We start from the raw sequence: 111,042 nt of genomic DNA, 5'->3' as shown, positions 1-111,042 counted from the left end.
ACGCTTCCTCTCGCCTGCAAGAACCACGCGGGACACAGGATTCTTCTGCAGAAAGGCTTTAATCCTCTTGGGAGCTAGAGCATAAGCCACATGGCGGAGACCCCGATATGATGGAACCCATCCCTTATATAGGAAACAGACCCTGCTTTGGACGTGTCACTCTTGGATTGGTCCGCTGCTCCCAGTCCCAGGTGATACCTTGGGAGTAGTGGAAAAATACCAACATGTGTGAGCTTTCTAGCTCACCTGGCGGTGCAGCGCCATCTATGGTGGAGAGTGCGGTTGCGGCCTTCTACAGCAGTGGTGCTCTGGCTTCCTGAGCTGTCTCTCCAGCCCCTCGGGTGTCTTATTTTAAAAGCTAGCTCATGTGACACCTTTGTCTTCGCTGCCCCTTATGAGGCTGGTCTTGTTTGCATTTGTATTGTTAGTTTCCAGTTGCTTCTTCCATCAACCATCCTGAGTTTTCACCAAGCATAAAAACGTGAGAAAGGAAATAATCCGCTATGTTTAATAATATGCTATATCTAAGAAATGAGGTAAACTTTGACTGCAATAAGGCAGTGGTCCTCAACCTTCCTAATGCTGCAACCTTTCATACAGCTCCTCATACTGTGGTGACCCCAACCATAAAACTATTTTCATTGCTACTTCATAACTGTAATTTTGCTACTGTTATGAATCATAATGCAAGTATCTGTGGTTCCTGGTGGTCTTAGGCAACCCCTGTGAAAGGTCATTTACCCCTAAAGAAGTCAGGACCCAAAGGTTGAGAACCACTGCAATAGGGTCGTTAGTTATTGTAAGATTAGTCAAGATGATGCTACCCCGAGAACCAGGGCAGAATATTTGCACTTAAGAGGCTTCTCAGGTGGGAGAAGTGAATTCAGAAGACCCCTGACGTCCATAAAAAAAGGACCTGAGGTCTTTGCAAAGTCTTCGCTCTAGAGTTTTCCTGAGTCTCCTTATCTGGAGTCAGGCTTTCCTGTGCACAGTCACACACTCCAATACACAGGATCTCTCTGCAGGCACTTCCAGCCGGTCCCCGCCAGGCTCTCCAGGACAGACGTGTCTCTTTTTCTTCATTCTAGCTTCACGCTCCTCATCATTCAAATATGAGCCCCACTAGAACTTCATGGTGCAGCCTGCATATCCCTCATTTGGGGTTTTTGATGAGTCTCTGAAATGGCAAATGTGCCACACATAGGAAGTACCCGATGGTCAGAAGCTCAGTGATTGCCAAGGCACACAGCGCCTGCTCCTGACTGTATGGCTGCCTGCTACTCTCAAAGCTTCTGAGTCACTGCATCCCCCGAGTACATCACCACCTCCTCCACCCCATTTAGGTGAACAGTGTGGTTCCAAATGCTTAGTGTGTTCTGTGGACCTGGCTGAGGCACTGGTGTGAGCCACACTCCTGACTGCCTGCCCCACATCAGCCTCCAGCTTCATCTCTAAGACATGTTCCTACTGCTGCCCATTTGTGTGTATTTCTCCATAAAGATGCTCACTCCCATGTCTGGGTGGCTCATTTGAAGACTGCATCCGAAAGGGCATCCTACAAAACCAGCAGACCCTCTCATTCTCAAACCTGACTTTGCTTTGGGGTCTTCATATGCCACTCTTTATAATGAGGTCACAATTCCAAGAGTGTTCACATTGTCTACATCACCACTGTGTCATTGATTCTAAGAACATCACCTGGTACCCAGCACGTAATCAATGAACATTTGTTGGATGGATGGATGGGTTAATAATTCAGGCATGAAATATTGATGTCTACAAGGAAAGGTGCTCTCCGAGGTTCACAGGACTAGATGTGGAGTAGAAGACCCTCGGTAATTACGGTGCAAAGACACAAGGCCAAAGGAAACTCCAATTCCCCAAACTCAAAAAGGCAGCACAAATATTCAGAAATGAGCTCAGCTGTACTATCGGGGGATTTCTGGCAGTTCGATAAAAGACAGCGTTCCTCGGGAGCTTGTGACATTGGTTCCCCGCCCCCCAACATGAAGTCATTACGCCCACATTTGCAGAAGAGACATTGATCTACCTGTGGTGCTATGCTCCTGTGTCACAAGTACCTGCTATATATTTCAGAGTCTATGCTAGCGTGCTAACCCTCCTCATTTCCTCTCCTACCCTAGATGGGCTTCCCTCTCCTGTCTGCTCCTTCTCCTTGTCACCTGCTGTTCAGCTGTGCGCTCTTCCCGCTCCTGCTCCTCGACGTGCTCTCTAGTCTGGATCCCCCGCTGCCCTCCTCTCTCACAGATAACCTGGCCGTGTTCAGTCTGCTGACCATGCTCAGTCTACTTCTCTCTCTCTGCTCTGGACTCTACCAGATGCCTCTGACTGCTTCTCTCTCTCTCTCTCTCTCTCTCTCTCTCTCTCTCTCTCTCTCTCTCTCTCTCCTACAGTAAAAAAACCTTCTCCTTAGCCATGCCATGGAGCAGTTATGTCAGAAGTTTGTACAGATCCTGGTTGCCAAGAGGAAAGACTTTTAAAATGCAGAAACCCAGTCACCCAGTTTCTTCTCGCCATAGCAGAACCCCCCTGCTGAGGTTAGTGAGGGCTGCTCCAAGGACTCACCCTAGAGTCTCGACAGCAGTGAACAGTGAGAGAGTCAGGTGTAGCAGTTTGACGCTGGTAAGCAAAGTGAGAGACCCAAGACCACTACAGCAGGCACCATTCCTCCAAACCATAGGTGCCAACTCCCATGGTTTCCTTACCACCTATCACTGGAGCAAGTTCCTGGCTACTGTTTGTGGGTTTCTATTTAAAGCAGAGATAGGTAATGAAAATACTGGGAGGAAAAACTTTTGATTCCATATATGGCTGCATTCCAATAAAATAAATATTGTAGTACAATTATCTCAAAATATCTGGAAGCAACTGCTTAAATATACAAAAATTTTAGCTAGCATCATGATTGATCATGATAAATAATTCAGTGTACTGGGTAGACCAAAATCAGAGCTGAAAAATATTAAATAAATCTTAGAGAAGTCGCAAGACATGAACTCCAACCTCTATAGGCACACATCCCGCCAGTTTTTAATGTTACAAGTTTGCTTACGAGTAACACTAACAGCAGGTAACATTTATTAGATGAAATCGTATGCTCCGTCCTAAAGCTGCAGGCCAGTTCCAGCTCAGGTGCACTATGACCAACATCTCACGGTGCCCAAAGAAGGAAGTAGAGAGCCAGAGGCCAGAGCCGGTTCACTGAAAGATTGCTCCATAAATCCGTGTAATGTGCTCTGAAGAAAGGTTAGGTCTTTTGGCTCCTGCATGCTTATGCAATTCTGACCTTGCTCTGGTAACGTCACAACCAGGTCAAGTACGACAGAGAATGGAATTTGCAAATAAGCTCGTATGACCCTTTGTATAAATAAATATGTGGTTAGATCAGTTGAGAAAAGAACAGTGCAAGTAAGGGAGGGAAAAGTGTTGAACAGCTTTTAGTTTTCTTTTTGTTTTTAACAAAGCTAACTATACCTTTTACGTACACACCAGTAACTTAATTCCTTGATATTTAGACAAATAAGCTGTAGGCTTTCTTCTACACAAAGTGCTACTTATGGATGTTTGTCGCATTTATGTTCATAATTTCCCAAACTTGGAAGCAACCAGGATATTCTTCAGTAATGTAAACAGACAAACAATGGTACATTCATAGAATGAAATAGAATTCCATAATAAAAAGCAATGAGCTACTAAACCACAAAACATGGAATAAACTCAGTTCGGTATTGCCGTGTGAGAGAAGTCAGTCTAGAAAATCTGGCTTCTGTATGGCTCCAGCTATTTTTCTATTCTAGAAAAGCAGAAGGATCAAAGTCTATGATTATGAAGGTGTGGGTAGGTAGAGCACAGAGGAGTTGCAGGCAGTAAAACTGTTGTTCATGATGAAGTGTCTAAACCCATAAATTATGCAGCACCTAGAGCGGACCCTAAGATGAGCTACACCCTTGGGCAATAGTGGAGGGAGTGTCAGTGTAGTTTAACAAAGCACCAGCCTGGTCGGGGTTGCAAAGGGGCATCTTAAAGAGTGGAATTTGATATCTTGACCTTACTTTCCGCTGAACTATTATGAGCTTCTCAAAAAATAAAGTTTATTAGTTTAAAAAAAAAACTGAGAGAAAGAACCAGGTAAGCACGTGGGTTGGTGAGGAGGAATGGTAGCCCTGAAGCCACAGAAGGCAAGCCAGAGCAGTGTGTCGCTGATTGAGCTTGACCTAGAGTATATAGATGCTCGGAAGCCATTCCTATCCATCTACTGACTTTCTCCCTGTGCCTGTCCCATTCAGGCCATACAGAATCTGTGTTTTGAGCATGAGTGCTTTTCCCCCATGCATGTACATGCATCATGACTATGCCTGGTGTCCTACTTGAAAGTCATATAAAAATATCAGATCAGGGTTGTAGAGATAGATGACTCAGTGGTTGTAAGCACTTTCTCAGAGGACCTGGTTTTAATTCCCAGTACTCAGAGATTCTGTAACTCTAAGCAATATGACACCCTCATGTAGACATACATGTAGGGAAAACACCAATGTCCATGAAGCAAAAACAAAAAATAAGTCAGTAAAATATTTTTTAAGTATCAGAGTTATAGATGGTTGTGGGGCACCATGTGGGTGCTGGGAACCAAACCTAAGTTCTCTACAAGAGCAAGCAGTGCCCTTAGCCACTGAGTCATTTCCCCAACCCTTCCTTCTTGTGCTGTGATTTTGGCTCAGGAAAAATGAGCAAGTTTTTCTTTACACAAAGACTGGTCTGGAAGGTGACAACGTCCAGGATGAGTGCCTTTGTGTGCCTCTTTCCAGGCGTCCTTTCTAACTGCTGGAGAGTGTCGCATAGGGTCCCCAGCAGGCAGGAGAATGGCTTCAGTGGGCAGAGAGAAAGTAAAGACTGCCTTAGCCACATCAGCATTTACCTTCTTCACTATTACAAGAGAACCGTGGGCTGTGAAGGACAGGGGACCTTTACTGCTGCAGAGTGCCTCTAGGAGATTTCTCATCCCGGGGTATTCGGCCATTTGCAATGCAGGAGCTGAGACACACTTGCCTGGGAGCCACCCTCTCTTTGATGAGGAGGCGGGAAGCCCTGTAGCTCTGAAGCCTTGCCAGGGAAGTTCGCCTCACAGCTGGCAACAATGGAGGGTGTAGCAGACACCCCACGACTTGCCAAGAGCTCACTGCAGTCACCACCTCTCTTTATTCATGGGAGGCAGAGGGGAAAGCAAAGCTCAGCACAAACAGCTGGCTACTTCAGGGCCCCTGGCTAGTGACCATCGGAATAGATCTATGGATACACCCAGTGCTGGTGTCTCTCACACCTACAACTCCCTCCCGAGATGACAGGCACATCACTCATTGTGGGTCACTCTTCATGGTCTGAGCAAACTGTCACCTTTTCTGCTGGGTTTTTAACAGACTTTCTACCACACGGGACACTGGTCTGTCTTGTGGATAATGTCTTCTGATACGACTAGAAGAGTAGAAAGTAGCAAGCTTTCTTAGGAACTTGATAGCACACGCGTGTAGCGGAAGATGAAAAAGAAGACTGAAGACAGGTTCTCCCTAACTCCGTAAAGCTCTTTCAGTGCAACGGTCTGACCTCCAGTGCGTAGATATTTAAAGTGGGGACGCCACAGTCAAGGATAAATTGATGAATTCTGGGGCTTTAAATAGTAGGAAAGAGTATTTAAAGCTGGGCCCATCCCAGCTTCATGGGCCTCGTTAGAATTTCAGATAATAGGGAACATTTACCATGTGAATCAAAGAACAGGAAAGCTGATGTGGGATGCCCTTCTGTATGCTGTGGACATGTTTTTTGTTTGTTTGTTTGTTTGTTTTCTAGAGACAGGGTTTCTCTGTAGCTTTGGAGCTTTTCCTGGAACTCACTCTGTAGACCAGGTTGGCCTCAAACTCACAGAGATCTGACTGCCTCTGCCTCCCGAGTGCTGGGATTAAAGGCGTGTGCCACCACTGCCCGGCCTGTGAATATGTTTTACTACCATTAGTTAATAAAGAAGCTAATTTGGCCCACAGCCTGGCAGAATAGAGCCAGGCTGGAAATCCAAACAAAGAGAAAGGGAAAAGGAAGGGAGAGCCTGGGATTACTACCATTAGTTAATAAAGAAGCTAATTTGGCCAACAACCTGGCAGAATAGAGCCAGGCTGGAAATCCAAACAAAGAGAAAGGGAAAAGGAAGGGAGAGCCTGGGAGATGCCAGCAGCTACAGGAGAAATAACGTGAGGTAATGAGCCACAAACCCTGCGGTAAAATATAGAATAATAGAAATGGGTTAGTTTACGTTGTAAGAGCTAGGTAATAAGTCTGAACTAATAGGCCGAACAGTTTGTAAGTAACATTAAGCCTCAGAGTGTTCATTCGGGAACTGGAGGGTAGGAGAGAAACCTCCAGTTACAAAAGGCTTTCCAGGTCAAGGGTGTAGTAAAACAAAGTTTGGCCATGTTCCTTCAAAACCAGGTGATCTGATTGTGTCAAAGTCTATGTGACAGGTCGAGTGCCCTGCAGCAAGGACTCACAATCGTGCTGCTCACTGGGGGCATCTTAGGCCATCACAGTGCGATCCTGGGTCCTTACAGGCAATGCTGGCGCCTAGGCACCACTCCAAGGCTCGGCTTTAACAGGCTGAGAACCATTACCCTCTCGAGACCAGCCATTGCCCAAGTCCAGTGTCCACTATCCTCACCTGAAGGACTTGCTAAACTAGATTTCTGGGACCAGTAAGATGGCTCAGTCAGTAAATGCCTTGCAACCCACGTTCATTCCCTGGATCCCTCTTAAAGGTGGTGATAGGAGAGTAGAAACTTCACAAAGCTAACCTCTGGCCTCCATCCCTATGCTGTGGCACACACACACACACACACACACACATACACACACACAGTAATAGTATTAATAAAATGAAGAAAAGCTTCCAAGGCCTACTCTAGAGTTTTTAATTCAATATGTCTGTGACGTGAGACTTTCATGAGTGGCTTTTTGAGCCGATCCTCTGATGACACTGATTCCAGTGGGGAGGAAGCCACACCCCCAGAGTCACTGACGTTGACCCCATTGAGCCCCAGAAGAGAACCTGGTGCTGTTCTCTCCATCTTGGCTACCCAACAGTCCAGCTCATGGTCATACACATTTCCACCGGCAATCAAGTTTTGAATAAACGTCACCTCATCAGCAGCCGCTCTGCACCCAGGGCCGAGTGGGCCAAGAAGCGTAAACGACAATGGTTGAGGCTTGGGTCTCAACGCAAAGAGGAAGAAGAGCGGTGGAGACTGACAGCCATGGGTTCCAGGTGACGGGAGAAGACGGAAGGAGAGGCCTGGGCTTGCTGTGGTGCCACCCAGCAGCCAGAAAAAGCAAATGCTGACCTTCCGCTGTCACCCACTGTCATTGAGAAGACCACTGGGCTAAGAACCGGGAGTCTGGGCCAGTCTGGGGACCTCAGCCATCCACTCACGGTCCTTCATGGAGACAGGGTCTCACTATCTAGCCTAGCCTGGAACTTGCCATACAGCCAAGGCTGGTCTTGCGCTCCTCTTCTCTGCCTCCCAAGTTCTGGGATTACAGCCATGTGCCACAATACCTGGTAACCCCAAGCATTTCTTTTCTTGATCAAAGCAGTGGCTACAAGGTATTTTATTTAATAACTACACATACTTTTCTGTGTACACACACACACACACACACACACACTAGTATGGGCATATACATTGAAAATTAATGAATAAAGTTATTATATTATCAGGAAAACACAAATTTATGAGAATATATTAAAGCAGTTGCAGAGAAATTAAGGAGGCGTTCTTTAAAAAAGTTTGTATGAGCCGGGCGGTGGTGGTACATGCCTTTAATCCCAACACTTGGGAGGGAGAGACAGGCAGATGTCTATGAGTTCAAGGCCAGCCTGGTCTACAAGAGCTAGTTCCAGGACAGTCAAAGCTGTTACACAGAGAAACCCTCTCTCGAAAAAAAAAAGTTTGTATGTGTCTTCATGTATGCATACGTGTGTGGGCGACCCATAAAGGCCAGAAGAAGAGGCTGGATCTCCTGGACTTGAAGGCAACTGCTAGCAGCCTGATGCGGATGCTATGAACCAGCTCAGGCCCCCAGCACAAGCAGCCGTCTCTCTAGCTCCTCAACAGGCACTCTTGATTTGGGTAAAAACAGACAAACAAACAAACAAACAAATATAAAATCTAGACTTTGGAGGAGATTTCAGCTCACAGTAGCCTGGTTTCTACACAAGACCTGCACCAGATCAAGTCAATCAAAATCCCAGCATGACCCGGCGGTGGTGGCGCACGCCTTTAATCCCAGCACTCAGGAGGCAGAGGCAGTCAGATCGCTATGAGTCTGAGGCCAGCCTGGTCTACAGAGCAAGTTCCAGGACAGTCAGGGCTGCACAAAGAAAACCTGTCTTCGAAAAACCAAAACTCAACCAACCAAACTAAAAGCTCCAGCATAGATCAGGGAGGGGCCCCTGAGATCCCCTCCCCCCACAGGAGTAGCTACTAGCAGGTGAGGGAAGGGAGCGGGATAGGGGCCCTAAGAAGAACTAGAAGGAAGTAGCGGTGGATGGATACACTCATATGAAACTATTAATTGTACTTAAAACCAACCCTTAAACTAAACCCTCAAATCGAGTACTATAAACTTTCTCATTTGAGTTCCTAGCAGGTCAATTGGCCGGCTGTCTCAAATAGTTAACATTGCTATCAAAGTGGCAAAAGCTTTCCCCTCTCCCCATTACTTGCCCTTCTTCCCTGTCTCAGTAAACACTGTCATCCCTGGGGCAAATAGCCGAGGCATCTGGCTTTATGTTTTGTTCTATTGCTTAGGGTCTCTTACCACGTAGCAGAAGGACGATGGCTGCCCCCACCCCAACCCCGAGTCCTGGGTGTGAGCCATCACCTCCAGTTTCTGCGGTGCTGGGGTTCAAACCCAGGGCTTTGGATAGTCTGGGCCAGCACTCTACGGCCTAAGCTTCAGGCCCCGTTCAAGTCATTAGTTTTATTTTTTTTATTCACTGTACTCCACTATCCTGTCTCTGACACCTACCACCACCCACATTTCCTGAATATATCTGTTTATTACAGTCTTTAATACCACCAACTATGTCTGAGCAATTGTCTCTTTTCTGGATTACGCCAAGACTCTTTCGGCTTCAATTCTCTACCCTCTGCGATTCATTTAGTCACCATAGCGATTATTACAACATGTGAGACAAACTGACCCTCCCAGAACTTGGGAGCAGAGACGGGGACATCGGGAGCTTTGCTATATTGGGGATTTGAGACCATCTGGGGATGCGTGATGCTCTGTCTAATTTTTAAAAATTGGATAAACAAATAAAACCAAGCAAAAACCATAAAATGTAAAATAGTTGACTCTCTTTTACACCTCTCTGCATAAGTCAATGCTGTACAGTCCATGTCCCCTGCATGTCAAGCCTATGTGGTCTTCCACAGGCTGAAGAATGGGTAGGGCATGTTGACTCACTAGATGACAGTGGTTTTCAGGTTTCAAACATTTTATTATATGAGTTAAAAGCAAAGCATGATTAATAAAATCTCAGAGACTGATATTTGGGTTCAACCGAAAAGCAAAACACCCAACTCTGGCTCTTAGCTCGACCTCAGTCTGAAATGACTGTCTTGCCTCCAGTAATCCTCAGAATGAGATTGTGACTGAGAGCTGTCTCCTCCCATTTTATATTCCTCTCTAGGGCTGGGATTAAGTGTGTATACCACTATCGCCCAGTTTCTATGGCAACTAGTGTGGCTACTGGGATTAAAGGTGTGTGTTGCCACTGCCTGGTCTGTAAAGTTGACCAGTGGGGCTGTTTTACTCCCTGATCTTCAGGCAAGCTTTACTTATTAAAATACAAATGAAATAAATGCCCCTGCAAGTTAGATTTCCCTGCTCTCTTCTAGTTATGTGTGTCTGGTGGTTATTCATTCCCCCAGATTGAAAGATTTCCACATTTGAAGGGACTCCTCGCCTTAAGACTTCATCTCTTAAGAACGAGCCTCACTTTTGAGGCTCCCTCACCTTTGGGCACCCTCTCCAGGCATTTAGTCATTTCATTTACCTCCCATCGCCACCTACTGGACAGCAAAGGACATTACATCATGGACATCCTGATTTTCCATTTCCCACACTGGCCTGCCTGTTTGGGCCTTTGGATTCCATAGACACTTATATTTGTGAAACTGTATTTACATTTTTCATGGCAAGACAATACACTATTTTGAATTAGTTATCACCAAACTCTATGTCCTGAGATCTTTTCTGTGTTTATCTGGAATTTCTTGAGAATTTATTTAAAAACACTATCACACAAAAGGTACTGGGAAATATTGGAACCTCAAATTTCTAACTTGAATTACTTAATCAAGTGAGATTATAAAACTTTCTCAAGTTTGCCAGTTCATTTAAGAGCATAACTCTAGACTAAGCAGTTTGCTTTTTCCTTTTTTTTTTTTTTTTTTTTTTTTAGTTTTGATTTTTTGTTTTTTTGTCTTTGGTTTTGTTTTTAGAAACAGGGCATCTCTGTACAGCCCTGGCTGATGCCATAAGATACAAAATGATCCCACACTAGTTTAGAATTACATATAATAAAGGGTTATTTATTTACGGGAGACTTACAGATCACTTTCCTAGATCACAATCCTCTGCACAACGGGCAACAGGAACAGAGTCTAGAGCTGGAAATGAAAGCCAGAAGCAAGAGAGCACAAGCTTTCCAGCTGCCTTTACAATATAAGAGACCATGTCAAAGTGGGCTGGTATCTTAAAGGCTATTGGCTGAAGGAGTGGAAGGAGCTCCCACAGCACCTGGCTGTCCTGGAACTGTCTCTATAGACCAGACTGGCCTCAAATTCAGAGATCCATCTTGAGTCCTGGGATTAAAGGTGTGTGCCACCACCACCTAGCTGAGAAGCAGTTTCTAAACAAAGAAAATAGAATATTTCTTTATTGATAAGACAGCATATTTGGATATTTGTACTACACACAAAATATTTTAAAGGGAGATATGATTAAAAGGATAATTTTAGCCCTGCATGATGACATCCACCTGTACCCCAGTACCTGGACAGTGAAAGCAGAGGAGCTGGAGCTTCAGGTTAGCTCCATTACAGAATGAATTTGAGGCTAGTATGGATGACACAAAATCCAATCAAGAAAAAATATTATTTTTCAGTATTCTCCAATATAAACCAGTATCATGAAGTCGGTCATTGACCCTAAATTGTTCTTTCTTCCTGCTAATGTCTGTAAAACAGTCTTTCCTGTGCCATCTGTAAATAGAAAGGAAGGAAGGAAGGAAGGAAGGAAGGAAGGAAGGAAGGAAGGAAGGAAGGAAGGAAAATAAGGCGTGGTAAATAGATGCTTGAAAGCCCAGATCCAGCCTGGAAACAGAAGAAGGGGTAGCCTGGTCCATCTAGCATGATTGGGGGCAGAGGAGAAGGGATTGGGGATAGCAATGTGAAGAATCAGGATGGTTGAGTTGAGGGAAGGATGGAGAGGGAGAGCAATGAAAGAGATATATTAATAGAGGGGACCATTACAGGGTCATGCAGAAAACTGGTTCCAGGGAAACTTCCAGAAATCCACAAGATGACCCCAGCTAAGACTCCTTGCAATAGTGGAGAGGGTGCCTGAACTGGCCTTCCCTTTTAATCAAATTGGTGACTATGATAATGTCATCATAGAACCTTCATCCAGTAACTGATGGAAGCAGATGCAGAGATCCACAGCTAAGCACTGGGTTGGGCTCCAGGAGTCCAGTTGAAGAGAGGGAGGATGGGTTATATCAACAAGAGGGGTCAAGATAATGATGGAGAAACCCACAGACCCTGCTGACCCAAGCTCCTGGGAGCTCATAAACTCTAGACCAATAGCTAGGGAGCCTTCATGGGACCAACCTAGACCCTGTGCATGTGAGTGACAGTTGTGTAGCTTGGTTTCTTTGTACAGCCCCTAGGAGGTGGACCAGGACTTGTCCCTGGTGCATGAGCTGGGTTTTGGAACCTATTCCCTATGATGGGATGCCATGCTCAGCCTTGATGCAGGGGAGAGGACCTTGGTCCTGCCTCAACTTCATATGCCATGCCACGGGAGGCTTTACCCTTTCTAAATGGAGATGGAAAAGGAGTGGCTGGGGGTCAAACAGAAAGGAGATGGTAGGGGAGGGGAGAAGAGAAGGGAGGGAAAACTGTGCTTGGTAAACAAAATAAATTTAGAAACTTAATTTAAAAAATGAGTCAACAACAACTACAAAAGGTTTAGTTAGCAAATGTTCTTAAATATTGGGCAGATATCCAGCCCCAAACTTCAAATTTCAAAACATGTTCCAATATTTCAGTTCATTGCTTTCCATACATATTTTAAGGCAGTAGTTGATTAAAGAACAGTCGTTATAAATTCTCCCTGAGTCACAACTGGCTCAACAAATGGAAAGTTCAGATGGGCAGTGATGTTCAGGGTCTGTGAAGTTGACCAGCGACGAGGATAGTCCTTGGCTCACTCAGGGAATGTGGCACAGTCTCAGGAAGACACAGTGACTGACTCAAGGCCCTCTGGAAATTGGGAGTGAAAGCAGCACAGACCTCATCATCAACCAATGGTGGTCCAAATCACTGCAGCATGAATAATAAAAACCCAGAGGGAGAAATTGAAAACCTGATAAGAAACCCAACAAACCACTAGAGAAGTCTCTACCAAGGCTGGGTAACTGCCAACTAAACAGACTAAAACTCTCTCCTTCAATTTTATATTTCCTCTAGTTCTGGGATTAAATGTTTATGACTCCATAGTGCTGGGATTAAAAGTGTGAGGCACACCATCTGGATTTGTTTCTGCATAGACCTTGTGGAGCCCAGGATGGCCTTGAACTCAAAGAACTCCACCTGTCTCTGTCTCCCAAATCCAGACATTAAAGGTGTGTGCCACCAAGGCGTAACCTCTAGTCGCTTAGCTTCGCCCTTCTGATCTTTAAGCAAGCTCTGTTTATTAAAACATAAATAAAATATCACTACATTTTCCCTTTTTTGTCTAAAATAAAAAGGCTATAACTAATATATGAAAAACTATGTACAGTAAGTGCAATAACTATTTACAATATATGCAGGCAATAAGTATGTTAACAATGGCTAGCCCATTTGCATTTAACAAATTCAGAGAAATTACTCCATATCTAGACTCTCTTGGTGAGAGTAGTCTTGTAGTTAATTTACTTTCCATCATAACTCTCTTTCTACATATGATAAACAAGGGAAACTATAAATATCTAGTCTTCAACTCTCTCAGAGAACCAAGAAGGAAGTAACATTAAGCAGGAAGTGCAAAGCAAGCGACTTCCATAAAATGTAATGACAGAAACAGCTGGCTGGACAGTCACCCGAAGTTCCTCTGTAACAATGGGGCATCTCCATCTTCGGTCTACAGGCCTAACATATCTGATAGACCTTTCTGTGAAGCAAGACATTCTGAAGCACTGTCCCTCTTTGTCTTGACAATGATTAGCAGCCACTTTCTTTTGTGTACTGTTTGTTCATTTAGGACAGCATACAATCAACAGCCAAGACAAGGACATTTTCTTTGCAGTGGCTTACTTTTGCTACAAAGAAAAACTCTATGTTGAGTTTCTTCGATGCCCATTATCTTCTCTTAATAGATTGGTGGTGCCAGGAGTAGACATGTTGCATTCTCAAAAAATAGAGGAATCTAGGGTATTAAAACATCTTAAATGCCATATTCTGTAGATCTCTAAAATATTTGACGATGACCTGTCTATCTAAAATGTATCTTTGTTTGACCTTGAAAACATACCTAATGTGACTACAATTTTGATTATACTAGGTTATTGAATATTAACCTGTATTTCCTTATTATTCTAAAAAGTTAGTAATAATAATTTTAAGGACTAGAAATTTGCATTACATTGTTAAATGAGTTATATAGGTACAATACCTTGAACAAGAGTAAAAATGGATGTACAGTGTGTTTTTAAAAATTAACTTCAATATACAAAATTTATATATAATAATACAAAAGTCCAATCCAATGTGAAACATTAAAACTCATAGTTGCTTTTTAAAAATAGATTCATTAATCTACCTTTTCATATTATCATATCTATATCCTCTCTTATTTCTCTACAGAGTAGACTTAAAAATCTACCCTTTTATCCTATTATCTATCTATCTATCTATCCTCTTATTTCTTTTCAAAATAAGAACCTTGAATATAGTCTCTTTAATTTAGCTTTTTCCTGACCATTATCCATAACAACTTACAACCAACACTCTAAACAATGACATACATCCATAATTCATTTACAAACAAAAACCACCCATCCCACACTTGAGAATGTGGGCATTGTAATCTTAAATTTACTTACTGCTCTTTGTGGGTGATTGTATCTTTAGGGGATCTCTAAAAGAAAATTTTGAATTAATTGTCAAGTCCTAGGAGAGGAAGCTGTTCCATTTTTTCTATTCTCTGTGTAATGGGAATGTGCAGGGTTATCTCAACTCCTGACTAGAACAGTCTGTTAGGCTGGATCATTTCAGCTAGTCACCTCAAAATTATTCTGTGTAGTTTGTAGTCTAAAGCCAATCATTAGGTGGTGTTTTCAGATTAGTGGTCTTATCATAGCCCTGGAGGAGTCATTGTTGTGGATCCCATCCTCCTTATGGAAACTTCAAAGACTGCTATTACAGGTACTCATGTTTCACTGAGGAGAACTCAAAGAGATTCAAATCTGAAATGATGTACAAAAAGGTAGATGAAACCTTTTCCTAGAATTAGTTAGTACTCTATATGACTGTTAATATCATAAAAAGCTTAATATATGCATATAATATATAGAGATTATCCCTTTACATTAAAATTACTCTAGGGGAATGTTGGAAGGTTATATGACCAGAATGCAGTTAAGATTCAGATCCACACACTCCACACATGTTGTCTGTAATTTCTCTTCCATGAAGGTCAAATTCTCTCTCAGCTTCAGCAGGTAATTCCCTGGGAATATTTAAATCCTTTTCACCATCTAAGGGTTTGTTTAAATTAATCAGCTAATCAGGTTTTATCCCAACAGTGGGCCATAGCTGGAAAATGTCTCTTAACAATCTTTGGAAGTCATTAAGAGTCTGCAATCGATCTCTACTAATTTGGGGGTCTAATTTTCTGTAACCCTATTTTATAACCTACATAACTAATAAAATCTCTTCTTTGTATTTTTTTCAAGAGCAATTTGTAGTCATCAGCAAGGCAACATTTTCTTTACTTCTTCAAACATTCTTTCTAATGTATCAACATTTGATTTAGATAGCAAAATGTCAACCACGTACTGGTAAACTATAGATTCAGAAAATTGCTTATGTATCATTTCCAATGCCTGACTTACAAAAATATTGGCACAGGGTGGGGCTATTTAACATTCCTAGTGGAAGAATCTTCCATTGATATCATTTAGCTGGCTGAGAATTATCTGTAGGTACTGTGAAGGCAAATTTTTCTTTATTTTTCTTGTAAAGGTATAGTGAAGAAGCCATCAGTTAAATTGGTAACTATAAGAGGCCATCTTTTCAGCATAGAGAAGGTAAAGGAATGCCAGACTGTAGGGAGCCCAGTGATTAAATCCCCATATTAACAGCTCTGAAATCTGTTGCCATTCTCCATTTTCCAGATTTATTTTTAACAACAAATACAGGGGCTTTCTGAGGTATGATTGATTCTTCAATATATTGAGCAACTATATGAACCTTTACCCGGCAGCAGATGAAGATAGAGACAGAGACCCACATTGAAGCACTGGACTGAGCTCCCAAGGTCCAGTTGAAGAACAGAAGGATGGAGAATATGAGCAAAGAAATCAGGACCACAAGAGGTTGTTCACCCATTGAGACAGCATGCTTGAGGTATTGGGAGCTCACCAAATCCAGCTGGGCTGGGACTGAATGAACATGGGATCAAACCGGACCCTCTAAATGTGGCTCACAATTGAGGCAGACTAAGAAGCCAACGGTAATGACACTGGGATTTGTCTGTACAGCATGTACTGGCTTTTGGGGATCCTATTCTATTTGGATGCATACCTTCCCAAGCCTGGATGAACGGCAAGGGCCTTGGACTTCCCACAGAGTAGGGTACCGGGCCATCTCTTAAGAATGGAGGGGGAGGAGAGAAGGGTGAATGGGAGGAGGGAAGGAAGTGGAAATTTTGGATGGCATTATTTATAAAGTAATAAAAATTATTTAAAAAATAAAAACAACAGCAAATACGAGGGCGTTTCTAGGATTGGCAGATTCTTCAATACATTGAGCAACTACTTGTTCCTGTGCCAGCTATTCTAAAGCCTGTAGTTTCTTTATTATTAAAGGCCATTGTTTAACCCATCCAGGTTTGTCTGTCAACATTTTAAAGGTAGGGATATTGGTGCCTTTAAAATATCAGCAGCTGATGTGCCCTGTTATTGTACAACCTGAGTGGTTCCTGACTCTTCTTTATAAAACCATCTAACATTTCCCCCAGTAGCATACATTAACCTGTGGTTTATTTCTAAGATGGGGAAATGTTAATCTGTGTATTCCATTGCTGTAACAATACATGTCCACACAAACTCATTGCTCATGTTAGCAGCACACGGTTTTAACATCCCTCTCTGTCCTACTAGTCCTATACATCTGACCCATCTCATACTCTGCTTTACCCTAGAAAAAGTTCCAATCCCTGATAACTGAACATCCTAAATTGGTCAATTTGGTTGACCAAGCTTCTGATGATATTAGTGTTACATCCGCTCCTGTGTCTACCACACCTTCAATGACAAAGTCATTTATTCATATTTTTAATTTTGGTCTTTGTTCATTTCTAGAAGTTTGCCAAATCATGGTTTCTCCTGAATTTTTTGTTCTCTCTTCTATAGCTGTTCTATTATCCACAGCAGTATGGTTTCTTACACAAACCATCAGTTCCTTTAATTGCTCTGGGAAGGAGTTACCTCTTCGACGGCAGAAAATGACTGAACTGTATTTGGCATAAGGACCTGAAAGAGACCCCTCAGGAAGTTTCACAATGGCAAATGATTACCATGAATATTCCCAGTGAACCTACATTCATTAGTCTAATGTCTGCATTTGCCACACCTTCCATATAATCTAGAAGTGAGGGGTGTTTCTGAATGAATTATTCTTAGAAAAAAAAAAGCATTGCTTCTAGGAACACCCTGCCTATAATCCCTTTTAGAGTGACCTTGTTTACCTCAGTTATAACCTTTGACATTAATTTTTCCTCAAATATCTGAAATCGCCCCTCCTATTCATGGATCTTCATGTTCATGCTATTACATAGTAATTGTATCTCAGATCCATTCCTCCAAAGGTGCAGACCTTCCTTTAATGGTCTAATTATGCTTTTGCCCAGAAAACTGGCAATCTCAAAAGTTAGAAATTCCATTATTTGTCTAGCTTCTGAAATTGGTATCATTCTATTTACTGCTGAAGTCAGTCTTTGTAAGAAATTCATAAAAGCTTCCTTTAGTCCCTGCATAACTTTAGTAAATCACCTAATTTTCTTTCCAATTTCTCCAATTCTCTCACAAGAATCCAAAGCAACTGTGTAGCAAAAATAGATTGTGTGATCATCATATACAGCCTACCTTTCTATAGTATGTACTCTACTTCTCCAAGGATGAGAGGTTGGGAGATTTTCCTACCTCTAGCTTTAGTCCATTGTTCAATAATCTTAGCCTATTCTCTGAACCAGGCACTTCATTGTTTTTGTGTACCAGTCTCTAAAAGTCCACTAACCAAATCTTTCCAGGAATTAGGGATAATTCTAATAGAAATTGACCACCAGTTTAACATTTGCTTCATAAAAAGTGAATGCACACCATGCAAGACTATTGCTTCCTTGAATTTCTTTCAATCTAGCAATGGTACAGGAGTCCAGTTAGTTGTAACAGAGCCTCTGACATTTGTCAATTCCTGTAGCATTTCTGGATAAGTTAAGATTGGTTGTCTGAAAGCCTTAGGCTGTTCCTCTCTATTCTTATAATGCACGGAGAAACTGGCTTTCCATTAAATTCTTCTGTCTGGGTTTAAATCTCTCCGGGACCTGTTTTTTCAGATTTTTTCTAAGGCCTGTATTTTAGCACTCAGATTAATCAACATTTTTAATGATAAGAGACAAATAATAAAGCTGATAATGTTAGCAATCGACCTTCCATGAATCCCATGTAAATTAGATACCCTGTCATTTAATCATTCCAATTTTAAATAGTCTAAAATATTATCATACAGAGATCCAAATCCCTCTATTATAATGGCTTTTCCCATTTTTTATAATGTGGCAAAGCACTTCCTTTTTAGCTAATTCATCTTTTTAAGAACTCCCAGTTGTTTTATCAAATCCACTGACTACTGTGATGAAGTGAGACTGATGGCTGCTGTGGAGAACAGTAAGAGCCCGGCTGGATTCCAAGGAGAGGGGTTCAAGGAGTGCCCACAACCCATAGTGGGGGGGGGGGTAGAAAGAGAGAGAGAGAGAGAACAGAAAAGGCAACGTGGGCTGGAGCTGGAACCCCACGTGGAGCCCTGGCCTGTGTTGGTGGCTGAAATGCTTTAGGGAAACAGCTTGTTCGTGATTTTTCAACAATACATTGACACCAAACGCAGCATTAATTTAAAAAATCCAAGAAAATGGGGTTCAATCTGAAAACCTGGAAACCAAAGTGCCAAGTCACTATAGTCATCTTACCTCTCTACCAAGGCTGGGCAACTGTGAGGTGGCTAAGTAGACTATACGTAACAAGTCTCTCTCCCCTCCCATTTTATATTCCCTTAATGCTGGGATTAAAGGTTTATGGCTTCCAAGTACTGGGAATGAAGGTGTGAGGCACCACCACCTGGATTTGTTTCTGCATTGATCTTGGGTAACCCAGGGTGGCCTTAAACTCAAAGAGGTTTATCTGCCTCTGTCTTCCAATCCCAGGACTAAAGGTGCTCACCACCACTGCCTGACTGCTAGTGGCTTAGCTTTGCCCTTCTTATCTTTAGACAAGCTTTATTTATTAAAACATAAATAAAAATAACCTATCCTCCTGCAACCTTGGTATAACTCCGAAACACAGCTTGCTCCAATACTGAGGGCACATAAGGCATAAATGAACAGCCATGGGGCAGGACACCCCACTACCATATAGGATTACTCCCCCCTTTTTGTTTTATTGGTTGTTCTTTGTTTTCTTGAGACAGGGGATTAATAGCCCTGGGTAGCCTCGAAATCACACAACTCCTGCTGACTCAATCTCTGCCTCCAAGTGTGGGGATTAAAGGTGTGTGAGACCAGGCCCTGGTTGTATTACCATTCTTAATGTCACCTTTCAGCTTTTTTCACTGTGGCCAAAACTGTGCTAAATATTGATCCTCTGACATTTAAAATTTTTGTTCCTCAATATCAATCAAAATTTGAGAATGTTTTACACATATGAAAATACTTTTTTCTGATTTTTTTTTTTTTTTGAGACAAGGTTTATCTGTGTAACTACGGCTGTCCTGGAACACACCCTGTAGACCAGGCTGGCCTTGATCTGAGATCTGTCCACTTTTGTGTCCCAAGTGCTGGGATTAAAGGCATGAGCCACACTGGCAAAAAGTCATTTAAATTATTCGTTTTATGGTGGTTTCAGTTTAAAACATCATTGTATGGTTAGTCACCCGTTGGGGGCATTGCTCAGTTTCTTGTCTGTGTCCAGTTCTGGGGTGGCAGTGTAACCAAAAACGAAGCATTGTCCGGGAAGACCACTGATCCTGACTCTGATCCTGAACTCACGAGGGAGTCCCAGATAGCTGGAGGCCTTCTAATTGGTGCCAAAGCCCAGGGTGTTGCTTGTGTCCTGCTCTCTGTTGCAGGCACACTGCCTGGAATACTGTTCTCTCCTGTACACATAGACAGACTGTGTGTCGTTCAGGCTGCTGGAACCACAACCGGATGTGACCTTAGGTGATTGGGTAATGCATGCGTGTAAATCAGTAAAGATATGCAATCCATAAGCTCCGCATCCCAAAGCTGGTCTCTGGATTCTGTTCACAGGGAAACTCATCTCGACTCCGGCTCCCTCACCCCTCCCCAACTGAGCCAATAGGGAGGAGGAGCAAAACCCCCACACAGGTGGTACTTGGGAATGAGTCTCAGAGTCTCAGCTCCACCCAGTGTTGGACCAAGTGATGGCAGAGCTGGTCCACAGCAAGCTGGAGCTGGAGCGGGCAGGGAAGAAATCCTGCCCTGGGAACACAAACCAAAGGATCCAGCACGCTTCAGTCGAGAGAACTTTCAGTCGGGAGAACTTTATCTTTATTGGGCCTGCTTACAGAGCACAGGTAAGGACTGAATAACAAAAAGAGCCAAGTCAACCTCTTCTGGACAACAGATCACTTACAGCCCCGGGGATGGAGCCCCTCCCATTCTTCGCTGCAGTCTCACTAGCAGCCCCTGAGACCATGAGACAATTAGCACAGAACTGCAGAATTGCAAGTCAATGCCTGGAAATACAGGAGAGAGCAGCCTACATCTGTCTCTCCTCCCTCTCTGCTTCTAGGCCAGAATCTAGTCAACAGTCAGTGTGCTCATCTGGGGTAACTCACAGGTCCTTCCAGATGCTCTGATGCAGATATGACCACGGTGATCTGAAGACAGTGCCATATGAGCCTGTCACAGGCGCAGTTACACATGTTCAGAACCATGCTGGCTGCCCCTGAAACTGCTTTCTCTTCCTGTGGAATCCAACTTGTGGGAGGTTCAAATCAATGGTCACAGGAAGGCTCAATTGTCAGATAACTAAAAATTTCTGCTGGTGGCCTCAGAAGACCTGTGAACCTGTGTCTGCTCAGTTCAAGTCTGTCTTTATGAGTGGCAGGGAAATTTGGGGCTCCTAGCCAAGATCCCACAGGCCTGTGAATGTTGTGAATGGTCCACGGCTTTGACATCAGCAGCATCCACAGGGATCACGGAGGACCCAGGAACTTGCTTGGCCAATCTTCTCGCTGGCACAATGGATTGAGGCGCTGAAAGGAACGGGTTCTCAGAGTGCACCTTAGTGTAAGGACAGCTGTTGCGGGCTCTGCCTACCAGACTCTTGAGCGGTCCCAGATGGGAACGCCTCCAGGCCAGAGTAGATGTCCCCTGATCCAGTATGCAGGTCCCAAGGGTCAGTTCCGGCCGGGGGCGTGAGGTGACCGCCAGGGAGTCCACAGTTCCATGATGCTCCTCTTGTTTCATCAACTCATAGTTCCCAGGTTGCACAGTCCGCACAAAGACGTCCATGGAGAAGCTCACCCTGGCCTCCCCACAGCTGCACTGAGTCGCCACCTTCCCATAGTCGATCCACCTCGGGGTGGCGAAATTGATGGCCTCTGCGCAGTTGAAGCCATGGTTGAAGCCAGCGTGATAGCCATAGGGAAATGTGACCATGAACTCCCCAGCCTCCTGTGTCATGCGTCCAAAGGGGATGCCATTTTCCTTAAGTACAGTGGGGGAGATGAGGGCCACCTTGTGCCTCATGAAGGCCTGGCAGCCCTGGGAGCTGCCCGGGAACAGCTGTCTGGCCAGGTGCTCCAGGCGTCGGCCATGCTCAGGGGGCACCGCGTACCACGTCTTGGGCTGCCCAAAGTGTAGGTAGTTGATGCTGTACAGGTCCATGTCTTCCGTGTGCCACGCGAAGGTGGTCTTCCACATGCCAAAGTACAGGTAGGGCGTGTTGATGCCCTCAATCACAGTGCCGCATTCCTGCTTCAAGAGGTCCAAAAGGCTTCCCAGGTGTCCCACGTTCCAATGTTGAGTGTTCTCGTCAAACAGGGAACTGCTAACGTCTGCACCGTAAATTGGCGACCCAAAGGACCGATTCTTCCAGTATTTTCTCTCCAAATCTTCAAAATTCAGGTGTGGCGGCGTCTGGTATTTTTTGCTATTGGCCAGGTCACGGTACTGCCCCACTGTCATGGTTTTCTTCTTCTTATGGAATTGAGTGAACACACCTGCCTGGCCAGACACCACTTGCTGCAGGGGAGTGGTTATTAACATGTCACTGATGTCCTCATAGGACTGCCGGGCTCTCCACTCCTTCGGTGGGATGACTTTGGCTAATCCCGCTCTGTGTGCCCCCTGGGATTCCATGTAGGCTATATACTTGCTGAAATCTGAAAATTCGCTCATGGTTGGGTAGAAGGTCATGATGGTACTGCCTGTGCTCCGGGGTCCTCCGTGCTCAGAAGACATGGCTACTGTAACCAAGATCTTGGGCTTTTCCGGAAGGATCTGTCAGACTGTCTGTCCGTCTGTCCGTCTGTCCGGCCGTCTGTCTGTCTTCTCTTGTTTTCCTGGAGCCCCTTTTTCTCCACTCTCACATCTGTTCTTCAGCTCCCTCTTTTCTTTCTTCTTCCCTTTTTGTTAATCCTCTGGTTTTCTCTTAGTCAGGGATCCACTTAAAACATTAAATATGACTCTCAGGGGAATCAAACGTCTGAGGAGATACTGACCTATGTAGCAAGACCCTTCTCCTCTCTACACTCCAAACAAAGACTGAGAAAAGGGAAGAGAAGAAAAAGCCTTGCTGACTCAATTACCCAGGGCACCAGTTCCCTGGTCAGTGCTCTTGACCACAAGAAAAGAGTCTCTATAGAGCAGAAGGCCAGCCCAGGCCTACCTCAGTCAGCTGCCCAGGGTACCTTGGTCCAGACCTGTCAACTAGAGGTCTCTTCTGATGATTTGGAAGGAAGGGGGCACTGAGGTCTCTTTAGGAGGATTAACCCAAACCTAATGAAAATAAAAAATAGCAGAAAATAAGTGGACTGAAGAATTACTGAGATATAAACCCAGGTTAGTCAGAACAATCCTGTACAATTAAAGAACTTTTGGAGGCATCAATCCCTGATTTCAGACTCTACTGCAGAGCTACAGTACTGAAAACAACCTGGTATTGGCATAAAAACAGACAGGAGGACCAATGGAACCGAATTGAAGACCCAGATATTAATTCACAATCACCTAATTTTTGACAAAGATTTTGCAAAAAATATCAAGTGGAAAAAAGAAAGCATATTTAACAAATGGTGCTGGCATGGCTGGATCTCAACATGTAGAAAAATGAAAATAGATCCATATCTATCACCATGCACAAAACTTAAGTCCAAATGAATCAAAGACCTCAACATAAAACTGAATACACTGAACCTCATAGAAGAGAAAGTGGAAGTACCGTCGAACGTATTGGCACAGGAGACCACTTCCTAAATATAAGACCAGTAGCACAGACACTGAGAGAAACAATAAATGAGACCTCCTGACACTGAGAAGCTTCTGTGAAGCAAAGGACACAGTCAACAAGACAAAACGACAGCATAAAGAATGGAAAAGATCTTCACCAATCCTACATTAGACAGAAGTCTGGTCTCCAAAATATACAAAGAACTCAAGAAATTGGACACCAAAAGAACAAATAATCCAATAAAAAACGGAGTACAGACCTAAACAGAGAACTCTCAACAGAGGAATCTAAAATGGCTGAAAGACACTTAGGGAAATGTTCAACATTCTTAGTCATCAGGGAAATGCAAATCAAAACAACTCTGAGATTCAATCTTACACCTTTAAGAATGACCAAGATCAAAAACACTGATGACAGCTTATGCTGGAGAGGTTATGGGGAAAAGGAAACACTTCTGCATTGCTGGTGGGAGTGCAAGCTGGTACAGCCTTTTTGGATGTCAGTATGGCAATTTCTCAGAAAATTAGGAAACAACCTTCCTTAAGACCCAGTAATACCACTTTTGGGTATATATCCAAAGGATGCTCAATTGTGTCACAAGGTCATGTGCTCAGCTATGTTTATAGAAACATTGTTTGTCATAGCCAGAACCTGAAAACAGCCTAAATGCCCCTCCACCAAGGAATGGATAAGGAAAATGTGGTTCATTTACACTATGGAGTTCTACACAGCAGAAAAAAATAACAACATCTTGAATTTTGCAGGCAAATGGATAGAGCTAGAAAATATCATTTTGAATGAGGTAACCCAGACCCAGAAAGACAATTATCACATGTACTCATTCATAAGTGGTTCATAAACATAAAGAAAAGAAAACCAGCCAACAAATCACAATCCCAGAGAACCTAGACAACAATGAGGACCCTAAGAGAGACATAAATCAATTTAATCTATATGGGTAGTAGAAAAAGATAAGATCTCCTAAGTAAATTTAGAGTTTAGGGACCTTGGGAGAGAGTTGAAGCGGAGGGGAGAGGAAGAGAGAAGAGCAGAGAAAAATGTATAGCTCAATAAAAATCAAAAAAATTAAAAGAAAAGAAATACTGAACTAAAGACAATTCAAGTTCAAATCAAAAGACTGGTAAGGAGACACATTATTTGAAACAGATGGAGAAAACCAGGTTTTACAGCAAGAACATCAGGAGTTCAAGGTTGTTCTTAGATCCAAACTGAACTCAAAGTCATCCTGAGTACATGGGAAATAAGTTGTTTACTCATCCATTCAAAGAACTTCATTAATTAAAAATCTAAGAAAAACAATACAAATGACAAACTAAGATTTCAAATCAACCGCCAGAACAGAAAAACCTAGCCTCACCAGGAGTGAGCAGAGAAGAAACCTGAGGTCTCTGAAAAGATGAGCAGGACACAGGTCTCAGAGCTTAGCATGACTGACTCCATGATGGAGGTACCATTCAGGCTGTGGGAATTCAGCCCCCACACAACACCACCCGCCCAAACCACAACAAAGGCCATCATTTTGGGAACATCTTTGAATGCACTAACCCGCATTGTTTTTCTTTTTTTTTACTTTTGTAGTTCTACTTCTGGCTAAGTGTTCTTGCTAACTGAAGTATGCCAACCCAGAACATGGTTTTTGTCTTTCCAAGGTCACCCTAAGAAAGGCCCATATCTACCCTTGGATCCCCGGCCCCCATTGTAGCCCTGACAGTCTAATAAAGACTTTCTTCGGTTCGCTTAAACCCATGCCTCAGCAGTCTTCTCAGCTGGTTACCTCTGAATATTTCTGGAGGCTTCAGAAAGATCCTCAGAGACCAGACCTCGAGGCACCAGGGTTCTCATATCCCTTTAGAGTAGGGAATAGTGTGGTGGTCAAGGAGATTCTGGGGTGTGTAGCTGAGATGTTCCAGACCCCAGGGTTCCCTCTGACCAATCACTGCCTAACACTTGGGAGGACTGTGAGACACCGACACACCCGAAAGGAAACATATTAGCCTCCTCCCCAAAAGATACACAATAGGAAAATGTAATCCCAGTGGCGGGCCATAAAGTTTAAAAATTAAAAATTTGAAAATTTCATAAGACAGATTCTGGCCTTAATCAATCCCAGAGAGAAGTGAGCCAGGATGGCTAGTTAAGCTTAGCCTGCCTCCCCCGCTTCCTTCGGTGCGCATTGTATGTGGGATAAGAACTAACTGGGCAGTCAAGTTAACCCCTTGACTGACAAAACTCCTTGTGACTGGGGACAGCCCAGATTAATGTTGCCCCACAATAATGAGACCTAAATGCCATCGACATGAGAAGGGGACACCAATGAATCACAGATAAAGCTAACACGCTACCATATGAACCTTTGGTTCTCATCATTTTCATAGAAGGACAAACATCCAAAAGTGATTGAACAAAGATAGATGACTTACCCCGCGGCAACCGAATGGAGGCTTGGCAGAAGACAGAGCAGCACCAGAGAGCGGTTTTCTCCGGTGAGACTCCACCGGCTTTGAAGCTGGCACCTGAGCTCTCCCTCTTTTATACCTAGGAAGATGGGAGGTACTGTAACCAGTGCTTGCCCACCCACTAAAGGTCCCGCCTATCGCTGGCCACACCCCTCCTCTAGCCCCGCCCAACTCCCTTTGAAGGTAGAGATTGCCAATGTGAGAAACGACAAATTAGAATGTGCTAAGGAAGAAAGCAATAAGAGCAACATGGTAATGGCAACTCTGCGCAGAATCACTAAGAATATTTCAGAATTTCTCAAAGCTGAGTGAGAGCACGTGGCAGAGCCTCGCAAGAGCGAGACACAGAGAGAAACACACAGGACTGTGGTCTTGCTGGACAATGCTTTGTTTTGTGGTTACATCACCACCCCAGAACTGAATCTAGACAAGAGAGTGGGCAATGCCCCCAAAGAGTGACTAACCATACAATGAGTCGTTAACCTGAAAGCACCACCAAACGAATAATTAAATTGCCTTTATGCCAGGAGGTTGCGGCTCACGCCTTTAATCCCAGGATTTAGGAGGTGGAAGTGAGCAGATCTCTGAGATCAAGGTCTGCAGGGTGTGTTCTGGGACAGGCATAGTTACACGGACAAACCTTGTCTCTAAAAATCAGGGGAAAAAATGTCCATTCATATGCATAAAAAGTTATCAAAATTTTATTAAAATTGAGGTACAAAAATTTTAAACGTCAGAGGATCAGTATTGAACACAGTATTGAACTTGCCTTTCTGTAGTAGCTTAGTCTTCTTCTCCAATAGTTAAATGTTGGGATATTCCCCTATCTCTAGCTTTAGTCCATTGTTCAATAATCTTAGCCTATGTAACTATGTGACTATGTGTATTGTCCTGGATCTCACCCTAGAGACAAGGCTGGCTTTGATCTCAGAGATCTGCCCACTTCTGCCTCCCAAATGATGGGATTAAAGGCCTGAGTAACAACCAACAGGGAAAAAGTCATTTGGCCTAGAACTCACAGAGCTCTGCCTGCCTCTGCCTCTGGAGTGCTGGGATTAAAGGCGTGTGCTACCACGCCCAGCTCAGATTTCGTTATTCTAAGGTCTGTTTTTCCCATATGGGGATCAAATGTCTGTTTCTTTTGACCTGCATTTTGATTTGGCTCTGAATTCTGACATTGACATTGCCGGCCCAAACTTGTTTAGCTTAATTTTATTTCAGTATTCCCTTTAGAGTGACACGTTGAAAAAAATTACTCAACTATTTTATACCTTGTTAGGCTTTAAGCATAAACATTTCTGAAGATACAGAAGCATTTCAGCAAAGTCCGCAGCATCTCATACTCTCAAGAAACCACTGGCCAGGATGGCTGGTCATGCTGAGACTCACAGGTTCCCATACTCCATAGGGATGAGAACTAATCAAACTGACAATCCTCCTAGTGACTGGGGACAGTCTAAATTCATGTTAGAGAGCTTCAAGGGGCTGAAATTTGTCTAATAGCTAATGCCTTTAATCTAGGCACTTTCCTGATTAGCAGGTTATCGGCAAATCTTCTTGGTGCATTAACTCCTCTGGACAATAGTGATATTCCCAGGCCTCTGAGACCACTTGGTGGGGAGGTACGAAGTTTGACTCAGAGTGCCTCTTCTGATGCTTTCCAAACTCAGGAGACAGACTGATCAGGCTTGAGGGGTACTAGAAGTCTCTACTTCTAAATTAAAACAACAGTTAGATTCCCTTGGAGAAATGGTCCTGCAGAACTGGAGAGTAATTAGACTTACTGCTCCTGAGATAAGGATCTATGTGCCACTTTGTGAGAGACCTCTGGTTTCTATGCTAATCCATCATGAATAATGAGAAAACACCTTGCAATGACTGGAAAAAAAAACGTCAAAAAGAAAAAAAGACAAAGACATAAATCAGATGACTGACAGCCGTCTCTGTTCTCTTGATCCCTTGACTACTCTGTTATTGGCGCTGACTGGGCCTCTAATTCTCATTTGATTGGATTAATATTGGGGCCCTCATCCTAATCCGTATGGCAGATTATGCCTCAGTTTAATGAAATTAGCGGTGTTTAAGTCCAACTGCAGCTTTTCAAGGCACAGTGATCCTCAGACTTGAGCCTCTTGATTCCCTAAGTGCAGTGGAGAATAAAACAGCTTCCAGATCTTAGCACAGTTGACTCTAGGATGGAAGACCAGTCAGACTGTAAACTCAGCGAGTAGACATTTCCACCTACCAAAATGAAAACAAAGACCTAAGTCATCACAGTCCCTAAGTTCTGGGCCGATCTCTAAATAAACTAATCTTGCATTTTGAATTCTGTAGTTGTGCTTGGCTAAAAGATCTTGTTAAAGCCAGGCGCTGGTGGTGCACGCCTTTAATCCCAGCACTCGGGAGGCAGAGGCAGGTGGATCTCTGTGAGTTCAAGGCCAGCCTGGTCTACAAGAGCTAGTTCCAGGACAGGCTCCAAAGCTACAGAGAAACCCTGTCTCGGGGGGGGGAAAAAAAAAAAGATCTTTTTAACTGAAGTATGTCAACTCAGAACATGTTTTTTTCTGATTAAAAGCTCACCCTAAGAAAAGGCAAAAGGCTCATGGCTCTCCTGGGATTCTGAACACTCAATATGGTAGCCAAGCGGCCAAAGCAATCCTTTATTGCCTTAACCCGATGTCCCTGTGGTCTTCCCTGGTGGTACCGCACAACAACTAAAACCCAACAGTGTAAGCACTTTGTTGGAAACAATCAAACACAAGACTGCAGGAGGCAGACTATTGGAAACGGTTTTAATAAATCCCAATATCGTGAAATTAGCAGAGAGTATAAAATAGTATGAGGTAAAGGGAAAAGACAGAGAAGAGTGTCCTGTTGAACTGAACATAAAGATGAGCAGCTTTGCATCGGGAGAGGGATGGATTGGTATCACAGAGACGTTTGCAAATGCTGAGGTGAAATAGATTGCAGTGTGGTCTTAGGATGCCCATCGGTTGCACAGAGCTTGGGTTTGAACCCTAGAACTGCATAAGCCAGGTGTGGAGTTCCTTACCTGCCATTCAAGCTCTGATGAGGTAGAAGCAGAAGTTCAAGGTTGCGGCTCTGGCTCGTGTAACAAATTTGAGCCCAGCTTGGGATACCTGACTGGGAGATTGTGGAAAAGAGAAGTCAACCATCATAAGGGCTCTCTAGAGTGCCAGAGCAAGAAGCTGGGTATATAGTTGTAAAGGGGAGTTAGTAGGTCATGTTCTATAACCAGAAGCTTGATAGTGGCCCCAAAACATGCAGGAGGGAAAGGGAAGATTTTAGCTTCCCAGGCCAGGGAGTACGGCCTGTGCCACCATCGGTTCACACTGTACCAACAGCACAAGGGACTCCAGGCTGCCGAACCTCTCCTGAGCTTGGAGACAGCTTGGGCTCCATACAGGAAGGCTCAGATCTCAAAAGGCCTGACAATTTCTCCCACTGTGACAATCGAGCTCCCTGCTGACACTGATGCAGCCCTCCGGACCCACTGGATGTCACAGCAGGTGCTCTCCTTCTTGTTGGTCCAGGAACCACAAACAGGACTGGCTGCCATGTTGCCCTCTTTTTCATATGGCCCTGGGACACTTATCCCGAGGTATTGGTTTGTTAACAACTCCCACTATCACTTATAATGATATACATTTTTTTCTTTTTTTAAAAAAAGAAGAATATTTTTTATTATTTATTTTAATTTATTAGATTTTTTTAAATACCAATCAAAGTTCCCATTTCCTCCCCTCCTCCTCTTCCCTCCACACTCTCTCCCTCCCCATTCCCATCCAATCCTCAGAGAGTGTAAGGCACATTACTTTGTGGAAGGTCTGAGATCCTCCCTGCTATATCTAGGCTGAGCAAGGTATACATCCAAAGAGAACAGAATCCCAAAAAGCCAGTACAAGCAGTAGGGATAAATCCTGGTGCCACTGCCAGTGGCCCCTTAATCTGCCCCAGCCATGCAACTGTCAACCACATTCAGAGGGACTAGTTTGGACCTATGCTTGTTCCTTCCCAGTTCAGCTGGAGTTGGAACTCAGGTAGACTGTTTCAGTGGGTCAGACCATCATGATCTTGACCTCTTTGCTCATATTCTCATTCCTCCCACTCCTCAGCCGAACTTTGGGAGTTCAACCAAGTACTCCGATGTGGGTTGCTGCCTGTGTTTCCATCAGTTGCTGGATAAAAGTTCTATGGTGATATTTAAGATATTCATCAGTCTGACTTCAGGGCAAGTCAAGGTCGGGCCTCCTCTTCTCTATTGCTTAGAGTCTTAACTAGCCGTCATCCTTGTGGATTCCTGAGAATTTCCCTAGAGCCATGTTTCTGCTAATCCTATAATGGCTCCCTCAATCAGGATATCTCTTTCCTTGCTCTCATCTTGTCCTTCCTCCATCTTGACTATCCCATTCCCTCAAGTTCTCCTCAATCCTCTCCTCCCCCTCCTCCCTTCTACCCTCCCTTTTCCCCCCACAACCATGCTCCCAATTTTGTCAGGCAATCTTGTCTGTTTCCAATTTTCAGATGGATCTATATACGTTTTTCTTTGGGTTCACCTTATTACTTAGCTTCTCTAGGATCATGAACTATAGTCTCAATGTCCTTTGTTTATAGCTAGTATCCACTTATGAATGAGAACATACCAGTACTAAGCTGTTTTCGTTACTGTAGCTCTGTAATAGAGCTTGATGTCAGGGATGGTGATGCCTCCGGAAGTTCCTTTACTATACAACATTGCTCAGGCTTTCTTGAGTTTTGTCTTTTTCCATATGAAGTTGATTATTGTTCTTTCCAGGTCTGTGAAGAATTTTGTTGCGATGTTGATGGGGATTGCATTAAGTCTATAGATTGCTTTTGGTAGGATTTCCATTTTTACTATGTTGATCCTACCTATTCACAAGCATGGGAGAGCTTTCTATTTTCTGGTATCTTCTTCAATTTCTTTCTTCAAAGACTTAAAGTTCTTGTCAAATGGGTCTTTCACTTCTTTGGTTAGTGTTACCCCAAGATATTTTATGTTATTTGTGGCTATTGTGAAAGATGATGTTTCTCTGATTTCCCTCTCAACTTCTTTATCATTTGTGTATAGGAGGGCTACTAATTTTTTGAGTTGATCTTGTATCCTCCCACATTGCTGAAGGTATTTATCAGCTGTAGGACTTTCTTGATAGGGTTTTTGGGGTCACTTATATATACTAGCATGTCATCTGCAAATAATGAAAGTTTGACTTTTTCCTTTCCAATTAGAATTGCCTTGACCGCCTTTTGTTGTCTTATTGCTATTGCCAGTACTTCAAAAACTATGTTGAAGAGATATGGAGAGTGGACAGCCTTGTATTGTTCCTGATTTTAGTTGAATAGCTTTCAGTTTCTCTCCATTTAATTTGATGTTAGCAGTTGGCTTGCTGTATATTGCTTTTGTTATATTTAGATATGTTCCTTGTAGCCCTGATCTCTCCAATGATCATGACCGTTATCATGAAGGGGTGTTGGGTTTTGTCAAATGCTTTTTCAGAAGCTAATGAAATGATCATATGGATTTTTCTTTCAGTTTATTGATATGATGGATTATATTGATAGATTTTCATGTGCTAGACAAGCCCTGCATATCTGGGATGAAGCTGACTTGATCATTGTGGATGATATTTTTGATGTGTTCCTGGACTTGGTTTGCTAGTATTTTATTGAGTATTTTTGCATCCATGTTCATTTGTGAGATTAGTCTGTAATTCTCTTTCTTGGTTGAGTCTTTGTGTGATTTTAGTATCAGGGTAATTGTATCCTCATACAAAGAGTTTGACAATGTTTCTTCTGTTTCTATATGTGGAATACTTTGAGGAGTGTAGGTATTAGCTCTTCTTGGAAGTTCTGGTAAAATTCTGCACTGAGACCATCCAAACCGAGGCTATTTTTGGTTGGGAGATTTTTGATGACAGCTTCTGTTTCCTTGCAGTTTTAGGTCTATTTAAATTGTTCACCTGGTCTTGACTTAATTTTGTTAGATGGTATCTATCTAAAAAATTGTCCATTTTTGTCCACTTTTAAGGAGTACAGGTTCTTGTAGTATGACCTAATGATTTTCTGAACTTCCTCAGTGTCTGTTCTTTTGTCCCACTTTTCATTTCTGAGTTCATTAATTTGGATGTTTTCTCTGACTTTTGTTTAGTTTGGATAAGGGTTTGTCTGTCTTTTTGATTGTCTCAAAGAACCAGCTCTTTGTTTCATTGATTCTTTATATTGTTTTCTTAGTTTCTATTTTGTTGATTTCAATCATCAATTTGATTATTTCCTGTCTTCTACTCCTCCTGGGCGAATCTGCTTCTTTTTGTTCTAGAGCTTTCAGGTATGCTGTTAAGTCACTAACGTGAACTTTCTCCGGTTTCTTTATGTGGGCACTTAGTGCTATGAACTTTCCTCTTAGCTCTGCTTTCATAGTGTCCCATAGCTTTGGATACGTTGTGCCCTCATTTTTGCTGAATTCAAGAAAGTCTAATTTATCTATTTCTTTCTTTCTTTCTCTCCCTTCCTTCCTTCCTTCCTTCCTTCCTTCCTTCCTTCCTTCCTTCCTTCCTTCCTTCCTTCTTTCTTTCTTTCTTTCTTTCTTTCTTTCTTTCTTTCTTTCTTTCTTTCTTTCTTTCTTTCTTTCTTTCTTCCTTGACCCAGGGGTGATTCAGTAGTTTACTGTTCAATTTCCATGAGTTTGTAGGCTTTCTGAGAGTAATATTTTTGTTAAATTCTAACTTTAATCCACGGTGATTCGATAAGTGGTTACTCCATTTTTTTTTTTTTTTTGTATTTGTGGAGTTTTGCTTTGTCACCAAGTATGTGATCAATTTTAGAGGAGATTCCATGAAGTGTTGAGAAGAAGGTATATTCTTTTGTGTTTGTGTGGAATGTTCTGTAGATGTCTGTTAAGTCCATTGGATTCATTACATCTGTTATATCTCTTATTTCTCTGTTAAGTTTCTGTCTGGTTGACCTGTCCATTGGTGAGAACAGAGTGTTGAAGTCTTCTATTAGTGTGTGTGGTTTGATGTGCGATTTAAGTTTTAATAATGTTTCTTTTACATATGTGGGTGCTCTTGTATTAGGGACATTAGATATTCAGGATTGAGACTACATCTTGATGGACTGTTCCTGTTATGAGTATAAAGTGTCCTTCTCCATTTTTTCTGATTGATTTTAGTTTGAAGTCAATTTTGTTGTTTATTAGGATAGCTACACCCTCTTGTTTCTAAGGTCCATTTGATTGGAAAACTTTTTCCCAATCCTTTACTCTGTGGTAGTGTCTGGTTTTGAGGTTGAGGTGTGTTTCATGTATACAGTAGAAGGATGGATCCTGTTTTCACATCCATTCTCCTAATCTGTGTCTTTTTATAGGTAACTTGAGTCCATTGATATTAAGCGATATCAATGACCAGTGGTTGTTAACGCCAGTTATTTTTTGGTAGTAGTGTTTGTGTGTTTCCCTTCTTTGGGTTATGCTCTTGGGGGGTAATCAGTTGCCTGTGTTTTGTGGGTGCAGTTAGCTTCCTTGGGTTTGGGTTTTCCTTTTAGTACTTTCTGTAGGCCTGGGTTATTGGATACATATTGTTTAAACATGTTATTGAAATGGAATATCTTGTTTTCTCTATCAATGGTTATTGAAAGCTTTGCTGGGCATAGTAGTCTGGGCTTGCGTCCGTGGTCTCTTAGTGTCTGCAGCATATCTATCAAGGACCTTCTAGCTTTCATGGTTTCCATCGAGAAGTCGTGTGTCATTCTGATAGGTTTAACTTTTTATGTCATGTGACCTTTTTCCTTTGAAGCTCTTATTCTTTCTTTATTCTGTATGTTTTATGTTTTGATTATTATATGGCGAGGGGATTTTCTTTTTGATCCAGTCTTTTTGGTGTTCTGTAACCTTTTTTTTTTTAATTTCTTGGTGATTTCTTTTTTTAAAAAAAAAGTATTGATATTTATTGAGCTCTACATTTTTCTCTACTCCCTTCCCTGCCTCTCCCCTCCCCCCTTCAATTCTCGCCCAAGATCCACATGCTCCCAATTTACTCAGGAGATCTTGTCTTTTTCTACTTTCTACTTCCCATGTAGATCAGATCTATGTAAGTATCTCTTAGTGTTGTTATCTAAGTTCTCTGGGATTGTGGTTTGTAGACTGGTTTTCTTTGCTTTATGTTTAAAAACCACCTATGAGTAACCACTGTTCTTTAATCAACTACTGCCTTAATGTTTGTTTGTAAAGTCATGGACTGAAATATTGGAACATGTTTTGAAATTTGAAGTTTGGGGCTAGATATCTGCCAAATATTTTAGAACATTAGCTAACTAAAACTTTTGTAGTTGTTGCTGACTCATTTTTTTAATTAAGTTTTTAAATTTATTTTACCTACCAAGCACAGTTTCCCCTCCCTTCTCTCCTCCCCTCCCCTCCCCCACCATCTCCCTTCTGTCTGACCCCCAGCCACTCCTTCTCAATCTCCATTTAGAAAGGGTAAGACCTGCTGTGGGTGTCAACAGAGCATGGCATATGAAGTTGAAACAGGATCAAGGTCCTCTCCCCTGCATCAAGGCTGAGCATGGCATCCCATCATAGGGAATAGGTTCCAAAACCCAGCTCATGCACCAGGGACAAGTCCTGGTCCACCTCCTAGGGGCTGTACAAAGAAACCAAGCTACACAACTGTCACCCACATGCACAAATTCTAGGTTTGTCCCATGCAGGCTCCCTAGCTGTTGGTCTAGAGTTTGTGAGCTCCCAGGAGCTTGGGTCAGCAGGGTCTGTGGGTTTCCCCATCATTATCTTGACCCCTCTTGTTGATATAACTTATCCTTCCTCTCTTCAACTGGACTCCTGGAGCCCAACCCAGTGCTTAGCTGTGGATCTCTGCATCTGCTTCCATCAGTTACTGGATGAAGGTTCTATGATGACATTATCATAGTCACCAATCTGATTAAAAGAGAAGGCCAGTTCAGGCACCCTCTCCACTATTGCAAGGAGTCTTAGCTGGGGTCGTCCTTGTGGATTCCTGGAAGTTTCCCTGGAACCAGTTTTCTGCATGTCCGCATAATGGCACCCTCTCTCAATATATCTCTTTCATTGCTCTCCCTCTCCATACCTCCCCAAACTCAACCATCCCGATTCTTCACATTGCTATCCCCAATCCCTTCTCCTCTATCCCCTGTATCCACCCCCAGTTTCCCTTGATATCTCATCTATTTCCCCTTCCCAGGGTGACCCATGCATCCGTCTTGGGGTCCTCCTACTTTGCTAACTACCCTGGGCCTGTGGACTGTTACCTGGTTATCCTCTGCTTTATATCTAATATCCACATATGAATACATACCATGTTTGTCTTTCTCAGCCTGGGTTATGGCACTCGGGTTGCTTTTTTTTTTATCAAGTTCCATCCATTTCTCTGCAAATTTCATGATGTCATTGTTTTTTTACTGATGAGTAATTCTCCATTGTGTAAATGTACCACATTTTCTTTATCCATTCTTCAGTTGAAGGGCATTTACGTTGTTTCCAGGTTCTGGGTATTATGGATAATGCTGTTATGAACATAGCTGAGCAAGTGTCCTTGTGGAATGATTGAGCATCCTTTGGGTATAGACCCAAGAGCGGTATCACTGGGTTTTGAGGTAGATTGATTCCCAATTTTCTAAAAAAAAAAAAGCCATACTGATTTCCAAAATGACTGTACAAGTTTGCACTCCCACCAGCAGTAAAGGAGTGTTCCCCTTACTCAGCATCCTCTCCAACATAGGCTGTCAATAACCTTTTTGATCTTGGCCATCTGACAGGTGTAAGATGGTATCTCAGAGTCACTTTGATTTTCATTTCCTGAAAGCTATGATCTTGAACATTTCTTTAAGTGTATCATGGCCATTCAAGATTCTTCTGTTGAAAATTCTCTGTTTAAAGCTGTACCCCATTTTTTAATTGGATTATTTGGTATTTTGATGTCTAGCTTCTTGATTTCTTTATATGTTTTGGAGATCAGTCCTCTGTCAGATGTGGGGTTGGTAAAGCTCTTTTCCCATTCTGTATGGTGCCATTTTGTTTTATTGACAGTGTCCTTTGACTTACAGAAGGTTTTCAGTTTCAAGAGGTCCCATTGATTGTCAATCTCAGTGTCTGTACTGCTGGTGTTATATTTAGGAAGTGGTCTCCTGTACCAATGTGTTCAAAGTTATTTCCCACTTTCTCTTCTATCAGGTTCAGTGTAACTGGATTTATGTTGAGGTCTTTTCTCTACTTAGACTTGAGTTTTGTGCAGGGTGATATATATGGATCTATTTGCATTCTTCTACATGCTGACATCCAGTTATGTCAGCACCATTTGTTGAAGATGCTTTCTTTTTTCCATTGTACATTTTTGGCTTCTTTGTCAAAAATCTGGTGTTCATAGATGTGTGGATATATGTGACAGTCTTTGATTGGATTCCATTGATACACGTGTCTGTCTTTATGCCAATACCAATTTTCTTTATTACTCAGTTATGTAGTAAAGCTTGAAGTTGGGGATGGTGATGCCTCAGAAGTTCCTTTATTGTACATGATTGTTTTAGCTATCATGGTTTTTTTTGTTTTTTTTTTTATATTCAAGTTTAGTATTGTTCTCTCAAGGTCTGTGAGTAATTGTGTTGGTATTTCAATGGGGATTGCATGGAATCTGTAGATTGCTTTTGGTAAAACTGCTGTTTTTACTATGCAAATTCTATCTATCCAAGCGCATGGGATATCATTCCGTTTTCTGATATTTTCTTCAACTTCTTTCTTCAAAGTCTTAAAGTTCTTGTCCTACAGGTCTTTCACTTGATTGAATAAAGTTACCCCAAGACATTGCATATTAATTATGGCTATTGTAAAGGATGTTGTTTCTCCGATTTCTTTCTCAGCCTGCTTATCATTTCTATATAGGAGGGTTACTGGTTTTCTTTAGTTAATCTTGCATCCAACCACATTACTGAAGGATTTTATCAGCTGTAGGAGTTCCCTGGTAGAATTTTTGTATAGATAAGGCCACTTATATATACTGTCATAACATCTGCCAATAGCGAAAGTTGACTTTTTCCTTCCCAATTTGTATTGCCTTAATCTCTTTTTCTTGTCTTATTGCTCTAACTGGAACTTCGAGTGCTATATTGAATTGATATGATGAAAGTAGGCAGCCTTGTCTTCTTCCTGATTTTAAGGAATCGCTTTTAGTTTCTCTCCATTTAATTTTATGTTGGCTGGCATCTTGCTATATACTGCTTTGTTATGTTTAAGTATATCTCCTATATCCCTTACCTTCCAAGACTTTTATTATGAATGGGCACTCGATTTTGTCAAAGGCTTGTCCAGCATCTAATGAGAGGATCATGGGGTCTTTTTTCTTTCAGTTTGATTATATGGTGGATTAAATGGACAGATTTTCATATGTTGAATCATTACTGCATCTTTGGGATGAAGCCTTCCTGACCAGAGGGGATTTTTTTAATGTGCTTTTGGATTCATTTTGACAGTATTTTATTGAGTTTTTTGCATCAATGTCCATGAGAAAGATTGGTCCATAATTCTCTTTCTTTGTTGTCTCTTTGTGTGGTTTTGGTATTAGGGTAACTATAGCTTCATCAAGTGAGTTTGGCACTGTTCCTTCTGTTTCTATCATGTGGAAAAATTTGAGGAGTAATGGTCTCTTCTTTCAAATTCAAAACATCTGGTCCTGGGCATTTTTAGTTGGGAGACTTTTGATGATTTCTTATATTTTGTTAGTGGTTATAGGCTTATTTAAATTGTTTATCTGGTCTTGATTTAAATTTGGTATGTGGTACCTATCCAGAAAATTATCCATTTCTTTTAAATTTTCCAATTTTGTGGAGTATGGGTTTTTGTAGTATGACCTAATGATTCTCTGATTTTCTCAGTGTCTGTTGTTATGTCCCCCTTTTCATTTCTGATTTTGTTAATTTGGATGTTCTCTCTCTGGCTTTTGGTTAGTTTGGATAAGGGTTTATCTATCTTGTTGATTTTCCCAACGAACCAACTCTTTGCTACTTAAATTCCTTGTATTCTCTTTGTTTCTATTTTATTGATTTCAGCTGGGAGTCTGACTATTCCCTGCCACATTCTCCTCCTGGGTGGGCTTGCTTCTTTTTGTTTTAGAGATTTCAAGTGTGTTGTTGAGTCATTTTGTGAGATTTCTCCAAATTCTTTATGGTATAGGAGGTCCTTTTTTATGTATTGCTTTTATTGGTTGAATAAAGAAACTGCCTTGGCCTTTTGATAGGGCAGCAATTAGGTAGGCAGAGTAAACAGAACTGAATTCTGGGAGGAAGAAAGCAGGGTCAGGGATTGCCACCATGGAGTCAGCCACCAGGTCAGACATGCTTATCTTTTCCGGTAAGCCACGACCTCGTGGTGAAATACAGATTATTAGAAATGGGTTAAGTCAAGATGTGAGAGTTAGCCAATAAGAGGCTAGAGCTAATGACCAGGCAGTAATTTAATTAATACAATTTTCGTGTGATTATTTCGAGGGTTGAGCTAGCCTGGCGGCCGGGACGACAAGTAACCTGCTCCTCCTTACTACATCTTTATGTAGGCACTTAGTGCTATGAACTTTCCTCTTAGCATTGCTTTCATAGTATCTCGTCAGTTTTGGTGTGTTGTGGATTCATTTTCATTGAATTCTAGAAAGCATTTAATTTCTCTCTTTATTTCTTCCTTGCCCCAGTTGTGATTCAGCTGAGTGTTGTTTAGTTTCCACGAGTTTGTGGTTTTCTGTCCTCTGTGTCGGTTCTGTGCTCTAACTTTAGGCCAAGGTAAGCCAATGAGATACAGGAGGTTATTCCAATTTTCTTGTATCTGTTGAGATTAGCTTTGTGATTGAGTATGTGGTCAATTTTAGAGAAGGTTCCATGAGGTACTGAGAAGAAGGTATATTCTCTTGTGTTTGGGTGGAATGTTCTGTAGATATCTGTTAAGTTTATTTGAGTCATGACGTCTGTTAGTTCCCTTATCTGTTAATCTCTGTCTGACAGACGAGACCATTGGCACGAGGAGGTGATGAAGTCTCCTACTATTAGTGTGTGGGTTTTGATGTGTAATTTAAGTTTTAGTAATATTTCTTTTACACATGTGGATGCCCTTGTATTTGGGGTATAAATGTTTAGAATTCAGGCTTTATCTAGATGAATTTTCCTTGTGATGAATATAAAATGTCCTTTTCTATTTCTTTTGATTAATTTTAGTTTGAAATCTATTCTGTTAGATATTAGGATAGATACACAAGCTTGCTTCTTAGACCCATTTGATTGCAAAATATTTTCCCACTCCTTTACTCTGAGGTAATGTCTGTTTTTAAAGTTGAGGTGTGTTTCTTGTATGCAGCAGAAGGATGTTTTTGTATCCATTCTGTTAGACTGTGTCTTTTTATAGGCAATTTGAGTCCCTTGATATTAAGAGATATTAATGATCAATGATTGTTAATTCCTGTGATTTTCTTTGGTTTTGGTGGTGGTGGTAGTGTGTGTTTCCATTCTCTGGGTTTTGTAGGTATGACATTAAGTATTGCCTGTATTTTTGTGGGTACAGCTCACTTCCTTGGATTGGAATTTTCATTCTAGTACTTTCTGTAAGGCTGGATTTGAGAATAAGTATTGTTTAAATCTCATTTTGTCATGGAATATCTTGTTTCATCATCTATGGTGATTGTAAGTTTTGCTGGGTATAGTCATCTGGGCTGGCATCTATGGTCTCTTAGTGTCTGCAAAACGTCTGTCCAGCATCTTCTGTCATCCAGAGTCTCCATTGAGAAGTCAGGTATAATTCTAGTAGGTCTGCCTTTATATGTTACTTGGCCTTTTTCCTTTGCAGTTCTTAATAATCTTCATTCTGTATGTATAGTTTTTTGATTATTATGTGGCAAGGGGATTTTTTTTTGTTCCAGTGTACTTAATATTCTGTAATTTTCTTGTACCTTCATAGGCATGTCCTACTTTAGGCTGGGAATATTTTCTTCTATGATTTTTTGAATATATTTTCTGTGCCTTTGAGCTGAAATTCTTCTTTTCTATCCCCATTATTCTTATGTTTGGTCTTTTCATGGTGTCCCGGATTTCCTGAATGTTTTGTGTTAATATTTTTATTGAATTTAATGTTTTTCTTTGACTGAGGAATCTATTTCATCTATCGTACCTTCAACACCAGAGATTGTTAGTGTTGAGGCTCTGGAGCTGCTAAAATGTCCTGACTTCTCAGGAAAACAGGCTATACGTAGAGCTGCACTAGGGCAGCTCTGGAGGGTAGAGCCACTATAGGACATCTCTGGAGGGTAGAGCCATACTATAGGACATCTCTGGATGGTAGAGCCATACTATAGGACATCTCTGGATGGTAGAGCCACACTATAGGTCGTCTCAGGAGGGTAAAGCCACTATAGGTCATCTCTGGAGAGTAGAGCTGCAACAGGACAGTTGTGGAAGCTGGAGCCTCAATAGCACAGCTCAGTTCTAGAGGGAAAGATATTCTGACTTTTGGGGAAGCCAGGCTTCACCTAGAGTCACAATGGGACAGCTAAGGCGGGGCAGAGTGGCAATAGGATAGCTCTGGAGGCTGGAGGGAAAGGTTTTCTGACTTGTCAGGAACTCAGGTGATACCTGAAGCTGGGGTGCAGTGGAAGGGTGTCCCCACAGGATATAGCAATTGTGTTCCTCTCCTAAAGAGAGCAGTTACCACTGAGCTCTGCTCTGTTCCCCGAAGGGAATGTCCTAGCAGAGCTATCCCCTTCTTCTGCTGTGGCCCAAGATGTTACTTTTTCCTGTACACTCTGGTAATGCAGAAGCAGAGGCAGAAATGTAGCAATCTCCTCTGGCTCTAGTGAATAGTTAGTTTTTTTCTACTCCCTCTTGCTCAGTCCCCCTAAGGGAAGGTCTCAGTAAGGTTTTTTTGCTCAGTCTACTGAGGCACGTACAAGCAAGGATCATATACTCTGCTCTGGCAAAAGAAGAGCTTCTCACAAGACTCTTTTGAGAAAGAGATTTATTTGGGAAGGAATGCAGGAGAATGGTTGCCACTGCCAGGGTGGAAAAGGACTATCACAGACTGAACAGGCGGAGGGGATTCTACAGGGTTTCTTTTTTTTTTTAACAATTAAAAGCAAATTTATTTTTATTATTTTTTTCAACTGTCTGAAATTTATTAAATTATAAAAGTTTCCATTTCCGCCCCTCCTCCCAACACCCTCCCACTCCCCCCACTCCCCCTCCTCCTCCCTCTCCATCCCTAAGAGCAGTCAGGGTTTCCTGCCCTGTGGGAAGTTCAAGTTCCTCCCCCCTCCCTCCAGGTCCAGGAAGGTGAGTATCCAAACAGACTGGATCCCAAAAATCCAGTATATGCAGAGAAAACAAGTCCCAGTGTCATTGTCAATGGCTTTTCAGAAAGACTCCAGGCCAGCCACATTCAGAGAATCCGGCCACATTCAGAGAATCTGGTTGGATCACGTGCTCGTTCAGTCCCAGTCAGTTGGCCTTGGTGAACTCTCATTAGATCAGTCCCCTTGTATCAGTGGGTGATCGCACCCCTCGCGGTCCTGATTTCCTTTTTCATGTTCTTCCTCCTTCTGTTCCTCATTTGGACCTTGGGGGGCTCAGTCCGGTGCTCCAATGTGGGTCTCCGTCTGTATCGCCATCCATCATCGGATGAAGGTTCCCTCTGGTCTTGCCTTCTTTGTTCACATTCTCTTTCCTTCTGCCTCTCCTTTGGACCTAGGGAGTTAAGTCCAGTGTTCCAATGTGGGTCTCTGTCTCTATCTCCATCCATCGCCAGATGAAGGTTCTATGGTGATAAGCAAAATATTCATCAGTATGGTTATAAGCCAAGACCGGTTCAGGCACCCTCTCCTCTGTCCAGAGAACAATCTGGGAATCTCTCCTTGGACCTGGGATCCCATTTATAATCAAGTCTCTTGTAAACCCTAAAATGACTCCCTTACTTGAGATATATTCTTCCCTGATCCCATATCCATCCTTCCTCCCTCCCCCCCCCCCATCCCAGTCCCCCGAGCTTTCCCCATTCCTCCCCTACTCCCAGGGTTTCTTAAGGGCAGAGTTTCTCCAGGGAAAAAAAATTCTACTCAGAGATTGGCTAGTTTTCCTGTTCAGGGATTGGTTAGTTTAGCTGGTCAGGAGTAGTGTTGCTCTGGTTTCAGGGCCAAACTGTGTTTCTTTCACTTGCCCTTTTTAGTTTTTGCTTTATTTTTAGGGCTATGGCATATTTCTTTCACTGGTTCTGGTTCTGGGGCCAAGGTGTGTTTCTTTGACTCTGGTTTCAGAGTCAGGGTGTTTCTCTTTGGTTCTGTGTTCAGGGATTTCAGGGATAATTATGTCTTTCCCTGGCTCGGGTCTCAGAACCACAGTGTGTTTCTTTCACTGGCTCTGGATTCCGGGTCAGAGTGCTCAGAGATTTATTGGTTTCCTGATCAGGGATTGGTTGGATTGCCTGCTCAGGGATTGGTTGGTTTCATGTCTCAGTTGGTCAGGGGCAGGGTCGCCTCTGGTTTTGAGGGCCAAACTGTGTTTCTTTCACTGGCCCCTTCCATTTGTTTTTTTTCTCTCTCTCTATTTTTCAGGGCTACAGCATATTTCTTCCACTGATTCTGGTTCTAGAGTAAAAGTGTGGATTATGGCTCTGGTTTCTTTTTTTCTTTGTCTGACTCTTTTACCCTACAGAGGTTTCTCTCGTTTATCCCTTGTATTCTGTTGTTTATACTTACATCTGTAGTTTCTGTTCATTTACCCAGAGTGCCCATTTCCAGAATTCCCATTTGTGTTTTTTTCATTGCCTCTATTTCAGTTTTCAAGTCTTGAACTGTTTCCTTCACTTGTTTGTCTTTCCTTGACTTTCTTTAAGGGATGTTTTGATTTATTTCAAGTTTTGTTTGTCTTTTTCTCAATTTCTTTTTCTTTATTGATATTTATTGTGCTCTACATTTTTCTCTGCTCCCCTCCCTACCTCTCCCCTCCCCACTTCAATCTTCCCCCAAGGTCCCCATGCTCTCAATTTACTCAGGAGATCTTGTCTTTTTCTATTTTCTACTTCCCATGTAGATTAGATCTATGTAAGTATCTCTTAGTGTCTGCATTGTTGTCTAAGTTCTCTGGGATTGTGGTTTTAGACTGATTTTCTTTGCTTTATGTTTAAAAACCACCTATGAGTGAGTACATGTGATAATTGTCTTTCTGGGTCTAGGTTACCTCACTCAAAATAATGTTTTCTATTTCCATCCATTTTCCTGCAAAATTCAAGATGTTGTTATTTTTCTGCTGTGTAGTACTCCATTGTGTAAATGTACCACATTTTTCTATTCCATTCTTCAATCGAAGGATATTTAGGTTGTTTCCAGGTTCTGGCTATGACAAACAAAGCTGCTATGAACATGGTTGAGCACATGTCCTTGTGGCACGATTGAGCATCCTTTGGATATATACCCAAAAATGGTATTACTGGGTCTTGAGGAAGGTTGTTTCCTAATTTTCTGAGAAATCGTCATACTGACATCCAAAGGAGTTGTACCAGCTTGCATTCTCACCAGCAATGCAGAAGTGTTCCCTTTACCCCATAACCTCTCCAGCATAAGTTGTCATCAGTGTTTTTGATCTTGGCCATTCTTAAATGTGTGAGATTGAATCTCAGAGTTGTTTTGATTTGCATTTCCCTGATGACTAAGAATGTTGAACATTTTCTTAAGTGTCTTTCAGCCATTTTAGATTCCTCTGTTGAGAGTTCTCTGTTTAGGTCTGTACTTCACTTTTTTATTGGATTATGTGATCTTTTGGCATCCAAATTTTTGAGTTCTTTGTATATTTTGGAGATAAGACCTCTGTCTGATGTGGGGTTAGTGAAGATCTTTTCCATTCTGAATGCTGTCATTTTGTCTTGTTGACCGTGTTCTTTGCTTTACAGAAACTTTTCAGTTTCAGGAGGTCCCATTTATTAATTTCTTCTCTCAGTGTCTGTGCTGCTGGGGTTATATTTAGCAAGTGATTCCCTGTGCCAATGTGTTCAAGTGTACTTCCCATTTTCTCTTCTATAAGTTTCGGTGTGGCTGGCTGTATGTTGAGGTCTTTGATCTATTTGGACTTAAGTTTTGTGCATGGTGATAGATATGGGTCTATTTTCATTTTTTCTACATGTTGATATCCAGTTATGCCAGCACCACTTGTTAAATATTCTTTCTTTTTTCCATTTGATTTTTTTTTTTTTTTGCTTCTTTATCAAAGATCAGTTGTTCGAAGATGTGTGGATTGATATCTGGGTCTTCAGTTAGGTTCCATTCATCCTCCTGTCTGTTCTTATGCCAGTACCAGGCTGTTTTCAGTACTGTAGCTCTGTAGTAAAGACTGAAGTCAGGGATTGTGATGCCTCCAGAAGTTCTCTTATTGCCCAGGATTGTTTTGGCTATCTTGAGTTTCTTTGCTTTTCCAAATGAAGTTGAGTACCGTTCTTTTGAGGTCTTTGAAGAATTTTGTTGGGATTTTGATGGGCATTGCATTAAATCTGTAGATTGCTTTTGGTAGGATTGCCATTTTTACTGTATTCTGTCTACCCAAGAGCATGGGAGGTCTTTCCAATTTCTGGTGTCTTCTTCAATTTCTTTCTTCAAAGATTTAACATTCTTGTCATACAAGTCTTTCACTTGTTTGATTACAGTTACTCTGAGATATTTTATGCTATTTGTGGCTATTGTAAAGGATGTTGATTTCTTCCCCAGCCCCTTTATCATCTGTGTACAGGAGGGCTACTGATTTTTTTTTGAGTTAATCTTGTATCCTGCTACATTGATGAAAATATTTATTAGTTGTAAAGTTCCTTGGTAGAATTTTTGGGATCACTTATGTAAATTATCATATCATCAGCAAACAGTGAGAGTTTGACTTCTTCTTTTTCAATTTGTATCCCCTTGATCTCCCTTTGGTGTCTTATTGCTCTAGCTAGGACCTCGAGAACTATATTGAATAGGTATGGAGAGAGTTGACATTGTCTTGTTCCTGATTTCAGTGGACTTGCTGGGAGTTTCTCTCCATTTAGTTTGATGTTGGCTGTTGGCTTGTTGTATATTGCCTTAATTATGGTTAGGTATATTCCTTGTATCCCTGCTCTCTCCAAGACCTTTATCATGAAGAGATGTTGTATTTTGTCAATTTTTTTTTGGCATTTAATGAGATGATCATGTGGTTTTTATTTTTCAGCTTGTTTATATGGTGGATTATGTTGACAGATTTTCATATGTTGAACCATCCCTGCATCTGTGGAATGAAGCCGACTTGGTCATGGTGGATGATGGTCCTGATGTGTTCTTGGATTTGATTTGCTAGTATTTTATTTGGTATTTTTGCATCAATGTTCATGAGTGAGATTGGTCTGTAATTTTCTTTCTTAGTATTGTCTTTCTGTGGTTTGGGTATCAGGGTAATTGTAGCCACATAAAAACAGTTTGACGATGTTCCTTCTGTTTCTCTTTTGTGGAATAATTTGAGGAGTATTGGTATTAGTTCTTCTTTGAAAGTCTTATAGAATTCTGAGCTGAAACCATCTGGTCTTGGGCTTTTTTGGTTGGGAAACTTTTGGTGACTGTTTCTATTTTAGCAGTTATAGGTCTGTTAATTTGCTTATCTGGTTTTGATTTAATTTTGGTAAGTGATATTTATCCAGAAAGTTGTCCATTTCCTTTAAGTTTTCCAATTTTGTGGAGTACAGGTGTTCAAAATATGACCTGATGATCTTCTGTATTTCCTCTGTGTCTTTTGTTATGTCCTCCTTTTCATTTCTGATTTTGTTAATTTGGATATTGTGGCGGGTGAGGTCGATTGATAATTAACCAGACCAACTCAATACAAAAGATTTAGCTTTTAATAAAAGGGAAAAAAACTTACAAGACCAGAGATCCCACAAACACCAGACTAGCGGGGAACCAAAGAGAGGAAACAGCAAGGCACTTTGATCTTTTGTTTTGTGTCACCTGAGGGGGAAACACATTAAGCAGAATGTGATTGGCTGAGATTCCCCATCAGGATAGTCTCTCTCTGCCTTTTGGTTAGTTTGGGTAAAGGTTTGTCTATTTTGTTGATTTTCTTGAATAACCAGCTCTTTGTCTCATTGATTCTTTGTATTGTTTTCTTTGTTTCTATTTTGTTGATTTCAGCTCTCAATTTGGTTATTTCCTGACATCTAGTTCTCTTAGGTGAATTTGCTTCTTTTTGTTCTAAAGTTTTCAAATGTTCTGTTAATTCACTAGTGTGGGATTTTTCCAGCGTCTTTATGTAGGCATTTAGTGCTATGTACTTGCCTCTTAACACTATTTTCATTGTGTCCCATAAATTTGGGTATGTTGTGTAGTCATTTTCTTTGAATTTTAGGAAGTCTTTAATTTCCCCCTTTATTTCTTCCTTGACCCATTTATGATTCAGGAGAGCATGGTTTAATTTTCATGTGTTTGTGGGTATTCTGGAACGTATTGCTGTTGACTTGTAGTTTTAAAGCATGGTGATCTGTTAAGGTACATTGGGTTATTCCATTTTTTTATGTATTTGTTGAGGTCTGTTTTGTTACCTAGTGTGGGACCCTCACCCCTTATTCTCAAAGGGGCAAGAAGAAGTTTCCTAGCAGAGTGTTTTCCCAGGAAGATAGTGGCCTTCCCCTCTCCCACCCAGGAGATTCCGAGCACAAGGTCACGTAGCTCAGCCCAGCCAGCCACCTGGTACAAGCTAATAAAGATGGCCTAACTCAAGAACAATGACCTTGCTCTAAAAACAAGGAAAAAGCTGACTTAACAGAATGTGAGGGAGCAAAAGTCCTTGTACCCATGCTAAAGCATCTTCAAAGATTCTCTTTGTAGTTATGCCTTTAAAAGCTTACCCCACAGAGGAGATACAACTCCTCTCTACCTTATTGGAACGGGGATGGAGATGAGTTCCAAACATGTTTGTATTATGCTGATTAAACCTTGCTTATTACAGTCTGGGCCTCTCTGGTAGTCTCTCTCTGGGGGTCGTGATCTGAGCACAACACCTAGTATGTGGTCAGTTTTAGAGAAGGTTCCATGAGGTGGTGCTTTTTCTCAATTTCTTTAGGGAAACTTTTCACTTTCTCTTTAAGGGCATCTAACATCTTCATAAAGTTATTTTTAGGGTTGTTTTCTTTTGCTTCATCTGTGCTGAGATGTTCTGGTCTTGCTGCTGCAGAACCACCAGGTTCTAGTGGTGCCATATTTCTTTGTTGTTGAATATATTCTTACGCTGCCATTTACCCATCTGAATTTGGGATAATTATACATACAAGTGTTGATTCTTGTGATGTATTCACTGGATGGGTCTTGGTTCCTTTATTGTTTTCTTTACTGTCTTTTGACCTGAATGATCAAGGGTTCTGGTGATTGGATGGTTGTTTGGTCAAGTGTGGTGTCTCGGCTGATGTTTGTTTGGGTTCCTAGATCCCAAGTATCATCCAATTCTTCTGGTCAGTGTGGGATTTACTTTTGTCTACGGAGTCTGTTCTTCCGACTGGCATAGCTTTTGCCTGTCCTGCTCGTCTGACTGGTGTGGGTTGTGCTTACGCTCATAGGGTCTTCAGATGCTGCTGGAGAAGGCTGATCACAGGCAGGAGGAAGGGGTCGGTGGGAGTGGGCAGCAGAGTGGAACTGTTCTTCCAACTGGTTTAGATGGTACTTGTGCCCATAGGAGCTGCTCTTCTTCCAACCGGAACAGGTGCTGTGCCTCTAGGGGCTGTTACGTTGCGGGCAAGGTTGCCCAAGGATGGGAAGATGATGCGTTTGGTGGGTTTGGGTGGCCAAGTGGGTCTTGTGGGTTACAAAGTCCAATGGGGGGATATGGTGGCAGAGACGCCTACCTGCCGGAGTCTTCCCTGTTTGCTGCATGCTTACTAACTCATCCTTCAGAGAACACAACCTGGAATCCCATGAGTCCCAGCACCCATGATAGAAGTTCCACAATGAACACATGCATATAAACCACACACACACACACACACACACACACACACACACACACTGTTAGGTGTGCTGTTGCACAGATCTCAGGTTTCAAGGCCAGCATGAAGCCTGGTCTACAGAGGGAGTTTCAGGACAGTCTAAGCACTTACACAGAAAAACCCTGTCTTTAGAAATAAACAAACAAAACCATGAGAGACTGTAGCTCCATTTTTTGGGGCATACACACAGACATATACCCACATCATATACACAGTTAAAAATAAATATATAATCATATATCATCTTCTGAAATGTTTTCTTCTAGTACATGTGAATACAAGCAAAGTCATCCCAAACAGCACTCAAATGAGTAAACAAAGAAATAAATGAAACCTGGATCCAGTGATTTTTGTTGCATTTGTCATTTGTGTGTGTTTGTCTATCTGTGTGTAGGTGTGTCTGTGTGTGTAGGTGTGTGTGTAGGTGTGTCTGTGTGTGGGGGTGTGTATGTATGTGTCTGTGTGTAGGTGTGTGTGTAGGTGTGTCTGTGTGTGTCTGTGTATAGGTGTGTATGTAAGTGTGTGTTTATGTGTCTGTGTCTGTGTGTAGGTGTGGGGGGCGTGTGTCTGTGTGTAGGTGTGTATGTATGTGTCTGTGTGTAGGTGTGTGTGTAGGTGTGTCTGTGTGTGTAGGTGTGTATGTATGTGTCTGTGTAGGTGGGTGTGTAGTTGTGTGTGTATGTGTCTGTGTGTGTAGGTGTGTATGTGTGTGTCTGTGTGTAGGTGTGTGTGTAGGTGTGTCTGTGTGTGTAGGTGTGTATGTATGTGTCTGTGTGTGTAGGTGTGTATGTATGTGTCTGTGTGTAGGTGTGTGTGTAGGTATGTGTGTATGTGTCTGTGTGTAGGTGTGGGGGGCGTGTGTCTGTGTGTAGGTGTGTATGTATGTGTCTGTGTGTAGGTGTGTGTGTAGGTGTGTCTGTGTGTGTAGGTGTGTATGTATGTGTCTGTGTAGGTGGGTGTGTAGTTGTGTGTGTATGTGTCTGTGTGTGTAGGTGTGTATGTATGTGTCTGTGTGTAGGTGTGTGTGTAGGTATGTGTGTATGTGTCTGTGTGTAGGTGTGGGGGGGCATGTGTAGGTATGTGCGTGTGTAGGTGTGTGTTTTCTCTGGGTCCCAGTTTGGGGCGTTGCTTCTCCCTCACCAGTGTTTCTGAAGACTGATAGTTCTTCAGGCTTGTGAGCAGCGACTTTTACCTGCTGGTCCAATTTGTTGACTTCCACAGATGTTCATACCAGACATGTGAATGAGGACAAACCTGAACCACATCACCCTGGAAGGCTGCACAGCACAGGGGGCCTTTCCGAGGCCCAGCTGTAGAGAAGGACAGGGTGAGGGCACCATAGTCTATCTGCAGAACCAGCAAGGATCAGAGACCAACATGAACCTTGAACCAGTGGTTTCAATTTTCCTCATGTTGTGACCTTTTAATATACTGCCCCAGGTTGCGGGGACCCCCAGCCATAGAACTATTTTTTTTTTGCTACTTAATAACTATAATGAATGCTACTGTTACGATTCAGATTGTAAATATCTGCTATGTGACCCCTCTGAAAGGGTCACTGGCTTGGAGATTGTCCTTCTGGGAACAGAGTGAAGCTCATTTGTGTTCAGAAGAAAGAAGCAGAGCACATGGGTGGTGTCTCGTGACATCCACATGAATTTGCCTCTCAATGAAATGAGATGGCACTGGACCAATGAGATGGTTAAGTGGGCAAGGATGCTTGCCACCAAGATTTTTTCAACTGAGTGGAATCACTGGGACCCACGTGGGACATGGGGAGAATCAACACCAACAAATATCTTCTGCCATCCACACTTTCACCCTGGCTCACATACTCCCAGACACACAACACACCCTGAACACACGAGCATATGAAAATGTGGATAGGCTTGGGTGCAAATGGTAAGTGTGCTATGTGAGAAACACACAAAACGTGCGAACTGCAGAATGATTTATTCTTTCAGACTAGACATGACCATGGCTGTCTGGAAACAGAAAATGTCCTTGTCCCAAAGATCCCACTGCCTGAAACTACAGTGTTGGAAATCAAGTCTAATTTCAACATTTTGGCTGCTTTGCCTTTATTTGTGAACACCGGGTAAGATACATTCTTCATACACCAACTTAGAGAAGTCATCTGTGATTCTCAAATGGCAGTTGTGTGTGTGTGTGTGTGTGTGTGTGTGTGTGCGTGTGCGTGTGTGTGTGTGTGTGTGAGAGAGAGAGAGAGAGAGAGAGAGAGAGAGAGAGAGAGAGAGAGAGACTACTAATCTAGTGGTCAAATGTCTGACATTTTTCAAGAAATGGAAGAGAGGGAGGGAAACTTGAATTTCAGCTTCCTCTACACTTAACCCAGAGGATGGGAGGTCAGTGTTGAGCAGCGCCAGCTGCACTTAGCTCTCAGAAACCAGAAATGACTGGCCAATGAAACTTCACTGGAAGCCCGGAAGTTACCAGTATCTAGAGGCTTGCCACGTTCTGGAAAGAGGAAGGTGTACATGAGTTTAGTGCTTAGAACTGACAAGCAGCTCTCTCCGACCTGGCCAGTGTCCTACCAACTCTGTCAGAACTCTGAGGCATTGGCCTTGACCAGCTTCCTGAGTGCGGGGCAGTAAGCTGTAAGGCGGGACATCTGTTTAGGGGTCAGAGGTCAATCCACCTTCAGAAGCTGTTGCAGGATCCAGTGTGGCTGACCTCACAGGTACAGGTCAGGCTATCAAAGCTCCATTCTTAGACTGTGCCAGAAGCTCTGTGTCTGCCCTGCCTGCTGGCTGGCGCCTCTTGACTGGAGCCTCATTGGTGAACTCCTGCGCTCCTAGCTCACAATGGCGTCGACCAAGACCGGGTCTTCCAGTTGACATGTGGTGAGGAGAAGATGATGGACCCAGGGTAGGTGGTGGGACAGGGGCTCGATCAGGCTTCGGGACCTCACCAACTGCGGCATCTGATGGTTGCCTGTAGCTGCAAGCAATCTTACTGCCAGTGGCTATAGGCAGAAGAGAGTGTGAGACCTGGTGAAGCTGGAGGTGCCTCTGTCCCTGAGGTTTTCTTGGTGCTTGGGTCACCCGCCTGGTGGTGAGCTCCGGACTGGCAGAACCAGTCTCTGTATGGTCCATAACTGCCTGGTCTTGGCCACGTTTCCACAGCTCATATCGCTCAGGCTGCAGGATCCGCACAAAGACATCCATGGAGAAGCTCACCCTGGCCTCCCCACAGCTGCACTGAGTCGCCACCTTCCCATAGTCGATCCACCTCGGGGTGGCGAAATTGATGGCCTCTGCGCAGTTGAAGCCATGGTTGAAGCCAGCGTGATAGCCATAGGGAAATGTGACCATGAACTCCCCAGCCTCCTGTGTCATGCGTCCAAAGGGGATGCCATTTTCCTTGAGCACAGTGGGGGAGATGAGGGCCACCTTGTGCCTCATGAAGGCCTGGCAGCCCTGGGAGCTGCCCGGGAACAGCTGTCTGGCCAGGTGTTCCAGGCGCCGGCCATGCTCGGGGGGCACCGCGTACCACGTCTTGGGCTGCCCAAAGTGCAGGTAGTTGATGCTGTACAGGTCCATGTCTTCCGTGTGCCACGCGAAGGCGGTCTTCCACATGCCAAAGTACAGGTAGGGCGTGTTGACGCCCTCAATCACAATGCCGCATTCTTGTTCTAACAGGTCCTGAATTGTTCCCAGGTGTCCCACGTTCCAGTTTTGAGTTTTCCCATCAAACAGGGAACCGCTGACATCTGCACCGTAAATTGGCGACCCAAAGGACCGATTTTTCCAGTATTTTCTCTCCAAATCTTCAAAACTCAGGTGTGGTGGGGCCCGGTATTTTTTGCTGTTGGCCAGATCACGGTATTGCCCCACTGTCATGGTTTTCTTCTTCTTATGGAATTGAGTGAACACACCTGCCCGGCCAGACACCACTTGCTGCAGGGGAGTGGCTATTAACATGTCACTGATGTCCTCATAGGACTGCCGGGCTCTCCATTCTTTGGGCGGAATGACTTTGGCCAGTCCAGCTCGATGTGCTCCTTGGGACTCCATGTAAGCAATGTATTTGTCAAAATCATTAAACTCTTCTTTGCTGGGACGAAATATCATTATGCTGCAGTTTGGATTCTGAACACAGTTAGACTTAGACTTCATAGCTTCAATTTAAACACCAAACTCTAATATATACACAGGATTGAGGGGCAAGATTCTTTTAAACAATGAATTACTGTGGGTATGCTGCAGCAGAAAATCCAGTCAGCTTCTGAGATGCGCCAGGAGCAGCCTGCCTTAGGCATGCCAGCGCTCTGGTCGTCAGCTCACTCCAGCCTCTGAGGGGTCGCAACCTCTGCTGTGTTTCTCTTGTCTATGGGATTGCTGGTGCAGCAGAATGTTGTCCTCGGGGAAGTGACTAAAACAAAATCTGCAAGAATAAAGTTTCAGATGTTTAGTAAAGGCCCTGGGAAACTGAAAGGAAGCACTCAATTGTCCAGCCCTTTCAGAAGCTGGTCCTCTGCCTCTGCTTACTGTCAGTACAGTACTAATGAAGGTATGGCTGGGAAGCAGAACGATTCTCATCCCCACCCAGGGAAAGTGATGCAGTCAGTCTAGAAATCCCTGTGGCAGTGTTTCTAGAACTGAACATGGGCGTGTGCTATGATCCAGTCATATAGTTGCAGAAAATGCTCATGCCTAGACAGTGAGTGCTGGTAATACGATTTCTGATGAGCACGGTCTGCAAACAGCAAACTCCTACTAACAGTGGAGTGGAGAGGACATTGTCAGACGTCTACACAGCAGAAGTCACCAAGCGAGAAGATGAGTGTTTTATATGGAACCAATGTTCTGAAGCTGATAGCAGGATTTTCTAACTGAAGAGGATGCCTATTGCATGATCCATCTATGTAAGATTGGGATGAAACAAAGAAATTTATGTTCAAAGTCAGTGTCCATAGTCCACAGAGTGGGTATCTGTGAGAAATAGAGGTGGTTGTGCATGGGAGCCTAAGGTGGGATCTGCAGTTACCGATCTGCTCTGACCCCAGATGCTGCCTACTGCCTACCAGAATAAATCACTGTGACCAGTTCTCCAGCTCAGAGATCTTACAAATGTCTCTCCTCTCACTAAAATAGTTCAGGATTAGAAGGAAAGGAGTGATTAAAAATGAACCAAACATTGAATTGAAAATCTAGGGAATTAGAATCTGAAGAGCTTGTTAAGAAAAGGTAAATTGCACAGTGGTGGCGCACGCCTTTAATCCCAGCACTCGGGAGGCAGAGGCAGGCGGAGCTCTGTGAGTTCAAAACCAGGCTGGTTTACAAGAACTAGTCCCAGGACAGGCTCCAAAGCTACAGAGAAATCCTGTCATGAAAAACCCAAAAAAAAGAAAAAGAAAAAAAGAAAAGGAAGAAAGAAAGAAAGAAAAGAAAAGAATAGAAAAAGGGAAAGGAAAGAAAAGGAAAAAAAGAAATATGGGTTATGAATTTCCTTAACTAACATTGTTAGATTTGACGGTCACAAAAACGTTTTGTACACCTGCTTTTCCACAGACCAGTGCAGAATGACAGAGCTGTAAGAGCTATCCAGATGTCTGAGAAAGGCAAGTGCTGATGTTCAGTCAGGCCAGAGTTCCATGGTTGTACACCAGAGAGAGGGTCAGAGAGTGGTGGTGTCCAGACGGAAGACGAAGCACACGGTAATGATAGAGCATTTCATCTCTTCTACATAAGAAGACAGTGAGAACAGGGAGGCTGTTTCATTCTCGGGCTATTTCCCCATCGGGTCAAGCATTTCCGCCACAGTCCTGGGAAAGGAGAGGTGAAGAGCATGAGGTTCTGAAAATGGTTTCTAAACTAACCACACTTTAAACTGAATCCTTGTTTTGTAACTGTCTTGAGATCTCCCCTAGTTTTCACTTTGCCTTGTTACTGTTTCTTTCCTTTCCCACTCTCACCCCCCAAACCCTTCTTCACTCCTCTTCTACCCCTTCCTAAACAAGAGAACGCGACCCCTATCTTTCTTCTTTCTCAATGGCATACTCTTCTCCTCTCCTGCAGCTCTCTTTAGGAATTATCACCTTGACCTAAATCGGCTGTGACCGCTGTTGTAAGTTTCATATCCTCCCAGCTCATAGCTGCTCCATGGAGCTGGCTCTGTCAGCATTTCCGCTTTCTGAAGACTGTGATGTGGAGATGCTATGAAATCCATCAGTTCGTGTCCCCAGTATCAAGTTCCTCCAGTCCTGTTGTCGTCCACTCAGTATACTAGGAGCTCCACCGTGTGTCATGTTATTTCCCACAGATCTTGGGAATTTATTGTAGGCCCTTGGAACACTTCTATTAGAGATAGGAGTAAACGAGGCCCCCTGGCCCACAGCATCCTGCTCCTTCCTCTTGGTTGCGGCCTGTCTCTCCTGCTATCCTCTCAGAAGCGGCTACTCCTTTCCTGAGCTGGTCTCTGCACCTCAACTCCTCACCTCAGTAACTCCCGTTCATCTCAGGACTTCCATCAGTTAAGCAAACAGTAGCACCATTTTCTTTATTAAGGTACGAGTCATCAGCCTCTTTCATGGGTAATGCCATTTCCCTTTCACCTTTCTCCATACTACAATGGGTCAAAACTTCAAAGTTTGCATTCAAGAGTCTGGCCTCCCACACCAGATGGCGCTCTAGGGGCTACACCTTACTCCTGTGGGCGGTTTGTGGACTACCCTCCCCTTTCTCCTAGTCCTTGACCTCTAGGGCACTATCCCTCTTCTCTGGATTTCCTTTTGCTCATCGGATTTCTTTCTCTCCTTTGACCCCCCTCCACACATGCACTCGACCACCACGCACCACAAAAGGGCAATCTTATCTCAAAGCTCAACTCTCATTCTTCTCAACTTTCTTCCTGTCGTGCTGTTGGTGTTGGTTGGCACTGGTCTGTCTGTCGTCTGTCTGTCCCTTTTGTGTAACTTATTGCCACAGGCCCTTTACTATTCATGCTCTCACCTTGCTTCTCCGTATTGAACCTTCCACTGAGGCCCTGAGAGTCAACTGTACAGGACAGTGAGTCACCTCCCCTGAGACTCATTCTGGTGGACGTCTTCATTTACACCAAAGGTGACATGGCTATCCTGCCTCCACTATTTCACCTCATTTTCCAGATGGCAAAGGCATCAGCAGAGTTTACTGTGAGACTGAGGCCAGCTTCACCCTCAAGAAGTCCGTTTGTGCTCTTACCCTCCCCATGAGGAGGCTCAGGATGCTGCCTACTTTGCTCTCCTGCTGACAGCACTCCCCAAGTCAGTTCACCAGTCTTGAAGGTTAACTACTACCAATACTCCATGCATGCGTCATGTGACAATCTCCCACCTACTACCCATAATCCAGGCATCATGTGACAATCTCCCCTCTTACTCCAAAGTTTTCATCTTAAAAGTCATCTATGGGACTAGAGATTGTTCCGTGGGTGAAGTTCTTGCTGGGCAAACATAAGAACCAGAGTCTTGATCCTCCGTACCCATGCACAAGTCAGACATAGTGCTTTGTCTGCAACCCTAGAGCTGAGGAGGGGCAGAGGCACACAGGTGGGGGGAGGGCTAGTCTAATCGAAACAACCAACTCTGGGTCAGTGAGAGACTCTTTTTCAAAAAACAAGATGGAGAGACACCTAAGATGAACTTCTGACCTTCCACATAGGCACATAAGAACAAGTGCACACTCATATGTGTGCACTCACATGTGTCACACCCAGGCGTTCAACAGACACACATGTGCACGCACACACACAATTCAAAGATTTTATAAATTACTTTGCTATATTAATACATATATATATATTTATAGGCAAATATTTCATTAGTCTGCAAACATGGTCTGAAAAGGCGAGGTACTTTGAAAGGAGACTTAAACACCACACTGAGGATCTTTGCTCTAAGATATGATAAAAATGCTTGCTAGTAACACGAGTACCATTTCTAACTGAATTTTGAACTGAATACACTTGAAGCTAGGCTTGTAGAGTTTTCTAAACTACATTTGTAAGGGTTCTAGAAAGTGTAAGGCAGTGTGTCCCTGTATATAGTCTTAAAATTCTGTATATCCCAAGGCAGTAATCTGCTTTTGCAAGTTTAGTCTGCACTCACGACAAAAATTGCCTAGAATCTGCCAACAATAGTTACAGCAATCCTTCAGTACCAAATCTAAAATGGTCCCCTTTACAGTGAGCCTGGCCTCTGGTTTCTCTGAAGTAGAGCCCACAGGATCAGTAGAGAACACCTGTCACAGCAGACTATCTGGTCCATGCAGTCATGGTTACACAGTCTTCAGCAGAGAGACTGGATGCTCTGACACCTGAAGGAAAGTATTTGATCTCATCAGTGTTAAAAACATAATTGATGTTTTAACTTTAGGATTTTTGGAAATTAGAAAGTCATTGCTCCACATCTTTTAAAACAATGCCTTCAGCCAGGCAGACTGCTCAGAGGGCAGGGCACCTGTTGTACAGACCTGAGCTCCGTCTCCACAGACCTGTGCTCCGGCCCCAGGACCCACCTAGTGAAGGAGAGAGCCCAAAGCTGTACCCTGGTCTCCACACATGCACTATGGCAATCTTCCCTGAAACCCTCCACACAGAATAAACTTAAGTAAAAAACAATGATGTCTACGTTGTGGCGTGTGTGGGAGTGTGTGGGGGGTGTGTTTTAAAGGAGAGAAGATAGAAACTGAAGTATTGATAACCTGTTCTGCCACAGCCATAGCACAGATTGTAGGAGGAAAGCCTTTGTCTTTCGTGTGCCTTACATGTTCCACATCTATTGCTTTACATGGGATTACTGCATTGTGGGTACTATGCCTCAGACACTAGTCACCGTTTCTTTACACAGCGCCATCTTTCTTGGCCATTTACTTATTCCATAACTGAAAACGTTCTGTAGAAATAAATGACTCATCTCTTGTCTCACAAGTCCACAGTTATTACCAATCATATGCAAATATTTACCTCAGTTCCAAGTACCTGAAAGAGCACATGCAGTAAAATATTGGTTGGATGAAATTCCTCAGAGCACATACTTGTCAATGAAATGACATCCTTGCAGCATTAATTAATTAATTAATTAATTAATTTTTGGTTTTTTTCGAGACAGGGTTTCTCTGCAGCTTTGGAGCCTGTCCTGGAACTAGCTCTTGTAGACCAGGCTGGTCTCTAACTCACATAGATCCGCCTACCTCTGCCTCCCAAGTGCTGGGATTAAAGGTGTGCACCACCACCTCCCGGCATTGCAGCATTATTTTTAAGATTTTTAGCACGTAGTACCAAAGCTTTTCTGTAAGAAATGTTCATTCCCCAATGTTGCAAATTTATTTTTTAAGTCTTTTACTACTTGGTGAAATGTAACAAGTTATAATTTACATTTCTTGGATCACCCTGGAGATAAAAACTTTTCACTAATGTTCACCTTTGGATCATCTTATTACCTCATTCTTTCGTCCATTTTTTGCTAACAGTGGCATTAGCAAACCCATTTATATGAACATTTTACATATAACTTAAACATTGTCACTTTACAGTCTTTGTTAGATGTATTAACATTTCTACCTATTTGGCATATTTCTTATATTCTTTAATTTCAATGAAGTTAAAATAATTAGTGTATATTTAATATTTTATATTGTATATACTGTCCCACGTAAACACATGGAAGCATTGTCTTAATTTTTTCTTTTTATGTGATAATAAAACTTTCTATCCTGGGGCTTAATCTTTAAGACTGTTTTGTGAGTCCTGGTATAGCTGCCTCTGTGTTCTTTATGGATGAGCTATCTGTGCTGCTGTAGTGGTTTCATTTAGTCTGGCTCCCCCTTTGCCCCAGAGGAGATTCTCTCCCAATGTCCTTAAACTTGAATAGCCTGACAACCCAGGTTATCTTTATGAAGTTTGCGAGTTTCTTCGCTGATGACTTCACCTGCCTTCCTCTTCTGGGCATCGTCTGTTAACTGACGCCAGGATGCGTGTGGGTTGAGCCCTGGGATATCTTTTTATTTCTCCCGGTTCTCTAGTTTTCTTTATTGCTATACTGCATCTTCTGAGATTTTTTCTTATCTTCTTAAAGTTTTCTTTTGTTGAACTTTTGATATGCGATAGGTCATTCCTGTTGTCTTGGTTTTTTATCGCTTCTGTGGATTCCCCTTTTCATATTGATCTTGCTTTGCAGACACATTCATCTCTTAAAATGCTAAAATATCAATGGTTTTTAGAGTTTAGTTCCTTGACATAGTCTCTTTGAAGAGGGTGCTTGTATCTTGGTTTTGATCTCTTACATGTATATATAAATCATTCTCAAGGCTGATCTCCAAAATATACAAAGAACAAAATATCAAGGAAACTAGGTATCCAAATAGCAAATAATTCGATTTAAAAAATGGGGTATAGATCTAAAAAGAGAATTCTCAACAGAAGAATCTCTAATGGCCGAAAGGCACTTAAGAAACTGTTCAACATCCATAGCCATCAGAAAAATGCAAATCAAAATGACTTTGAGATACCCTCTTACACCAGTCAGAATGGCTAAGATCAAAACCAATAATGATAGCTTATGCTGGAGAGGATGCAGAATAAGGGGAACACTCTTCCATTGCTGGTTAGAGTACAAACTTTTACAGTCACTTTGGAAATCAGTATGGCAGCTTCTCAAAAAAACTGGGAATTAATCTACCTCAAGACCCAGCAATACCACTCTTGAGCATACACACAAAGGATGCAGATCCATACCACAAGGACATTTTGCTCAACTATGTTCATAGCAGCATTATTTGTAATAGCCAGAACCTAGAAACAACCTAGATGTCCCTCAACCGAAGAATGGATAAAGAAAATGTGGTGCATTTGTACAGTGGAGTACTTACTCAGCAATTAAAAAACGAACAAACAAAACAAAACAAAAATAAAACAATGACATCTTGAAACTCGCAGGCAAATGTAAGGAACTAGAAAAAAAAGCATTCTGAGTGAGGTAACCCAGACACAGAATGACAAACATGGTGTGTACTCACTCATAAGTGGATATTAGACATAAAACAAATGATAACCAGACTATAGCTCACAAACCCAGAGAAGTTAGGTAACAAGGAGAACCCTAAGGGAGACATACATGTCCCTCCTCCCCCCGCCACACACACACACACACACACACACACACACAAGGGAAAGTAGACAAGATCTCCTTAGTAAATCGACAGTATGGGGGAGGGGGTAAAAGGTGGGGAGGGTGAAGGGGAGTGGGCGGAGAACATTTAGGTTTTAGAAGATCAAGTTGGGAAAAGGATAGAGAGGGAGAGCAAAGGAAGACATACCTTGAAAGAGAACCATGATGGGGTTAGCAAGAAACCAGGCACTAGGAAAACTCCCAGGAAACCACAAGGATGACCCAGCTAAGAATCTAAGCAATCGTGGAAAAGGCACCTTAACTGCTCTTCCCCTGTAATCAAATTGATGACTACCTTATCATCATAGAACATCCAACAAGCAGATGCAGATGGAAGCAGACAGAGAGATTCATAGCTAAGCACTGGCCAAACTCCTGGAGTCCAGTTATAGAGGGAGGCGTGATATGAGCAAGGGGGTCAAAACCATAATGGCGATACCCACAGAAACAGTTGACTTGAGCTAGTGGGAGCTCACTGACCCTGACTAACAGCTGAGAAACCAGTATAAGACCAAGCTGGGCCCTCTGAATGTGGGTAACAGTTGTGGCATGGGTAGTTTGTGGGGCCACTAGCAATGGAACCCGTATTTATCCCTTGTGCATGATCTGGCTTTCTGATTCCTATTTCCAGTGGAAGGATACCTTGCACAGTCTAGATACACAGAGCAGCGCCTTGGTCCTGCCTCAAATAAAGTGACAGACTTTGTTGACTCCCTATGGGAGGCCTCATTCTCTCTGAGGAGTGATGGGGGGTGGGAAGGATGAGGGTGAAGAGTGAGGACTGGAGGGAGAGGGAATTAGGATTGGTATGTAAAATAAGATTGTTTAAAAAAAAAAGTAGTATGAAAAAAAAAATCATCCTCAAACACATCGCAGTCCTTGGTTAGTCCCAGAGCAGGAAAGCTGCTTGGAAACTTGGGGGCACGTGGGCTCCTTTCCAACAGTTCTTGCCTGCTTGTTTCCTCTAGGCTGGCCATATTCAGCAATGAAGGGTCTCCCTTCTTCTCTCCTGGAGGCAACAGGTCTAGTGGAAGGAAAAGAGCAGTTCAAACTTCCATTATCTGACTTGTAGAAATTCCCCTAACTTTGCTTACTCCAGTTCAGAAACTAGCTTTTCTCCTGCTGTAGACCCTCAGCTGTAACCTTCTGCTCCATCTGACTGACAACGTCCTAGATCTCAGAGGAAAAGTCTCACTAAATGGCATAGCAATGCCCTCGGGTCCTGTAGAGAGAGCTGTGTTGCTTGGCTTTCCTGATAATTGAGGTGAGGACTCTTCTGCAGAATTTTATAAATCAACATGTATTTCTCCATCTCATTTCAAATTTCCACATGTCTTCACTATCTGCTATCTTATCTGTTTTGGTTCCTTTGTAAGTTTGTCAAAATACAAATCTTGTTATTGTCACTTCGAGGAGGTTTGGGAAAATAAAAAAAAAATGATGGCACTTAAATTCCTGTCTTCATGGCTCGCCCACCCAGATGTATTGCTGTATGTATCTCTATCTGAGTCGCCGGTTCATGTCAAATACTTTTGGCCATCATCCCTGACTCCATGGTCTTTCCTCTCTCACTTTACTTCTTTCTCCCTTTCCCAAAGTCTCAAGTCCTGCATTCCAACCCAAACTAAGACTCTGCTGCATGAAATATTCTCTACTAGTCCAAGGTCTGGGTGAAGTTCTGTCCTCCATAATCCACGGTTACTATTTAGCAGGTGCCTACTAAGCACTGAAGTGGGAGCTCCCAGAAGGCAGTCTGCTTGGCAGACAGAGTTCACCTCCAGTGGTCACAGAAGGCAAGGAATGCATCAATTCTAGAGATGTGTTTCTTTGTTGAAGGCACAGGGCCTATCTCTGTCCATAAACCTTGGTGATCCATTCCTCATAAGCTGCAGGGAAAGGGAAAGGGGAAAGGTGGCTGGCTTTTCCTGTACGCTTGTGCCCCTGAACGCCACTATTCTCTGCATCCATTCACGTCAAGAGTGTACAGGAAGAATGGGTATAAAGACATACATAGCAGGAAGAATCAGTAGAATTTATATCGTGACATAAATCCTGAAGACAAGGAATTGGTCTCTAAATTCAGCAATGTCAGCGTCATGTTATGACTTCAGTGTATGACAAGCTGGGCATGGTATTACTAACTTCATCTTAGTTACTTTCTGGGGAAGTGGGGTGGGAACAGTTGTACTAACTACAAAGATCCCTCCTTACAAAGATACACCACTCAATGAAGAAATTACTTTGAATTATCAATTTTAATACACTCCCCGAATGAGTCTGCAAATCTTATACAACACTGTAACACAACCTCCCTTCACCTTAAACTTCAGTGAATTTTACAGCATCCAACTGAGATAAGCCTCATCCATACATATTCTCTCCTTCACTGCTGTTCCCTGAAGCCAATTTCTTGTGTAGTTTAGCTATTTCTTCTGCTTTTCATGTGCTTTTCGACTTTACAATTTCAGATATCATAAACACATACAATAAAATCTGTGAGATCTATTTTGTGATGTCTTTTCCCAACTCACATAGATTATTCCTGCCCCCTCTTAGTGCGATCAAATTTTCGGGTTAAAGTACTGAACCTTCAGCGCATAAAATTAGCCACAGATGATTTGTGCATTGAACATTGACGTCACTGCTTGTTCATAAAAATTTAATATTTTCTCCTTTCTTTGTTTTATACACACTCATTCTGATTCATTTCTAGAAATTTAAATCAAAACGCACAAAGAAAACTGGTTACTGAAGCAAATTTCTCTCTTCCTGGAGGCCCATGTTTGCTTGGAGCTGACACTTCCATCCTCTGCATCCAGGGATTACCACTCCACTATGACAGATCCCTCAGGCTCCTTCCTTGTGTGCACACTTGGTTCAGCACAGGTCATCCACGGGGTCACGTCCTGAGAGACTCATTAGAGATGAAGGATCTCCAGAAGGGGTTTGAGACCTGCATCCGGGAAGAATACCCAACAATCTGTACTGGGTATTCATAAATTCTTCTCTTACCAAAGGCATCAAAGATGCTGAACAAAAGTCATTTTCCACTAGAATTCACGTCGCTATTGCCTCTGCAAACTTCTCCCATCTATCACAAAGATACATGGCAAAATGCATCTAGAAGGTCTTGCTAAGTCAATGTCTACCATCTTTGCTGCAATAGATGCTGTGTAAAGAACTCCAGATTCAGCTCTAGCAAGGCAGGGATCATGTCAAAAAGTTTCTTAACTATTAAATAAAAACTTTAAAGTTATTGGGTGGCTATAAATAACACACCTGTTTGATAGAGTTTGGATGTGTAAAAGTATCTTTGCTCTATGCTCTTGTTTTCCTTTCAGAATTCTGAAGGCATTTTATTGACTTCTCAAACTATAAAACCAACCAGTTTGCTAATCCTTTTATAAATTCTGTTTCAATCCTGGGCTCACTTTTAGAATATTCCTCTGGTCATTTTGTGCAGTTTCATTAAGATATGCATGATGAGTCTGATCAGTCACTGCTCCAAGTACGCCTGACACAAATTATGTAATTATTATGTTCTGCTTTGCCATGAAACAAAAGCCTTGTCATTTCTTTCATGTGTTCTTTCCCATTCCATTTCTCCTTTCCATCTTCACCTAAGCCATCATTTGGACCCCACACCTCATGACTGAGCCCCTAATTTTATTACCTGTCTCTATTCAGCATCTTGTTCTTTTGTTATTAGCCAATCTCCTATCATTCCAGCTCCAGAAACCACTGTTGTGTGAAGGCTCACTGTAGATAACTGCTGCAGACTTTCTCTTCTCTTTGAGAGGATTAGTTTGCTTTTGGGTTTCACTTGCTCTCTGCACTGCATTTTTTCTCTGGTTTCCCTGTAGCAAGTTAAATGTATTTAAGAAGCAGGCACCAGCTAAGTAACTGCTGTGTTTGCTATGAGTGTTCTAGTAGAACCTAGTCATTTCCTTTAGAGATGGCGACACTGGAAATACCTAAAGGTGAGTCTAACTAAAAGACTTGAAATTTATACTTTTTTGAGACAGGGCAGAGTCTGTTTACATAGCCCTGGCTGACCTAGAACTCAAAGAGATCCACACACCTCTGCCTCCCAAGTACTGGGATTAAAGGTGTACCACCATGTCCAGCTATACATTCTTAAATTAGTAACTGGGGCCAGGAATTTGTGGTGTCCAAGAGTTTTTTGTTTGAAGTTTTTGTTTTGTTTTCTTTCAAGACAGGGTTTCTCTGGATGTTCTGGAACTTGCTCTGTAGATGAGGTTGGTCTCAAACTCAAGAGATCCACCTGCTTCTGCCTCCCAAGTGTTGGGAATAAAAGCATGTGCCACCATGCCCAGCTACGCATAACTGGAGCACGGGAATTTGTGGTGTCCGAGGGGCTTTTTGTTTGGCTTGTTTTCGAGACAGTATTTCTCTGTGTAGCTTTGGCTGTCCTGGAATTTTCTCTGTACACAAGGCTGGCTTCAAACCCAGAGATCCACCTGCCTCTGCCTTCTGAGTGCTGGGTTTAGAGGCGTGCACCACCATGCACAGATTTTTTTAATGGAGATACACAACACACACACACACACACACACACACACACAGGTGTAGTAGTTGAGGTTATAATCTCAACATTCCAAAAGAGGCAAGAGGACCATGATATTGAGGGTAACTCAGGCTAAGTGGTGAGTTTCAGGACAGGCAGGGCTACACTATGGAGCCTTCTCTGAAACAAGCAAATAGAAATCAGATAATCTATTACAAAATCCTACAATCCAGCTTGTAAGAATTGATAACTTCACCTTTCGCATTTGTTTCAGGCATTCTTTTTTAATATTGAGACAGAATTTACACATTTAAATATACACTTCAATGCTGGGCAGCCGACGTGTTTTTACATGTAGTGCTGTACAATAACCCCTGTAAATTAATTGTAAGGCATGTCTATCTCCCAAAAAGTACCTGTTTCCATCTTCAGTCATTGCTCATTCCCACTCACACCAAAGCAACTCTTCTCAATTTGCCTACTCCTGATACTTAATGTAAGCAAAAAGTAGAATATGTGGTCTTTTGGGCCTGGCTTCTTCCACACGGCAAATTCTTGAATTTGTGTTGCATTACATACCAATATTTTGCTTCTTTTTATCACCAAATAATGTTCTGCAGTGTACAAACAGACCCCATTATAGTTATCCGTTCACAGTTGACATAAATCTGGGTTGTTCTCACTCTGAGGCTATTAACAATGCTGTTATAAACATTCATGGACAATTCTGTCCTGATACCTAAAATTATTGGACTAATCAACAGCTCTATTTAACATTTTGAAAAGTTGTTACACTGTTTTCCAGAAGCAGTATCTTTTTCTTCCACCAATTATGAGGGTGTCAATTGTGCAATTGTCCAAGAGTTACTGTCTTCTCTTTCAGAGAAATTCCAGGAGTGCTCACCCTGGTTTTAACATTCACTGTTAAAACTGTTTTAACAGTCACTCAATAGTGACTATCGAGGATCTTATCAAAAGCTTACTAACCATTCTGCATGCTTTTGGAGAAATATCTGTTCAAACCTTTTGCTTTATTTTATTCCTGAATTGAAAGAGGTCTTATCTATTGTGAGATGTCTTTTGAAGTGCACACGCTTAGATATTTTTATTTGGGTTGGTGTTTTAAGACAGGGCCTGGCAATGTGGCTCAGTCTGCCAGCTGCTGGGAATACAGGAATGTGCTACAATGACCAACACAATCTGATAAATTTTTTTTTTAGTTTAGATTCTTTTATTTATTTGTTTGTTTGTTTATAAAAATTTCCACTTCCTCCCCATCTCCCCATACCCTCCCATTTCCCCCACTCCTTCTCCCCCACCTCCCTCTCCAGTCCAAAGAACAGTCAGGGTTTCCTACCCTGTGGGAAGTTCAAGTTCCTATCCCCTCCCTCCAGGTCTAGGAAGGTGAGCATCCAAACAGACTAGGATCCCAAAAAGCCAGTACATGCAGACGAAACAAGACCCAGTGCCATTGTAAATGGCTTCTCAGTCAGTCCCCATGTCAGCCACATTCAGAGAATCCGGTTTGATCACATGCTAGTTCAGTCCCAGTCCAGCTGGCCTTGGTGAGCTCTCATTCGATCAGTCCCCTTGTATCAGTGGGTGAACGCACCCCTCGCGGTCCTGATTTCCTTTTTCATGTTTTCCCTCCTTCTGCTCCTCATTTGGACCTTGGGGGCTCAGTCCAGTGCTCCAATGTGGGTCTCCGTCTGTATCGCCATCCATCGTCGGATGAAGGTTCCCTCTGGTCCTGCCTATCTTGCTCACGTGACCAAGTCCAATCTACCAATGTTCTGAATTGTGGCCTGCCGTTGGTGCTGTGTCTGAGGTACTCATTACTGCTCAGTATGCGGTTATGAAGCATATGTTGTATTATCTACTAAGGTTTTGTTTTTTTGGTTGATCTTTTAAAGTCTATGGTCTCAATTGAAATTGATTTTGTGTAGGAATCTAAATTCATTCTTTGGTACTTGGATATCCAGTTGTTCTGGCACCATTTTGGTATTTTAAGATTATTGTTTTTCTGCTTGAATTGTCCTGACAGTTTTGTTGGCAGTCTGATTTTAAGGGCATTTGGGACCTGTGATCCAGTACATCTGTGCACACGTGTGTCAGTGTCGTCTACTGGTGGCCATCCTAAAAACACACCAACAGAGCAGGTCCTTTTGCTTTCTCCTTTCCTCCAGGGGCACTTGCTAGGCAGCTCCTTGGATTGTTGACAATGTGATTGATTCATCTCATTATTGTTGACTTACTAATATTTCCCAAGTTTCATTCTGTGAATTATGACAGATTTTTTAAGTCAGTTGTCCAGTAGCAAACACCTTACCTCTAAGCCACAAACTCCATTTAAATTATAAGCCACACATATTTTGAAAAAAATTAAATGCAATTAAATTTCTTTTCCATTTCCATTACTCCCTTTTATGTCCCTTTTATGTCTTGTTTAAGAGGTCTGTCTTCTTGAGACCACAAATGTACCTTTTATTTATTTATTTTTCCCAGTGAAAGTCAGAAGAGAAAATACAGCTGGAAGTAAATTTGGACAGCAATAGCTAATAGAAGACAATCCAGAATTTGGAATTCTCTACACATGGTCAGATGCTAATCCAATTAATTGTAACTTTAAGGTTTTAAATGTAGCATACATGACTGAGATTTCATTAAAGAGCAATTTTCCACTGTAAGAAATTGTCGCTTCTCTCATGGGCTTCTTTCTAGTTTTCTGATGTCTCTGTTCTTCAGCTCCTATGTAGATATACAGAAATAAAATCTGAAGCTAATATCCACAAATGAGAACACGTAGTGTTTGTCTTTCTGAACCTGGGACACTTCTCTTACTACTTTTCAGCTCTATCCATTTTCCTGCTGATTACTTAACTCCATTTTTCTTTATGATTGAAATTCCATTGTGCAGATGTCCCGCATTCTTATTATTAATTCATCTATTGATGAACATGTAGACTGATTTATTTTCCTAGCAATTCCTTTTTTCTAGCAGCCATGAACAAGAGCAATTATCTTTTTAGTAAGATATTCAGTCTTTTTGGTGTCTAGAGATGGAATAGCTGTGTCATGTGGAAGCTCTATTTTTAAGTTTCTGAGGAGAAAAAATCAAGCTGATTTCCAAAGTAACTGTATCAGTTTGTCCTCCCATCAGTAGTGAATGAGGCTTCTCTTTCTCCAAATGCTCTCCAGCATCTGTTGTCATTTTCTTGATAGCTAGCATGACAGGGGTAAGATGGAATCTGAGTGACTTTAATTTGCATTTCCCAGATGACTAAGTACTTCTGTTGTGTGGCAAAAATTTGTTCCCATTCTGCATGCTGTTCACTAATTTTGCTGTACAGAGAACCCTTTCAGTTTCTCAAGTCCCATTTGCTGCTAATTGCCCCATTTCCTGAGCTACTGTTTCTATTCAGAAACTCGTTACCTATTATTATTGATTTTTTTTTCTAGTCTCCTTAGATTCTGGGGTCTTACACTACGGATTGAAATCCACTTACAGTTGATTTCTATGGAAGATGAGAGATAAGGGTTTATTTCACTCTTCTGCATGTGGAAATCAGTTTTCCCCACACTTTGTTGAAGATGCTGTCTTTTCTCCAATGACTAGTTCAGCACTTCAGCAGTATGGATTTATGTCAAAGGTTTTCTGTTGTTTTTTTCCTGGATCCACTGGTCTACATGTCCATCTTTGTGTTGGCACCTTCTCTTCCTTTCTCCTTCCCCCATCCACAGTAGAGCACTGTTATGTTATTTGTTGTTAGGGAGAACAAATCTGCATTTTTGGTTGTAATATTTTCTTTTGCTTTGTTTTTATAGGTACCATTTCTAAACTTTTCATCCACTCCATTTGTACATACCTATGTGATTAGCATTTTAACTTCTATACCACTTGACATTGATGATTGGCATGCAAAAATCTCCCCTTCTATATTCATCCCCTTTGTAGAATTTGACTCCACTTATAGTTACCCTTGAGCATCCTTTCCAGAGTAAACTCCTATTCATGTGAACTAGGATTACACCAAAATAACCAGACAAACTGCAGCCAGACTTCATGCTCTTTAAGTGAGCATTCTTGCCTATTACACAATCCTGACGTACAGCAATCATATTTTAAGTATGAAGATAATGTATCTGTTTCCTTACATTCTATGTGCCTTGGGATTTGGTGTGTGTTTGTATAAGCAAAACTTTTCTCATTATTTCTTGATTTTACCTTCCTTCTTAAATATGTTTATTAGTTCTGTTTTGATTGTTCACTGAGTCTAGAATATTTTTATTGCTCCTAGTTATTATTATCCTTTGCTTTGGAACTTGACACAAACCAAATTCTTGACAACTAGACACATCCTTTAGTGAATGTGTTGCCTGACTTATTAAAAATTCTATACTCACTGCAGATTATAGTAAGAGCTGCTTTAGACTTTAATACTATTGTATCCCGTCATTTAGCACCTAATCTAAGACCCTTTTAAATATAAAGGGACCCAGAGATGACAGTATAAGCCAGAATCTTACTGATATACCAAGTTAAAAAAGCAACAGAAACACAGAACTGTATTTTCTCAAACTGCAAAATACATTTTTCAAGTACTAAAAATACTTTAAAAAACTGACCATAGAGTATGGCTATACTATAAGTTTTTACAGGTGGCAAAAATTAAAAATATCCAGAATATGTTCTATAAGTACAAAATAATGAAGTCAGATATTAATGATAAAAATACTAGAAATTCTCAAATTTATAAAATTGAAAATATTTTTAAGTTAACCCTTAATAAGAATGAACTAAAAAGTTAAATGAGGAAATTTATTTTACATAAATGAGAATAAAAATACCACCTTTCAAATCTGTGGTATGCTAACAAGTAATATTCAAGAACATGTAAAAATCTTAAATATTTAAGGCTGGAGGCAAGAAAATTATATCAACTATGTAGGCAACTATGTGGAAATAAATTTTCCAAAAAAATTTTAAAGGAACTAAAAATAATACCAGGAATTGATGAAATACAAAACCAATAAATAACAGAGTACAGAGAAACCCAAGCTTTTGAGAATTTTAAAATACTTGAAAAAAATCTCCAATGAGAATGATGAAGAACAAAAATAAAAGACACAGATCACTAGCTCTAGTAAGATGGAGGTCAGCACTGTAAGAGACGTGAAAGCAAAACAAAGAGGAAACAAAACAAGAGTATGGACAATTTTACACTAATACATTTTTAAAATTAAGGGGAGAGATTGCTAGAAAAATATTAACAGACACAAGAATAGAGAAAATTAAATATATTCATAACCATCAAAGAAATTGAAATATCAGCCAAACTCTTAGAAAGAAACTTCCAAACTCAAGACAGCTCTACTGGGGAACTTTACCAACCATTTAAAAAATGCAATTCCAATCTTGGGCAAATTTTTCCAGAGAACAGAAAGTATGCTTCCTAATTTGTATTATGACACAAATCCTGAGGACATTAGGAGAAAGGAAAACAGTTAATATTCCTTTCGGACACTGACACAAAAATTCTAAATAAAGTATGAACTCGCTGACCCTAAGACTATGTGCACTGTGGTCCAGATGGCTTAGTCCATAAATAAAGGATTAGGTAAACCCTAAAATAAATCTGTTGAACACACAGTAACATATTAAAAGGAAATCTCAAATGCAGAAGTATTTAGTACAACTCATCATTTAAACACAGTGTTTACACTATAGACCAGTGCTGCTGTCGGGCTTTCACCAGAGGAGCTTCTTTCTGAAGCATCCAGCAGTAACTGCAGAGACTGGTGACTAGTCAAAGCGCTGAGAATAAATGTCTGTTGAACACTCAGCCCTAAATGGGACACCTCTATCACACCGTTAAGGTTCAGAGAACACGTTGGAAGTGGCAGGGAGAATGGAAATGCCTAAGGGGCAGTATTGGAGAATAATCTTCAGGCATGACCATGGCCTTTGTACTCTTGAACTCAAAAGCTCTGGCTGCCTGTGCTTGACCTATACAAGGCTGGGTTTGTCAACATTCTGCCAGAGAAGAGGGAGGGACTAACAAGACTCCACCCCTTTCTGAAGATCTGTAGTAATTAATGACTTCCAGGATAAGGAAGAACTTTCTTCAGTGGTACAGCCACTGGTAAGATGCCCATGATCCTGTAAGCAACCCTAAGGAAACTCACTGGATCACAAAATAAAGTAAGGAAATAAGTAGATATAAAAGTAGAAAAGGGATTAGTTAGGAAGTGGAATCAGTGGGAGGGAAAGAGATATGAATATGAACAAAATACATTATATGCACATATGAAAATGTCATAATAAAATGTCATAATAAATACATTATATGCACATATGAAAATGTCATAATAAAATGTCATAATAAAAAATTAGGTGTAATATATAAGACATTTTTAAATGTATTATTTTTTCAGCAATCTCAAATAGTAAGAAAATCCCATAAAATATATCACTGCAAACCTTCAGCAAAATTGTACATAATAGTAGTAAGTTAAAAGTCTTATCTTGCATATCAAGAAAAAAACAGGGACACCTGGGATCAGAATCTTTATTCAACATTGTCCTGGAAGTTCTAACCAACACAAGGCAAGGGAAAAGAGAAGGCAGAATGGAAAGAGACTGTAAAAGAAGAAACACATCATTATTGGCAGATGGTGTGTGTGTAAAAATATTCAGAGTAAACCACTTGAATTAACAGAAGAATTTGGCAAGTTCTCTAAGTTTCAAATAGATATATACAAAAATCAACTACATTTACATATACCAGTTACAAATGATCCAAATTTAAGAATGACATCATTGACAATAACATTAGATATTAATGACACCTAAAGCCAGCAAGAGCTTGTGAGATTTCTGAAGCAGTAATATGAATATACACAGAGAAGCAGTATACTGACATGCTTTAGAAAATAAAGATGATCTAAAGAAATGAGAAGATATACTTCGTGCCTAAATCTAAAGACTGAATCATTATAAACACCACTTTTTAAATTTGCAAATGTAATGTTATTCCAGTTAAAACTCCAAGTGTATAGAATTTGACATTTGGCCCCTGAATATACAAAGGGCAAAGAGATCTTGGAAGAGAGGAAGCGGTAAAAAGAATTGTTCAACTAGGTAACAAGACACCAGTATTACATTACAGACAAAATGAATGCCTGGCTGCCTAAGAAAGTTCTATGAAGTCTTAAGAAGATACTCACAGAGAGTACCAACATGATTTCAAAGCAAAGTCATTCTCAACTAAAATATAGCATGCACTTACCAAAAAAAATAAAAATAAAAAGTTGTTAAGCTGAACTCCCCCAATGGAAGATTTCCATCTATAAAAGTCAGTATCAAATATTTCCAAATGAGATGTTGGAAGCTGTATGTGCAGCTTAAGCAGCACCAGTTACTACCTCAAGCCTTAAGAACTCAGAAATCTGTAAGTAAAAGACGATTCAATAGAAGAATCCCTCACAAAGAAATCAAAGTAGATAATAAACATGAATTAGACATCAAGGAAACACAGTCAAGATTTCAATGACAGGTCACTACCCACACTGCCAAGTCTGATGAAATTGAGATGCTGTACAGTATCAGGCATGATGAGATTCCACAAGGAGAGCTCTCCCCCTGCTGATGTGGTTCATAGAAAATGCACATGTGTACTCCTCTGCACGCTTGCAAGAATAGCTGTAGTACTTTTATTTTTAAAGATCACTGTAACAGAAGCATAACTGTTAGATTTACAGAGTACATTTTTACAGTCAAATTCCACACAGCTACACACCACATAAAATGGAAGGGCAAAAGAAAACCACAAAAGAAAAGATTTTTTTATATAAACATTTAAATATGCATAAAGTTCAAAGCTGACAAGATCAAATTTCATTTAGAAATTCATGGGCATTTAGTAAAATAATTTGGAGGCTAGAGAGCTGATTCAGTAAGATTGCTTGCTGTACAAACACATAGACCTAAACCCTAATCCTTGGTTCACAGATAAGGAGGTGGTCACATACATGCATTTTCTTTCTTACAAAAAAAAATTTTACCTTTTTGAGCTATCAGGTTCATAGATGATGGGTTTAATAGATGTAGGGGAATGATTCAACTGGTCAAAATGGAGATATTTGATAACAATTATAACTGGATTGGGGGTGGCTGGCCTAACTAGAATTTTGATGGTATATATAGAGGAGACTGATCATCACATGAGTTTACATTAAGAGACTACCTTCTGAAACGAATTATTTTCCCTAGGTCTTGTAAGTCCTGAAATCAAGACTTGGGTAAACAGATGAGAAGTGGCCTTTTTCTAGGGATTAGTGCACTAGTAGACTGTCCAATTGTTCATGTCACATATGCCACAAAAAGACAGACACATATGAAAAAAGAAACAACTTTTACACCAGACAGGATTTCTTCCTGGTAAGGTTTATTCATTCATCTGCTCACTCATTTCATTTGTAAAAGTCTCACTGGGCAAACGATAGTGTTCGTCCTTGTTTTAAATGGCTGGTCTAAACCACTGAGCATGACCTCATGGAACTTGCATTCTACATGTTCTGCATGGAGGTGGAGCAGCAGTGATTTTAGCATAACACAGTACCACACACATACTCTGTAAAAAGAAAAGAAGAGCAGACTATGGGAGACAAGAGTGCAGGACGTTAGAGGAAAGAAACAGCTGACATCTTAACTAAGATGTCTTAGCTGGCTGGCCTCACTTGAGTAAGGAAGACCCTTCACAGACACTAAGAAAAGGCTCTACAGCAGAAGGAACTGCGACTAAGCAAGAAGGTATGCAAGCCGGAAAGGCATAAGCAAGAAACTTTGGAGCCCACTGTAGGAATATTTTGGCTTCTCCAGGGAGAGTATTGGGAAGCCAATATCCCTCTACTGTCTGTGTGTCCTTTTTCTTCTCAACCTCATTCAAATATTTTTTAAATAAATTGCTGGGAACACAGTACTGTAGTGTTATCATTGAAAAGTGAGTATTTTGTGTTTCTTTTAAAAAAGATTTTATTATGTTTTTAATTGTGTACACCTATGTGTGAGTATGCGCACATATGTATGTGTGTGCATGTGTGTGTGCGCCCACTGAAGCCAGAAAAAGGTGATAAAAGCCCTGGAGCTGGAGTCTCTGCCAGATGCTGATGCTGGGAATTGGAAATGGGTACTCTACAAGAGCAGTAACTGCTCTTAACCCCAGAACCACCTCTCCAGCTTTACTTTCTATAGTGACTGGAATCTCTTCTGCAGTTTTTATTCAGTTGTTTGTATTCCTTTTTTACATTATGTGTATCAGTCATAGTAGAGCTAAGTATATGTTAAGACTTTACAAAACTTACTTTCTAATCTGACATTCAGATACTGACTTCATTCACATCTCCTAATAACTTACTTATGTAGTCCTGGCTCTCATGGAACTAACTATGTAGACCAGACTAACCTCAAATTTCAAGATCCTTCAGCCTCTGCTTCCATGGTGCTGGAATTAAAACACATGTGTTATCCAGGCCTAGCTCATGACAAAAAAAAAATGTTTAGATAGGGTTCTTGACTCAGTCTCGATGTACTGGGATCACAGGTATGGGTCACCATACCCAGCTTAAATTTAAAATCAAAGTGATTTTTAAATTGTTTATTCTAAAGCCATGTAATGTTCTGCCTTCATCAAACTATCCTCCTAAACAGCAGGTGCTAGACACTCTGAAATGTCGTTCTGAGGTTTTAAAGGTTTCTTTTATTCCTTTGGACAGCATTTTCTGTAACCTTTGAAGCTGGAATTCATATATTGTCTCCTCCATGAAAAGTTAATTTTGCAATCACAAGTACTGCATATAACGTGTTACCACACAAAAGCACTACCTTTGCTCTATTAAAAGTGAAGGTGCATATAAACCTGGTGTGATCTATAAGAGATGATGGGACATGTGTCTCTAAGGTTTGGGAATAGGACTGAGTTCCAAGAACTAGATAGGATCACCTCATCTCTAGTGACACACGAGAAAGTTACCTGTTAGATAAGCCAAGCAAATAATCTTTCTAGAGAGAATCTTATCTTTCCAAATTCAAAGATCTTCTGTTAGAGGACCTGAAAGACGGTTCTGTTGGTAAAGCGCTTGTTGTACAAGCATAAGGACCTGAGTTCTGATTCCCAACAAAAGCTAGGTGTGGCAGAAAACACCTGTCAGCCCAGGGATGGAAAAGCAAAGACAGGAAGATCTCCAGGGCTTCTGGCTAGTCAGTCCAACCCAGCCAACAGCAGGAGGTTAGTGAGAAGCTGTTTCAAAAGCAAAGGGGAAGAGCAATAGAGGAAGGCACCGATATGAACCTCCTGCCTTCAGATGCACATGCATAAACTGCACACTCATGGGATCTTCTACTCTAAAGAAAGAGGGTGCAGAGGGAGAAGGGAATGTGAAAAATATTGCAAGGAACCAAGTGAGCAAGCAGGGGATGATGATTGTAGACAGAATGGGGGGTCAATTACTTTTCTGTGGTAATCAATTTGAAATAAAAGCACAGGGGAGGCTGAGGCGGAGACTGCCATGAGGTTACTAAACTAATCTGGGCTACATAGTAAGATCCTGCTTATAAACTAGAGCAGACAGGAAAAGCTTAGTAAGTTTATGGTAAATGTGAGACAAGCTAGCAGGCCACCTGTGAGGGACTTTCTTCATCATAGTATTTGAAGTAGGATGGAACTTTCTAGTGGTAGTCAGACCAAAAAAAGGTCCAAAGGAAAAGTCTTAGGTTTTGCCTGCTTGTCTTCCATCATGGTGTTTAGCTATCTCCCTGCTCTTGGGTTGCTGTCCAGTTATCTCCCTGATCTAGGCTGCGTTCCAGTTATCTCCCTGCTCTTGGGTTATTGTCCAGTTATCTCCCTGTTCTAGGCTGTTGTCCAGTTATCTCCCTGTTCTAGGCTGCTGTCCAGTTATCTCCCTGTTCTAGACTGTTGTCCAGTTAAGCTCCCCTGCTGCTATCATTGCTTGTTGATATTAGAATTCAGCTTCTTCAGTCTTCCAATGTGGACTGAAGACCAGTGGCTCTCAAGGAATGCTTCAGGCATTCAGAACCAGAGTGGGACTGTTTGAGACTGCATGTAGCCTTGTAGACTGTACGGCTACTCAGTGTGGATACCTTACTGCATCACGTAAGCCAATCTAGCAAACTCCCTTATCATCTATGTTCACTCTGTTAGCGCTGCTCCTCTGGAGAACCCTGGCTCATACAGACATCTTTCCAACTTCATTTCTTTTTCCTAAGTGTTTCCACTGTTGAATTTAAAAGCTTTATGCTACCATTTTCATATCAGGACCTATAAGTTAATATTTTTTTGGTTTTACCTTTCTTACTAATACTTCCAGACTATTTAAATCAAATGCTTTTAATTTTGTGAACTAATTTATCTTGTGCTAAACTATAATGGAATCATCAAATGTTTAATTAACAAATCAAAATTTAAATAGACTTATTGAGAGGTTGATAAAGGCAGCTGGAATATAAAAACTGGGCACTTTCCTCTGTCACCATCTTGTGATTGAAATCTCATTCTTCCAGTTTATAACATGCATGCCATTCATTCAGCCAGTACTCACTCAGCACCTCCTATGTATCACATATGTTCTATATGCTGAGGACACCAGTGAATAAGCAGGGTTCCTGCTTTTCTGAAATTTAGATTCTAATACTGTTAGACAGACAATAATAATAACAGACAATATTGATTTGGCCAGCCTGCTTGCTGAGATAGTTCTAAGCACTTTATAAATGGTTATGTAATCACCATAGCAAGAGAAAGAATGACCCCTACTTTCACACAAGGGATGGAGGGCATGAAAGGGAAAATAATTTGCCCAACTGTACACAGCTAGGGTGGGCAGAACTGGAGTTGAAGCCAGAAGAGTCACATAGATAGTTGGTCTCAACATTGTGGCTCAGACCAAAAAGATGGTGTATAGGTAATGAAACAAACAGGAAACCTGCTGGTGTTCAGTACTGCGGAAGTACAGAACTGGGTGCTATAAATTTATGCATGGGAAGAGTGGGGGTACAGTATGCATGCCAAGGGAAACCCCCGCTGAGAAAGCAGCGGTGAGCTAAGACCTGGAAAAATGGCATTACAGCTATCATGGGGCAGAGGTGAAGAACACAGTGCAAGACTTTAACAGACACAAGGATGCAGACCTGAACTCAGGAGGCTGAGGCAGGAGGACAGTCAGTGCAGAACACATAGGACTTAGGTTCAAAGTCAGCCTGGCCTACATAGCAAGACCTTATCTCTAAACTCAAAATAAACACTGGGATCCTGCCTTGCTCTGAGAAACAGAAATGTCCAGTTGAGTGTATCTAGAGCATGGTGTACCCATGACTGACTGAAGCCAGGAAGGTAGGCAGGAGACAGATGTGCTCAAAGCAGCCTCAGAATCAAGTAAAGACAAGTGACTGTTTTATCCTAAGTGCCTAAAACACGATTGTTCTGTGCAAAACCACAGGAAAGTTCATTTGGAGGTAATTACAATCCAAGAGGAAAATGACAGTGGCCTGAATGAGTGTGGCTACAGGAAAATGAACTTCAGGATAATTTTTACAATACTGGGTAAGAATGGCAAGTGGACAGGATGTAAAGAGTCAAGGAAGTGGATGTTGGACTTCGGGTTTGAGCCGCTAATATGATGGCGTGTCCTTAGACTTTGTGAGGCTGAGGGAGGAACATGGCTTATATAAGAAAAAAGAAGCCTTTCACCTTTTGCTTCACAGAGGAGGGGGAGGCTGTCTTTTCTAATTCTATTTCTTTATTAAAAGTTCCAAAGGAAAGATTGGAGGGCACCGAAATGTCCAGTTTGGGTAGAGTCTTCTACTTGGGACAAACTGGAGAACTGAATCCGAATTTATTTATTGTGCGTCTGCCGTCTCCCAAGATCTCACTGATGGAACACCAAGACAACGCTGGGAAGTCATCTTAATTCCATCTCACGTTCCTCCTGGCTGTTAGGCCCACTGTTCTCTAAATGATCACTGTCGTCAACGCTCATGGCATCTCCCGTTACAGTACACCAATTAATGCATCTCTCTCTCTCTCTCTCTCTCTCTCTCTCTCTCTCTCTATCTATATATATATATATATATATACTTAACAAGCAATGCGACTATAACCCCTGCCCGCCTGCCTGCCTATCTATCTATCTATCTATCTATCTATCTATCTATCTATCTATCTATCTATCTATCATCTTTATCTTAACAAGCAATGCGACTATAAGCCTGCCTCCAAGGCTAATGGTTTCGCAGGGTGGTACCTTTGGAAAGCTCGTGGTTGCCCCCGTACTTATTTGCGCCTTCTTCATGTCCACTTAAGTGACAACTCTAGTCCCTAGGCTGCGGGGTCTACTGAGGCAGGAGCCGTTGGGCCAGCTGGCGCGTTCTCCTCAGATCTCACGCCTGCGAGACGCGGACCGATCCCCGGCGCCTTCCGTCCTCGCAGCACGGCGGCGAAGGAGTCTGGGAGGGGGTCGGGGAAGGAAAAGACGCGAGAGAGATTAAGTAATTGGCTCTCAAAGACACAACAAAAACATTCACGCTCGACTCCGAAGCACTGCTCTCAAACGCCCGCCCCCTGAGAGCCACCTTGGCTCCGCCCCTCAACGACGTCACACAAACTTCCTCCCAGGTCTCCGCAGATTGGTCGGAGCCTCAGCCTTTGATAAACGGTTAAAAAAAAAAAAAAAAATTATACTCGACATTTGCTTCCGGGTGTGGAGTGCGAGCTTCCGACACGGCCGTTGGAGGCGCGAAGATTTTGCTTCCGGGTCTTACTGAGACCCAGGCGTAGGACCGGAAGCCTCGCATTCTGCTTCCGGTCTTGGGCTGGTGTCCCGGGCGCGGAGGTTTCTGGGAGTCTGGAGTTGCAATGGTTCGTGGGTGAGCTTCGAAGGGTGCTGCATCGGTCCCCACCAGGGTAAGCCTCTGGGACAGGGCGGTCTGTGGGCTTTGTGCGGGTGGCGCCGGGAAGCCGGGATCGCCGTGATGACGGCCGCGGTGCCGGGGTGGCGGGAGGGATCTGCGGCCGAGCCCGGAGTGGTCACCGGCCGGAGGGCGGGATGGGGCTGTCTGAGCGTGCTGCTTAAGCTCACGGAGACCCAGTAGCACCAAAGTTAGGCTGGAATTCTTAGTTGACAGCTCAAAGCTGAAAGTGCCACAGGGTTCTCTTGCTGCTGCAGCGACACAGTCTCATGTAGCCCAGACTAACTTCGAACTCCTGATTCTCCTGCTTTCGACCTCCTAAGCGCCTGGGATCACAGGAGTACCCATCACACCCAGTTCAGGATGGGTTCTTGGTGTTTCTCGGGGCGGAGTTTCGATTTTCTGAGCGTTGCTTAAGTTACAGCGTACCAAATGTCTTACTGTTGTAGAAAAAAATTGGATCGGCAACATTGTTGGGTAGTGTTAACCTATGTAAATGTCATTGGGTTTTAAACAAACTCTAAGACACTCCACGTTATCAGTGACTTTAAAAGAAATATGGTGTTTTGTTTTGGATTTTCCTTCTTTTGGTCTGTTTGCTATTTTGTGAGGCTTGTCACAATGCAAATCTTGGCTAGGCATGGTGGTATACACCGTTAATTCCAGCACTGCAGAGGCAGAGTTGGGTAGACCTCTGGAGGGTTCTAGGACAGTCTGATGAACATAGTTCCAGGTCAGCCAGAGCTACATAGTGAGATTCCCATCTCAAAATAAACAACTACAAAACCTCAAGAACCTAGTGCTAGTAGGAAAACAAGAATTTTTAAGTCATTTATTTTAAAAGCCACATTACACTATTGTACAAGGTCTGCCATGTGTCAAAATTCGCATAATGATTCTATAGAAATGTCAGCATTCCAGAGATGACAGAAACAAGCCTTGCCCAAGGCTACCCAGCTAAAACAGAAACAAACTCAGATCTCATATTAGTTCTTTATACTGAATAACAGCTGCCTGGCAGGACGTTACTAGTTATACCTTGAGTTTTCTAATTCTGCATTTGTAGAGATTTGTGTTGAAGCAAACAGCTTAAGGAATTTTGAGGAGAGTTTTGATAATTTTCTCAAGGATAGTAATTTATGAATGATCTCTAAAGTGAGAGTTCTACAGAATATAACATAAACTCTCTTTTGTCAGAGAATAAAAGATGACAACAGCAGCCAGACCAACTTTTGAACCTGCCAGAGGTGGAAGAGGAAAAGGAGAAGGGGATTTGAGCCAGCTCTCAAAGCAATATTCAAGCAGAGACCTTCCCTCCCATACAAAGATAAAATACAGGTAATAAGACTGCCATTTGTCTTGTTCACGGAATGACTTATGATTACTTCTAGATTATTGTATTTAAATTACTTATCTGTAAAGGAAAGGAGTTTGCAATAAAATTATGCAGTGTAGTTTTCAGGTGTTAGCAGGAAATCTTGTGTAGATGAAGCAGTCATTCATGACGAGCACCTCAGAAGACTGGGCTGTACTGAATATGGGCGTCTTGTGTGACAGCCCCTGAGCTGATCAATGTTTTTTTTAAAAAGTCAAAGACATTTCAATTAGTCTCCAGCCATATTGTCGGGAAATGTGTGCTTCAGTTTGTTCTTTTGTTGGTACTGACAACATCACAAGTGTCTCCGAGTAACTTTCAGATTAAAATATTATCTAGTCCTCTTCCATTTTGTGCTTGAGAGACAGTTGCGTTCTGAATTGTCTTAAATTGCTATGGCCACGTAGGTTCTTTTCCTTGACAAGTGAGAATAACATTTTTAACCCAATTTTATTTCCACTTAAGACAAACTACACAAGATGCTCCTGAAGAGGTTCGCAACCGTGACTTTAGGAGAGAATTGGAAGAGAGAGAGAGAGCTGCTGCGAGGGAAAAAAATAGGGACCGTCCGACCCGAGGTACCTACACTGTCACAAGTGTTGTTTCCAAAATTATGTGGTGGAAATGGTTTGTTGTATTTTAGTAATTGGAAATAACAGTTTTGTGCACTATCCCTCTTTGATCCATGATTAGAGATAAGAGCTGGGCGGTGGTAGCACACACCTTTAATCCCAGCACTCAGGAGGCAGAGGCAGGCAGATCTTTGTGAGTTCGAGGCCAGCCTGGTCTACAGGAGCTAGTTCCAGGACAGGCTCCAAGGCTACAGAGAAACCCTGTCTTGATAAACCAGGAAAAAAAATAATTAACAGTGATAATGAGGTTCATTTCAATCGCATCTTCTCATGCTTGGTACTAGAGGAAAAGCTGTCCTCTCGGTTCCTGTCAATAGACTTTGGCTTGGACTTTCTAGCAGCTGAACCCAGGCCTTCTGTCTAGAGCTGTCCTGTTTGATTTGCTCCCCCACGTAATCGGAGAGTAACGAGAGAAGCGTCAGTTACCCTTCTTGTATTTCTAGAGTGTGTGAACATTGGCTAAATTTCCTGAGATGCCATGATCCTCATAACTCATTCATTCATTTAATGTTGACTAGCAAATATGTATCAGAGGCTTATTTGCCAGTCCTGGGTGATTCCCTGCTGTCACTGCGCTTTGTGTGGATCCTTTTTGCCCAGTAGTTTCTAAAACACTGTTTTAAAATACAGTGCTAGTTTTATTAACCAAATGTTTGTTTTCTTCAGAACATACAACTTCCTCTTCCGTGTCCAAGAAGCCCCGCTTAGACCAGATCCCTGCTGCCAACCTTGATGCCGATGACCCTCTCACAGATGTATGTGGTAGAGCTTTCGGGTTTGGTTTGGTTTGGTTTTTTTGTTTTTGTTTGTTTGTTTTTGCCTCCTAAATGCTGGAAATGGACCACTGCCATTGGGCCTATTTCTTGAAATTTTTTTTTAATATTTTGACTTTGTGAAGTGATCTATATTTGTTTTTACCTACAAATATATTGTTGACCTCATACTTTAAACTTAGTAATTGTTTTTAAAACAAAGTATTCTGTCAAAGACTTTTACTACAGGTCTAGTTTGGGGGGCTGCATGAAAGCAGTCTGTGAGAAAGGGTGTGCCCACCTGTGACTGAATTGAGTTGTGTCGAAGGTTAAGCTGCTTGCTATGACACATAGGACTCTCAGAGACTGAGTGCCCGAGGAGCAGCACCTTTGGCCTTTCTACCCAGTCGATGTGATGCCCTTTTCAGACACATAATGCACATGGGCCCCTTATTGAATAGGGAGCATGAACATTCAATGGGACCCTGCAGCCTTTTTATGTTGAATGTAGCTCAGGCCGGCCTGGTAATCACAGCCGTCTAGTCTCAAGCTTCAACCTCCTAAGTGCTGGGTTTACAAATGTCATCTACTATGCCTAACTCCCAAGTTCACTTGGCCATTTTCTATATAACTGAACAGTTATATAGAAATATATATATAATTTATAGAAATATATAAATATATATATGTGAGTGACCTTTCTTAAGTATCTAATTGCATACATATGTCAGCGATCATATTATTATATTATTAAATTATTAATTTATGAGTTATTCTAATAAATAGGAAGCCTTACATTAAGTGAAATTCTGTTATTCATTCGAAATATTTTCTTTTGGAATTTGAGCACCCTTCCTTGCTGGCTTAGTCATTTTGCACTACGTGAACTCTTTTAAGGTGAGACACTGTACACTGTGCTGTGTTTCATTCTGAAGCATCACTTGCTTTAGAATGTTTCCATATGAAAATGCTTTTTTGCTTGGTGGTGGTGGCACACACCTTTAATCCTAGCACTCAAGAGGCAGAAGCAGGCAGAACTCTATGAGTTTAAGGCCAGTCTGGTCTACAAAGCAAGTCCCAAGACAGCTGTCGCACAGAGAAACCCTGTCTTGACACCACCCCAAAAAAATTCATTTTGACCATCTAAATATGAAGGGTATTTTTCAAAGGTTGCCATTTTAGTTAGTATTTATTATATTTTTTATTGGTTGTTGGCTTTACTGTGATATTTCGGTGTGTCCACTTTCTGATGTGTGTTTCCGTCTGTCCCGGCCGTGCTCTGTCGCAGGAGGACGATGAGGACTTTGAAGAGGAGAGCGACGATGACGACACTGCGGCTCTTCTGGCAGAGCTGGAGAAAATCAAGAAGGAAAGAGCTGAGGAGCAGGCCAGGAAGGTAGTGCTTGATGCGCAGTCTCTCCACCACATGTCCTCAACCAGAACCCTTTAACTCTGCTGCTGTTGTTTATTGGAAAGCAGCGTGTCTAAATATTGATCTATCTTTTTATAATGACATTCTAAGTCCCCTAATTTTGCTGACAGTTCCTTTCAGATAGTTTACAAATGAGTAATGTTCAACTTAAGAACAAACAAGTGAGCTGTAGTCTTCTAATTAGATGTAAGATTGTCTGTAGCACTTGTTCCCAACCATCCTAATGCTGTCACCCTTTAACACAGTTCCTTGTGTTACGGTGACACCAACCATAACATTATTCCATTGTTACTTCATAACTGTAATTTTGCTGTTGTTAGGAATCATAACGTAAGCATCCTTGTGTGGCTTGTCACCCAGCTCTGTCGCGGCTCTACTGCGATCGCAGCCCAGAGTGGCCACAGTGCCTATAAATAAGGTGGCCATGTTCCCAAAAATCTAACCTCAAGCCTGGGGAGGGAGTGTAGATTTGATGCACAGGCTCTCTGACCATTAGGCCACAGATCTGGCATATGAGTAGGGAAGGAGTTGCCTTTTCTTCCCAGTGCTCTGTGTTAACTGTAAGTTTGTGTACATTATATGCTTACTCCTGGTTTTGTGACATCTTTGGATGTCATCTATTTTTACCTGTGATTTATTTTGCTAGATTTGAGGACAACTTTCGAGAGTCAGGTTTCTCCTCCCCTGGTATGAGAACTGAAGGTTGAGCTCAGGTTGCCAGGCTTATGACAAACACCTGTACTGAGTCATCTCAGTGGGTCGACCCCTTCCCCGCCCCAATAAGCATGTGGTTTTTAGAAAGCTTTCTGGTCTAAATTGTAATAAATCTTGACTTTAAGGTCTCTGCAGTGACATTCTCTCACCTGCCAGTTACTTGTCCTGGTACAAGTGAAACCTGTCATTCACATTTGCATATTAAAATGGAGTACCAGGAAGCTGTGAGAAACTAGGTTCGCTTTAGAGTGACTTGTGGAGTCTTGTTCTTATCTATTAGATCATCTGTTTCTGTCATCCCCAAAGCACAGCAAAGTAGGATTGATATTTGGTTTAAGTTATTTTAACAGATAACTACGAAAGTTACAGGTAAGAATTTTAGAAATTTTGCATTTCTGTTTCTTAAAATAGGGTGATCTGAATCCGAAGAAATTAATACTAAAATAAAAGTGAGAAAAATAATCTAGATATGGTAGCTCATACCTGTAATCCCAACACTCAAGTGGCTAAGGTAGGAAAATCACAAGTTGGAGACCAAACTCAGCAAGTAATGAAAGCTTGTGTCTTTAAAACAAAATGGAGCCTGGGTGAGATGGCTAAGCAGGAACCCACGTGCTGAGAAAACAGGTTCCTGCAAGCTTTCTCCGGACTGCCATTGCACTGTGGAGCCCATATACATGCGTGCACATTAAATAAATATGAAAATGCTTTCTAAAAATAGAGTTGTAACTATGAAGAAAATATATAAAGGTATAATAGATCACTAACAGTAAAGCATAAGAACGAGCGGTGTTTTATGTAAATTAATAGATGTACATGTTATCTTTTGCATGATACTCTGTCGTGTCTTAATAACTAATAACTCCTTAATAACTAATCGATTCTAGAGATGAAAGCTTATACTGTTAGTAATGTAAAATTAAATTCAAACTTAAATTAACATTAAGTATGTTGTCTGTAGCCCTTTAAAAAGGAAGGTGATAGCCTTGCTAAACTGTTCTTTGATAATATGTTCTTAAATTATAAATATTTATTAATATTCTCTTAAACTTAATCTGAATGTAACTAAATAAAACATTTACATCTGCATCTTAGCTTCTCACAACTTAGACTAATGACTGTTGGCAAGATTGAGATATTTATAATAAAAATTGCAAAGGATTTACTTTTTATAAATAAGATTTTTCTGGTGTTTATCAAGAATCAAAGAGGACTGAGTCAGTTGGCAAAGTACTTTCCTACCATGTGCCAAGCCCTGAGTCCCATCCCAGGCACCAAGAAGCTGGGCATGGATGTGCACACCTGTCATGCACTCAGAAGGTGGATCACAAGGTCAAGGTCGTGCTCTGCTACCTAGCAAGTTCCATGCCAGCTTGGGCTACAGGATGGATAACCTGTCTCCAAAAAGAGAAAGGAAGGAAGGAGAAGGAAAACTGTCTTCTCTCCCTATGTGATCTGACAGAAATTCATCTGTGAACTAATCTAAGACAGCTGACCTGGGGTTAGTAACTGTGTGTCTTCCTCTATCATTGACAGGAACAAGAACAAAAAGCAGAAGAAGAGAGAATTCGCATGGAAAATATTCTGAGTGGAAACCCTCTCCTTAATCTCACTGGCCCATCCCAGCCTCAGGCCAACTTCAAGGTTAAAAGAAGGTACTAAAACTAATGGGTTGGCCAGGTGGTTGGGGCACATGCAGCATGTCTTTAATCCAAGCAGAAGGCAGAGGGAGGCGGATTTCTGTGAGTTTGAGGCTAGCTTGGTCTACACAGTGAGTTCCCAAACAGCCAGGACTGCATAAACTCTGTCTTAAAAAACCCATGGGGGGTTGGGGGACAGGGTGGTGGGAGATGAGGGAGGGATAATGGGTTGAGCTACATGTATGGCCCATGATTTGTGTTATATAAGGCTTCTAAGACCCCCACTTCCTATTTCTAACCTCAGTCAGATTTGAGAATAATGCATACATAATAAGTCTTTGCTTTGACCTTAGCTATAAAACCTGTATGTGAGGTGGGAGTGGACGGGTCCCCAAGACTACCCTTCCCAGTACAATTCTAAGATTCAGGGGGCTTGTCATGGCCATATTGTTGGTTGATATTGTAAGATACATCCAGATCATGCGATTGTGAATCTTCACAGGTATACATCCAGGTCATAAGTGGAAAGACATAGGCTTTCTGAACTCCTATTCCCTACAAGAGGTCACCAAACAGTGAAACTGAAAGTTTATACTCGATGCTCAAGATTATTGGGACTTGTCCTGCAGAAACTTGTACTGGGTGAAGTCAAGTTAGTTGTGCACTGTAGGCACAGTGAAGGGGAGGGATGAGGCAGGGCCAGTGCTGTAGGCACAGTGAAGGGGAGGAATGAGGCAGGTCCAGTGCTGCAGGCACAGTGAGGGTGAGGGATGAGGCAGGGCCAGTGCTGGCCAAGGCCAGGCTTAGAGGCAGGCTTGTGAATGACCTCTGTACTGTATGTGCGGAGGGCACTAGAGAGCTGAAGGGTGTATGTGATTGCGATGAGGTGTAGTGAGGGGCTGCGGGCAGGCCTGCTTTTCATCCTGCCCAGCTCCCGCTCGGCTAGTTTAGCCCCAGAAATAATAACACATAAGTTGTATTCGTTTAAATACTGCCTGGCCCATTATCTCTAGAGAATTAGTTACTGACTAACTCTCATGTCTTGATATTAACCCATTTCTAAAAATCTGTGTAACACCACAAGGTGGTGGCTTACCGGAAAAGGTTCAGCATGTCTGACCTGGTGGCTGGCTCCATGGCTTCTGCCTCATTGCCCTCTTCCCAGCATTCTGTTCTGTTTACTCCGCCTACCTAATTTTCTGTCCTATCAAGGGGCCAAGGCAGTCTCTTTATTGACCAATGAAAATAACACAATAGACAGATAACCCTCCTCCATCAATGAGGATGCATAGGAAAGTAGAGTGAGCACTTGCAGGAGCTGTGGTTGTGTGTGTCAGGGGATGAGGAGTCCTGTTGCCTTTCCTTCCTTCTTCCTCCCCTGCTGCTGTCTCGGGGATGAAGAAGTCCCATGCGCTCTCCTGCTCATTCACCAGTGTTCCTTCTCAGAGCTCCATCTTCCAAGCTCACTTCTCATCCCAGCACCATGGTTCTTTTAAAGTCACAGTGATAGCTGCCTTTTTCTAAACTCGTTGACTTCTTTACTCGATCACAGTGAAAGTGCAGTCCTTGTGGTGACATAAAGCTAAAAATTTAACAGATTCTTAAAGACAACAGTCAAGGGCAGGTTTACTAACAACTAGCAGTTTACCAGAGACCAGACTTCAAGCATTTGACTTGCAGTTGCAAGGCAGGAATGAGGAGGAGTGTGGCTTATGCCGAGCATGAGAAAGGAAACTTGTTTCAGGCATGGTAGATATGGAGTGGTCTGTACTTCTCTAAGTCCATCTAGCCTGTGTGTTTCTACAGTTGGCTCAGGTTGGTAGTAATGCATCTGGGAGTTGTCTGCATGGGCAGAAGGAAGTGAGAATTGTTTCGGTACCTGGAGTAGTGCACAGTAGACGTTCATAGTAAATGCTTAATAATAGTATCTGAATTTAGAATCCTAGGTAAGCCTAGCCAGAGAGAAGGACAGCCAAGACATTGACATTAGTGCTGTGGGAGCAACAAGTGATGGTCTGGGAATACTGAATACTGCTGTGAGTGCAAGGGGACCGTGCACTGTTTCTTAGCAACACGGGGGCCAGAACTCTTTGGGAACGAGTTAAGAGGAAAAACACTATCATTTGCATATTGAATATGAAGCAGTCTGATTTATTCTTCCCTTTATGGATGCAAGAGCAAACATCCCAGTTACACCAAACTGCTCAACTTCTCATGTGCATTAGTGCACATAGTCTGTGCTCTTTTCCTTGTGCAGTTAGTTTCTGCTGGTGAACATGCAGCATTACACACAAGCACATTATGTAGGCTGTGTTTTCTGCGTATTTGTGCGTGCCTTTGTCATTCTTATGTTTTTATGGAGGTGCTGCTCTGTAGTTATGCACTCTGCTTCCATACACAACCCTTGGTGTGTTTACTGCTTTCTGAAAGCCAACCAAGTTCTACTCTGAGCATTTCAGCAGATATTTCTTCATTATTCTTAGAGACTTGGGCCAGTCTGTGAATATTAATTGTTATATTCCTGTCATTCCCATTTTTGTTGCATTATGATGTATGATCAACATGATGGATATAGTAGATTAGAAGTTTGTACAAAACCTTACAAAGCACCAGTAAGCACATAACTTACTGTCTAGTGATGTTTGGGTCAGGACTGTGGTCCTGCTTCTTGCTTTTAGACCTGAAAAATATCACACCTTTACCTGAGCACAGTATGTGTGTCTGCTTCCACTAGAGGAGTGGTATGTGCTCTGAGGATGGGTCCCTGCTACTCTGATGACCTCCCACCACAGGCACGCTTGTTCGTTTGCTGTCTGTGCTGATCCAGCTTTACAGCCTCTGGTTTTCTTGCCTCCTGATGGGGTTGTAAGGGGTTTATTTTCTTTTCTCCCCTTTAGGTGGGACGATGACGTCGTTTTTAAGAACTGTGCAAAAGGAATAGATGACCAGAAGAAAGACAAAAGATTTGTAAATGACACACTGCGATCTGAGTTTCACAAGAAGTTCATGGAGAAATATATTAAGTAGTACAGTTTTATGTGCTTAATTAAAGTCAGAAATGTTAAGGATCAGTTTGACTTTGGGGATTTTGTTCTTTCCAGTTTTCACTTTCTCAATTTCTTTCCCCTAGTGTTGTATTTTATCTGATAATGGATTTAGGAATGGCTCTAACCAGTTGCCAGTCTCTTAAATGTTTCCAGTGTCATTTTCTTTTTAATATGGGGAGTAGGGAATCTGCTTGGAATAAATATTTTTAACCTAAGTAAACCATTGCCCCCAACTTTATGCTATAATTTGTGCAGCTTATAAAAAGTTGCATAATTTCTTTTCAAAATGAAAAGTACCTTTGTATGTTGTTTCTATTGCATTAAAATTTCCCTTTATCTCACATTGATTTGAGGTCCGTTGGTAGATGACAACACTGTGGTTTGTAAATGTGGAGGGGCGTAAGTGGGGGACTCCAGAGAACATGTCACCATTAGTCACCTGGTGTGGTCAAGACACACCTGCCATGTCAGTCCTGCAAACAATGATACGCATTCCCAGGACAGTGCATGTATTCATGTATGTCCTTTGGTGCTTGTCTTGAATTAGGTGTGTGTCCACACACTGAAATGAACAGTTTCGCATCAGTACAAAGCAACTTTTTGAATGGCTTATTACTATGGAACGTATTTCTGTGTGAAAGCCAGAGGGAGAAATAATGATATAAAAAGCATTATTTGAGATATAACTTTAAATATGCCATTTTGATAGAAAATTTGGAACCACAAATTGAGTCTTTCACAATGGAAACCTTTTTTTTTTAGTGTTATTTTGCTGTGTAGGTTCACTTCAAAACTGCATTCCTGTTCTCAGCTCTCAAGTATTGGGGCTTACAGTGTCAGACACCAGGTGCAACTGAGACTCTTCAGAAACAGTTGGCATGTCTCATTTCCTCTTGTCATTTAGTCATTTTCTTTAAAAAAAAAACAAAAACATTAATTTGAAGATTTGAGCTAATTTATTGATAATTTCACTCATTAGTTAATAGGATTTGTTGCTCTTGAAGAGGGCATTCAGTTCCCTTAACAACAATCTCAGGGGATCTCATACCCTCTTCTGGCCTGCATACACTACACGCAGGTACAAACAGAAAAAGATGCAAATTCATCCAGTGTAGAGTTGACACAGATGTATGCTGCCTGAATTGAGAATAAAGCTGGGAAGGGAGCTAGGTCTTTATCCCGCAGCATCCCTTGCTATCTTTGTAACGGGTCGGTCTCCTTTTCCCTGTACTTGTCTTCCTAGCCCTGTTCATGAACAGCCCTCCTTCAGAGACTCCACCACTCGAGGACATTCTAGCTCCAGAACCGTTCACATGCAAGCTCTTTTAGGAATTTCTCATCTCATTTTGCAAAATGCAGTGTTCTCTCCTGGCCTGGGTCTCAGAGCACTGTAAGGGGGCAGAAGGGTATCTGCTAGGTTTCCTCTCCCTCATCCGATGATCAGATGCCTGCCCTTCTCACAAAGGAGGGAGGTGACAGACAATCAGAAGCAGTGGCTCAGAGCACACCGAGTCAGCAAGTGTCAGCCTGAGGCAAGGTGGAGGAAGGTTCACTCTAAGTCCTGGGCCTCTTCCTAAAGATTGTTAAATAAGCACTGGCGGTCTCTCCTTGAACCACGACTTCTGAGAAGGCAAGGGAAAAGGAAAGCTGACAGTGACTGTCACAGGCCTTGCAGACACCAGGTCCCATCCAGGCCATTTCATGTCGCCTGGCTGAGCCCTCAGTGAATGACCACCAGTGGAAGATGAACGAAAATAATCCCACTCACTAGCTATAGAAAATGTAAACCATGGGCTGGAGAGGTGGCTCAGTGGCTGAGAGTGCTGGCTGCTCCTTCAGAGGACCCAGGTTCAATTCCCAGCACCCACATGGCAGCTCACAACTGTGACTTCAGTTCCAGGTATCTGGCACCTTCACACCAAAGTACATAAAATAAAGGTTTTTTTTAAAAAAAAAAAAACAAAAGACAAGAAAACGTAAACCACATAGGCATAACTTTAACAAAAAGGTGCTGGAACTCTGGAGAAAACTTAACACTGCCATGGTGTACTAAAAAGACCTTCCTAAGTGGGAGGGAGGACTCCGTAGTTTCAAGTTAGTTCCACAGCCAAGAGAAATCACAATTCCAGTAGATTCACACCTTTTAAAAAGTATTGAAAGCTGGGGGCTGGAGAGATGGCTCACAGGTTAAGAGCACTGCCTGCTCTCTTGAGTTCAGTTCCCAGCAACCACATGGTGGCTCACAGCCATCGGTAATGAGATCTGGCGCCCTCTTCTGGCGCGCAAGCATACAGACAGACAGAATATTGTATGCATAATAAGTATTGAAGCCAGGCGTGGTGGTGCACACCTTTTATCCCAGCAGCTGGGAGGCAGAAGCAGGTGGATCTTTGTGAGTTTGATGACAGCCTGGTCTATAAAGCAAGTACCAGGATAACCAGAGCTATTACATAGAGAAACCCTGTCTCACAACATCCCCCCAAAAAATACCTGATCAAATTATTTTAAATTTCCCATTAGAACAAATTTGTGATAGTGCAGTATATCCTTAATTCCAAAGGCAAGTGGGATCTCTGAGTTCTTGGCCAGTCTGGTCTGTATATTGAGTCCCAGGTCAGTTGGGGCTACATAGTGAGACTGTCTTTAAAAAAAAAAAAAAGTTTATAAGGATGTGTCCAGAGAAATATCTAATAGGAAGCAATAATAAGAATTTTACCTAAGTTTTTAAACCTCTGTGTGTGCATGTGTGTGTGCGCGTGCACATGCACGCGCTTTGCTTATGAGGGCATGAGCATGCATTTGGGTGTTGGCCCTCACCTGCTTTGAGGTGGAGTCTTTTTTGCTACTCCAGGCTAGCTGTCTTCTAAGCTTCCAGGACCCCACTCCCCACCCCACCCCTGCCTCCCATCTATGACTGCATTATAGAGCAATATCACTGCATTCAGCTTTTCATGGGACTCAGGGATTCAAGCTCAGACTGTCGGACACACTCAGCACTTTTAGCCCCTGAACCGTTTCCCTGGCCCTTCCCTACCAATTTTCAAATAGACTATAAATATGCAAATGTGAGTGTGTTTCTGCTGCAGACTGGAGAACTCAGACGTAGACTGTCATTAGTTCCTACACAACATATACTGTAACAATACATATGCGTCTTTTGTAAGATGATGTGGGCATCTGTCCTGTTCCTCTGGTACACTCTTCCAACCCTTCAAAAGAGAAAGAAACACTTTTTTGGCACTTCAGGTAAGTCAATATGGTAAAATCCTGTGTGTTTGATCTTGATATCAAGGCAGATAGATGATCACAGGCTAGTCTGGGTCAAAATAGATATCAAATGCTGATCCCTGAAACGCTTCCACAGGTCCCTCCCTGCAGAGGGCTTGAGGTCTTTGTGTCACATATAGGGAAACGGGGAATGTTAATCATTAGGCTTGCCTATTAGACAGAAGAGATATGTATACCTAGTGTCCATCCAGAAGGTTGGGAGTGGATGTTGTTTTGTAGTCTGGTGACCACACTAGATCCTAGGCCCTTAAGCTATGGAACCCATCTTCACAATAGAGGCCACACATACTTTGCAAAACAGTTTCGATGTAGTCATGTCTTAAACATTATTGTGCACATGGAATTGATGCAATTGTTAGCAGGAAACTTTTTTCCAAAATTGTACTTTGAACCAGTACCGGCTAACTAGGTTATGCTGATCTGGATTTCCCTCTTGCCTCTCTCGGATTGTCTCTCTGCTGCGTTAGCATTTGGAGGGACCCACGCGCCCCAGGTGCAGACGTTTGTACTCCTTCGCTGCATGGTGGCTTCTCTGTGCCCCGTCCCTGAGCACCGTGGACAGTGCCCCGTGGACAGGCAGGCTTACTGATACCACAGGCTCTCTGGGAAAGGGCACTGAGAAGACTCCCAGAGCCTGGGACTCAGGGAGAGCATACTTGTACCTTGAAGTCAGACTATCGTGAGTTCCTGGCCTTCCTTCCAGTGACCTGAGTGTCTTCCATGTTGGTAGCCATTTTCAGAAGCCTACGAACAAAGTTCCCTCCCTTGTTAGGGAAATAAGCTGCAGATATTTGGTTCTTCCACCTGTGTTCTACATTAAATTATACTCGTGGATTTTCCTTGTCTAGATATGAACTCTGAGATATTCATACATAGTTGCGTAAAAGATGCTCAAAAATGCTTAACAAGAGAGGAGAAGCCTAGCCTTGCTGCAGCTTCATGTACCGTGACTGACTGATATACATGGGAGGCCTGCACTTTCTCAAGGAAAGGGAGAGAGTGGATGTGAGGTAGGGGGCAGGTGGTGGGGAAAGACAGAGGAGAGGAGAGATGGTTGGGAAACTGGCTCAGGCTGGGAAAAAAAATAAGTGATTGAAAGTCTGGTTGCAGCTGTCTCTTGGGAAGTCCACACTAATTTTACCGAGCGTCAGCAGCTGCCTGTAAGGTGTGGCCCTGTGTCGCTGTCCAGATGACAGTTACCACAGAAGATGGTCAGTCCAGGGAAAGCTCCCCCGTGAGATGCTGGATTCAGGCAGAATGACCCGCTAGCAGGCCCTAGGGGCTCCTGACTAAGCCAACAGGCCCACGGCAGATACCCAGCATTTCCCTCTGGCTCCATGGTCCCCTGACCCTGCCTGAGGCTTCTCTAGGGAGTCAAGGCCATGGGGTTAAGGGAGCAGATGGTGACCCAGACCTGAGGGACAGGAAAGGAATTTCTTGCTGTCCTGTCTCAGAGGTGTCCCCTTTCCTGACTGAGGCCTGAGATAGTGGAAATTGTGTCAAGCAGAAGCAAGAGAAATGGTTTCTATAAAGAAGGGGGAAAATCAATCAATGAGGAATTTCTGGGTCTCAGACATGCCCAGTTCTTGTGGCTGTCTTGGAATGAAGTGAGCCCACAAGAGCAGTACCCCAGGGAACTTCAGAACAGAGCTCAGGAGGGTTACATCTCTCTGGGTCCACAGCCCCAAGAGCTGGGTGTTCCAGGCCACAGTGAGGCTGCCCGTCCATGAAATCGATGCCCAAATCCAGTCTGTAGCCCCCTCTTGACCACTGTTTCATTTGGTTTCTTTTCTCCTTCATTTATATGTTCTATTTTCTCCTCATTTTACTTGTATGATTCAATTTCCTTTATGGTGCTCTCAACTCTGCTTGCCCCTTGTATGTTCTGTATTTTATTTATTTTGTGTCTGGGTGTTTTCCCTGCAAGTACGTCTGCCAGAAGAGGGCGCCAGTGCCATGGAGCGAGAGTTAGAGATCGATGGTTGGGCTCCTCCATAGAGATGCTGGCAATTAAACCTGGGGGACCTGAAAGAATCTCAAATGCTCTTAGCCAGTGAGCTCTGTATATTCTGGGTTTTCTTCCTAATGCCCTCCAAAGTTTATTAGCTGTTTATTTATTTATTTATTTATTTATTTATCTCTCATACATTACACCCAACCAGCTTCCCTCCCTCCCTCCTCCCAGTTTGTATTTTTTTTTTTCATTTTCATTACTTTTATTTTGAGGTACTGGGGATTGACCTAGAGCCTTGCGCATGCTGGGTAAAACCTTAGCCCTTCACTTTCTCCTGGTTCACGGTCACTCACACTTCCCTTGCACACCCTCCAGACCTGAGTAGCCCCTTTCTTCCCCTGCTAGTGCGTGTTTGGCTTATGTCCTATCACAAGAAACTAGGGGGTTTTAAGGCCAGAGAAACTGTTTTCCCTGTTGTGTTGTTAGAACTTAGCTTAAAGTAGGGCCCAATACATATCCAAAGGATGAAGAGTGTACTCTTATCCTTAATTTATTTGTTTGTTTGTTCATTTATTTTTAAGAGAGGCTCTTCCACGCCAGCTAGATGGCTCATTTGATAAAGGCACTTACTGAGCAAACCTGGCCCCAAATTCAACTTCTAGAACCTGTGAAAAGATAGAAAGGGAACCCCGTTCCCGAGTTGCCCTCTGACCTCTGCACCTGCACCATGGCACACACCCTCCCATCACACACTGTCCAGTCATGCTTGAGCAGCCTTGGCAGAGTCCCCGGCCTGGCTGAGAAGCAGGGCAAGCCTGGCTGAGAAGCAGGGCAAGCGGCAACAGCTCTCCAGAGTTCCTGAGGCCTCGAGAGCCTCCTTTAAACCCAGAGTCCCAAGGCATTAAAGCTGCTTATTTGAGAGGTTATGAGATTATATTTCGGAGGCTTTTCCAGCCTCCGTTCACCAAGGGATCATGAGTTGAACCTGGAACTGGAAAGAACATGGAGGCATGAGCCCATGGTTTCCGCTAACCCAGGGTGACTTGATAGCATTCATGACCGTCACGTGAGCCTCAAAGTCAGGCGAACTCTCTCAGACTGTGAGAGCCCTCCTGGACTGTGCTTGCTGCTACCCAGGCTCTCCCATCGGTCCCCCTGAGACCCCACAACAAGCCCCTACACACAATGCAAATAAAGTCATTGCCTCTTCTTAGGGACCTACTGTGTGCCCGGTACTATAGCAGATTGCCTTCCTAAGTTCTGTTCTCCCATCAGCCGGCTGAGCCAAGCCATACCTCAGAGGGACAGCAGCAACAGCAGCAGCAGCCCAGGCATCCTGACCTTGACTTTGCTGCTGTGCCTTGTGTGAGAACTCACTTGAAGGGACCAACACGGGGGAAATTCCATTTAATAAACGGAAGTCCAAGTCCTAGGTCAGACTCAGGGTCAGACTAGAATCCCCCTGCTCTCGCCAGAGTCTAGGTTCCTACAGCACAGCTCCCCAGAAGATGACTGTCCTCAACTGTGGAGCCAGGGCCTGTCCTCTGTGGAAGGAGTGAGCCTGGAAATGACCTCATTTGCACACTGACCATGTCTCCACAAAACACCAGGGCTGTGGCCTCTGACTTTGTAGCTGCAGAGTGTCCTGGCTGTTCTGTGGAGTCTGAAGAGGATCAAAGGAGACTGGCCCAGTGGGCGGCTTGAAAGCATCACCTAGAGACACCGGCCCCCAGGTGTGTTATTGGTAGGGCAGTGCTCAGAGGAAAGCCAGGTTTCTTTGTTTTTGAAAGTTTGAAGGTAAATGTTAGAGAAGGAGCCGGCTGTGCTCCTCATTCCCTGTGGCTTAGATGACTTTAATTCAGAAGCTCTGAAAGCAAAGAGTGATATTTAGAGACACAGTTCCCAGAAATAGGCCGGGAGGAGAAGCTGGAGCTACCTGGGGAGGGCACTGGGGTCAGAGAACCAGTCCCAACCCCCCTCCCCCGCCATCATCAGTGTCTCCTCCAAGGTTCAGGGAAAGTTTCCCGTCCCTGGGCTTCATTGGTGCCCCACTTCCTCCCGCGGGAGTAACAGTGCCCTTGCAACCCAGTACTTGAATTGGTTGAGGAGGAAGGTTGAGGAGGGGGCCTGTGTGGTTGGAGAGATGAGGGAGTTCTGATTTGCTGAGATAATGCTCTGTGAGGCCCAGGACTGAGGGCACATATTTTATATCATATGCTGTTCACAAGTGCCCAAATGGGATGCTCTGTTTCTCTGCCAGAAACAAGGAGACAGGCTTAGAATTGGGTGGGTACCTCTTGAGAAGGGTCCATATCTGTGATGTAGAAAGGAGGAGACAGGCTCAGAATTGGGCGGGTGCCTCTTGAGAAGGGTCCATATCTGTGATGTGGTGGAACTGACTGCAGAGCAGAGCGAAACCTGTGTGAGGCCAGCAAACCATACTCCGATTTCTCCCAGGAGACCCTGCATGTCCATCTGAGAGATTCGGAATATGATCGTGCCCTGATAGAACACTGTGTTCTACTGCAGGAGCCCAGCAGGGCTTTCGCCGCCCCTAAGAAACTGAACGCAGCCCTGTACACCTCGCGTCCCCTCAGCGCCGGGCAGCTCACTCCTTCTGGTGATGGTTTTAGTGTCACCCTATTCCATCGCAACTCTTCTCTAAGAGTGCAGTAGGCCTCACACTGTACAGACGTCCCATGTGCACATTTGCTGTTTAACATCAGGGTCACCCCAGATACCCTTCAGTTCAGGCTCATACTGTAGAAGATCATCAGAACCTAGAACTCAGAGTTGATAAACCTGCTCTCTTTTGCAGTGTGTATCTGACCAAGCACAAAGAGCCGTTAGCTGAGATCGCTGTTCGCTCGTTGTCCGGTTGTTCAGGATTTCACAGACTCTGCTAGGCGCTCAGCATCTTGAGAGGTCAATAAAGACTGCCCCACGCTCTGAGTTTGTTGTTTGGTCTGTTGATTTTGCTAATGAATGATTTACTTAGTATGTTTGTCTTCCTCAAGCCAATTAGACACAGAGCTGAATGCTCCTCATTTAGCCCACCGGCTGAGATGTGCCCTGATTGAAAAAGCAATTCCAAGAAGGGTGGTGGTGGAGCATGCCTTTAATCCTAGCACTCAGAAGGCAGGGGCAGGCAGTTCTCTGAGGCCAGCCTGCTCTACAGAGTGAGTTCTAGGACAGCTAGAGCTGTTCAGAGAAACTGTGTCTCGAAAAAAAAAAAAAAAACCAAAAACAAACAAAAGAAAAAAGAAGAAGAAGAAGGAAAGGAAAAGCAATTCCAGCTACAAACTTCTCACCTATAATCCACTGACTCTTCTACATACAAACCAATCCACATCACTTCCTGAGGCAATGTGGTCTTCAGGGCTGTGCCTTTCCCTCTTTACCCTGAATGAAGCAGGCACCATTGCTCCTTTGGCTTTTGGCTTTGAGAGAGGTCAGAGATGGTAAATGAGCCAACAAAGCAGTCACACAGTAATTACCATGACGAAGACAAAGAAGAAGGGGGTGTGGTGAGTAGTGTTCCCAGCAGGGATGCTAGCAGCTTAGAATCTCCAGAGAGGCAGGACCAATGCGTACATCCACTGGATTCACTTACTGAGTTGGCTTGTGAAACTACAGAGTCTGAAAAGCTCATGATGGGTGTTTGCCCTGATGGAGACTCATGAGGGCTTACTGACAGTTTCAGTCTGCTCCAAAGGCTGGAGGGCCAGAAGTGCTGATGCTGTAGGCTTCAGTTCAAGACTGAGACCGAAAAAGAAAAGAATGATGTCACAGATTAACAATAGGCAGAGAGATGGCGGTCTTCCTTGCCTAGCAATCTGTTTCCACCTCAGCCTTTCCTGGATGAGTCGGGGCCAACCACAATCGGGAGGTCATTTGCACTACAAATTCAAATATTATTATCATCCCGAAAGACAGACATTCTCAATATAATGTTCCAGGTGTTCTTTGTCCCAGGAGACATGTAGAATTCTCCATCACAGCAGAGGAGGGCCTTGCAGCATGAGGTACTACATCTGAAGGGAGCTGAGTGATAAGAATCCAGCCCTGAGAAACTCCAGGAAGGGGGCCCCCAGCAGGAAGAGCAGAAATATGAAGTTCTGCTGGTTTGGGAAGCAGACCTAGAGCCAGGAAGCCTGAACTGCCAGAGCCATGGGGGAGGAGGTATGAGAAGAAGCTGGGAAAGAAGACAAAGACCAGGTCACATCCACATTTCCATCCTTGCCTAGAACGCCCTCCTTCTGTGGACTGTGTAGCCCAGGCTGGTGAACTTGACTCTGGTTCTTGCCTCATCCTCTCACATTGGATTATAGGCCTGCATTATCAGAGCTGGCATCAACTGTCCTGTTTCCTACAGACTACAGTGCTGGGCAATTGATTGACTCACCAGAAAGCTTTAACTTACCTGTTCCCCATCATAGAAATGATGGAATATAAGGAGTCCAACGCGTAACTCTTACCTGAGGTGATTCTCCTAGGAATCAGGAGAAGTCTGCGTCTGATCCCAAGCCTCCCATACCTGTCAGGAGATCCCATCTACAAGTCACACAGGTTAGGGGGCCTGAGAGAGGGATGGAAACAGCAGTAAACACAGAAGGGGGATGAGCGGCTCTCAAGGACACGGGGGAAGGGGGGGCGCAACACTGACCAGGCACAGCAGCATCGGTACCTGAGAATCGCGATTGAGAGCACTTAGTGAATCAACTCTTCCCTCCAGTCTGCCCCGCTCGAGTCCTGTCCTGACTTCCTTTAATGATGAACCGTGATGTGGCAGCGTAAGCCAAAAACCATTTCTTCCCCTAGCGGCGTTGGTCAAGTCATTTTTGCCACAGAACTAGTGACCCTAAGTCACCACCCATCCAATCCCAAACTCCAAGGCTGTCAACCATCTACTTGCCCTTTAAGAGACTCAGGTGGATCACAGCCACTATGACATTTTGTTTAAAAATCTCTTCCCTCACCCCCATATGAAGAGGGAATTGATTCTTTCCTTAAGACCTTAAACAAGGCTTGACTCCTGGTTTTTCAAGGTGGGAGCTTAAGCAAGTTGCCCTGGGGTTCAATTTCAACGTTTTGAAATATAACTTGTTATAACAGCGAACCCATGTGGTGGCTGTGGACACACACATGTTGCATGTTTGGAGGTAGTGCCCACTTTTCCTGGTGTTCCAGATTATCCTTTTGAAGATTAGTACAGAGAGAACAGCCTCAAAGATAGGGCTGGAGTCTTTCCTGGGAGCTAAGGGCAAGGATGTTTGGTACCTGTTATAATAGATGGGTTTCTGCTGCTGAGATTTCTTGGCCCACTGCTCATTAAGAGAGACTCTGGGAGTCAGAGCTTGGGAACTGGTATAGGAATCTGATGCCCTAGACACTGCTGTTGCTGGGAGAAATGAATTGTGCTTCATTTTGGTCTTCTACAGAGAGCCGTGCCACTGTGGCAATAGGTTGTGAGTTGGTAAGTAGGTGGGATGGCAGACTTCTCACTGGCTGCAGGAAGCGCTCACCAGACATGAGTTCCCCTCTTGGAGAGCTCTCATTTCCCAAAACATCACCCCTGGCTAGCAGGAGCCCAGGCCTAGGAAGCCCCCCGCTCTGGCTGACAGCAACTAACTAAGAAAAGTAGAAACCCACCAGTCAGCCTTCCTGGTCTGGTACTGGAATATTGGCATTAACAACTTGCTGTAAAGGATCGTTCCGAGCTAAATATGAGTGACCATGACCCGACAAGTTTTAGTCAAGTTACCCTGAATGTGACATGGTCCACTGTGAAATTGCATGAACTCTCTCATAGCCACAGAACACAAAAACACCATGAATCGGTGAGTTTAAAAATTCTGCTTCCAGAGATATCAGGGCTACAGCAAGACAGGAAAATCTCTTGTGCAAGATTAGGATGTGCCCCATCCCATTCTGGTAGAGGCAAAGTTCAGACCTAGCATACATTCCGAGAGTTCTGGTGGAGGCAAAGTTCAGGCCTAGCATACATTCCCAGAGTTTTCTGTAGAAGTAATGAGGATGTGGTCAGACCCAGGGGGACAGTGTGGAAGGGGACTAGGAGAGCTCGCTGACTGCCACACTCCATCTTCCACAGTTCCAGCCCCCAGGCTCTTCAATACAGATGTGGCTTCTACTCAAGGGCAGGGGAAATGCCATGGTGGTCCTTATGGTCCGAGGTCCTCCACCTAGGCACGGGGTTCAGGAAACACTCCCCAAGAATACATTCTTACCCATCCTGTTTCTTTTCTCTAACTGGCTCTCCAGCCTCTCTCCCTCTAGACTTCACCTGAGAAATCTCCCTCATTAAATGACACAGGCCCAAACCCCTGTGTTGTGCTGTGCATCTTAGAACCTGGTCTAGGAACACACAACATTCTTTCTTTAGAGTGGTTCAGGGCTGTCTCTAAGGGTACAGGTCTACAGCCTGCCTGAGATGTGTACATGCTTCTGTGACACTCCCCTGGTCACCAGCAGACAGAAACTGCTGTCATGGGATGTCCAGCATTCTTAGGAGTAAGTTAGGATATAAACCAATGGCCCCTGTGATGGTTATGTTTAAATATCACCATGACTGTACTGGGGAGATTGGGAAAGCACACAGGTGTGTCTGTGAAGGTATCTCCAGAGAGGTTAATTATCTCTGAATACAGGTGGCGGCAATCCCTAAGCGAGGGACCTGGATGGGACAAAAAGAGAGCCCAGGAATGCAGCTCTCGCCATTTTCTGTTTCCTGTCAGCCATGAGCTCAGTGATCTCTCCCCTCTGTTCCTTCTACCATGCTCCATCTCACCACAGACTCACAACCCAGGAGGCCAAAGACTGAAACTTTTGAAACTATGACACAAAGTAAATAATTCCCCCTGGTAGGCTGTTATGTCAGGCATCTTTTCACCCAAATAAGAGAAAGATAACATAAGGCTGGATTACTGAGCCCTTGCCGTTTCAGTCATTGGGCCAACAGGACTATTTAAATAAAGTGATGTGTGTCCTCCAGGCAAATACCCACTCCAACTCTGGTCCACACAGTGCATCTGGGGAGTCCCAAGTTCCTGCCTTAGCAGTCCCTGATGTTGCACTAGCCTGTCACCAGCCTGCAGTGTAGGTCAGTCTTCCTACAGGGAAAATGTTCAGATCGCATGTTGATCCACCCGGGGGATAGATACTCTTTGGTGCAGCCGTGGGGTTTGTTTGCCCTCCACACCTGGTTGTCTCTGCAGAAGAAGGTAGAAAGATCTCCCATGCATATAGTAGGATTAATATAGTAAAAATGGAAATCTTACCAAAAGCAATCTATATATGCAAGCAATCTCTATCAAAATTCCAACACAGTTCTTCACAGATCTTCAAAAGAAAATTTTCAGTTTCCTGAGAAAGCACAAAAAAGCCAGGATAGCCAAAACAATCTTAAATAATAAAAGAACTATGTGGGGTATCACCATCCCCGATCTCAAGTTGTACGGAGCTATAGTAATAAAGCACCATGGTATTGGCATGAAAACAGATACATTGATCAGTGGAATTGAATTGAAGATCCAAACATAAAGCTATACACGTATGGGCACCTGATACTTGATAAAGAAGTCATAAACACACAGTAGAAAAAAATACAGCATCTTTGTTGGACGAGGCAGCTTGTTGGTTCCCAGCTTAGACCCAAAATAATCACACAGAAACTGTATTAATTAAATCATGGCTTGGGCTTGGCCCATTAGCTCTAGCTTCTTATTTGCTAATCTAACATCTTAATTTAACCCATTTCCATTAATCTGTACATCACCACGAGGTTGTGGCCTACCAGCAAAGTTCAGCACATCTGTCTCCAGTGGTGGATCCATGGCATCTCTCTCTCCACTTTCCTTCTCCCAGCATTCAGTCCAGTTTTCCCCACCTACCTAAGTTCTGCCCTATCAACAGGCCAAGGCAGTTTCTTTACTCATTAACCAATAAAAGCAACACATAGTCAGAGGGACTTCCCACACCATTTCCCCTTTTCTGTTTAAACAGAAAGGAAGGCTTTACCATAGTAAAATTACACTTATAACAAAACAGTTATCTACTTTATCTTTTATCATAACAAAGGAAAACTATAATAATAACTATCTATTCTTCAACTCCATCAAAGACTCCAGAAGGATAAATATTACCTAAGTAAACAGGTAAACAGTTGCATTGCAAGCAACTTCCAAAACTCTGTAATTGACAGAGACATCTTACTGCCTGGACACATCTTCAACAAATGGTGCTGGCAAAACTGAGTAGCTGCATGTAGAAGAATCCAAACAGGTCTGCATTTGTCATTGCGCATAAAGATCAACTCCAAAGTAATCAAATACCTCAACATAAAAGCAGATACACTGAACCTCATAGAAGAGAAAGTGGAGAATAGCTGTGAACTCATTGGCATAGAAAAAAACTTTCTGAACAGAACACCATTAGCACAGGCACTAAGATCAACAATTAATAAATGGGACCTCAAGAAACTGAAAAGCTTCTGCATGACAAAGGCCACCATCATTGGGACAAAGTAGCAGTCTACAGAATGGGAAATGCTTTTTACCAACTCCACATCTGATAGAGGGTTAATATCCAAAATATATAAAGAACTCAAAAAGTTAGATATCAGTAAAACAAATAATGCAATTTTTTAAAAAATGGGGGTACATATCTAAACAGAGAATTCTCCTGGAGGAAATTCAAATGGCTGAGAAACAAAGAAATGTTCAACATCCTTAGCCATCACAGAAATGCAAATCAAAACTACTTAGAGATTTCATCTTACACCTATCAGATGGCTAAGATCAATAAAACAAGCGACAGCTCATGCTAGTGAGGATGTGGAGTAAGGGGAACAGTCCTCCAGTGCTGGTGGGAGTGCAACCTTGTACAGCCACTATGGATATAGTATGGCAGTTCCTCAGGAAGAAGGAAATCAATCTCCCTCAAGACACAGCTATACCACTCTTGGGCATATACCCAAAGGATTCTCCATCCTATCACAAGGACACTTGCTCAACCATGTTCATTGATGTTCTATTCATAAAAGCCAGAAATTTGAAACAATCTAGATGTCTCTCCATAGAAGAATGGATTTAAAAATGTAGTACATTTACACAGTGGAGTATTACTCAGCCATTAAAAATGACATCATAAAAATTGCAGGTAAATGGATAGAACTAGGAAAAAAATCATCCTGAATAAGGTATTCCAGATCCAGAAAGACAAATATGGTATATACTCACTTATATATGAATATTGGCTGTGAAGTCAATGACAACTAAGTGTAATCTGTAGATCCACAGAAGGTGTGTATAGAGCAAGGGCTTAGAGGGTGCAGATAGATCTTGTTAGGAAGGAGAACTAGGACAGATAGTTTTGAATGGATAGTGGGATGGAAGTAGAGGATCAAGTGGGGAGGGGATTATGTGAGGGAATATGGAGAGAGACAGCTAAAATTATGGGATAATTGGGGGTAGAATGGAATACAGTAGAAACCTAAAGTTTATACATACATGAAGGTGATCTAAATGCAATTACCAAGTAATAGGGGAGACAGAGTCCCAACCGGCCATCTCTAATAACCAAATGAAATTTCTAGTACTAGGAATTAGGTTACAACTCATTGAGTTGTTGGTAAAAGGGGTTCCACTGGGAATCTCCAAACAACCTAGACTGTTGCCAAGACAACAGGTTGCTCTCCACAAACTGACAGTAAGTCCCCATTACTGAAGGTGACACCTACACAACTCATTGAACATGGAGAAGTCAAGCCAGTGCCTACACAGAGCCTTCACCCCATGTGCTAGTATCATTGGTACAGGAAGATACTCTGCATGTTACCAAAAGAGAAATATAGATATCAAGTCACACATTAATCCTTTGGTCTATAATGGTGCCCTGCCTGTGAGGTGTTCCAGAGCAATGGTGGCACAAAGCTTGTGCAGGTAACCAACCAATGTCTGATTTGACTTAAGGTCCACTCCACAAGAGGGAACCCATGCCAGACATTGCTTGGGTGGCCAAGAACCAGAGACTAAGTAGCCCAGGGACCTTGGGTTATGATGGCTAAGGAGATTCCATTTGTACCAAGCACCCACTTTAGTAGCCATGGCCTCTGACCTGAATTCTGTAAAGCCCCGGTCTCTTGCCCCTCCTAAACTGTGTAACTCTTGTGAAATGATTAGCTGATTGCTCTGGCTCCTTTGAACATGCTTGTTGCTGTGGGCAGTAGGAAGGGTGCCATGGACCTGCTCAGGGGAGCCACTCAGACTGTGGGAGAAGCAGGGTCTTGGTACACAAGAAGGCACAAGTTCGGTGAATGACAGACAGACACAACACACAAGAGAGTGGTTGGAATCTGCTGCGATTTTACTGAATTTATGTTTTTATAAACAAAGAACAAATCAGAAGGTCATGTATCATTGGTTGGCCAGTATGGAAGCTTCTTTTAGTCACATCAGCAATATTATAAGAAAAGCATATTTTCAGGGACATAATATGTTATGTCAGGTGTTAGACATAAAGCATCCTTAGAAGAGGAAATCTTGTCCTTGGGAACGTAAACCTCAGACAAGTAGTTTCATTTTATGAATGTAAAATTTCTGTCTCATTATCGCTATCATGACCCTTCCTCTTTCTAACCCTTTCTTCATTTTATCTAATGACCAAATATGTCTAATCAGTTCTCTGCACCTGCTGAAATATACTTTTTAGCACCTACTAATGCAGCAGACACCATGGGGGTTGGGATCTAGCAAACCTATCCATGAAGTTCAAGGTATAATATAAAACTCTTTGTCCATCAACATTAACCCATCTATTCCCTTGCTTATCATACACCCCCATGTATGACAAAGGTTCTGCTGTAGTCTTATACATTCCCATACTGTGCTTCCCTATCCCAGAGCTGTTCCTGAAGAGATAATCCTTGTCTTGTAGATATGAAGAATATCATTATTATAAAAGAGATTTACAAAGCCCATATCCCGCATAGCCAGCTAATGGAGAAACCTGTCTATGCCCCAAGGGCGGCTAATACTGGGCTGTCTGCTATTGACCTTCAGGGAGCCTAGTCCCATAGGATACGTATCTCCTACCCGGCATAATGATATATACCATGTCACACAGACGACACTGGAGTTGGTGTAGCAGAAGGGCTGCGTTTCATGTAGCTGGAGGAGTGGGGTCATTTCTTATATAGCTGTAAGGATATATTATGTGAGAAAATAATATTTTCAATAAAATGAAAAACATTAAATATACTAACAGCAACAACAAAACTCTGTTTTGGCTATGCTACTTACTAACACCTTAATGATGGCCATGGTTAGTTATCTTAGCCGGATAAGGGAGGGGTGTCTAACAGCACTTACTTTGAATGGATTCAAAGAAATAACACATGCAAAGCTCTGGTGCCTGAATAGGTAAAAAAACTGAACATATCAAGTCCAGTCCCCTGATCACTTCATCACCACCACCACCACCACCACCATCATCATCATCATCATCATGACCACTACCACCATCATCACTACCATCATGACCACCATCATCATCACCATCCTCAACACCATCATCACCACCATCATGACCACCACCACCATCATCACCATCATCATCATATTATCACCACCATTATCACCATCATCATTGCCATCATCACCATCCCCAACAGCATCATCATCACCATACTCAGCACCATCATCACCATCATCATCATCACCATCACCATCATCACCACCATCATCATCACCATCATCACCATCCATCATCACTACCATCATCACCACCATCATCATCACCATCATCACCATCCATCATCACCACCATCATCATCACCATCATCAATACCATCATCACCATCACCATCATTATCATCACCACCACCATCAGCAGCAGCGTGTTCCAATCCCACACAGAGTTCAGGAGGCATCTTCACTCTGGTGGGTCAATCTGACCTTCACCAGGATCCCAAAAAGCAGATAGGACAGAGGTCTTCATCTCAACTTATCAATGAAGAAGTGTGCTTAGAAGACCACTTCACTGGAGGTGACTCAATTGAGAACAAGCTTAGGCCTTTCCTCCCTAGATCTTAGATTCATCTCATTGCCCCTTGACAAGCCCCCTAGGCTCTCACTGTGCCTTAAACTTTGTGTGAGTGGGAGGGATCCTAGAATGTTCCCTGGAGAAGGGTCATGGAAGAGAGAGCCCAACTTCTTTCTCTCTCTTCTACCCTCTGTGTTGTAGGCTTTGATACCCACAGCACAAAGATGTGGGACTAAAATATCATTCATTCACTAGGAGACATCTACAGACTCCTTCCCAATTTGCCCAGAGGAAGGAGATCATTGTATGTTCTCCTTCTGTTTTAAGGGCTGGAGCTGTTAGACATAGGGACATCTCTATATGCTGTGATGATGGACATATACCACCTCTCCTAGTTCCACTCCTGACCTCACTTGCAGAAAGCAAGGAGCTGCAAGCTTGTCCTTCCAAAATCTGAGTGCTGCTGACAGGCTCTGGCTCTCTTGGAACCCCCTTCTCTGTGGAACAGGAATAGAGGTTTCTGCTCAGTCCACTACCCTGGGTTTGCAGTGAGGAGTAAGTGAATGAAAGTGTGGGAGAACTTTGGACCGGAGGCAGCTTGTTCATGTTTATTGCCTTTATTTCACTGTGATCCTAATTGGCTATAAATCCCTAGCATGTAGTGGTGTGAGTGGCAGGCTGCGGCCCGGCTCCCAGCTAGCTTTACCCGAAATAATTACATGGAAACTGTATTATTTTAAACACTGCCTGGCCCATTGTCTTCAGTTCCTTATTAGCTAATTCTCACATATTAATTAACTTATTTCTAATAATCTGTATATCACCATGAGATCATGGCTTACCGGGAAGGATCTCAACCTGAGTCCATCTCGGAGAGGAGAGCCATTGTGTCTGCCTCACTGCCTTCTTCCTCCCAGCATTCTGTTCTGTCTTCCCCACCTACCTATACTCTGACATGTCAGGCCAAGCAGTTTTCTTTATTAATTAACCAATGAGAGTAACACATAGACCAATGACCCTCCTCCATCACTAGTGTTCTGTGTTTCTGTGCAAGACGTAGGGCTCTGGGTAAGGAAGGGCTAATGATGAGAACGACATAAAGACAATGAGGCCAAGGTCACAGCCATAATTGGATCAGACTTTGACTTACTTTCCTAGGAATAGGACTTGTTTAAGTATTATTCTATTGCTGTAAAAAGACACCATGACCAAAAGAACTCCTATAAAGGAAATCATTTAATTAGGGGCTTGCTTATAGTTTTAGAGAGTTAGTCCATGGCCATCATGGGAGGATCATGTCAACATGAAAGCAAACAGAATAGGGTGCTAGAGAAGTAGCTGAGAGCTACATCCAGTTTCACAGGCAGGAGAGAGGGAGGGAGGGAGGGAGAGAAAGAGAGAGAGAGAGAGAGAGAGAGAGAGAGAGAGAGAGAGAGAGAGACTGGGCCTGGTGTGATACATTACCTCCAACAAGGCCACACCTCCTAATCCTTCTAATCCCTTCAGACAGTTCTACTTCCTGGTGACTAAGCGTTCAAATATATGAGTCTATGGGGGCCATTCTTACTTAAACCCCCACAGGACTTCAGATGTGGAGACTTAGAGGTAAACAGGGCCTTCCCTTGAGTCTGCAGGCTGGTGACCACTCAGACATTCTGAGCAAGAAGTCCCCAGAGTAACCTGAGAACACCATCCAAGACAGAGGGCCCTCTCTCTTCTGCATGGAATGCTCTACAGAAAGATGCTCTTTAGGGTGCTGCCAAATGAGTTTCTCTGTTCTGGGCTGGGCCTTCAGATTTCTTTCTGAAGTGACCAGGAATGGGTAGACAGGCTCCACCATACGACAGCCTTCAAATACTGCAATGTGTATACACTGGTGTGGGCCACATACAGTTTGTATTGGCTGTTTACATGGCTTACTAATTAGTAATCACTATACATGCAGCTGTGACAAAAATCCCTAACAAAGCCACTTAAGGAAAGAAAGGCTTAGTTTGCCTCATGGTTTGAGGAGGTCAAGTCGCAAAGCCGCTTCTCCTACCCTGAGGCAGCTGCTTCTCCCATCCTGTGGTTCTTTGTCGCTGGTCCCAGATCTGACAACCCCTCTTCTACCACCCCCACTCTTCCATCTCTTCAAGGCACCATGACTATACTTTTAAAAGTATATTCTCAGTTTTAAAGGATATATCTTGAGATAGGGGCATAAAATGATGTGGCATCTGGGCCTTGCTTCAAAATAATAGGCGAAAGAAAAATGGAGGAGGAACTCTTGTTGGTGATGGGTTTCAATTTCTCCCAAGGGAATAAAAGCTGACATTGTCCAGCCTTGCTGAGGTGCAGGGCTCTGCTGCCTCTACTTCATGTCCAACAGGAATCCCTGACCAATCTACTCTCCACCCATGAAGAGGCAGACATTCTTAGGAAGCTTCCTTTCCTCAGGACATTCTTTGATGCCCTACAATCTGCTAATAGGGCTATCCGCTTCCAGCACTCGGACGCACACTGTCCTCACCTCCCAACCTATCCTTCACACAGAGGTCACAAACAATGTCCCAAATATCCCTAAATGCATCTTCAGACCAAGATGATCAAATGCAAACTCTTTGTCAAGGCCCATGACCTGCAAGGCTCTGCCTCTCTGCCTTTCCACTCCCATCCCTGTGCCTTTGCTTTATTGTTTATCTAGCTCAGCCTCTTTCTGGCCCCGCCCCCACTCACCTGCATCCTCCAAGCTTCTACATCAACTGTTTCCCATTATACACCTGTAATGGTCTTCACTATCACCATGGAAACCTACCTGTAGAGTGTGTCTGAATGTTTTCAGAGATATTTGATCGAGAGGGAAAGACTCTGAATGTGGGTGATACTTTCCCCTTCTGATGGAATAAAAAGGAGATTTGGAAGTTTGACTTACCATGCACATTGCCCCGGTGTCCGGCATGAAGTATGAAAGAGTGAAGGGGTCATGGAGACACGCAGCAGAGCTCAGAAAGCTGCTGGAGCCAGGCAGTGTGTGAGGAAGCCACGAGAGGCCATCTTGTGGAGCTAGGTGGCGAAAGTCCCAGGATGCCATCAATGTCAGGACTGTGGGACATCTGAGGAACAAGTCAAGATGTAGAGCCAGCCTAAGAGAGAGTTCATGTGCTGCAGGTAGAACTGAAAGCCAAGACCGCCTATGCCCATTGGAGTAGGATACTTCCATCATGAGGTCCAGAAGCCAGACATGGGGCTGTGACGTTTGGTGTCTGCCCACCCAGCTGGATTTTGGTCTTCACTTACTGTCTCCTACCATCCCTCCTTTGGGGATGGGGCTGTTTGTTCTGTGCCATTGAATAAAGAAACCATGTGACTTGCCTTCTATTTTACTGGGACTCCAATGAACAGTTTGATTTGAGTCTCGGAGCAGACGTTAGACATTTAAAGAGTGTTGGGTCCGTGGAGGAGTATGGAGACTGACAATGCCTTTGCATTACGAGATGAAAGCGAGACTTTAAAGCCAGGACCGGATGTGGTGTCCTAGATGATGTGCTTCAGTGTCCAGGTGACAGTGGAACTGTGAGGGTTAATTTTGCCATTTTGGCTGTATTTAGAATCACCAAGGATCCAACCCTTTGGGTGTGTCCGTGAGGATGGTTTTAGGTGAATCTGGTGTCATCATTCTGTCAGCTGGGTCCTGGACTAAATGAGAAGGAAGCAGAGTTCATCTCCCTGTCTCTTGGCTGCAGGTACAATGTGACCAGCCACCTGGTGCTCTGCCATTGTGACTTCTCTGCTATGGCAGACTCTACCCTCAACCCAAAGCCCCCAAAACCCTTCCTTCCTTATGGTGCCTTGCCGGGTGTTGTGGCAACAAGAGAGGCAACCAGTGCACTGCCATCCTGCCTCCTTGCCTGGGAATTTGCTTTTCAAGTCTTGATTTAGACACTTTTGCACTCTAGAAGCCTCCGTCTGAGGCAGCCATGCTGCTGCCCCCTTCAAGAGGGACCTATCCGATTGAGAGTAGTGTATCACAGGTGCTTTCCAATCTTTAGCTCCACACCAGAAACAGGGAGACGGCCATCGCTTCCGGGCTGACTAGAAAACCCCCAGCACACACTGCTCTCCAGCACCCACACTGGTTTGCCCAAGGCTTTGATAGGACCACAGTCCGCTTCTCTTTCTTCCACTACTGACTCCTCCACCCCAACTCACCTCCCAAACTCTCACAGCATCTACTTCCCAAAGGACCAGCTGGAAAGGATCCTTACGCCGTCTACTTCTGTGATGTGTGTGTGTGTGTGTGTGTTCTAGCTAGGCTCCCAGGTTCTGTACTCATTTCCATCCCCTTCTGAGGCACAATCTGAACCCTTGCTGATTCTGTGTGGTTGATGTGTCTCATTTTGGTATGTTCAGAGTCAGGATCCAGCCAACTCTTGACATCCGGTATATAATTGAGGCTGAATTCACTAGCAGATCTTCAGTGAGCCTGAGGTTGGAAGGCACTGTTTATAGTATTCACAATGAATGACCATGCCACCTCATCTTCCTCTCTTTTTCTTTTTTTTTAGATTCCCCCTGCTAAGTTTGACCTGAGAAGTCATGGTTCATTAAATAAATGCAGCCACTCTAGGAAACATAAAAGGCCTTAGAGAGACAGCATCATGTTTAACAGGATCGTGCTACCGTGAGGTGGGCCCAAGACAGGCTGTGTAGGCTAGAAGTGGGGTAAGCCATGTAGGTGAGGGAGGCTGTGAAGGCCTGGGAAACCCCACAGAGTAGAAAGTAGAGGTGTGGAGTGGGCACTGCAGGGGCAAGACGGACAGTGTCGACGCTGGGCAGTGGCATAGACATGAGACTGGTGGTCAGTAAATAACTGTTATCTGGCCAAGACATTTGGAGACATATGTCTGAAGCAAGATTAAAACACTGGAAGCCTTAAAAATCCACTTTATAAAGTTTTATGTATGTGTGCATGTGTGCGTGTGTGTGTGTGCATGTGTGTGCACACGTTGTGCACATGTGTGTGTGCATGTGTGTGTGTGTGTGTGTGTGTATATGTGTCTATACAGGTGTGTGGTGCCTGTGGAGGCCAAAGGACGATGCTGGATCCTCTGCAGTTGGAGCTGGAGGTGCCAGGAACCACACTGTGGTCTGCAATAACAGCAGTGCTCTTAACTGAAGAGCTTTCTCTCCAGCTCTGAAAATGTTCTTAAAATCGGCACCCAGGATGCAAGCTGGTGATCTGGGGACAGAGAATATATGTAGTAAGCTTTCTGGTATTCGTGTCCTTTGATGCCCAAGGGCCTCTCTGTGACCATTTTAGATCCGTTTTCCATCAGTAATTTGCACCCAGAGACTCCTAGGGTGATCTCTTTACAAGAACAGAGACTAGGAAGTCAGCTCATTTTCCATCTTTGCACAGTTCCTCTTGCTATGCCGTTGCTCTCCAGCATGCAGACTTACCTGATTTCCGCAGAGAAAATGTAGTACTGAGGACAATGGGCACGTCTTGAGTCCTCAGCCAGACCCCGCCTCTCCTGAGGATGTGGGAACTATATGAGCGCCCCAGAATCAACTATCTTAACTATCTTCAGTCAGACAAGAAAGCTGAAACTCGACACTAAGTCATATAAAGACTACAAAAAGATCAAAGTTTGATTCAGGCTCCCTCTGCCCGCATAGTCCCAGGTTGAGATCCCAGGGAATGAGACAGTCATTTCCCTGTTTGGCCACTAAGGGGCGCGACCAGCAGCCCAGCAAGAGCTCTGACAAGTGTTCATTTCCTGGGTGTCAAGACTTTCTAACACTCTGTTAAAACGTCAAAAGGTGGAGCAGATAGCTAGCTTCTATTTCCCCTCGACTGAAGGAATGTTAGTCGCACACAAGCTTCTCAAAGTTCATTATAAAAGCAATGCTTTTGATTTTTCTAATAAAGACTTTATTCACTATTTTACATTTAGCTTATCACGAGAAGGACGTTCCAAGAACGGAAAATACTCTAACAACACATATTTATTTGAGAAAGAAATTAGCACAAAAAAGCCTGCCAACCTGTGTCACGTGTCACTCATTTTGTGACCAACCACTAGGGTGGAAGGGCTTTGCTCTGGACTCTCGGTGCCCAGGGGACACACAGGAGTGGTCCCTTCTTTCTGCACAGCAGAGCTGTGGTAGTCTCTGGAAGCACTACACCTGCTGTGTGGCAAATCCACGGACTCCACAGGGTGCTATGTGACTGTGGTGTCTTCACGTGTAGTGAATGATTTTCGTAGATGCAAGTTTGCTGAGGGTTTCTAAGGGTGTCAGAATCAAAGCCTTCAGCATCCCTCTGTCTCTGAACAGGCGTGATACCCACACTCAACACTGCCACGTGAACTTAGAGACCTCCGTGCCAGCTTTGCCTTTCTTACCTTGTCCCCGCATACCAGCGTCCTCCTTCATGTTTGTTTGTTTGCTTATTTGATTTTTGAGACAGGGTCTTTCTCTGTAGCGCTGACTGTCCTCGACAGATTGGCCTCGGACTCACGGAGATCCACCTGCCACTACCTCCAAGTGCTCAGGTTACTGGCAGGTGCCACCACGCCCAGCACTAGTCTTTCTGGCAGCAGCTTGAGGTTTAGTGTCTGTCGGGAGCGAAGCGACGTCAAGACCTTG

At 42.9% G+C, this 111,042-nt stretch overlaps 3 protein-coding genes across 8 annotated transcripts; 1 reads left to right on the top strand and 2 right to left on the bottom strand.

The window, feature by feature from the left end:
• Positions 1-20,929: 20,929 nt before the first annotated feature.
• Positions 20,930-22,317, bottom strand: LOC148122435 (lysine-specific demethylase 4D-like). Its single transcript, XM_087905955.1, is given in 2 exon segments — positions 20,930-20,970; positions 20,973-22,317. Coding segments are annotated over 2 exon segments (1,386 nt in total).
• Positions 22,318-49,770: 27,453 nt separating this feature from the next.
• On the bottom strand, positions 49,771-77,200 carry Kdm4d (lysine demethylase 4D). Of its 5 annotated transcripts, none has more exons than XM_087905874.1 (3): positions 76,852-77,194; positions 53,357-53,624; positions 49,771-52,243 (listed from the first exon to the last, which is right to left on the bottom strand). In XM_087905874.1, the coding sequence occupies exon 3, from the start codon at positions 51,973-51,975 to the stop codon at positions 50,545-50,547; it is 1,431 nt and encodes a 476-aa protein (XP_087762000.1). In that variant the 5' UTR covers positions 51,976-52,243; positions 53,357-53,624; positions 76,852-77,194; the 3' UTR covers positions 49,771-50,544. The 5 variants fall into 5 exon arrangements, 2 of the variants coding, with proteins under 2 accessions (XP_087762000.1, XP_087762001.1); XR_015737758.1 differs by lacking the exons at positions 49,771-52,243; positions 53,357-53,624 and adding exons at positions 70,090-71,263; positions 72,999-73,037 and having other exon boundaries at positions 76,852-77,199; XM_087905875.1 differs by lacking the exon at positions 53,357-53,624.
• A 150-nt stretch (positions 77,201-77,350) lies between these two features.
• Positions 77,351-95,301, top strand: Cwc15 (CWC15 spliceosome associated protein). Of its 2 annotated transcripts, none has more exons than XM_048433665.3 (7): positions 77,351-77,510; positions 78,713-78,853; positions 79,356-79,468; positions 80,189-80,277; positions 81,563-81,670; positions 83,957-84,075; positions 95,168-95,301. In XM_048433665.3, exons 2-7 carry the CDS (start codon positions 78,723-78,725, stop codon positions 95,253-95,255), a joined length of 648 nt encoding a protein of 215 aa, XP_048289622.2. In that variant the 5' UTR covers positions 77,351-77,510; positions 78,713-78,722; the 3' UTR covers positions 95,256-95,301. The 2 variants fall into 2 exon arrangements, with proteins under 2 accessions (XP_048289622.2, XP_048289619.2); XM_048433662.3 differs by lacking the exon at positions 95,168-95,301 and adding an exon at positions 86,958-87,131.
• Positions 95,302-111,042: the final 15,741 nt, after the last annotated feature.

This window comes from Myodes glareolus, chromosome 4, assembly GCF_982192425.1.
Source record: "Myodes glareolus chromosome 4, mMyoGla1.1, whole genome shotgun sequence".
NCBI lineage: Eukaryota > Metazoa > Chordata > Mammalia > Rodentia > Cricetidae > Myodes > Myodes glareolus.
This window is presented reverse-complemented; position numbering and strand designations above follow the sequence as displayed.

What these genes read in the sequence shown, in the direction of transcription:
- Kdm4d (XM_087905874.1), bottom strand. Translation starts at nt 51,975, where the DNA reads ATGAAGTCTAAGTCTAACTGTGTTCAGAATCCAAACTGCAGCATAATG.
- Cwc15 (XM_048433662.3), top strand. Translation starts at nt 78,723, where the DNA reads ATGACAACAGCAGCCAGACCAACTTTTGAACCTGCCAGAGGTGGAAGA. An exon ending in CATACAAAGATAAAATACAG is followed by an intron (nt 78,854 to 79,355) that starts GTAATAAGACTG and finishes TTTCCACTTAAG; the next exon opens with ACAAACTACACAAGATGCTC. An exon ending in CTGAGGAGCAGGCCAGGAAG is followed by an intron (nt 81,671 to 83,956) that starts GTAGTGCTTGAT and finishes TATCATTGACAG; the next exon opens with GAACAAGAACAAAAAGCAGA.